The following is a 105,239-nucleotide window of genomic DNA, read 5'->3' as shown; positions in this document are numbered from 1 at the left end:
ACTTGAATTCTCCAGATTTCATCCACCCTCTGCACTTCCTTCCATTTTCTGGGAACTAATTACCCCCTTTCAGATTCATCCATGAATGTAACCCTGCCATTGGACCTAGTTACTCTCCCACACTGTCAAGAACTGTCATATTCCTTTATTCTTAAATCTGGCTTGGGCCCCACCCATGCAAAATCTAGTCTCTTTCATTCTTCATGGAGCCGCTCCTCCTCCCCAAGTTTGTGCCAAGGGCCTGGGGTCTCATGGGCAGTCTATTTTGCCACCCTTGGTCGTTCCAAGATGTGTGACCTGCCCCCTCCATGCCAAGCCAGCACATGGGAACCTTGTAGAGCCCACCCTCTCTAGGATCAGCCTAGATAGGATTTCCCCTTAAGTTAGAGGAGAGTCACAGAGCACAGGAAGCCCTTTCAAGAAATGTTTCAATGGAGACAGTGGCAGAGGGTGAGGGACTGTATCTAGAATGATCTTGTGTAGGGCACTGGGAAGGGTTTGGGCTCTTGGGTGCTGTTCCCCTGGACTGTGAGGAAGGTCATATAAGCATAAAGCATTAACTGTTGTCCTCTTGTAATTCTCTTGAATGATCTTTAATGACCACCAATCTTCAATCTGGGTCTGAGACAGTCCTGTGGTGCTGCATGCTGGCTTGTCTGGAGTTACACTGCCTGTCAGCTGAGGAAGTCCCCAGACCTCTCCAAGCCTCAGTTTATTCTTCTGTAAAATGGGGACAAGGGTTATTACGGTGAGCAAATGCCATAACTCAAAACAGAGTGTGCATGAGTAAACAATACATTCCGAGTTGTCTACTGGTATCAAGAGGCCAGTGGGATTTTGGTTGCATTTTTTTTTCCCATTTTGCCTCTCTGTACTTTCTAAGTTTTTCATAATGATCACTTGTTTTATTTGTTTTTTAACTAAAAAAAATAGTAAGAAGGAACAGAAGAAACTGCTGGGAGGACAATGGCCAAGGTCCCTCCGAGAATCTTTGAAAATAGTCACTACCAAGTTCCTCAGTGAAAGTGCTAATGGGAGGAAAACAAACCAGGATGGGCTTACTGTCCCTTCCCCAGGAACACGATATAAGGAAATTACTGCTCCCAAACCAAGTACCTGGTTTGTTTCATTGTTCCACTTGGTAATGAAGCATTCACATACTTTCTACTTTTACAACAAACCAATGCTTTTTCATTAGGTTATGAGTAAGTCAGGACCTAGAGGCTGAAACTTTAAGGCAACCGTTCGCTCATGTCAGCTGGCAAGTCCAGTTTGCCAGGATAAATTGAATCGGCCCGCTAGAAGTCAAGAAAGTCATTTTTTAAAAAAATATTTATTTATTTGTTTGGTTGTGCTGGGTCTTAGTTGTGGCAGGTGGGCTCCTTAGTTGTAGCATGCAAACTCTTAGTTGCAGCATGCATGTGGCATCCATTTCCCGGACCAGGGATCGAACCCGGCCCCCCCGCATTGGGAGCGCAGAGTCTTAACCACAGCTCCACCAGGGAAGTCCCAAGAAAGTCATTTTTGACTAGCTTATTATTTTACTGAGAATGGTCAAGAGAAGAGGGAGAAGAACAGCAGCTTCCCAGATGGAGCACTGGTCATCCAGGTTCACCGAGTCAAGGTCTGGACTCAGCATTGCATTTTGCCAGAGATTCTACCCACAGTTAACCTATGTCAGTGCATCCTGCGTATGTGGGGGCTCGACAACCAAGGAAAAGCAGTGATGATGGAAGCTGGTTTGGTTGAGAAACTCCAAGGGCACAATGGTTCTTTAGCTCCAAGTCAAACCGCAAGAACAGAGCACAGGGGAGTCAACCTGTTGAGGTGGCTCCAGGTGAGTGTTTGTGTGTCCCTAATCTTCTGTTCATCTCTGCTATGTCCTAAGACCTCAGGTACCTGGCCCTCCCTAGACCTCAAGGGCTCATCACATGTCCTATTATTTTTCTGCATTGCCTGGCAATTCTAAAATCTTCAGTGATATATCTCAAGGTAAGACCCCAACAGGGGTATTTTGATGATATAAGGGCATTTTTAAATTCCAAAACATCACTAAGAATAATAACAGTAGCTATATGCTAAGCGCTATGTAACGTATCCTCTATAATCTTTACAATACCCCCCAGAGGTGGGCATGTTTCATCATCCCCCTTTGACAGATGAGAAAATGGAAGTTCTACAAGGTGAAGCGTCTTGCCCAAGGTTACATAGCTGTTAAGAGACAGAACCAAGATTTGAACCCAGAACTATTTGATTCCAAAATCAGCGGCTTTAATTACTGCATTATTAGTTTATTTGACGATCGTCTCTCTTTGCCTGCCAACCATTGTGTTCAACCCTCAGCTGACGTATGGTAGGTAGATCCTAAATAAATATTTGTTGAATGAGAGAATGCTGTCTCCCCTCAAAATCTCAGGAACAGAGGCCTAAATGGTGGAATGGCAGGTCACTATTTCATAGTTCATTGAAATATCAGGGCCAGGGACTTCCTTGGTGGTGCAGTGGTTAAGAATCCGCCTGCCAATGCAGGGGACATGGGTTTGAGCCCTGGCCCAGGAAGATTCCACATGCCACAGAGCAACTAAGCCTGTGCACCGCAACTACTGAAGCCCCCGCGCCTAGAGCCTGTGCTCCACAACAAGAGAAGCCACCTCAATGAGAAGCCCGCACACTGCAATGAAGAGTAGCCCCTGCTCACTGCAACTAGAGAAAGCCAGAGCACGGCAACAAAGACCCAACGCAGCCAAAAGTAAATAAATAAATTTATAAAAATTTTATTTAAAAAAATATATATATATATCAGGGCCAGTTGCTTTGGCCCCTAAGAAGTCCAGCCAACTTTGGGGCTTCCTGGCACAGAAGCAGGAATTCCTTGTTGCATTGCAGAAACACTTCACATCAAGACTTTTGTAGAATTTCTTCTTTTCTTTTTTTAATATTCTACATGCTAGGTCAATCAGCTCAAGCTGTTAGAAAGCTGGAAAATCTGAATTAAGTAGCAAACATGAATAAAACATTTTTCAGGGAGGGAAAACTAAATCTAGCTTCACATGGGAAACTCCTTGCCCCAAATATCAGTCTCTTAAAATACGGCTACCATTGATTTTCCTACAGAAAACTAAAGTCACTTCTGCAGACTCCTCATTTTCAGTGACATAAAATGACTTCTTCCTGATACACCTCAATAACCAGTCTTACTCACCTCTTCTCTTTGATTTGGGCCTTTCTCTTAAGTCTAGAAAGGTGATCTGAACACTGCCCTTTCCATCTGCATTCCTGCCTTCATCCTCCTGCCCACTTGCCTTCACCCCTCTATCCGTCTAGCACATTTTCCCCAGGGACACTCTGGCCCACACTCAGCAAATGTCTCCACCGCTGCCCATCTCTTTCTCCTGAATGCCTTCCCTGTGTTTCTTGAAACTATGGACTTATTTTGAATGCTCATTACTAAGCTGCTTCTCAAAATAAGACCCAGGATTCTAGATAGTACCTGTGGTCGGGTTTCCAGGGAAGGCGAGCTGCTTCCCATCTCCCAGGAGCACTTTGCTATGGAAGACAGTGTCTATGGAGCAAGGCCACTTGGGGTCTTTTCAAGACATTCAGGAAAAGGAGTTACTAAGTCTGACTTTCAGAAGGGAAGAATTCAGTGTCATCCATGGATCACTGATGAGCTTCTAGAAAGTTTTCTGAAGGTTTGTTTCAGCTACTCAGGATGGAACAGATGAATCCCTAGAGGGCATAAATGAGAGCAGCCAGGCAAGAATGCAGCTGGAAGTGGGAAGCCCTGCAGTGGCCCTGCACGCTTTGTGGCAGCCCGAGGAGGCCCCAGCCTAGCGCAGGAGGCAGCACGAGCAGCAGGGCCCGGCTCAGCAGACCCCCATCACAGGAGAGAGGACTTGATCGTCCTCCCACAGGGCAGAGTTGTTACGAATCTTAAATTAGAATTACAAGGTGCATTTCTGCCCCTTACTCCCCTCGACTGCCCACAAATAGAAACCCTGAGTGGTGTTAGCTTGTCTTGAAACTTGTCAACGGTTTTCCTCTGATTTCAACGTTTACTGAAAATGCTAGCACATTCCCCAACTGATGAGGGGTTATTCAATTCACTCGAGGGCATTACTACTGCTTCCTCCGTAAGGGAGTGCAGGCCCTGTGTCAATGAGACCACATTTAAAAGGTAACTAAAGGGATTAGATGGGACATGATGGCGTGGTGAGTGTCCCAGTGACAGTTTTAGGCAAACTGGGGCTAGCCACGTGGGTTTCAGTTCCTCTGTCTGAACCAGGAAAACCCTGCCAAACTTGGGAACGGGTATTCATCATGGTCCTCCTGCCAAGGCTGTCCAGTCACTAGAATAGTTCTGAGTGCAGATGATGCCACCAGCATTCCAGTTAAGAAGAGTTTGCTGCTATGGCGCCATGTTGTTGCTGGCAGTTTCCGCTACAAGCAACCCCTCCACGTGAGGGACATCTTATCCAAAGCAGGCCGAAACCAAGGTTATAAGAAATGAAGAATGCCACTTTTATTTCATAAGAGCACAAATTCAAATGTCATAGTTAAATTGTATTCTATGTTCTGACTGGTTCTCCAGGACAGGAATGCATACAAAAGTTGAAGAATCACCAGAATATGTTGGTGCAACTATTTAGGTTTGGAAAGCTACTCTCTGATAAGATAATGATTTCTTATTCATTGCTTATGTATCAAAGGGATGTAAATATACGTTATCCAGCCCATTTTCCCCAAATATATGTGAAAGAGGGAGGGGGTATATTAAATCCATTTTACAGAGCAAAAAAATGAGGCATGAGAACTGTTCCCATATATTTCCCATATGGGAGAATCTAGTTTTCATTTTATTTTAATTGAGGTATACTTTTATTTTAAATAAATTTATTTATTTTATTTATTTATTTTTGGCTGCATTGGGTCTTCATTGCTGTACACAGTCTTTAGTAGTTGTGGCGCGTGGGCTCGGTAGTTGTGGCTCACGGGCTCTAGAGTGCAGGCTCAGTAATTGTGGCACATGGGCTTAGTTGCTCCACAGCATGTGGTATCTTCCCAGACCAGGGCTCGAACCCATGTCCCCTGCATTGGCAGGCAGATTCTTAAGCACTGTGCCACCAGGGAAGTCCCGAGGTATAATTTTAATTGAGGTAAAATGCCTTCACCTCACAGGTAGATGAGTTTTGATAAATGTATTCACTTGCGTGAACAACACCAAACTCAATATAGAGAACATTTTGATATAACCAGTGAGGTCCATTGTGCTCAAGTTCCAGTCAATGCCCCACCCCCTGTACCATTGTAGGCAACCTCTGTTCTGATTTGTTTCACCAGATTAGTTTACGTTTTTGAATTAAATAAGTGGAATCACACAGTATGCACTTTTTGTGCGTCTTGCTTTCTTTCGCTCAACATAATGTCTGTGAGAGTCATCCATGTTGTTGCCTATATCAGTAGTTCACTCCATTTCATTGCTGAATACTATTCCATTGTATGGATATACCACAACCATTTATCCATTCTCCTGTTGATGGCCATTTCGATTGTTTCTACCTTTTGGCTATTATAAATTCAGCTGTTATCAAAGTTCTGGTACAAGTTGTTCTGTGCCATAGGCTTTCATTTCTCTTAGGTAAATACCTATGAATGAATTGCTGGGTCATGGGGGAAATGTATAACTTAATTTTATAAGAGAATGCCAGCTTTCCAAAGTGGATGTACCATTTTTAATCCCACCAGCAATGTAAAATAGTTCCCGTTTCTCTGTATCTTCACCAACATTTGGCATTGTTGGTGATTTTAATTTTAGCTATCTTAGTGAGTTTAAACTAGTATCTCAATGTGGTTTTAATTTTTATTTCTCTAATGACTAATAATGTTGGATAACTTGGCGTGTGCTTATTAGTCACTTTTTAATCTTCTTTTGAAAAGTGTGTGTTCAAAAGGGAAAAATGTTTAAGCTTTAATACACAATCCAGAAAATAATCACTTGCCTGTTTTAGAACAAGTTTCCGTTAATGTCAGATAAGTACAAGAGAATGCCATCGTGGGTAATTCTATGAGAAAAGGTAAGTTGATAATAATTCTATCTGTGGCCTGGTCATTTTTACCCTTACAGTCAAGGCTTCAATACTCCTTGATATAGTACCAGAGTTCTTGACCATGATTGTGCTGTACTGGCAATGCAAGCATAAGGCCCCGCAAGTTTGCATTGAAAGGCCTTGGTCACAACTCCTTTCTTGTCAATGGGACCTTATGGTTTAAATGTCAGCTCAAATTTCCACACCTCACTTCTAAGACATCCCTGGTGACCCTGATAGTTTTTACCAAGTGGAGCACACCCAAAGTCCAAGAACCTGAATATACAGGTTTCCTTACAGCAGGAGATTTCAGCCTGGCATCTGGCAATCTGATGATGACTCTGGGTCCTGTCTCAGGATAATGTTTTTAAATGTCTGCAATAAAATACATAAAATTACAAGGTGATTGGATATTGTACTATACTTATCAAAATATAAAAATCAATTTGGTAATATGATCATATACATGCCTCCAAGGGGGTAGTCTCCTAAATGCTGTAATTTTGAAATAGTGCCAAGCATAAACAACTTTAAGATATCTGGACCAACTGTACTGTGATATGAAGTAACTGATTTCTCATGATGACACTATCATGGATATGGCAGTATACATAGTTGAAAGGAATGTTAATTTTTGGTCAAAGATTAGCAAAAATAAAGATGAGCTCTTTTCCCCCCTATAAATTCATGACCTCTGCTATGACTTGTGTCCCACCAAAATTCTGTTTAAGATCTAACCCCTAACATGACTGTATTTGGATATATGGCTTTTAAGAGGTAATTAACATTAAATGAGTTCCTAAATCCGAATCCAATAGGATTAGTGGCTTTCTAAGAAGAGGAAGAGAAACAGGTCTCTCTCTCTCTCTCTCTCTCTTTCTATCTCTCCCCATGCACACAAATCAAGAAAGGGCCATGTGAGGACACAGCAAGAAGGCAGCCATCAGCAAGCCAGGAAGAACACTTTAACCAGAAACTTAATCACCCAGCACCTTGATCTTGGACTTCCCAGCCTCCAAAACTGTGAGAAACAAATTTCTGTTGTTTAAGCCCCCAGTCTGTGGTATTTTGCTATGGCATCCTGAGCAGACTAGGACAGGTAAGATGACTAAGACAGTCTAAGACACCTCCACCAGCACTCTTTGCCTCTAGATCTATAACTAGACTCAAGTCCCATCAGGGTTCTAATGGTGAGGTACAAAGTGTGACCCATGAGAAAGTGTGCTATATTCCAAAAGAACCACTTGAGCTTTCTAACTGATACAACAGGACTCTGGGGAACATGTGTGGAAATGGAGACTAAAAGTGGGGGGTAATGGTGGAAGGAACATAAAGTTGGATCAGGACGAATTTATTGACATGGGCTCACTAAGGAGATATCCTGTGTTTAATGTTGCAGCTTGGGAAGTCAGAAAGGGCTCAACAGTTTGGTTGTTTGCTTGGCTGAACCATCAACCAAAAAGTGGCCTACTGTGAGTCACTTGGAAATGCTGGACCTGCCTTGTTTTAAGATACAGGGAAGGATTCAGAGGCTTGGGGTGATTAGAAGGTTAGAGTGGATTTGTCATGTATTACCTACTTTCTTACACTGGGAAAGGTCTGGAAGACACACCTTTACCACAACTATGAGAAATAAATTTGTGAGGGGCCAAGTGACAGCACTCAACCACCAAAGGCAGGGTGGGCGTGGTTACTATAATGGACCTCAAAGTCAAAGCCGTAATCAAAATAGTCTGACTCATGCAGACCTATGGCTTTGGCTGGTTGATCACAGTGTTCCTAGAAGGGAAATAAATAGGAAGCCTACTAAGTTCTAACGAAGCAGAAAATTTCCAAGCCAAGTGTACAGAAATCTAACCTGAATCATAAAACAGAGAATCACATCCTTCAATCAATCCCCAGACTTGAACCAGTTTATAGATCCAGAACTCCTTGAACGAAAGGAGGGCCAGGTTCCCTTGAAGAAGAACCCTAGTATGCTACCAAAAATTTATACTGTTAACCTTTCTTCCAGCCTTCTCCAAAGGGACTGATGGCCTTTTATCAAGGTAAATGCGCATTGGAAATAATCAGATATCTTAAGGACTACTGGAAACTCACTCTGAACTGACACTAATTCCAGGTGACCAAAAATGTCACTGCGGTCCACCAGAGTACAGGCTTATGGAAGACAGGTGATCGGTGGAGATTTAGCTCAGGTCCATCTCATAGTAGGCCTGGTGGTTCCCTAAACCCATTGTATGGTTATTTCCCCAGCTCTGGAATGCATAATTGGAATAGATATGCTTAGCCATATATCTGGCAGAATCCTCACATTGGTTCTCTGACCTGTGGAGTGAAAGCTATTATGTGAGAAAGCCAAGTGGAAGCCACTATTACTGCCTCTTCCTAGGAAAATAGTAAACCAAAAGCAATATTGCATCCCTGGAGAGACTGTAGAGGTTAGTGCCACCATCAAGCACTTGAAAGATGCAAGGGTGATGATTCTCACCACATCCCCATTCAACTCTCCTACTTGGCTGATGCAGAAGACAGATGAATCCTGGAGAATGACAGGGATTATCATACGTTCAACCAGGTGGTGACTTCAACTGCAGTGCTGGACCAGATGTGGTTTCATTACTTAAGTAAATTAACACATCCCCTGGTACCAGTATGAAGCTATTGGTCTGGCCAAATGCCTTTTTCTCAAACATCTCTGTCAATAAGGCCAACCAGAAGTGGTTTGCTTTCAGCTGGCGAGGCCAGCAATATTCCTTCACTATCCTATCTCAGGAGTGTATCAACTCTCCAGCCCCCTGTCATAATTTAGTCTGCATGTATCATTATTGCCTTTCCCTTCCACAATATATCATAGTGGTTCTATTACATTGATGACATTATGCTAATTGGACCTAATGAGCAAGAAGTAGCTACCACTCTAGACTTATTGGTAAGACATTTATATGTTAGAGGATGGGAAATAAATCAGACAAAAATTCACTGAGGTCTTCTACCTCAGTGACATTTCTAGGGGTCCAATATAGGGCATGTTGAGATATTCCGTCTAAAGTAAAGGATAATTTGTTGCAGCTGCCCCTTCCTATAATCAAAAAAGCAGTACAATGATTCCTGGGATTTTTTGGATTTTGGAGGCAACATATTCCTCATTTGGATGTGTTACTCTAGTATTTACTGAGTGACCCAAAACACTTCTAGTTTTGAGTGAAGCCCAGAAGAAAGTGCTCTCCCACCTGGGTCATACCCAGTGGTCTTTGACGCTGCAGCAACAGATAAGGATGCTGTTTTAAGCCTTTGGCAGGTTCCTAAAGGTGAATCACAGCACAGACCCTTAGGATTTGGGAGCAAAGCCCTACTCTCTTTTTGCAAAACAGATCTTGGCCTGCTCCAGGGCCTTATTAGAGACTGAAGGTCTAACCATGTGTCATCAATGCAACCTGGGCTGCCCATCATGTACAGATGTTATCTGACCCACTAAGCCATAAAGTTGAACATGCACAGCAAGCCTCCATCATCAAATGGAAGTGGTATTGCATGATCGGGCCCAAGCAGGCCCTGAAGGCACAAGTAAGTTACATCAGGAAGTGGCCCAAATGCCCATGGCCCTGCTCCTGCCTTCTCTCTCCCTGCCTGCACCTATGGCCTCATGGGGAGTTCCCTACAATCAATTAACAGAGAAAGAGAAGACTTGGGCCTGGCTTAAAGATGGTTCTGCATGATATGCTGGCACCACCCGGAAGAGGCCAGTTGCAGCACTAAAGCCCCTTTCTGGCACATCTCTGAGAGTGATAAAGGGGAATCCTCTCAGTGGACAGACCTTAGCTTCTAAGTTGTTCCTTTGTTTTGACGGAGAAATGGCTAGACGTGTGATTATATTTTGATTCATGAGCTGTAGCCCATGGTTTGGCAGGATGATCAGAAACTTGGAAGAACCATGATTGGAAAATTGGTGACAAGTGAATTTAGGGAAAAGTACGTGGATAAATCTCTCTAAATGGACAAACAACTGTGAAGATATTTGTGTCCCATGTGAATATTCTGCAAAGGGTGACCTCAGCAGAGGAGGATTTTAATAATCAAGTGAATAATATGACCCATTCTATGGACACCAGTCAACCTCTTTCCTGAGCCACCCCTATCATTGCCCAATGGGTTCATGAACAAAGTGGCCATGGTGGCAGGGATGGAAGTTATGCACGGGCTCAGCAACATGGACTTCTATTCACCAAGGCCAACCTGGCTGAATGCCCAATTGGCCAGCAGCAGACACCAGCACTGAGTCCCTACTGCGACACCATTCTCCAGGGAGATCAGCCAGCTACCCTGTGGCAGGTTGATTTCTATCCTGAAAGGGGCAGCATTTTCTTCTCTCTGGAATAGATACTTACTATGGATAAGATTTGCCTTCCCTGCATGCAATTCTTCTGCCAAAACTACCATCCATGGCATTACAGAATGCCTATCCACCACCGTGGTATTCCACACAGCACTGCTTCTGTTCAAGGACCTCACTTGACAGCAAATGAAGTGCAACATTGGGCCCATCCTCATGGAATTCACTGGTCTTACCGAGTTCCCTACCATGAATGGTGGAATGGCCTTTTGAAGACTCAGTTTCAGCACCAGCTGGGTGACGATCTATATATGGTCTGAATTAGCATCCAATATATGATGCTGTTTCTCTGATAGCCAGGATTCAAGGGTCCAAGAATCAAGGGGTAGAAATGGGAGCAGAACCGCTCATTATTATCCCTCATGACCCATTAGTAAAACTTTTACTTCCTGTTCCCACAACCTTATGCTCTGCCAGCCTAGTGGTCCTCGTTCTAGAAGGAGGAATGCTTCCCAGGAGATACAATGATTCCAGCGAACTGGAAGTTAAGATTGCCGCCAGCCACTTTGGGTTGCTCATGCCTGGACCAACAGATAAAGAAGGGAGTTATGGTGCTGACTGGGGTGATTGATCCTCCCTACCAAGGAGAAACTGGTCTGCTACTCCACAGTGGAGGTAAGGAAGAGCATGTCTGGAGTACAAGTGAAATCTTAGGGTGTCCTGTGATTAAGGTCAATAGGAAATTACAGCAACTCAATCCAGGCCAGACTAGGAATGGCCTAGACCTTTCAGGAATGAAGGTTTGGGTTGCCACGCCAGGTAAATAACCACAACCAGCAGAGGTCTTGCTGAAGGCAAAAGGAATACGAATGGATAATGGAAGAAAGGAGTTACAAATACCAGCTATGTATGACCATGTGACCAGTTACAGAAGTGAAGATTGTAATTATCATGAGCACTTTGTCCCTATTTTGTTATGTATATGTGTATGTAAAATAGCTTTAGTTGTTTCCCTCTTTTATTCCCTTGTGTAACAGAAGATGTATTGACTTTGTATCATAGTATTTAAGTCACAGGGTATCAAGGAGAAGAGTATCACTCAAGAACCTTATCTCCTCTTCTGGGGAAGGGGTTTAGTGCAGTTTTGGGTTGTATCAGGATAGTTGCGCCATGTTAGGCAGAGTTATGACCTTGTTATTGTCTTTACTTGGAGATTAATTGTGATTTAAGGAGATGTGTATGGGTGCCAAGTTAACAAGGGGTGGACTTGTGATGGTTAATTTTATGTGTCAACTTGACTGGGCCATGGAGTACCCAGACCTTTGGTCAAACATTCTGAGTATGCCGGTGGTGAGGGTGCTTTGGGATGAAATTAACATGTGAATTGGTACACAGAGTAAAGAAGATTAGACTCCCTAATGTGGGCAGCCCGCCTCCAATCAATTTAAGGCCTGAATAGAACAAAAAGGTTGACCCTAAAGGGGAACTCTTCCTACCTGAACGCCTTCTATCTGGAACATTGACCTTTTCCTGCCTTTGGGCTCCAACTGAAACATTGGCTCCTTTTGGGCCTGGAGACTGCAGGTTTTTGCACTGGAATTTACACCATTGGCTCTCTCCTTCCCAGACCTTCTGCATTGGACTGAACCCTCCTGGCTTACTGACTGCAGATCTTGGGACTTCTCAACCTCCATAATCACATGAGCTAATTCCTTATAATAAATCTCTTTCTATATATTTATATAGATCATTACACACACACACACACACACACACACACACACACACACACACACACACACATCCTGTTGCTTCTGTTTCTCTGGAGAACCCTGACTAATAAAGCCTTCCTGAAATTTATCAATGAACCCAAAAGGTCTGTGGAATTCAGATTTAGAAGCCCTACCCTAGAGGCTTTTTCATGCTTCACCCACAAGGCACAGAATATACAGGACAAATCTGGTCTCAAATCTTCAAGGACCCAATACTATTTGTCTGTCATTCAACTACACAGCACTCACAAACTTTCCGTTTTTACCCTCTTGCCTCATATTCCAGGGAGCACTCCTGCCCCAGTGCACATTTTTTGGATTTGGGTAAGGGTTTCATGACTTCACACTCCTCATGCTCAGCTATGGTAGACAGATGCTTATGATGCTACCAACCTGCAAGAGAGACTGGCCTCAGGAACCATTATTCCCTATGCTGCTGCCATTGCAGCCCTCTCGTTGGCCTGGCTGAGTCCCCCCAGCCCCCTCAGTTCACTACAGTCTTCATCTCAAGTATTGGGAAAGAGGACGGTGTCTTGTGTAACAGGCATATGGCGATGATGCAATCTCCTCATGACTCTAATTGCTACCTGAAGTTGTGGAGTTATTGCTTGATAATCAGATTTCTGGACTGCAACACTGGGGTTTAAAAAAAAATCATGTGTTTGGGATGTGAGGGAGGACGATACCTGTTAATATTTTCTTGAGACTGTTCAAGAATAGTTCTTCATTGAACCCATATACATAGTAAAATAGAGATAAAGCAGAAGAGGGGAAGAAAATTTGCTTTCTATTTACTTACTGATTTGTACATGACCACCCATGGAAAAAAGGGAAGCCACAGGATTCTATTTGTATGAATTGAGTGCCCACTAGAGATCATTACAGATGGTACTAAGCTGCTTTTTAATATTAAAGACAAAAGTAACAATTCTGATAATGAATTGACTTTTACCATAGAGAACTCCCCATAGCAATTTGGATCTGTAAATTCTCAGCAAATACATTCAGGAGGGGAAGACACACTGTGAGAGTATCAATTGACTCAGCATTTTTGGAGGGCAATTTGTAACTATCCACAAAATTTTTAATGATCCACTGATTGAGGTAATAAGTTTCCCAGGAATCTCAAGAAATAACCACACAAACGTACAAGAATATTTGTACAACATTGTCCAAATTTATAATAGAAAAAAGAAACAAGCCAAAGACATTCCAAATGTCCACCAAGAGATATGTCCACATGTAGAATTCTATGTTACCATTAAAAAGAATGACATAGATTTATATATACTGACATAAAAGGATGACATGGAATATTACTGCATGAAAATAAGTGACATATAAATTTTTATCTGATATACATTAAAAAAGAAAATCACACAGTTTAATTTATCCTTTCCTTAGGCAATTAAATTACACAGAAAGAAGGTTGAGAAGCACTGTACAGAGTATTTAGTTTTGATTTCCAACAATTCCTCTGCTACTCCAAATGAGGATTTGGTGTCCAAAATCACTTAAACTTACTTCAACTTCTGTCCTAGTAGCTGGAGGAGAGCAGCCATCCTCACTCCTCAAGCAAAAAATCAAAAAGAAAACCCAAAAGAGAAGTGTTGTTTGTCCACCCAGGCCTACAGACATTTGCAACCATGTGGAGAAACTGGGACCCAGCTGTTAGCCATACATCAACACTGTCTGTTCTGGCTGCTATAATGGAGTACCATAGACTGGGTGACTTATAAACAAGAGAAATTTATTTCTCACAGTTCTGGAAGCTGGAAATCCAAGATCAAGGTGCCAGCAAATTCAGAGTCTGATGAAGGTCCACCTCCTGGTTCACAGATGACCGTCTTTTTTTACTGTGTCCTCACATGGCAGACAAGGCAAAGGAACTGTCTGGGATCTCTTTTATAAGGGCACTAATCCCATTCATTTGAGGTACACCCTTATGACCTCATTGGCTCCCAAAGACCCACCTCTGAATACCATCACCTTGGGGGTTGGGGTTTCAACACAAGATATGGGGGGACACATTCAGTCTATAGCAAACACCCAGTGTTCTTCTGCTCTTTTTCCATCTCAATGCAGCATCAATCACCACCATCTTTATACTAGTGTGTATTTTTTGAGAACTTGCCAAGTGCCAATGCTAATGCTTTGTATGCATTAGCACATCTCACTGCTCAGAACAAGCTTCTTCTCATTTCTGTTTTACAGAAGAAGAACACGGGAGCTCAGAGAGGCTAAGTGGCATGCCCAAGCTTCATACACTGGAAAGGAGGCAGTCCACCCCCAGAATCTACACACTCATGTCCATTTGGCTTCTCTCACCTACCTGGGAAAACACCCATGGGCATAGGTTTATCTTGTGATGATCTCTGAGAGGCCCTGCCACTATACCTGTTAGTCAGCTAGTCAGAAGTTCCCAGAAAGAAATTTAGTAACTTAAAGCTAATACAGATCCCAGTGTCCAGGGAGAAACTTATATTCTGGAAAACTGGCACTCATTTCTTTTTGAGGAAATAATTTCTTCAGGATACTAAATGGTACCCACCACCACCCAGGATCCTGAGAATGTGCTGCAGCTCCCAAACCCCAAACAAGGGAAGCTTGTTCCTTGGAATACCATTTTACTGTTCCTGTGGCAGATTGCATTTTCCATAGATCCATACCAATATCTCCAATCCTGTGTGGTCTTTTTACAAAATGACCTTGGCATTCTTTCCATTGAATGATGGGGTCTGTATCCCCTCATCTTGAACCTGTGTGACTGCCCCCACGCATTATGGGGGATGATGTCATGTGATGTGACTTCTGAGACTGGAGCATAAAAATGCCACACACTTCTACCTGGCTGTGTGGGGACGTGAGCTCTTGATGGATTCGCCCAGCTGCTAGATGGATTCTTATTCAGAAATATTCGTTCTCTACAACTTCCTTGCAAGTGCAGGGTATACTCCCCTGCTCAGTTGCTGTTGAGTGTGGCTGTGTGACTTGCTTTGACCAATGGAATAATATGGAAGGACAGTGTGTCAGTTCTGAGCCTAGGCAGTAGGAGGCCATGTGTGTTTTTGCTCACCCTCTTATATCTCTATCTTGCCACATGAGGAAGAGGACTAGCCCAAGGAAGATGAGAGATGCATGGAGCAGAGCCAGCTGAACCCAACCTAGATCAGAAAACATCTGGCTGGACCAAAGACCTGTGAGAATCAGTGAGCGATTGCTGCTTTGAGGCAGATTTGGTGTGTTGTGTTACACAGTCATAATTAACCAAAACAGGAACTTATGATGTTCTAGTCCCGCTGACATGACAAGCCCAGGAAAAAGGCATTGGTCTCATAGCTAGAAGTTATCTGAACTCTGGCTATGGGCTTTATTTAGAACTGGGGGGAAAGTAAGAAATATTTCATTTAACATCTCACTGTATTAAGTTATAATTGTATGTCTAAATAGTGAAAAAGGCTCAAGGGTTTTTATAGGATGTGAACTTATATGTGCTGAGATAACCCAGTGAGTCTGAGAGTTTGGTTACTTGTATGAGCAGCCAAAAATAAATAAAGTGTGAATGAAACACGTGACAATGAAACCTGTATTTTATTGGAACAGTAGTCCACTGATTCCATGGCCTCACTGTATTTTCTATTAGAAAATTTTGTTAACATCACTACACACCTATTAGATTGGTTAAAATAAAAAATAGTGACAACATCAAATGCTAGTAAGGATATGGAGAAACTGATCACCCATCCATTGCTGGTGGGAATGTAAAATGGTACAGCTATTCTGGAATATAATTTAGCAGTTTCTTTTTCTCCCAATTTTATTGAGATATAATTGACATATAGCATTGTATTAGTTTAAGCTGTACAACATACTGATTTATGTGTCTATTGCAAAATGATCACCACAATAAGTTTAGTTAACATCCATCACCCCACATAGTTACAATTTTTTTCTTGCGATGAGAACTTAAGGTTTACTCTCCTAGCAACTTTCAAATAGACAGTACAGCATAAAAACTTATATTCACACACCATCATGTGCATAAACGTTCATAGCAACTTTATTCAGAGAGCCAAAAACTGAAAACAATCCAAATGTTTTTAAACAGGTGAATGGTTAAGCAAACTATGATACATCCATACCAAGGAATACTACTCAGCAATAAAAAGAAACAAGTTATTAATACACATGACAATTTGGATGGATTTCAAGGGACTTTTGATAAGCGAAAAAATGCAAATTCCAAAAGGATACATACTGGGACTTCCCTGGTGGTACAGTGGTAAAGAATCCGCCTTCCAATGCAGGGGACGCAGGTTCAATCCCTGGTCAGGGAAGTAAGATCCCACATGCCTCAGGGCAACTAAGCCCGCGTGACACAACTACTGAGACTGCGCACTTCAACTAGATAGCCCGTGTGCTGCAACTAGAGAGCCCACGTGCCACAACTAGAGAGAAGCCTGTGTGCCATAACAAAGAGCCCGAGCACCGCAAAGAAAGATCCCACATGCCACAACTAAGACCTGACTCAGCCAAATAAATAATTTTTTTAAAAAAGGGTACATACTGTATGATTTCATTTCTATAACATTCTTGAAATGATAAAGCTATAGAAAGGCAGAACAAAATTAGTGGTGTCTGGAGGTTAAGAGGGGCAATGGGGGAGGGGAAGAGACATGGGAGGGAGATGTTGTAGTTATAAAAAGGAAGGGGGAAGGATCTTTGCAGCGATAAAATTGTTCTATATCTTGACTGTGGGCATGATTCGATAAACATACACATGTGATAAAACTGTGAAGAACTAAATACACACACACACACACAAATGAATGCGTGTAGCAATGGTGAAGTCTGAATAAGATCCGTGGTTTGTCAATGCCCTGGTAGTGATATTGTACTATAGTTATACAAGATGTCACCACTGGGGGAAACGGAGTAAAAGGTACGTGGAATTTCTCTGTATTGTTTCTTATAACTGCAGGTGAATCTATAATCATATCAAAATAAAAATTTCAATTAAAAAAAAGCTCATCTGCATGTTGGGAAGTTAAAGAGGGGCTGCTGTGGTGAACAATGGTTATTTCTTATCCACCAGCATCTGTTTCCTCTTATCTTGGTAGGGGCAATCTGATTTCTCCTTCCCCAGTGTATGCAACCTTGGTGGGGCTATAATCAAGGTCCCTCGCCCTCCTCTAGATAAGGTATAAGATATTGTCTTCCAGGATTTTGAATCTTGAGCAGAGGGATGCAAGAAACAATTTGAACCTATTCATTCCAGCAACTGAGCCCTGACAGTATTGCTGAGCAGTTCCTGCTACTTCAGTGCCAGAGTTGCCCTGGATTCTGGTTGTTTCAGTCCTGATACTTGTTTCTCCAGCCTTGCCACTAACTCTGTGAACATCCCAATTTTCCCCAAAATTCATTTTTGAAAGCTAGTTCAATGGATTTTGGTTATCTGTCATTTGCTACTCAACGAGATCTTACAACCACATGAGCTATTAATTACTCTTACAACCACGTGAGCTATTAATTAATTATTAATTACTCAGGTTTCTAGTCTGTTTCTTATTCTTTATACAGACTAAATTAGAATTCTTCAACTCCAATTTTAGATAATTGGGAAGGGCAGCATGTATTCAGAGTCTCTCTCAGGTAGTAGTTACTATGAAAAGTAAATGCAATGAATCTTGTAAGAACTTATAATGGAAAAGAATCTGAAAAAGAATATGTATACATGTACATGTATAACTGAGTCATTTAGCTGTACACTTGAAACTAACACAACATTGTAAATTAACTATACTTTTATTAAAAATTTTTTTAAAGGGAGAAAAAAAGTAAATGCAATGATATGTGTAAATTATTAACAATACCTAACACACTGTAAGTTGTTTGTACCAAGGTAATGATGATGGTTTCCTGAATTGTAGAATATCTGAATTGAAAGCTTTGTAAACAAAAAGAACAGAGAATCTTACTCATCACTCAGTCATACAAAGTGTTAAGTCTTAACCCACTGCAGTCACCCGTGCACTGACAGTGCACCCTCAGGGGAATTCAGGATAGAAAAATACAGGATGAAGCAGTCTGCATGTTGGTTATACGGCCCCTACATAGTTAAGATGCATATCTAAGGAAGAATTTCAATGATCCCAGATTCTTTCCATACATAGAAAAAGCACTAAAATCACTAACTTGAGGTATCTGGTTTTTTGTGATTAGCAGTAAATTTTACCAAGATGGATGCTTGACCACCTGTATTTCCCAGCCAAAAAAGCTGAGAGACTGTCTCCTGGGCTATGGTCCTCAGTAAGGTCCCTGAATAAAACTGAAACTCACTGCTCTTACGTTACATGTTTTTTTCAGTTGACAGTTTCAAGTAATTTGTTCTTGTTGTCCTTGTTGCTGATAGAGAGAAATCAAGTAGAGGGATTATTTTAATTACTAGATGATATACTTGTAATTTTCTGGTCATCTGAATGCAGATAATACTAACATGTTGTAAGTGTGCTTTCTTCCTAAGAATTCAAAGACATTTTTCCTGTACTTGTTTGACTATTAATTTATTCATGAAGGTCTTTCTTCATATAGAGTATAGAAGAAAACTTCTCCTGCCCTGGTTGAATTATCACAGATTATTAGTTGGGGGGAAGAAAAAACAGAAAAAATGTAGACATAAATGTGAATATTTCCACTTCATTTTTAAAATGACCAGAATGAGAGCAATTTTATGAATGGATGTACTTTTCAAATCAGAAAAACATTAAAATCTAAGGCAATTGGAAGTCATCGTTTAGTTCTGCTGCCCCCACTTTCCACGCAGCATGAAACCTTACTTATTAATCAAACACCTACTGGCCAAGTCATTGAGATCATGGATGGAGTCAATGGTGTATTAGACATGAACATGACTTTGAGGAGCTCAGCCTAGCAAAGACGGCCAAAAAATTCTAAAACACTGTAACAGGCACTCTCATAGCTTTTAAGGTCCACAGGCTATGGAAGCACAGAGAGGAAATCCATTTACTGGCATTTGCTAGGGGGTTTGAGGGAAGAGCAGGATTTCACCAGACATTTAAAGAGGTGAAATGGGAAGGAAGAGCATTCCAGGTGAACAGAACAGCTTGGACAAAGGCACAGAGGCACAGGAGGGCTCCTCAGAGGAACATCTAGTAGTCAGGGCAGTATTCCTGGAGTGTACCATTCATGGCAGAGAGTGAGAGATGAGCCTGGAAAGGCCATTTAGGGCCAGTTGTGAGGGCGCAGGAAGGTGATGATGATGGAGATGGTGCACCAGAATGAGATACAAGAAAAAAAGAGCCCAGTGATGACACTGTGAAGAACTGAGTAGCTCAACAGCCACTGAAAATGAATCAGAAACCAGCTGCTATCACTTTATACCATGCAAAATAAAACATTTCCTGCCCGTATCTTATAAAGGTTGGAAGGAAGTTGCCTGCTCCAGTAACATCACAAGTGGTCATGTGAGCACTTTTTCCACTTCCTGTTAAATTGCTTGGAAAGGATTTCTTCTTCCATTAATGGATCTTTCTGGCGCTACTCAGAAGATGTGAACTCTTTGAAACTATAATGGATATTGTATAAAACAATACAGGGTGAATTTTAAAATTCTCACTCTTAAGAATCCCATACCACATCCAGTGTTTTTGGTCTATGGTCAGTGGTCTCTGGAGCTGCATCACACACCATCCTGACAACTTACACAGCCAAGGAGAGGCAGACAATTCCTGAAGTGCCATCATCTGGAGAGAATTACTTGTGCTGAATGGCCCAAAGAAAATGTCTACACTGGAAAATATGTCCCTTTCAGAATCCACCCAAATTTACTGCACCCAAATTTAGTTAACCTCTCTGGATTTTGTTAGTGCCTGATCTTCTTGGGCCAAAGTATTTAAATGTACCTATATAATTGACTGCAACTGGAAACTAACAATGGATACATATAATAGTTAAGTGGATGAATCATCCAGCAAGCCTGCAGAATGTGTTACAAAACACTTACACAGTATTCTAGCTATTTTAAAGCAGGCATGTAAACACTGGCAAGCAATGTGCCATAGAAAACTATCTTTGCCTAAAGTAAATATCTTGGACAAAATTGAGAACAGATTACTTTGAGGTGAAATCTTTTTTTTTTTAACATTTTTATTGGAGTATAATTGCTTTACAGTGATTTATGTCATAGAATGTTCTGCGTATGTTTTCCTCAAAGAGTTTGATAGTGTCTGGCCTTACATTTAGGTCTTTAATCCATTTTGAGTTTATTTTGTGTATGGTGTTAGGTAGTGTTCTAATTTCATTCTTTTACATGTAGCTGTCCAGTTTTCCCAGCATCGCTTATTGAAGAGGCTCTCTTTTGTCCATTGTATATTCTTGCCTCCTTTATCAAAGATAAGGTGACCATATGTGAGTGGGTTTATCGCTGGGCTTTCTATCCTGTTCCATTGATCTATAGTTCTGTTTTTGTGCCAGTACCATACTGTTTTGATTACTGTAGCTATGTAGTATAGTCTGAAGTCCAGGAGTCTGATTCCTCCAGCTCCATTTTTTGTTCTCAAGATTGCTTTGGCTATTCGGGGTCTTTTGTGTTTCTATACAAATTGTGAAATTTTTTGTTCTAGTTCTGTGAAAAATGTCAGTGGTAGTTTCATAGGGATTGCATTGAATCTGTAGATTGCTTTGGGTAGTAGAGTCATTTTCACAATATTGATTCTTCCAATCCAAGAACATGGTATATCTCTCCATCTATTTGTATCATCTTTAATTTCTTTCATCAGTGTCTTATAATTTTCTGCATACAGGTCTTTTGTCTCCTTAGGTAGGTTTATTCCTAGGTATTTTTTCTTTTTGTTGCAATGGTAAATGGGACTGTTTTCTTAATTTCACTTTCAGATTTTTCATCATTAGTGTATAGGAATGCAAGAGATTTCTGTGCATTAATTTTGTATCCTGCTACTTTACCAAATTCATAGATTAGCTCTAGTAGTTTTCTGGTAGCGTCTTTAAGATTCTCTATGTATAGTATCATGTCATCTGCAAACAGTGACAGCTTTACTTCTTCTTTTCCGATTTGGATTCCTTTTATTTCTTTTACTTCTCTGATTGCTGTGGCTAAAACTTCCAAAACTATGTTGAATAACAGTGGTAAGAGTGGACAACCTTGTCTTGTTCCTGATCTTAGAGGAAATGGTTTCAGTTTTTCACCATTGAGGACAATGTTGGCTGTGGGTTTGTCATATATGGCCTTTATTATTTTGAGGTAAGTTCCCTCTAGGCCTACTTTCTGGAGGGTTTTTAATCATAAATGGGTGTTGAATTTTGTCAAAAGATTTTTCTACATCTACTTAGATTATCATATGGTTTTTCTCCTTCAATTTGTTAATATGGTGCATCACATTGATTGATTTGCGTATATTGAAGAATCCTTGCATTCCTGGGATAAACCCCACTTGATCATGGTGTATGATCCTTTTAATGTGCTCTTGGCTTCTCTTTGCTAGTATTTTGTTGAGGATTTTTGCATCTATGTTCATGAGAGATATTGGCCTGTAGTTTTCTTTTTCTGTGGCATTTTGTTTGGTTTTGGTATCAGGGTGATAGTGGCCTCGTAGAATGAGTTTAGGAGTGTTCCTCCCTCTGCTATATTTTGGAAGAGTTTGAGAAGGATAGGTGTTAGCTCTTCTCTAAATGTTTGATAGAATTCGCCTGTGAAGCCATCTGGTCCTGGGCTTTTGTTTGTTGGAAGATTTTTAATCACAGTTTCAATTTCAGTGCTTGGTCTGTTCATATTTTCTATTTCTTCCTGGTTCAGTCTCGGAAGGTTGTGCATTTCTAAGAATTTGTCCATTTCTTCCAGGTTGTCCATTTTATTGGCATAGAGTTGCTTGTAGTAATCTCTCATGATCCTTTGTATTTCTGCAGTGTCAGTTGTTACTTCTCCTTTTTTATTTCTAATTCTATTGATTTGAGTCTTCTCCCTGTTTGTCTTGAGTCTGGCTAATGGTTTATCAATTTTGTTTATCTTCTCAAAGAACCAGCTTTTAGTTTTATTCATTTTTGCTATTGTTTCCTTCATTTCTTTTTCATTTATTTCTGATCTGATCTTTATGATTTCTTTCCTTCTGCTAACTCTGGGGGGTTTTTGTTCTTCTTTCTCTAATTGCTTTAGCTGTAAGGTTAGGTTGTTTTTTTGAGGTGTTTCTTGTTTCTTGAGGTAGGGTTGTATTGCTATACACTTCCCTGTTAGAACTGCTTTTGCTGCATCCCATAGGTTTTGGGTCATCATGTTTTCATTGTCATTTGTTTCTCGGTATTTTTTTGATTTCCTCTTTGATTTCTTCAGTGATCTCTTGGTTATTAAGTAGTGTATTGTTTAGCCTCCATGTGTTTGTATTTTTCACAGATTTTTTCCTGTAATTGATATCTAGTCTCATAGCATTGTGGTCAGAAAAGATACTAGATATGATTTCAATTTTCTTAAATTTACCAAGGCTTGACTTGTGACCCAAGATATGATCTATCCTGGTAAATGTTCCATGAGCACTTGAGAAGAAAGTATATTCTGTTGTTTTTGGATGGAATGTCCTATAAATATCAATTAAATCCATCTTGTTTAATGTATCATTTAAAGTTGTGTTTCCTTATTTATTTTCATTTTGGATGATCTGTTCATCGGTGAAAGTGGGGTGTTAAAGTCCCCTACTATGACTGTGTTACTGTCGATTTCTCCTTTTATGGCTGTTAGTATTTGCCTTATGTATTGAGGTGTTCCTATGTTGGGTGCATAAATATTTACAATTGTTATATCTTCTTCTTGGATTGATCCCTTGATCATTATGTAGTGTCCTTCTTTGTCTATTGTAATACTCTTTGTTTAAAGTCTATTTTGTCTGATATGAGAATTGCTACTCCAGCTTTCTTTTGATTTCCATTTGCATGGAATATCTTTTTCCATCCCCTCACTTTCAGTCTGTATGCGTCACTAGGTCTGAAGTGGTGGGTCTCTTGTAGACAGCATATATATGGGTCTTGTTTTTGTATCCATTCAGCCAGTCTATGTCTTTTGGTTGGAGCATTTAATGCATTTACATTTAAGGTAATTATCAATATGTACGTTCCTATTACCATTTTCTTAATTGTTTTGGGTTTATTATTGTAGGTCTTTTCCTTCTCTTGTGTTTCCTACCTAGAGAAGTTCCTTTAGCATTTGTTGTAAAGCTGGTTTAGTGTTGTTGAATTCTCTTAGCTTCTACTTGTCTCTAAAGGTTTTAGTTTCTCCATCAAATCTGAATGAGATCCTTGCTGGATAGAGTAATCTTGGTTGTAGGTTTTTCCCGTTCATCACTTTAAGTATTTCCTGCCACTCCCTTCTGGCTTGCAGAGTTTCTGCTGAAAGATCAGCTGTTAACCTTATGGGGATTCCCTTGCATGTTATTTGTTGTTTTTCCCTTGCTGCTTTTAATATTTTTTCTTTGTGTTTAATTTTTGATAGTTTGATTAATATGTGTCTTGGAGTGTTTCTCCTTGGATTTATCCTGTATGGGACTCTCTGTGCTTCCTGGACTTGATTAACTATTTCCTTACCCATATTAGGGAAGTTTTCAACTATAATCTCTTCAAATATTTTCTCAGTCCCTTTCTTTTTCTCTTCTTCTGGAACCCCTATAATTCGAATGTTGGTGCATTTAATATTGTCCCAGAGGTCTCTGAGTCTGTCCTCAATTCTTTTCATTCTTTTTTCTTTATTCTGGTCTGCAATAGTTATTTCCACTATTTTATCTTCCAGGTCACTTATCCGTTCTTCTGCCTCAGTTATTCTGCTATTGATTCCTTCTAGAGAATTTTTAATCTCATTTATTGTGTTATTCATGATGTTTGTTTGCTCTTTAGTTCTTCTAGGTCCTTGCTAAATGTTTCTTATTTTATCCATTCTATTTCCAAGATTTTGAATCATCTTTACTATCATTATTCTGAATTCTTTTTCAGGTAGACTTCCTATTTCCTCTTCATTCTTAGGTCTGGTGGGTTTTTACCTGCTCCTTCATCTACTGTGTGTTTCTTTGTCTTCTCATTTTGCTTAACTTACTGTGTTTGGTGTCTCCTTTTTGCAGACTGCAGGTTAGTATTTCCCATTGTTTTTAGTGTCTGCCCCCAGTGGCTAAGGTTGGTTCAGTGGGTTGTATAGACTTCCTGGTGGAGGGGACTAGTGCCTGTGTTCTGGTGGATGAGGCTGGATCTTGTCTTTCTGGTGGGCAGGTCCACATCTGGTGGTGTGTTTTGGGGTGTTTGTGACCTTATTATGATATCAGGCAGCCTCTCTGCTAATGGGTGGTGTGTGTTCCTGTCTTGCTAGTTGTTTGTCATAGGGTGTCCAGCACTGCATCTTGCTGGTCATTGAGTGCAGCTGGGTCTTGGTGTCGAGATGGAGATCTCTGGGAGATTTTCGCCATTTGATATTACGTGGAGCTGGGAGGTCTCTGGTGGACTGATGTCCTGAACTTGGCTCTCCCACCTCAGAGGCACAGCCCTTGACACCTGGCTGGAGCACCAAGAGCCTGTCATTCACACGGCTCAGAATAAAAGGGAGAAAAAAGAAAGAAAAAACGAAAAAGATAAAATAAAATAAGAAAAAATTGAAAAGTTATTAAAATAAAAAACAAAAAATAATTATTTAAAAATTTTTTAAGTAATTAAAAAAAAAGAAAGAAAAAAAGAAGAGAACAACCAATCCGAAAAACAAATCCACTAATGATAACAAACGCTGAAAACTATACTAAAAAAAAAAAAGAAGAAGAAACAAAGAAAAGGGACAGACAGAACCTTAGGACAAATGGTAAAAGCAAAGCTATACAGACAAAATCACACACAGAAGCATACGCATACACACTCACAAAAAGAGAAAAAGGGGAAAAAAATATATATATCATTGCTCCCAAACTCCACCTCCTCAATTTGGGATGATTCGTTGTCTATTCAAGTATTCCACAGATGCAGGTACATCAAGTTGATTGTGCAGCTTTAATCCACTGCTCCTGAGGCTGCGGGGAGAGATTTCCTTTTCTCTCCTTTGTTCGCACAGCTCCTGGGGTTCAGCTTTGGATCTGGACCCACCTCTGCATGTTGGTCACCTGAGGGCGTCTGTTCTTTGCTCAGACAGGACGGGGTTAAAGGAGCAGCTGATTCGGGGGCTCTGGCTCACTCAGGCAGGGGGGAGGGAGGGGTATGGAATGAGCGGTGAGTTTGGGACGGCAGAGGCCAGCGTGGCATTGCACCAGCCTGAGGCGTGCCGTGTGTTCTCCCGGGGAAGCTGTCCCTGGATCACGGGACCCTGGCAGTGGCAGGCTGCACTGGCTCCCGGGAGGGGAGGTGTGGAAAGTGACCTGTGCTTGCACACAGGCTTCTTGGTGGCTTCAGCAGCAGCCTTAACGTCCCATGCCCGTCTCTGGGGTCCGCGCTGATAGCCGTAGCTCACGCCCATCTCTGGAGCTCCTTTAAGCCGCGCTCTTAATCCCCTCTCTTTGTGCACCAGGAAACAAAGAGACAAGAAAAAGTCTCTCACCTCTTCGACAGCTCCAGACCTTTTCCCGGACTCCCTCCCGGCTAGCTGTGGCGCACTTACACCTTCAGGCTGTGTTCACGCTGCCAACCCCAGTCCTCTCCTCGGGATCCGACCGAAGCCCGAGCCTCATCTCCCAGCCCCCGCCCGTCCCAGCGGGTGAGCAGACAAGCCTCTCGGGCTGGTGAGTGCTGGTCGGCACCAATCCTCTGTGCGGGAATCTCTCCGATTTGCCCTCTGCACCCCTGTTGCTGCGCTCTCCTCCGTGGCTCCGAAGCTTCCCCCCTCTGCCACCCCCCATCTCTGCCAGTGAAGGGGCTTCCTAGTGTGTGGAAACCTTTCCTCCTTCACAGCTCCCTCCCACTGGTGCAGGTCCCGTCCCTATTCTTTTGTCTCTGTTTTTTCTTTATTCTTTTGCCCTACCCAGGTACATGGGGAGTTTCTTGCCATTTGGGAGGTCTGAGGTCTTCTGCCAGCATTCAGTAGGTGTTCTGTAGGAGTTGTTCCACATGTAGATGTATTTCTGATGTATTTGTGGGGAGGAAGGTGATCGAGGTGAAGTCTTTAAGTCATTAACAGCTTTTACCTTTCTTAGTTGGTCAAATAGAGATTTAACTTAAATTGCTAAGGCGTTTAGTTCAAGATACTTTATCTCTTCTCTGCTGCTCCTAATTCAGAAGGGATTTATTGCCCCAATTTTGTACCTTTGTACCCTTCATTCCAAATGATCTAAGACTTTCTGTAAAACCCAATAACTTTCCTATGCTTTTTCAATGAAGGAGCCAACACAGTAAAGGGAGAAAAGCTTTGTAGCTGGCACTTCTATCTCATTTGATGTTGCTTTAGAATAAAGAATAAATGACAGAAAAAATGATAAAAGCCCATAAGATCCCAGCAGAGGGGCCAGATGACAGTATTTGCTAAGCCACATTTGTTCAGCAAATCTATAAAGGAGGTATAGTCAGTGTAGGAATGGGAAGGTAGAAGGATTACTAACATGATTCTGTCGAGTTGTAATCATACTGCTACTTTCAGAATGCACTGGGATAGGCGGAATTAACTCCACTCAAGAAGTGAAGAACTGAATGCAGTAAGGAAGAGACTATTTTTGGTTTGGGCCCAGAAATGTTCAATGGGAAATGGTGATTGGAAAGGTAGCATCTAAGGCTACCATTCTGGAGCTGTAGCTGACGTTCTTATTGATTAAGATGCCATTGCATTCTTCATAGTTCTCATTCTCAGCATCACAAATTGGAAGGAGCTTTGGACTGAAGCAGAAGCCATGGTGGGTAGACCCAGATATGTCACCAACTCAAGACAAGAAATATATGGTCATTCATGGAAGCTCTTTGGATTCCTTGCTCGGAAAGTACAAACAGTCATATCTGCCCTAACGACTGACCCCCTCCCTGGGTGTTTGGGAAGTTCACGTGGGCTGACCTAGGGTGTGCACCCGGTGAAACAGTGCTATAAACACCAGTGTACCCCTAGCACTTGGGCCACCATTCCTTCTCTGCCCTCACTGAGCCTCCAACTGACTGCACCTCTCAGACTTCTCTCCCTGCAGCCACCTGCCCACGGGCCCCCTGAGGATGCAGAAGAAGGAGGCGAGAGAAGGAGGGAGCCAGTTCTTCTCTGTTTATATTTCTCTTAACCAAGGCACAGGGTGATCGGAGAGTTTTCTTCCTGTTGGCAAGGCACTAAAAATTAATTTTAAATAATGATTTCTATTTAGGCATTTAAAGAGAGATATGGTTAATAATTTACTAGTCTAAGATGAAAAAAGAACTAAACTAGACATCTCTGAACTTTTCACTTCCTAATCTATTTTCAACTAACATCAACAAATAATGTTGAAGTCAATTGGACATTAGCAGTTTAAATGAACATCAAACATCAAATATCAAATTTCTAGACACTAACCATTTTTTTAAAAATCTAATCTGAAGGAAAAAAATTATATCTACTCAAAAAATTTGGAGTACTAGACCAGATAACTACCCTAAATAAACGGCTGACTGAAGCCATACTTTTTTTAAAGAAAGATTTCCCCAGAGGCATAAACACTGTAAGTCTTCGAAAGTGTTTATTTTGTATGGAATGGCTTGGGGCATATAGTTTAGTAGAGACAAGGTCCCTCACTGCAGAGCAGAGAAACAAACTTTCCAAACAGAAAAGTGGTGACAATGTGATTCAGTTTTTTATAGTTCCCTGTGCTATACAGTAAATCCTTGTTGTTTATCTATTTTATATAGTGGTGTGTATTTGTTAATCCCATACTCCAAATTTATCTCTCCCCCCAATTTCCCCTTTGGTAACCATAAGTATGTTTTCTATGTCTGTGAGTCTGTTCTGTTTTGTAAATAAGATTATTTGTATTATTTTTTAGATTCCACATGTAAGTGATGTAATATTTGTCTTTGTCTGACTTACTTTGCTTAGTATGATAATCTCTAGGCCCATCCATGTTGCGGCAAATGGCAAAATTTCATTCTTTTTTATGGCTGAGAATATTCCATTGCATATACATACCACATCTTCTTTATCCATTCATCTGTCGATGGACACTTAGGTTGCTTCCATGGCTTGGCTATTGTAAATAGTGCTGCTATGAACATGGGGGTGCATATATCTTTTCAAATTAGAGTTTTCATCTTTTCCAGATATATGCCTAAGTGTGGGATTCCTGGATCATATGGTAGCTCCATTTTTAGTTTTTCAGTCTCCATACTGTTCTCCACAGTGGCTGAACCAATTTATATTCCCATCAACAAAGTAGGAGGGTTCTCTTTTCTCCACACCCTCTCCAGCATTTATTATTTGTAGATGATGGCCAAAAAATGCTGTTTAAATCCCATGTCAGCTGAGTATTTTAGAATAATTTACAGAAGAAGAAAGTAAGGCCGGATTGGTAAATAGGTTTCTCAATAGCTCATCCTGAGTTCAGACAGCTTTGCTCTGCTGGAGCAGCTGCCCCGTGGCTTTCAGTGAACCTCAGCTGCAGGCACCGGTGAAGGGGAGAAGTTGAAGGTCAACCTTTCCTTTCCCAGCTGCTCTTCAGAGGGAGGCTTACTGTCTCCCCCTTTTTTCTAAGCATCAACAAGCACAGATATTTAGTAGTCCTACTTTGGGCACAGCTCTAGGATCAATAGAAAGATTCTTGGATACTTCATGCAGATGCTTTTTTTTTTTCCCTAGAGAAAAGGAAGAAATCTGCTCAATATCCTGATACAGGTTTCTATGCTTTAAAATGTAACTTTTTTTGCCTTGATCGCTGACATTTTTATGCTAACAAAGTTTCTTTTGAGGTTGTACAATTTACATAGAGTAAAATTCACAGATCTTAAATGTAGAGCTCCTTAAGTTTTGACAAATGCATACACCCATGGCATTATGCCCAGATCAAGATATAGGAATTCCCTTAGTCCTAGAAAGTTCCCTCAGGTCCCTTTCCAGTCAATACTTCCCCTTGAGGTAACCAGTGTTCTGATATCACTACAGATTCATTTCCCCTGTTCTTGGACTTCATATAATAGAATTATATAATATGTCCTTTTTCATAGGTCTTCTTTTGCTTGACATAGTGTTTTTGAGATTCATCTATATTGTTGCATGTAAACGGAATTTGTTCTTTTTTTAATTGTTGAGTCTGAATATACTACAGTGTGTTTATCCATTCTCCTGTGGATAGACACCTGTTTCTGCTTTGGAGCTATTATCAGTAAAACTACTATGAACAGTCTCACTTGGGTAAATATTGATACCTAAAGCTGGAATTGTGGAGTCAGTGGGTAGGCGTATGGCTAATGTTATGAGGAACTAGTGAATACCTCCCCAGAGGGTTTTTTCCGTTTTACACTCCCACTAGCAATGTGTGAGAGCTCCACTTCTTTCACATCCTCACCAACAATAAGTATTGCACCCCTTTTGAACTGTATCCTTTCTGCTGGGTATGAAATGTCATCTCACTGTAATCGCATACAGTTTTTAAGAAAACTTAAGCCATCCTAGCACCCCTCAAAGGACCTCCTAAATTCTAATAAGGCAAGTAAAGTTATCTGTAACATACAGGTCAAACATATGAGACCATGGATTGTATTTTAAGTTCTGTGGGTATAGTCTTAGGACATGTAGGCCTGATTTTATCAGTTGGGGAGCATAGTTTAATAATGTTAGCTGTATCTTGGCTTTTAACATATAGACTTACTTACCGCTATAGCTTATGGTTCATTTCACTAATTTGGTAACCTGGCTCATAGGAAGTAAAAGGTAAGTAGGGATTGTCTGTGAATCAAATCCTTGCATAAATGTTTTCTGAATTAAGCAAGACCTCTGGAAGGATTTTTTGACCTCACAATAAAACAGTATTATATTAGCCCTACTATAGAAGCTAATGCTTTACTTCATCTTCACAACAATCCTATGAAAAAAATATAATTTGTATCCTCATTTCCTCAATGAGAAAACTGAGGCTTAGGGGAGTTACATAAGCTGCCTACCGCCCCACAGCTGGAAAGCTGCAGAATGGCTGCTCTGTCCCAGCCCTGACTCCGAGCCCACCTACTGAGTCTCTCTGTACACCACTCTCACACTGCAGAGAAGTGTTCAAGACAGACTTGAAGAAAGAACACAGGCTGCCTTCACAGAGGTACTTCAAGATAAGCAGGTGGTGCCTAACTGTTTAGAGATATGAAAAGATGCTTCTAAGTAGAGCAAAATCAATACTCAGAGGGCAAATTCAAGATCTACTGATATACACTTCTTTGCTTGAAATAACTATTTATGTCTCAGATTTAGGAATATTGCTTAGCTTTCCAGCTGCTAGAGGTGGCCTGGCCATCTTTATGAAAGATGACTAATCCCACCCTACAACTGCAACTCCCTTCCACACAAGGCCCAACATTTCTTGTAGGCTTTAGTATCAAAGGAATCAGTATCACTATGAAATGTTTTTTTCAAAGAGTACAAAAGTGTATACCGTTGAATGGGGAAAAAAATAAAGTGTTAAGCAGCACATAATGTGCTACCTTTTGTGGAAAAAGAAAAGGAGAGAATAAGAATCTATATTTTCATTTGTTTTCATATATATAAAGAAATTTTAGAAGAATGCATAAGAAATGAACAGTAGATTTACATGGGTGGGATGGGGACTGAGATGAAAGAAAACTTTTGACTATATACCCTCATATATTTGGGGGTGGGGAAAGGTCGCACTGTGTGACTTTTGTAAAAAAGTTACTAAAATTTTTGTTTAAATAAAATAATGGTGAATAACAAAAAAGAACATGAAGTAAAAACTTGATGTCTCCAACATAGGCCACTCTTTCTCATTGCCACAGATAACTGTTCTAGTGTGCTACATATTCTCCTAGATTTTCTCTTTATATAAACCTATGTTCTTTTATCAAAATACATAGATACAGTTATTTTATTTTATTTTATGTTGGCTTTTAATGGGATCTTACTATGCACATTGTTCTGGAATTTGCTTTTTGCACTCAGCCATAAATGCTGGACATTTTTCCATATTTGGACACATGTCAACATAACTAAACAATCCCCAACTGACAAATATTTAGTTTATTTTCCAAAGTTTGCTATCACAAACAGTACTACAATAAAAATATTTGAATATGTGAAGTATGTACATTTAAAAAATGATGAAGGTTTCCCAGTAGCTGGACCAAAAATTGTATCAATTTACAAAAGCGAACAAGAAGACCCATTTCTCCACACTCTCACCAACCCTAAATATCATCAGTCTTTTACACTTTCACATAGCTGAGAGGTTAAAAATAGAAAAAGATCTTAATTTGCATCTCCTGAATTATGAGAGGGTGAGCATCTTCTGGTATTTCATCTCCTTTTGCTTATGCTGTGAGAACAAGACAGGTCATGAGATGGAATCTATGGTGGGATCAGGGTCTCTCCTCTGAACTCCTTGACTCAGAGTGTTCACATCACATCAGAGGAGCAAAAGCGATGAGACATAAATTCATCCAAGACAGAGGTTGCAAATCGAAATGCCTTGGAGGGCCCCCAGGAAAATGTAAATAAATGCTGAAGGGGAACAGTAGAGAGTGGTGACGGCTTTGGTGAGTGCAGAATGCCACCCTTATCTAAAGGATTCACATTTTTAAAAGTGTTAATGATTGTGCAGACCCAATATCTTGTCCCTGACCTAAAATGTTAAAGTCTGATTGTCCAAAGAAATACATCTAAGTACCAGATTTGGGCTTCTGTAGAAAAAAATCTTTACATTTAAAATTCTAAAGTTTTGCTAAATTGTTTTCTTGTTTTAAATTTTAAGGTAAAGTTTTTGTCTTGATTTTTGTTTCAAAATTAACATAAAACTTAATGTTTAGAAAACACATAAAGTGGGCTTCCCTGGTGGCGCAGTTGTTAAAAATCCGCCTGCCAATGCAGGGGACACCGGTTCAAGCCCTGGTCCAGGAAGAGCCCATGTGCCACAACTTCTGAGCCCACGTGCCACAACTACTGAAGCCCACGTGCCTAGAGCCTGTGCTCCACAACAAGAGAGGCCACCGCAATGAGAAGCCCATGCACCGCAACGAAGAGTAGCCCCTGCTCGCCTCAACTAGAGAAAGTCCTCGTGCAGCAACAAAGGCCCAACACAGCCAAAAATAAATAAGTAAAATAAATAAATTTTTTAATTAAAAAAAAAAAAAGAAAACACATAAAGTACTTTTTCACCTCACTTAGACCTGAAAAGGAAGATCAACTGAAAGTAATTATGAATTTGCCAGGAAGCAAGTTTTCTTTTTTTTTAAATTTATTTATTTTTGGCTGCATTGGGTCTTCGTTGCTGCATGCAGGCTTTCTCTAGTCATAGCGAGCGAAGGCTACTCTTCCTTGCGGTGCGTGGGCTTCTCTTGTGGTGGCTTCTCTTGTTGTGGAGCACGGGCTCTAGGCGCGCAGGTTCAATAGTTGTGGCTCGCGGGCTCTAGAGCACAGGCTCAGTAGTTGTGGCACACGGGCTTAGTTTTTCCATAGCACATGGGATCTTCCCGGACCAGTGATAGAACCTGTGTCCCCTGCACTGGTAGGCGGATTCTTAACCACTGAGCCACCAGGGAAGTCCATGAAGCAAGTATTAAGAATTTGCTTCTTTACTTTAGTATTTATTTATGTTTATATAGATATATTCTGAATAAAAGAATTCTTTTTTTTTTTTACAATTTGAATACTGCTTTATAATTTTGCAAATATTTTTACCTACATTTAATAAAGTATTCATACAATTACAAAAGTTAGTCCATTTACTGCATAACCTCATAACATAATTAAGTAATAGACATAAAGAAAATATCAATAATATGTGTGATAAGTGCTTGCAATGGAAGTTTGCATTATGACCTATGGGAAAGCAAAACAATAAACTGCCCTCTAAGGGTGGTGACATTTCAACTGGGTATTAAAGAATAAATACAAATGTATTCATTAGAGAAAAGGTGGAAAGAGAGATGTCATATAGGGTGAAAAAACATTTGAAAAGGCTTAGAGGTTTAAACCAAGCAAGAATTCTTAAATCTTTTATTAATTTGAACCACTTGAAATTGCCATTCTGAAGGTCAAAAATCATCGAATATCAACAATCTCATATGGATAAATCAAAAGCTTTTCTGTAAATTTGTCTATTCCACAACCAATTTGTTTTAAAAGGTCCAGATTGTTCCACGGGGTTGGGAGGTGGGAACAATACCACTGAAGTGTTAATACTCACATGAATTAGTTTGTTTTCATTAGCTGATTCAAACTTCTTGCTTCATCTTTTTGTTTATTCTATTGCCAACTTATGAGGGAGCCAGGTTTTTGTAGTAGCCTGAACCAAAGGAAACAGCTGTATCTCTTATATTAAGAGTTTGCCTACAGGGTCAATGTGCTTGAAAAGTTTTACTCTACACAGAAGCCTTTTTGGCTCTGACTGGAAATAGTGACCAAGCGCTGACAGGCAAAATATTCTATGTTGCTCTGAGTTATGAAATATTACCTGTTGGGTGAAGCAACAATACATAATTGCTGTACCTGGCCTCGTCCACGAAATGATTCATCAGTTTCATGGAGTCATTTGTCAACATCATTTTCCTGATCACCACCAATTAGTGTTTGCAGAGCACCCACACAGGGATGACACTGTACCTGGTGCTTGACAGAATACAAGGAAGACAAAGAATACAACTTATAAACTAAACTGTTGGAACTGTGCATTTGAATATGAAACATAGCACAAACATACCTGTTAAGTCCGAGCCTACCTGGGTCACACGTGGTAAAATATACTCATTGAAACTCACCATCAAGCTTCACAATGGTTATTTGTGTTGCAACAGAAGATGGAGCACATTGTGTTTCCACAGAAAGATGCTGAGAACGGCTCCCAGTCTCTTTGGGGAGCCAAGAGTCAGACTAAAGGTTTGGGAGGGCCTTTGTTAACTTTTGAGTCGAAATCTCCAGAATCCTTTTACAAGGTCCATCAAATCTCTAAAGACTTGGGGAATTTGAAGATTCTAAGGAAGATTCAGTTAGTTAAGAGTTGGGAATTTTGGAGAGTTCCATAAAGAAATTCTCGGACAAAAACACATCTGAAATTATCATAGGAGGACAGTTATGTACATATTTTCCAGCTAATAGTTTTTAATAAAAGAGGTTTTACGTGGGCATTGGAATTGAATCCAGACTGTGTTTTCACCATTGTCACCATTCTCATTTTGAATTACTCCATGCTGCTGTATGTCCTCTTCAATTCCATGTTGAACTAGATAGAGTCAGAATAAAAAGGAAAACTGAACAAAATGCACCTATGCCTGACTGAGAAGCACTCTCAAGCTTTCTATGAGATTTAAACAGGGTAACCCCTGATTATAAGCAGGTCGTGTGCCCTTAGTGTTTGGCCAATGGGCTGACTGGAAAACAAGTCGTATTTTCCCCCAGGTGTCAAGCGCTTTGTAGTTAGGCACTGAGGCTGGTACAGGACAGCCCACTACCCTGGGTACACCTGAGGCGGTGCCACACTGATGGCACCCAGTAGAACCTCACCTCTGTGGGCAGCAAGGTCTCCCTGGAAGCCAGGCACACACCTGTCCCAGTGCAGTAGATCAAGGCCTTCGGGGCAGCAAGAGACGGCGGGCTTTTCCCATCATTGCAACACGACAGTGCAGCCTGGGAAAGAGGAGACATGGGGGTGGCATCCAGGCGGCCTCGGGCTGAGTGCGGCTGGAGTGACCTTGTCTATCCCAGGAGGTTTCCCACCACCCTTTGTTCCCCAGCCCCATACACCTGCCCAGCCTTCCCTTTTCGCTAAGGATTTGGAAGTGGCCACTGCGGAGAATGCCACTCCCTGCGGAGGTTTTCTGAGTCTTTATGGGGGGAAATGAGGCAGAACATGATGATAGTGACAGCCCTCCTCCACCCCTTGGTTCACCCTATTGCACAGGACTAAAAGGAGGCTTGGCTGCAGGTAAGAGCAAATCCAGGCTTTGGCCACGCAGGGTCTCTGGTCCCAGGACCAGGTGCCCAGGCTCAGGGACAACGAGCTGGGTCAGGAGATAGAAGTCTGCGGCTGGGACATTGCCCCAGATGGATGCCTAGGAGCAGGGGTGGAAGCAGGGGCTCTGTCCTCTCCTCGCCCCTTCCAGGGCCCCTCAGTCCCACATGGGCAGCGTGTGCTCCTCTGTGGCTAGCTGGGAGGTGGAAGGGAGAAAGCACCCCCAGAGGTGGCAGAAGAGAGAAAGAAGGTGACGTCTATGGCCATCGCTGCTCCAAGTAGTCCATTGGGTGGAAAAAGACACTCAAGAAGCTTTAGAAAAATAAAATCTACTTGCATGTTATTCACTGACTTTTTTAAAATGTGCTTCTATAAATTTACAATGAAAAGGGCAATGAGCCAATAGAAAATGGGCAAAGACGTAAATGGTCTATTTTAGATGAAATACAAAGAATTTATACAAATTATAACAAAATGCACTAATAATCAAAGATAGGAATCTCAAAAGCATAGTGCTAAGTGGAAGAAGCCAGACACAAGGGAAAGCGTACTGTATGAGTCCATTTATATAAACTTCTAATAAAGGCAAAGCTACAGTGACAGAAAGCAGATGACTGATGGCCAGGGGCTGGTCTTGGGGGAGGGAACTTAGTGGAGTGATGGGAATGTTCTGTATCATGACTGTGGTGGCGGCTACACAACTGGATGCATTTGTCAAACTCATCAACCGGTGCACTTAAAACTGATGAAGTTTATTGTTTGTGAAAGATACCTCAAAGCTGACAATAAACAAAGATTTTTTTTTTATTGAAGGGTAGTTGATTTACAATGTTGTGTTAGTTTCAGGTGTACAGAAAAGTGATTCAGTTACACACACATATATACCTGGTTTTTTTCAGATTCTTTTCCCTTATAGGTTATTACAAAATATTGAATAGAGTTCCCTGTGCTGTACAGTAGGTTCTTGTTGGTTATCTATTTTATATATAGTAGTATGTGTTCATCCCAAACTCTTAATTTATCCCTCCCCACGCCTTTCCCCTTTAGTAACCGTAAGTTTGTTTTCTATGTCTGTGGGTCTATTTCTGTTTTGTATATAAGTTCATTTGTATCATTTTTTTTTTAGATTCCACACATAAGTGATATCATATGATATTTGTCTTTCTCTGTCTGGCTTACCTTACTTAGTATGATAATCTCTAGATCTATCCATGTTGCTCAAAAAAAAATTTTAAAGCCCAGGTGTGAATTTAAGCAAACTAATAGTTCTAGATATTTTAACCCTGAAAAAGTTGAATTCCATCTAGTCCAACTCCTTACTTTTATATTTTATATGTTAGAAATTAGGAAGTGCGCAACTCACTCTGCAAGGTTGCCCATGTGCTCTCCCACATGTACTGTGCTTCTAATAAACGCTTTGCCTGCTTTAAAAAAAAAAAAAAAAAGAAATGAGGAAAAGGAGGTCCAGAGAGAGATTGATTATGTGACTTCCATCACACAGCTTGCTGGTGGTTAGGCCACATCCCAGCTCTCAGACCTCATGTCTTTTTAGTCTTATTTCTGTTCTGCCATCTTTCTCAGCACTTTTAAACTGTGAACATATCATGTCTCATGTTGTCACCCGAACAATTCACAGGCACCATAAAATGTCTGGCAGATACATAGTACTTTAATACTGTAAAAATGCTACACCCTTATGTAGTAGATAAGGAAGATATTATTTCTCTTTTTCTGTTCTTAGAATGGAAGCACAGAGAATTAAAATTACTTGCCTAAGGGCACAAAGTAACTCATGTTTTGTTTTTCAATTGTACAATGAATAATTCTTACCTCATATCGTTGTTGTGAGGAGTGAATTAAATTATATTAAATCAACTCTGTGTGGAATGGGTTCTCAATACATGGTAAATACAGTTTACATCAATTATTTAGGGTAATGACCATGATAATGATAAACATAATGGTGAAAATAATAATACTTTGATTTTATAATAATAATTTTGAAATTAGAACACCCCCCCAAAAAAGATATGCAAATTAGATCACATTTTGCCTATTAAAAGAGCTAGTTTATGAGTTGTGAGGAAATTCGCTACAGGTGGGATTGCACATTGAAATAACTTTTTTCAGCAAGTAGTTCCATTTCCAGGAATTAATTTTATAATATTATTTATACACATCTACAAAGATATATGTGCAAAGATATTGACTGCAGTGTTATAAAAGAAAAAACGAAAGATAATCTAAATGTCCGTCAGTAGGTAAAAAGGAGATTGTTAAGGGAATTATGGTTGAACAATGGAAGGCTGTATGTATTGACAAGGAAAGATGTCCATGGTATAGTATTGGATCTAAAATAGAAGCGTTTGTATTATTGATGCCATTTATGATCCTAGACGTATTGATAATACCTCAGTGGTGGACAGGGGATGGATTCTCTACCCATTCTGTTAAAATAAACATTTTGCCCCCTGAGAAATAACTGCAAAGTGGTGAGGCTGCACCATTCCACCACTACCTGTCCTCTCTGATTGGAATATTGGCCCTTGTTTTCTCTGTTAATACAGGGGCACCTGCAGAGGGTAATAGTGAGGTCACCACAGGGACACCATGCGGGCAGCCTGAGGGTCAATGGTACAGTCAGACGACTCCCTGAAGACTGAGACCAAACATCAGGTCACAATTGGGTGAGCTGGAGCAGAGCCAGGTGGCAGATGATGGGCCCTGTGATTATGACAGAGACACCTGAATCCACCAGGTATGTTTGATCTGTAATGAAGGGCACTAGGTCAGAAGGTCTTTTATTAAACGTCGTTCTGGATTCCTCCTTTTCCTGATGAAATCCAGAGAAGAGGAGGCTGCCATACTTTCTGAGCCTCCCTCTACCAGGGGGATGGGATGGCTACATGGAAACTTCATCACTTGGGGACCCACAAAATGAGAAAGTGCCAGATTGTTAGGTCAATAGAGGAAGAAAGGAAGTGCAAGTCTATATATTATCCAAAGGGAATATTTGATTCATGTCTACTGCATGCACGTGAGCTCCTCCAGAGTAGGGAACGTATCAGTGTTTGTTCATCACTGATTCCTCAGCACAGGGCCTGACATAAAATGGACTCAGTAAGGATCCCTAGAATGAATAGCAAAACATTACTTCCTGAATCTAGCCATTGTGCTGTTATTATCCCAAGGCTCCTGCCCTTCCATTCCAACACTTTATACAGTATCCGCAGGAGGAACAGAGTGGAGAAGAAATGGAGCCAACACCCAGTCCTACAGATCTGGCTAAAGGGCTGGCAGTAAAGGCAAGACTCAGTCATTCGTGTCACTCTAGACACAGGCCTGGCACTCTAGACCAGTGCTGTGTGCATGAGGCCTAAACTCCTCAAGAGCCTTTGTCTCATGCCTACCACTCAATTTCCTCAAATGAAACTGGAAGCATATTTTACAAGTCTATTGCCCTCTTAGAGAATTTCAAATCCACTCATAGGTTTGTGAGTCCCTGGAGGGAGACTAGGACAATAACGTGGAAAAATGGAAGAGATTTGGCAGAGGACCGTGCTGAATTGGAAGGGTGCCAGATCCCATGGTTTTATGGTGATTGAGGACTGCTTTCCTGAATCAAGTTACAAACTTCTCTACTGCCTTACAGTAGGGTTCTAGATGAATGGTAAAAGCAATGACATGATCAACAGACAGTGGCAACAGAGGTCACTGCAATGTTAGTGTGCCTTTGGACTGAATGTCATTTCTCAAGGATATGTCCATTTTCGAAGGAGAAATTCTGTAAGGGGCTGCTTATATCAATACTCATGTTATCTCATTTAATTTTTTTTTTAATTTAAATTTATTTATTTATTTATTTATGGCTGCACTGGGTCTTCGTTGCTGCGCACGGGCTTTTCTCTAGTTGCGGTGAGCGGGGGCTACTCTTCATTGAGGTGTGCGGGCTTCTCATTGCGGTGGCTTCTCTTGTTGCGGAGCACAGGCTCTAGAGTGCACAGGCTTCAGTAGTTGTAGCACGCAGGCTCAGTAGGTGTGGCTTGCGGGCTCTAGAGCGCAGGTTCAGTAGTTGTGGCACATGGGCTTAGCCGCTCCACGGCATGTGGGCTCTTCCCAGACCGGGGCTCAAACCCGCGTCCCCTGCATTGGCAGGCAGATTCTTAACCACTGCGCCACCAGAGAAGCCCTATCTCATTTAATTTTTAATACAGTCTTATGAGGTCATGAGTATTATCCACATTTTATAGTGGATGAAATCAAAGCTTGGAGACGATAAGTTATTTGGGGGTTTTTTGGGGTTTTTTTAAAAAATTTATTTATATTTTTAAATTTATTTTTGGCTGCGTTGGGTCTTCATTGCCGCGCGCAGGCTTTCTCAAGTTGCTACGAGCGGGGGCTACTCCTTGTTGCGGTGCACGGGCTTCTCATTGCAGTGGCTTCTCTCATTGCGGAGCACGGGCTCCAGGCGCACAGGCTCAGTAGTTGTGGTGCACAGGCTTAGTTGCTCCACGGCATGTGGGATCTTCCCGGACCAAGGATCAAACCTGTGTCCCTTGCATTGGCAGGCAGATTCTTAACCACTGTCCCACAAGGGAAGTCCCAAGATAAGTTATTTGTACAAAGTTCATGACTACCAAAGATGAGATTGGAGCTATCTATGTTTCAAAGCCAGTGCAATCGGGTGGTAAAACCACGAAGTCAAGGGCTATAAAAATTGTTTTCTGTTGGTTTGTCATTTTTCCATGATTGTTTTAATGCAAACATGGCAGTAACATAGAAAAGTTTTCAAATAGAAGCCTTGGGATGCTCTGTAATTTGTGTTTTCAAAGTTTACTATGTCCAGCAAAACATGATTATTTATTAATGCTTTCTTCCACCTCAATCAAAATGATAAACAGGAAGAAGAGAAAGCATAACTGATTTTCACTGCTTCTTCAATCCAAAAGGAAAACCAAAAAGATAAAACAGAAATAAACGTTCAAACAAGTCCCAATTTTTGGCTCTTTCATCCACTGGGCAAATGATCAAACTATGCACTCTGAGGTGACAACTCCCCATTGTGTTTACAGGTTTTATTGACTGTGGGGTTCAGTGCCTAGATCCAGAGAGTGCTCAGCAGGGGTAAATGCCAATGATTTTATTATGTTGGTACACTTGGAAATCACTAGATGAGACATTTGGTTAAGATGAGTCTTACCTCCATGCTCATTTTTACCATTTTTCCACAGTTTCCTCCTCCTCAGTATCCCTGTAGGGGGTCTCTTGGGAGAAGGGCAGACAATTCTTAGTAAAATCCACGAGACAATAGCGACATTATGAGACATCATAAAATGTCCAATGATTTCAATCAATCCCTCTCTCTCGCTTTTCTTTTCTTTTTTTTTTAAATATTTATTTATTTATTCAGTTGCGCCTGGTCTTAGTTGTGGCAGGCAAGCTCCTTAGTTGTGGCATGTGAACTCTTAGTTGCAGCATGCATGTGGTATCTCCTTCCCTGAGGGATTGAACCCGGGCCCCCTGCATTGGGAGCGTGGAGTCTTATCCTCTGCACCACCAGGGAAGTTCCTTGCTTTTCTTTAAATTGAGATATAATTCACATATCAGAAAAGTCACCATATTACAATGGACAATTCAGTGGTTTGTAATATATTCACAGAATGTAGAATGATGGTTGCCAGTGGCTGGGGGAAGGGAGGAATGGAGAGTTATTATGTAATGGGACAAAGGTTCAGTTTTGCAAGTTGAAAAGAATTCTGGAGACAGATGGTGGTCATGGGTGCACAAAATGTGAATGTACTTATTACCACTGAACTGTATACTTAAAATGGTTAAAATGTAAATTTTATGTTATGTGTATTTTACCACAATTTTGAAAAAGAACACTATCAAAAGAGTGAAAATCCAAACAACAGAATGGGAAAAAATATTTGCAAATCACACAGCTCATAAATGTATAATACCCAAAATATATAAAGAACACTTACAACTCAACAATAAAAGGATAAATAACCCAATTTTTAAAATGGGCAAATGATTTGAATAGACGCTTCTCCAAAGAATATATACACATAGCCAACAAGCACATGAAAAGATATTCAACATCATCATTCATTAGGGAAATGCAAATCAAAACCACTAGCTATCACTTCTACCTACTAGCGTGGATACCATTTCAAAATGGACAATAAGATGTCTTAGAGAGGATGTGGAGAAATTAGAACCCTCATATGATGCTGGTGAGAAAGTAAGATGATGTAGCCACTGTGGAAAACAGTCTGGTATTTCCTCAGAAAATTATACGTACCAATTCCTATGTATATACCCAAGAGAAATAAAAAATTACCTTCATGCAAAAACTTGTACACAAAAGTTCATGGCAGCATTATTCATAATACCCAAAAAGTGAAAAAAAACACAAATGTCCATCAACTGATGAATGAATTTTAAAAATATGGTGTATTCATACATTGAAATATTACTCAGCCATAAAGAGGAATGAAGTACTGATACATGCTATAATATGAAAAAACCTTGAAGACTTTATGCTAACTGAAGAAGCCAGGCACAAAAGGTCACATTTTTCATGATTCCATTTCTATGAAATGTCCAGAATAGACAAATCCATAGAGCCCCAATGTAGATTATGGGAATTGGAGTTGGAGGGAATTGGGACTAACTGAGACTAATAAGTACGAAGTTTCTTTTTGGAGTGATGCAAGTGTTCCAGAATTAGATGGCGGTGATGGTTGCATACCATAGTGAATATACTAAAAAACCACAAAATATTCACTTTAAAATGGTGGATTATATGTCAAAATAATGTTATATATTAAAAAGAAATAGGACATAAGTAAAAATCAATTCCTATATCATTAAGGTAAGTAGTCAAACAGAGGAAATCTTTGTGTTGTTGGGAGAGCTTGCATATATAAATGCCCTGGGGTTTGTTCCACAGGAAAGGCATCTCCACCTGTGAGTACCTGGTACTCCTGGAAATTAAAGCATGATTAGAAAAGATTCCTGCCATGATAATGATGATTCTCATATCTAAATAACACAGGTGCCGGGCAATGTTCTGAGCTTTTTATATGTGCTCCTTCATTTACTGTTCCCAACAACCCTATGACAGTGGTTCTCCAACTTGAGGGTGCATCTGAATCACCTCGGGGTCAGATTGCTGATCTCCATCTCCCAAGTGTCGGATTCAGTGGGTCTGGGAGGGGGTTCCAGAATTTGTTTTTCTAACAAGTTCCCAAGTAATGCAGATGCTACCGGTCAGGAGACCCACTTGGAGAACCACTGCCCCAGGAGATGGGTGCTATTGTATGCCCCATTTTACAGATGAAGATGGTCACAGCAGTGAGGTATACAAAATCAAGGGTGGTGCCAGATTCCTCTCTAAAGTGAAAAAATAAATGTGTTTCAGGCCAACGGAGCTTAGAAAAGGAAGCTGAGCCTGGGGAACTTTGCCCTCATCCCTCACCCCCCAGCCCCCATCACTCGTTTGGCAAACTGGACTCTCGGTGCCAGAGGGCACCAGGAGAATGAAACATGAGCACTGAGGACATGGTGAGATAAGGAACCAAAGCTCCCCAGGGGTAGGCTCTGGACTTCAGTGCCTGTGCTGACTTACCTGGTGTCATGTGAAAGGAGGAAAAAACAGGTGAGCCACACAGAAGGCATGCTGCCTGCCCTGGGCTGGGCCTCTTCCCACCCCATCGGCCTCCAGGAGGATGTTTTGCCCTGTGCCTCCTGGGTGTTTTTTGCTTGATCATTTCTTGGAGACAAAACCTCTGCAAGCTACCTCCAATGACAATCTCAGGTATTAAAAAATGAGGTTCATTCATTCACCAATTCTAAAGACACACTGAAACATGCTTTTAAAAATTCTGAGACCAAAAAAAGAAAAAGAACTGTATAATCTAGCATCCCCAATTCTCTGTATGATCACCTCAAAAACCAAAACCAAGGATATCTTCTCAATATAAACTTTGGATGTTTGACTGAGTTACTGACTCCACTGTGTGGCTTATGTTTGTTTTTCCTTGTGTCCTGTATGTCTCCCCTCAACGCCTAATGCTTGTTGCCTCCCTATCCTGGTTTCATTAGCCTCGAAGCAGACCTGTAGCTGTGGATTCAAGCACATCTAAACTTTATCCTCAAATCTATAGAATCCACTGAGGAACCCAGCTTCTATTTTTGAGAACTAACTTATTCTCTGAATAAAGAATCTGATCGTTCTTGGGGAGCACTGCTAACATGGCCAGATGAAATAGCATGTAAGAGTTCAGTACAGAACTTAGAGTTTTGGTTGAAGGAAGCCACAACTGTTTCTTTTAAATGCATTTTATTATTAATAGCATCCTGTGCCCAGATGATATTCTCCCATTCTAGGAGGAGAAGTTAAGTGGATGGCAGAACACCCAGGTCAGATTTGCAGAAGAGATCCTCTTGTGTTCAAAGGATTGTTTATAGACTTGGGAGTAGGGATGAGGAATGTGGGAAAAGTGACACAAGGTCACAAGTTTACCTACTGCTCCAAGACGCTTGCCATAATTTCATTGATATATATCTATCATGCTCTGTGCCCATTTGCTGTAAAATAAGGATGATGGTGGGAATCTTAGGTTTTAAAATGGAGAGGCTGAGTCTGAGAAAACTGGTAGGGAAGGAACATGTAGATTGTCTCTACAGAAATGCTCAAACTACACCAAGCAAAGGAGAGAGAATGGGCACAAGGTCAGAGCTTAATTAATTCTTTTTGATTGATTGATTTAATGAATTGGCTGACTGTTTAACCCTACAGGAAGAGCAATGTTACAGTAGCTCAGAAAAGTAAGTTGTTTCATAAATGGTTTCATATGAATATCAACAGTCTGTTGTCATAAACAGGTTCTTTTCCGTAAAATTATAAGTGATAATAAACTACTTTGCAAATGGACAGTTGTCTGGATAATGTTTCTTAAGCATAATTCTTGGCTCATTAAATTTAATCAAATTGGAGGGGGTTGTTACATTGGGCAGAGCTGTTAAGTGGCCTCAGGGTCTTGAATTCCACCACACGAGATTTGTTCACTCCCTTATGGTTTAAAACTTCCAGAGATGAGGGAAAGAATCATATCCTGTTTAACTAGTGAGCAAAAGAAATCTAGACAGATACACACAAGAATATACTTTCACACAGATAGCCTCATCCATCAGAGGGCAGACAGCAGAAGCAAGAAGTACTACAATTCTACAGCCTGTGGAAGGAAAACCACATTCACAGAAAGATAGACAAAATGAAAAGGCAGAGGACTTTGTACCAGATGAAGGAACAAGATAAAACCCCAGAAAAACAACTAAATGAAGTGGAGATAGACAACCTTCCAGAAAAAGAATTCAGAATAATGATAGTGAAGATGATCCAGGACCTCAGAAAAGGAATGGAGGCAAAGATCGAGAAGATGCAAGAAATGTTTAACAAAGACCTAGGAGAATTAAAGAACAAACACCTAGAAGAATTAAAGAACAAACAAACAGAGATGAACAATACAATCACTGAAATGAAAAATACACTAGAAGGAATCAGTAGCAGAATAACTGAGGCAGAAGAACAGATAAGTGACCTGGAGGACAGAATGGTGGAATTCACTGCTGTGAAACAGACTAAAGAAAAAAGAATAAAAAGAAATGAAGATAGCCTAAGAGACCTCTGGGACAACATTAAACACAACAACATTCGCATTATAGGGGTCCCAGAAGGAGAAAAGAGAAAGAAAGGACCCAAGAAAATATTTGAAGAGATTATAGTCGAAAACTTCCCTAACATGGGAAAGGAAATAGCCACCCAAGTCCAGGAAGCACAGAGTCCCAGGCAGGATAAACCCAAGGAGAAACACACCAAGACACATAGTAATCAAATTGACAAAAATTAAAGACAAAGAAAAATTATTGAAAGCAGCAAGGGAAAAACAACAAATAACATACAAGGGAACTCCCATAAGGTTAACAGCTGGTCTTTCAGCAGAAAGTCTACAAGCCAGAAGAGAGTGGCATGATATATTTAAAGTGATGAAAGGGAAGAACCTACAACCAAGATTACTCTACCAGGCAAGGATCTCATTCAGATTCGACAAAGAAATCAAAAGCTTTACAGACAATCAAAAGCTAAGAGAATTCAGCACCACCAAACCAGTTCTACAACAAATGCTAAAGGAACTTCTCTAAGTGGGAAACACAGGAGAAGAAAAGGACCTACAAAAACAAACCCATAACAATTAAGAAAATAGTAATAGAAACATACATATCGATAATTACCTTAAACGTGAATGGATAAATGCTCCAACAAAAAGACACAGGTTTGCTGCATGGATACAAAAACAAGACCCATATTTATGTTGTCTACAAGAGACCCACTTCAGACCTAGGGACACATACAGACTGAAAGTGAGGAGATGGAAAAAGATATTCCATGCAAATGGAAATCAAAAGAAAACTGGAGTAGCAATACTCATATCAGATAAAATAGACTTTAAAATAAAGAATGTTACAAGAGACAAGGAAGGACACTACATAATGATCAAGGGATCAATCCAAGAAGAAGATATAACAATTATAAATATACATGCACCCAACATAGGAGCACCTCAATACATAAGGCAACTGCTAACAGCTATAAAAGAGGAAATCGACAGTAACACAATAATAGTGGGGGGCTCTAACACCTTACTTACACCAATGGACATCCAGACAGAAAATTAATAAGGAAACACAGCTTTAATTGACACAATAGACCAGATAGATTTAATTGATATTTATAGGACATTCCATCCAAAAAGGACAGATTACACTTTCTTCCCAAGTGCACATGGAACATTCTCCAGGATAGCTCACATCTTGGGTCACAAATCAAGCCTTGGTAAATTTAAGAAAACTGAAATCACATGAAGCATCTTCTCCGACCACAACCCTGTGAGATTAGAAATCAATTACAGGGAAAAAAACGTAAAAAACACAAACACATGGAGGCTAAACAGTATGTTACTAAATAACCAAGAGATAACTGAAGAAATCAAAGAGGAAATCAAAAAATACCTAGAGACAAATGACAATAAAAACACGATGATCCAAAACCTATGGGATGCAGCAAAAGCAGTTCTAAGAGGGAGGTTTATAGCAATATAATCCTACCTCAAGAAACAAGAAAAATCTCAAATAAACAATCTAACCTTACACCTAAAGGAACTAGAGAAAGAAGAACAAACAAAACCCAGCTGGGTAGAAGGAAAGAAATCATAACGATCAGAGCAGAAATAAATGAAATAGAAACAAAGAAAACAATAGCAAAGATCAATAAAACTAAAAGCTGGTTTTTTGAGAAGATAAACAAAATTGATAAACCTTCAGCCAGACTCATCAAGAAAAAGAGAAGAATCAAATCAAAAAAACTAGAAATGAAAAAGGAGACGTTAAAGCGGACACCGCAGAAATACAAAGCATCATAAGAGACTACTACAAGCAACTCTATGCCAATGAAATGGACAACCTGGAAGAAATGGACAAAGTCTTAGAAAGGTATAACCTTCCAAGATTGAACCAGGAAGAAATAGAAAATATGAACAGACCAATCACAAGTAATGAAATTGAAACTGTGATTAAAAATCTTCCAACAAACAAAAGTCCAGGACCAGATGGCTTCACAGGTGAATTCTATCAAACATTTAGACAAGAGCTAAAACCCATCCTCTCAAACTCTTCCAAAAAATTGCAGAGGAAGGAACACTCCCAAACTCATTCTATGAGGCCACCATCACCCTGAAACCAAAACCAGACAAAGATACTATAAAAAAAGAAAATTACAGACCAATATTACTGATGAATATAGATGCAAAAATCCTCAACAAAATACTAGCAAAGAGAATCCAACAACACATTAAAAGGATCATACACCATGATCAAGTGGGATTTATCCCAGGGATGCAAGGATTCTTCAGTATACACAAATCAATCAATGTGATACACCATATTAACAAACTGAAGAATAAAAACCATATGATCATCTCAATAGATGCAGAAAAAGCTTTTGACAAAATTCAACACCCATTTATGATAAAAACCCTCCAGAAAGTGGGCATAGAGGGAACCTACCTCAACATAATAAAGGCCATATATGACAAACCCACAGCAAACATCATTCTCAATGGTGAAAAACTGAAAGCATTTCCTCTAAGATCAGGAACAAGACAAGGATGTCCACTCTCACCACTATTATTCAACATAGTTTTGGAAGTCCTAGCCATGGCAATCAGAGAAGAAAAGGAAATAAAAGGAATACAAATTGGAAAAGAAGAAGTAAAACTGTCACTGCGTGCAGATGACATGATACTATACATAGAGAATCCTAAAGATGCCACCAGAAAACTACTAGAGCTAATCAGTGAATTTGGTAAAGTTTCAGGATACAAAATAAATGCACAGAAATCTCTTGCATCCCTATACACTAACAATGAAAGATCAGAAACAGAAATTAAGGAAACTATCCCATTCACCATTGCAACAAAAAGAATAAAATACCTAGGAATAAATCTAACTAAGGAGGTAAAAGACCTGTACTCAGAAAACTATAAGACACTGATGAAAGAAATCAAAGATGACACAAACAGATGGAGAGATATACCATGTTACTGGATTGGAAGAATCAATATTGCGAAAATGTCTATACTACCCAAAGGCATCTACATATTCAATGCAATCCCTAACAAATAACCAATGGCATTTTTTACAGAACTAGAACAAAAAAAACTTAAAATTTGTATGGAGACACAAAAGACCCCGAAGAGCCAAAGCAGTCTTGAGGGAAAAAAATGGAGTTGGAGGAATCAGACTCCCTGACTTCAGACTATACTACAAAGTTACAGTACTCAATACAATATGGTACTGGCACAAAAACAGAAACATAGATCAATGGAACAAGATAGAAAGCCCAGAGATAAACCCACGCACCTATGGTCAACTAATCTATGACAAAGGAGGGAACAATATACAATAGAGAAAAGACAGTCTCTTCAATAAGTGGTGCTGGGAAAACTGGACAGCTGCATGTAAAAGAAAGAAATTAGAACACTCCCTAAAACCATACATGAAAATAAACTCAAAATGGATTAGAGACCTAAATATAAGACTGGACACTATAAAACTCTTAGAGGAAAACATAGGAAGAACACTCTTTGACATAAATCACAGCAAGATCTTTTTTGATCCACTTCCTGGAGTTATGGAAATAAAAACAAAAATAAGCAAATGGGACCTAATGAAACTTAAAAGCTTTTCCAAAGCAAAGGAAATTACAAACAAGATGAAAAGACAACACTCAGGATGGGAGAAAATATTTGCAAACGAATCAATGGACAAAGGATTAATCTCCAAAATATGTAAACAGCTCATGCAGCTCAATATTAAAAGAAAAAAACAACCCAATCCAAAAATGGGCAGAAGACCTAAATAGACGTTTCTCCAAAGAAGACATACAGATGGCCAAGAAGCACATGAAAAGCTGCTCAACATCACTAATTATTAGAGAAATGCAAATCAAACCTACAATGAGGTATCACCTCACACCAGTTAGAATGGGCATCATCAGAAAATCTACAAACAACAAATGCTGGAGAGGGTGTGGAGAAAAGGGAACCCTCTTGCACTGTTGGTGGGAATGTAAATTGATACAGCCACTATGGAGAACAGTGCAGAGGTTCCTTAAAAAACTAAAAATAGAATTACCATATGACCCAGCAATCCCACTACTGGGCATATACCCAGAGAAAACCATAATTCAAAAAGACACATGCACCCCAATGTTCACTGCAGCACTATTTACAATGGCCAGGTCATGGAAGCAACCTAAATGCCCATCAACAGAAGAATGGACAAAGAAGATGTGGTACATCTATACAATGGAATATTACTCAGCCATAAAAAGGAAAGACATTGGGGCATTTGTAGAGATGTGGATGGATCTAGAGACTGTCATACAGAGTGAAGTAAGTCAGAAAGAGAGAAACAAATATATTAATGCATATATGTGGAACCTAGGAAAATGATACAGATGAACAGGTTTGCAGGGCAGAAATAGAGACACAGATGTAGAGAACAAACGTATGGACATCAAGGGGAGAAAGTGGCTGGGGGGGGGGTGGGATGAAATGGGAGATTGGGATTGACATGTATACACTAATATGTATAAAATTGATGACTAATAAGAACCTGCTGTATAAAAAAATAAAATATAATTCAAAAATTCGAAAAAAAAGAATATACTTTCACAGATATTGCATTTTAAATAGGAATCAGGAAGTTCTGCTAACTGCATGTTATCAAAGACAGAGTTAAGGATTGTTCACTTGACTAAAATGTGACCATTTTAATAGTGAGCACTCATCTAAGTTATTTGGCAAAGAAATGAGATAGAAGAGTAGAAATAAGAACAAAATGGTTAAGCAAATGTCTTTCTGTAATACATTACTTAACAGATTTTGTATAAATAGATGTTACAGTTTCTTGCTTAAATGGCCTTCTCCCATATTTCTCTGGCATTTAGATATTTCTGTTCTAATTGTAGATTTGAGGCACATTCGGTATTTTTAAAAGTCCAGCTTTCTCCAATGCATTTGCATCACATTCCAAATGTGAAATTCCAAAGGAGCCGCCACTCTTCGGAATAGCCTCCAGACAGGCTATTGCTCCAGGTACTGGTGGTCATGCAGTGGCAGGTTTTTCCACCCTGTGACCCAAGGGCACCTGTAAAACCCATATATTAGATTATGTACTTAGATTTCTTGAGTGAATGATTGTGTTGAACTCCATGGTGTATTAAAAAAAATTTTTAACCTCCAGTCATCGATAATAAAACACGCTTTTGTAACCACCTAAGAGCTTCAGCCTCTAGGCGTGTCTGAGAAAGAAAAGTTTCTATTTCCTCAAAGATCTTAAAATTTTTAAAGAATTGATTTTTCTAAGTTGTATGGGGTTGCCAGGACCATTCAATAGGGAAAAGATAGTCTTTTCAACAAATGATGTTGGGAAAGTCTGATATCCACATGCAAAAGAATGAAATTGGACCCTTCCCTTACACCATATGCAAAAGTTAACACAAAATGGATCAAAGACCCAAACATAAGAACTAAAACTATAAAATTTTAGGTGAAAACACAAGGGAAGAGCCTCCTGATATTGGGTTTAGTTATAATTTTTTGGATATGATACCAAAAGAACAGGCAACCAAAGAAAAAATAGGTAAACTGGACTTCATCCAAATTTAAAACTTCTGTGCACCAAAGGACAGTATTGACTTTACGAACAGGCAACTCAAAGAATTTAAGAAAATATTTAAGATTGGAACTCTCTGCAATGCTGGTAAAATGTATAATGGTGCAGCCATCATGGAAAACATAGAAAAAAATTAAACATAGGATTACCATATCCAGCAATTCCACTTCTGTGTAGATCCCCAAAAGAACTGAAAACAGGAATTTGAACATTTGTACAACAATGTTGACAGCAGCATCATTCAAAATAGTCAGATGTGGAAATAACCCATAAATCCATCCAGGGATGACTGGAGAAACAAAACACGGTACATTCATACAAGGGAATTTTATTCACCTTTGGAAAAAAAGAGAAATTCTGACACGTTACATACAGCATGAATAAACCTTTAAGACATTATGTGAAGTGACATAGGCATAAAAGGACAAATATTAGATAATTCCATTTATGAGAGGTACATAGTCAAATTCAGAGAGACAGAATTAGAATAGTGGTCGCCAAAGGCTGGGAGGAGGGAGAAATGCAGAATTATTGTTTCATGGGTACAGAGTTTCAGTTTGGGAGGATGAAAAAGTGCCAAAGATGGCTGACGGTGATGGTTGCACAACAATGTGAATGTACTTAATGCCACTGATCTGCACACTTAAAAATGGTTAAAATAGACATTTTTATGTTATGTACATATGAACACAGTAAAATTGTGTCTGATTGTGCTTCCAGAATGCTTATCCATTTAATCTTAAGTAGAAATTAGTTTACAAGTCCAGTGAACCATGACTACATTTTTATTTTAAAAAATTCAAAATATCCATAGAAAAAAGGTAATGTGGGAAGGGACATGAGGTAATGATAATTTTTTTCTAAAAGGTATTTTCTACAATGAATATATTTTTATGTAGTAAAGGACAAACATGTACAACTTTTCTAGCTTGTGTTCCTTAAATTATTAATTATATAAATTAATATTTAATATATAAATCTATTTTCCTCCATTTAAAATGTTTCACTAACTGTCATTTAAATCCTGACATTAAATGTAAAGTAGAACTCACTGAAGTAAGAGTCAAATTTCTTAAATCTCAAGAAAAGCACCTTAGATACTAAGAAAGACATAACAATCCCTAATGTAGAGTGTGGGAAGGTAAGAGCAGTTTCTACCTTCTACCTTTCCTTTTTTTAAACTAAATTTTTCTGTAAATAACTTGTTTCTGTTGGTTTTGAGGAAAGCTTGAGAGGCGAGAAGAACCCCTGACCGGGGAAGACAGGAAAGGGGCATTACAAAATGCCATGCCTTCTCTGGAGACCCACCCAGCCCGTCCCCTTTTCCTCCTGGGATTTGGGGAGTGACCAGAGCGTCCCGAGCTTTGAGGAACTGCCTTTCCGCTCCGATTCTTCTCAAACCCAGCTGGTACCACCCTCAGCCCGGGAGGTAAGGCCCTGAGGGCTCCGCATTCCTCCAGCCCGCCCCACCTTTGCTGTGGAATAAGCAGAAACCCTTAAACTAGACAGCCCTCCCGCAGACTTTCACCAAAAACTCTAGGACTAAAGGAGGCACAGGGTTGCGCTGATAATCCACCTGGTGCTCCCTATAAGCTTCTTTTCGTGAACCACCGGCCGAGCGCAATCGAGGTAATTAGTTGATCCGGGTCCCCAAGGAGGCGCTGGCCGCCCTTCTCAGCGCTGCCCAGCTCGCCGCCGTCGGGTCCACTGAGGCTGGCACCTGGCCAAGTTGGGACCAGCCTCGTGAGGCGCAGGGAATCCCAGCACAGGGGCTCCGCCCACATGCAGCTCAGCCAATCGCGGCGCGGGCTAGCGGGGGCGGGGCCGGCCGAGCGGAATCCCGGAGCCTTAAATGGGAGGACATGCGCCCACAGCCCAACCTCCGACGCCCCCGGATCCATAGTTGCTGGCGCAACTGCGCCCGCCGCAGGTGAGCACCACGGGCTGGGGCCTGGCGCGGCGGGGTCACCCCGGGAACCAGCGGGACTGCCAGACTTGGGGTTGGGAGAGGTCCCAGGAGGCGCCGGTCACACAGGGCAGCCTGAGCCCCGCACGCCGGGCTGCAGTGCCCTCTGTTCCCTGCGCCGCGTCAACATCCTCTGAGAGCGGCGGGCGTTTGCCGGGGGCGGGGGGCGGGGCGGCACGCCCCTGGCCTGGCCCCGTCTGCAACGCGGGAGGGAGCTTCGCCCTAGCAGCTGCTCTGAGTCCCAGAAGACCCTGAGCCTCTCCGGCGCGGAAACTGAGGTCTCTGAGCTGTTTTTCTCTATCCACGTCCTTAGCCTTCCCCTACAGTCCTTGTGTAAATACTTGGGAAGATAAATGTTTTTACTCCACCACAGTGGGTATAACGTCTCAGAAAAAAGTAGGATGGCCTTTTAGTAAGATTGGTTTAATCAGATACTCATTTCTTTTCCCTTCCTAGGCTTTTGAAACATGAATCCTTCACTCCTCCTGACTGCCCTTTGCTTGGGAATAGCCTTAGCGGCTCCAAAACTTGATCTCAGTTTAAATGCACAATGGAAATTGTGGAAGGCAACACACAGGAAACTATATGGCTTGGTTGGTAACATCTGAAACTGTCCATCTGAAACCCCGCAGAGAATGGTCCATGCTGTTGGGAGTTTATAGCAGATAGTAGCCTCTTGAGGCTGGCTCTTACCAGGGCAGTAACTTCATGGCACCCATTACTGAGTACAGTACGGGCATACGACCCTGTTGTGTGGGCGCTGGGAAACAGTTCCCAAGAGTATAAAGCCATCTCTGGCCGTGGTTTCTCTTCCTCTCTGTCTGCAAATCCACTTGGTGAAGGTGGGTTGGTTTTAAATAGAAATAAAGAGTATAGGTTACCTGTTTGCCTGTAGAATGAAGAAGGATGGAGGAGAACAGTGTGGGAGAAGAATATGAAAATGATTGACCTGCACAATCAGGAATACAGCCAAGGGAAACATGGCTTCACCATGGCAATGAATGCCTTCGGTGACATGGTGAGTGTGGCATGAACTTTTTGTGCCTCCCCTCCTTAGTACTTTAGGAAAATAACCTTTTGCTTTTCAACATTGTTTCCTTTTCCTTGAAGACCAGTGAAGAATTCAGGCAGGTGATGAATGGTCTTCGAAACCAGAAGCACAAGAAGGGGAAGGTGTTCCCAGTACCTGTCTTTGCTTCGATTCCCTCATCCATGGATTGGAGAGAGAAAGGCTATGTAACTCCTGTGAAGAATCAGGTATGACAGTATTCAGCAGATCTCTCTCCAAGAGTAAAGCCAAATAGGAGTTGCCATCCTTGCAATGGCAGGCTGTGGAACAACATGCAATTCACTCGTTTTTTTTGTTTTTTTTTTTCAAGAATTTAAAACATTTTATTTGGTTTCAAATTTCCTTGAGAGAAAAAGAATTGTGTTGATAAGTTTCTTGGAATGAGAGATGCATTTGCTGTGATGAAGAGTTGTTTGCCAGCTCTTGAAGACTTTTCCTTCTGAAGCACTGAACGTGGACACAAGAGCCCTAAAATGCCTGGAGAAGGGGTTTCCTTTTGGAAATGCCCCATGGCCTGCTCTGAATGACTAGAGTTTGGATGCAATTCACTAGTTTTTAAAAGCATTTTCAGATATGTGGGCTGTTGTCAAAGTCTTGCTATTTGTTTTGTAGACTAAGAGCTTTTAAATTTTGTTTTCAGGGTACGTGTGGTTCTTGTTGGGCTTTTAGTGCCACTGGTGCCCTTGAAGGACAGATGTTCCGGAAAACTGGCAAACTTGTCTCACTGAGTGAGCAGAACCTGGTGGACTGCTCTCGGCCTCAAGGCAATGAGGGTTGCAGTGGTGGCCTAATGGATAATGCCTTCCAGTATGTTAAGGACAATGGAGGCCTGGACTCAGAGGAATCCTATCCATATTTTGGAAGGGTAAAAGGAGCTCCTTATCTTGTTATCAAAGTTGAACACTTTGGGGGAAAACCAATTTAGAATTCACATTTTAGATTGTAGACTCTATATCTGCAGACTGTCAGAACTAGCATTAAAATATGTTAGCCTTGCACAGTTCTCTGTTTAGGTAGTTACCATAAAGCTGTTAATATTTCTGTGTCATGTGGAAATATACATACCATTCTATGTAAGTATAAATTTCTCCAGATTAAAAGTTTCTTATGGACAGGTAGACTGAGCGTGTCTCATTGAATAGACACCAGCTACTTTTTCCATTTCAAAACAACCAATATCATTTCATCTCCTGGGGTGCTTTATAACAAACTTGACTTGGAAATCATTAAGCTGCAGACTGTCTTGAACTCATGTACCCCAGGAGGGGGATGGTATTAATCAAGTCTCTTCCCCATTACCTTTGAAAAAGGATGAATCCTGCCACTACAGACCACAGAGTTCTGCTGCCAACGACACTGGTTTTGTGGACATTCCTAAGCAAGAGAGGGCCCTTATGAAGGCAGTGGCAACTGTGGGGCCCATCTCTGTTGCTATTGATGCAGGCCATCCAACCTTCCAGTTCTATAAAGCAGGTAAGCATCTGTCTGTATGGAAGTTTAGGCAGAAAAATTGGAAAACCACCATGACATACAGCAAGATTGACTCTTTGGTGTGTAGAATTCAGTGTATAATTTGGGGGTGTGTAGATTTAACATAGTTGTTCATATAGTATTTGTGCCTGATGTGTCCATTTGACATTACTTGAATCCCCATGATTTTAAGCACTTCACAAATATATTTAAATGGCTACTTAATTTGATTCGTATAGCTTAATTTACTTTTTTCCAGTTGTTAGACCTTTGAAATTTTCCAAAGAATTTTACTACTGTAATTAAAACTGGAAAGAACCTCTTGCCTGAAGTAATTTTGTGTTGTGTGCTGTTTCCCTAGACTCACATTCTGAAAGTAAAATGATAAGGTTTTAGGGAGTGGTCTTTTATGCCTCTTCACACATTGTTTACAAAAGAGATTGTTCCAGTATTTCTGCTAGTGTTAGATGAGAACCTAGATCCCTAGCCTAGATTAAAATAATAGATCTTGTTTTTAAATCCTATCTAGATTTATGTCCTTTAGCTGAATTTTGAGGTGTCTCCCTTATCCTAGTTGATAGGCTGGGTTACTGTCATGTGTCACTTGGAGGTCCTCACCCCAACATTGAATTTTATTTTCCCAGGCATTTATTATGATCCATACTGCAGCAGCGAAGAACTGGATCATGGTGTTCTGGTGGTTGGCTATGGGTTTGAAGGAGCAGACTCAGATAACAATAAATACTGGCTTGTCAAGAACAGGTATAAAGTGCCCAAAATACTTATATTTGAGATTGAAATGGGAGTCCCTTTTGGAATCAGTATTTGGATACAGGTTCTCAAACCCTTAAGCACACTTCCAAAGTCTTTATGCCACTTAGGGTGAACACAGACATATTAATGTTTGATTATAACATTAAGGTACTCTCTCAAGCTTGCCTAGGGTATCGATGTAGCTTTGACACCATTGCATTTCTTTTTTTTTTAAATTTAATTAATTATTATTATTATTTTTTTTTTGGCTGCTTGGGTCTTTGTTGCTGCGCGGGCTTTCTCTAGTTGCGTCGAGTTGGGGCTACTCTTTGTTGCATGCGCGGGCTTCTCCTTGCGGTGGCTTCTCTTGTTGCAGAGCACAGGCTCTAGGCACGCGGGCTCTTGTAGTTGTGGCATGCAGGCTCAGTAGTTGTGGCGCACGGGCTTAGTTGCTCCACGGCATGTGGGATCTTCCCAGACCAGGGATCAAACCCGTGTCCCCTGCATTGGCAGGCGGATTCTTAACCACTGCACCACCAGGGAAGTCCCAGCACCACTGCATTTCTAAATCTGAAAATTTTCTTAAATCTGAAACACATCTGGCCCCAAGAGTTTCCTTTTTCTGTCTCTAATTTTGCAGTTCCGTGAGAGGTTTGGAGATTGAAGTTATTTACACATTTAGAACTCAACCAGGAACAAGAAAAACTGCCTTTCTTGCTTCTTTCTGAATCTGTCCTGGACTCTGGGGCACTGTTTAAGTATTAATAAAGATAAATGTGTTTGATTCTTTGTATAAAATGGAAAACCCTCTCTTCTTTTAGCTGGGGTGAAGATTGGGGCATGGATGGCTACATAAAGATGGCCAAAGACCGGAACAACAACTGTGGAATCGCCACCATGGCCAGTTATCCTACTGTCTAAATCTCAAAGGCAGGATTGAGAACAGAATATCCAGAGGAAGAATTTTCTCTTAAAACTAACCAGACCTTATTTGTGGGATGAAACACTTGAATCATTGAAGATCCAAGGTGTGATTTGAATTCTGTGACATTTTATGCTGGTGAAATGTTACCACTCTTTTAATACTGTTGTAAATAGGTTTGTATGATCGACTTGCCTCAAGAATTTTGAATTTTCATGTTTTAAAAGGATGTATAAAGTTTTACCTTTAAAATAAAACAATTTCAGAGTAGAGATGGTACATCTTTCTGTTTTTAATACATTAAGTTTTTGTAGAGTAAAAAAGGTAATTGGGCCCTGAAGACATAACTGAGTGTGCCAGTGGTCTGTTAGAATGGCTGTGTGGCCTTCTGGTTCTTATCGTTCTGAATATGTCAGCTGCCTATTGACTGTGTCTGATCCAACCCTTGAATAGAACAAAATTTGGCAAACAGTCTAAAGGACAAAGGTAAATTATTTTAATAAGGAAAAAATTCACATTTTAGAAAAGTGAACACACATACATGCGATTTCCAATAAGAAAAGGGCCTTAGAGATCATGATCATTTGACCCACGATGGTGACAACCCAGCAGAGTTACAGGATAAACGTCACAGAGCCAATTTCTGGTGCATCTTCCCCAACATCTAGCGAAGACTATGTGGCTACTTTGCAACTGAGGAAGGACCAGACACAATGAATTGCCAAGAATGTTTGTCTTTGTGTCCATATGCGATGAAGGATAAGCTCCCACATTTGAGGCTGGGCTTCAGAAATAGTCTTGTGGCCTCAGAGGTGGGCAATAGGTGAAAGCATCGAAAGAGATATTCTGAAGCCTAATTTACACCTAGCTGCCTAATTCCTGAATTTGTTTTAAAAAAGAAAAACTCCCTACATTCCACAGGCTAAGGAAGCACATAGTTTCATTTGCTGTCTTTGGGTTTAAAATTCTCATGTTCCTTCCTACTCAAGGAAATAAAGAGTAGGTGGAAGCATTTAGTTATTAGACCCTGTCATTCCTTCTGAAGACATGAGGTGGGGGAGAACTGGGGTCTCAGCCCACAAGACCTCCAGCAGCCTCTGGTCAAGTCCATCTGCACTGGACTGTGTGCCATGCTGGACCCTCAATGTGGCCTTCCCTCGCAGGTGCTTACATTTCAAACTTTCTGACCTAAAATGACAGATGTTGTGTCATTTGGAGTAAAATTCTGTGGGTTTTGGGATAGCATGATCAAGTGTAGCCACAGGAAGATTCGGGAGGCTCCCAATCTGAGTCCCTTCTACTGGTTGGGACCACACTGAGACAACTGGAATTGATGTAGCACCCATGGCGTCCCAGTCATCACCCTGTGGAAGAGACATTCCCAACCCTGAGAAGGAGATGGTGCTGTTAGAGGAGGTGGTTGAAACACCAGAAGGAAGAGAAACCGGACATGGACCCAGAGGAGCCGGGCAGTAACACAGGATAAAAGGGTGGGTATCAGAGCAGACACTTCCCGGGTCAGAACCCCTTAGAAAAGAGAAACAACATTTAGAGAAAGTGGGAAGGTTGAGGCGTGGGAGATGAGGCTGGGCCCACACACAGGTTTTTAGGACGCGGGAACCAATGGGGCATGCAGTGAAAAGACTATTCTGGTTATCTATTACTGGAAAACAAACTACCAGGAAACATAGCAGCTTGAAAAAACCATCTTTCCAATTTCCTGACTGGGCTTAACTACATGTTTTCCTTTGGAAGTCTTTCACGTGTGCCAGAATCATTAGCAGTTTTGACTGGGCCGACATCCAAGCAGGCTCACTCACATGGCTGTCCTAGATGCTGCTGTGGGCTGGGCATTCAGCCCTGGCTGCCCACCAGAGTACCTACTGGGCCTCTCCATGGCTTGGGCTCCCATGGCACGAAGGCTGGCTCTGAGAGGAACATCCCAAGAGAACGTAAGCCAGAATGCCCAGTGAGGAACCGCAAGGCTTCTTACAACCTGGTCTTAGTCCCCAGTGAAACCTCAGCTGCCGCATTGTATTCAGAGCATGTCACCAGGGACGCCCAGGTTACAGGGGAGGGGGCTGACAGTCTACCTCCTGGTGGGGAGAGGCAAGGTCACTTAGCAGAAAAGCATGTGGGATTGAAGACGTGGTCGTGGCCATCTTTGGAAAATGCTATCTGCCACCTTCAGTCTCTGAAAGTCCACTAGAAAGGACTCCTTAGTGACTGTCACCTTGCTTCACCATGACAGGCTAGCTCATACTGCTGTCCACATAATCTTGGAAGTACAGCCCAAGACTCTAAGAAAATGCCTAAGTGCTGATATGAATGAAAATGTGAAGACCACTCAGATGTCATACGATTAAACAGATATTAGAGTCTTCTGCAACTTTCAAAGACATTTATATTTATTTAAACTTGTGAAAAGTTCCAAACTAAACAATACCTAAATGATTAAACACATGTTAGAAGGTTCTGTAACTTTCAAAGACATTTAATTAAACTGTGAAAAGTTCCAAACAGCATCCATCATAAAAGCTTTTTAAAATAAGCCAGTCGACATGAATCAAATAAAGCTGAAAACAAATTTTGATTTTTACAAATGTGTGTGAATGTCCCCTGCCATGTCAGTAAGCCAAGGATGTTGCAGTCATCAAGCCCTCTGCCACTGCAACTGCCCCGACTGTGCACCCTGAGGGGATTCAAGATGGAGAAAAACAGGATACCGGCCCTAGATAGTTAAGATGCATGTCAAATGAGTAGTTTCAATAAGTCCAGAATCTGGCATCTTCCTACTCATAGAAAAGCACTAAATTCCTCAACTTGAGATGTCTGGTTTTCTTTAATTAACAGTAATCTTTTGATGTTATGACTACCTGGTTTTATTTGTCTGTTTGTTTGCAAAGACTCCTATATATATCCTGGCTCCTCCCTTACCTGTTCAGAACAGTCCCTCAGAGCTATCTGAGAGGCTGTCTCCCCAGCTTAAGTACTCAGGATGTCTGACAAATAAAGCATAATTCTCAACTTTTAGGTTGTGCTTTTTTTTTTTTTTTTCAGTCGACACAAAAAACTTGTCTGAAACATGAACTTACTATCAGAAGCTGGGAGAGGCAACAAAGGATTCCTCCCTAGAGCCCTCGGAGGGGATATAGCCCTGCAGACACTTTGGTTTGGAATTCTGGCCTCCAGGCATGAGAGAATAAATTCCTGTGACTTTAAACCAATGAGTTTGTGGTATATGTCGTGTCAGCCCCAGGAAACCACTGCACTTGTCCTGCACAGCTAGCCTCGTGCTCTCCTTAGCAACCCAGAGGACACAAGTGCGGCGAGCAGAGCCGCACTTTGGTGGTCTGGTCAAGACCACCAAAGATGGGACTTGCCTGGTGGCGCAGTGGTTAAGAATCCACCTGCCAATGCAGGAGACACGGGTTTGAGCCCTGGTCCAGGAAGATCCCATATGCTGCGGAACAACTAAGCCCATGTGCCACAACTACTGAGCCTGTGCTCTAGAGCCCGTGAGCCACAACTACTGAAGCCCGTGCGCCTAGAGCCCGTGCTCCAAAAGAGAAGCCATCGCAGTGAGAAGCCCACGCACCACAACGAAGAGTAGCCCCCGCTCGCCGCAACTAGAGAAAGCCCGCGCGCAGCAACGAAGACCCAATGCAGCCAAAAATAAATTAAAAAAAAAAAAACCACCACCAAAGACAAGTCAGACTTGCTGAACATAAGGGAGGGATAAGTAAGAAATCTCTCAACTCACAATGGTTCTTGGCCTTTCCTCACATGCTTCAAATGCTACAGTCCACAAGGAAATGGTTGGCTAAGACGGGAGAAGTTTGGATTTAAAGATTTGCAAGCAGAAGAAAAGACACAAGAGGTTTGGGTATCTTTTCCCTTCCTCACATATCCTCTCTCATCTAAATCAAGCACTGGTCAGTGCTGCAAACCAGGAACAGTCAATACCTCATAGCAACACATTCTCACACATTAAAATGCACTGAAAACAAGCTTTGCTTCCTTCTCTTTGTATTTAACTTGGTGAAAATTAATATCTTCTTTACTCTCTGGCACCTCTTTCACTTGATGACACCAAATGTTTCCTGTTTTTCTCCGTGAGGGAGGAAAGACCATTAGATATGAAGGAAACATGGGAGTTGATGCAAGAAAACTTAATATTATATATGCCGCTCAAAAAGTAGTGGTGACACAAAATGGCCTAACTCATGCTGGGGAATACTGTGGTGTTTTTTGACACTTAAGTCCTGATCTCTGATAACAAGTGCTCTTCCAGGGTTTTGTGCTCTGTCTCCTGAGTGTAGGCTGTCTCCTGTGGCAACTTTTGTTTTCCTTTGGTAGGAGGTAGTCCTGGTCTGCACTTGCTGGCCCACCATCCTCACTGTCCCTGGATGTCTTGGGAGCCTTTTGTCACATGACTGTCATATTGTTGCAGGTGTCAGTCTAACTTCCAAGAAGAAGATAGCTTCCTGGGGATGAGCTGCATTTCCAAACAAAAAACCCCTTGAGAAGCTCTTTTGTTAAGGAACAGGCCAGAGAACATGGTCTAAGGTGGAGTTAACAATTCACCTGGTGGGAACCTGCACTTATCTTCTTCCTACTCATTTTCCCAGCTATCAAATGTGCACCAGCCAATCAAAACTACAATGAGATACCACCTCACACCAGTCAGAATGGCCATAATGAAAAGGAATACAAATAACAAATGCTTGGAGAAGGTGTGGAGAAAAAGGAATCCTTGTACACTGTTTGTGGGAATGTAAATTTGTGCAGCCACTATGGCGAACAGTATGGAGGTTCCTTCAAAAACTAAAAATAGAGTTACCATATGATACAGCAATCCCACTCCTGGGTATATATATGGACAAAACTATAACTTTAAAAGACACATGCACCCCAAGGTTTGTAGCGGCACTATTTACAGTAGCCAAGAAATGGAAACAACCTAAATGTCCATCAACAGATGAATGGATAAAGAAGATGTGGTACACATATAAAATGGAATACTACCCAGGCATAAAAAAGAATGAAATAATGCCATTTGCAGCAATATGGATGGACCTAGAAATTATCATACTAAGTGAAGTAAGTTAGAAGAAGACAAATATCCAATGATATCACTTATATGTGGAATCTAAAATATGACACAAGTGAACTTATCTATGAAACAGAAACAGACTCAGACATAGAGAACAGACTTGTGGTTGCCAAGGGTGTGTGTGTGGGGTGGGGAGGGATGGATTGAGATCTTGGGATTAGCAGATGCAAACTATTATATATAAAACGGATAAACAGGGTCCTACTGTATAGCCCAGGGAACTATATTCAGTGTCCTGTAATAAACCATAATGGAAAAGAATATGAAAAAGAATATATATATATATGCATAACTGAATTACTTTGGTGTACAGCAGAAATTAATACAACATTGTAAATCAGCTATACCTCAATAAAATAAATTTAAAAAACAACAACAACAACAAAAAAGTGTGCATCAGGCCATTCCTGAGATATGGTGAGTGAGATTCTGGAAGTAGGATGCTTAAAAACATGCATACAGTATTTTTTTTAATGTTTTGAAATTTTTTTTAGTTTAAATGTACTTTTATGTATTTTTTGTCCCCTTCCCTATAAGGCTTTCCCCTAGGTTTGTACAGGGCTCCTCCCTTCTGCCTGGTCCTGGCTGGAATGTCATCCTCTTTGTGAAGCCTGTCTTTACCAGGAACTAAAATTAAAATAACCCCTGGTAGTACTGTTCTCCCCTCCCCTGATTTATTTTTCCCATAGCATTTATCACCATCTGACATGCTATTACATTTTATTTGTTGGTTTTGTTTATTGTGTCTCTTCCACACATCAGCACTTAGTCTGTACAGAGACCCATACAGAGACAAGGGGCTCTGTTTTGTTCACCTCTCTATCCTCAGCACTAAAGACAGGACCTGGCACAAAGCAGGCGCACAACAAAATCTGCTATCTGGACGAATGAATAATTGATGTATCCACATTATATGAACACATTCTCAGAGTTTGAAGAGTCAAGCAGTGAAGATAAAGCAAAGGCCCGTTTTGGAAATGTATCCCCTTAAATATTCCCCTTCCTCAGAGGAACAACCACAATTATTAATTCAGGGATATTAACAGTCCTTTTGCTTTGTCTTTACCCAAACACACATGCAATTTTGTTTTTCATTGTTTTTGTTCCTTCTTTTTTTTTCTTTAAAGATGTAAGTGTGTCTTGTCCATCATAAAACAAGCAAAACCCCTCTTAACCCTGGGTTATTCCAGTTACTGCATTATGTTCCTCCTCCTGTTTCCAGCTGAACCTCTTGAACAGCTTGTCTAAACTTGCCATCCTCCACTTCCTCACCTTCTATTCTCATCCTAACTTAGGTCCGTCCCTAAAGTAAGGCTTTCCTTCCAGATCCTCCCAAATGACCTCATCTAGTCTAATTACTTCAGGTACCACCTCCATGCTGACGACTTCCTGTCCCTCTCCTGAGTTCCAAACCCATGTATCCAACTGCCTACGAGACATCCTGACTCAGCTAACCCACAAACATTTCAGACTCCAACATACAGAGCTGAAATCATCATCTCCAAGTGCTCCTTGGCTTTGTGGATGGCACGTCCATCCATATCCTTCATTCCTCCCCTCTTCCTTTCTCTGACATACGTAATCAATCACCGATACATGAACCCTCATGAATAGCTCTCAAACACCTACACTTCTCTCCATCCTCATGGCTTTTGATCAGTGCCATTATCACCATCAATTTTGGCCAAGATGATGACATTAACCTTCTTAACGGTGACCTAACAAGCCTCTAGTTTGACTACTTCAACTCCATTGTCTATATTGTAGGTAATATTTACTAAAATGCATATTGATTATGTTCCTCCATTGCTTAAAACTCATCAGTGGCTCCCCATTGCCCTCAGGACAAACTCCATACTCCTTAACCAACTCAAAACACCCTGCATGAGTTGGGCCTTTCTTACCCCTCCAGCCTCATCTCTCACTACCCTACTCACACTCTACCCCCCACAGCCATAATGAATTACCAGTTGTGCCCCCAATAAACCATACTCTACCCATTTTCAAATCTTTGCCCATCTGTCCCCTCACCTCTAGTGCTCATCCCTCTCACTTGCCTTCTCCGTCCCCCCTAACCTTCTCCTGACAAGCTAGTCCCACTTTCAGGCCTCAGTTTAAACGTCATTTCCACTGGGAAGCCTTGCCTGACTCCTCACTTCTGGAATGGCAGCTCCTCTAAATGGCTCCAAAGCAAACACACAGTACTTTATCCCCAGAATTACACGTGTGTCCCATCCACCAGGCCTGAGCTCTTTGAGGGCAGGAATTTTGTCTATCTACTTCACAGCTAAATCCCTAGCACCAGGCATGGTACCTGGTTCGTGTGTGTGTGTGTGTGTGTGTGTGTGTGTGTGTGTGTGTGAGAGAGAGAGAGAGAGAGAGAGAGAGAGAGAGAGGAAGAGATGCAAGGAAGCCAGTGAAGAGACAGATGCAATGAGAACCCTGGGGAAGGAGGCACAGATAATTACAGAAGTAGGTTTTGGCAGACTTCACAGAAGTTATAGCCACTAGTGAAATGTGAAGGACTGGATCATGTAGTTTTGTCGTTTTTTTAAAATTTTATTTTATGAAAGTGGCATCACGTCATATCTATTTGCAAAATGCCCTTTTCCCCTATGATTATAGCTTGGTCATCTTTCCTCATTTGTACTTCAGATTGTGATGGTTAATTCTATGTGTCAACTTGGCTAGGCTATGGTGCCCAGTTCTTTGGTCAAACACTAGTCTAGAGGTTGCTGTGAAGATACTGTGTAGAAGTGATTAACATTTACAATCAGTTGACTTTAACTAAAGTTTTCTCTCGATGATGTGAGTGGGCATGTAGGGAAGGAAAAATTCTTCTCTACCTTCTTAGGGTGTCTGGCCTGCCTAAGAATTAAACTGACATAAGCCAGATTAACAGAAGAAAATCATACACATTTTATTAAATTTTACACATACATGGGGACTTTTACAAGAGAATGAAGTTCCAAGGAAGTGACCAGAGCTGAAAGCTTTTATACCATTTAGGCAAAGAAATAATAAATCTGTGAAAAAATGACAAGACAAAGGGGATTGGCCTAAGGGCAGTAATTGTGGGGAAGTGACTAGAAGCTGTATATGGGGGCAGAGGGGTGCAAAACTAGTGGAAGATGAGGGTTATTTTAGCAGGTTTGTTCACACAGATCCACTTCCGTGTTGACTCCCAGTCTCTGGTGACAAGCACGTATTTCTCCTCCTGGTACAGGGAGGGCACATCTCTCGTGGGAAATTTCATGACCTGCTTTTAGGTAGAAAGGGCAGATCAGAAAGCTCTTCCTGGATCTGCTGATTCTCAAGTGCCTTCAGCTCAAAATAATCAATATGCCAAAGCAGCACATTTTGAGATGGCCTGTCCTGAACCCCTTCAGCCTCTTCTGTCAGCTGAAGGTCTTAAGAGCAAAACTTAGGTTTCCCAGGGAAGCAGGAATTCTGCCTCAAGACTGTAACATAGGTGTGTGTGTGTCCCCTATCAGCTCTGTTTCTCTGGAAAACCCTGATATACAGACCCACCTTATAGACCCACCCACCATTTCCTACTTTCCCTCCATATCTTTCTCATTTGTATTCTCTTCCTCACTAAAAAAAAAAAAAAAAAGCGATTAGATTTCATTTCATGAAAGCGAAGCCAGAGAGTAAAGAACATGTTAATTCTCATCAGGTTAAAAAGAAACAAAAGACCTTAGGGTGCTAGCTGATATATTTCTTTCTTTCTGCATTTGTCTATTTCGATGTTAAGAATGCCTCTGTATAAAACTATTTAAGGTATTTATTTCCATATTCATAAAAGACTGGAGTGGGTTTGTAAGTCCCAACTTATTTAAACTGCTGCACAACGAATCAACTATCTCCCTACAGGTGGACATTTAAATTGCTCTCATCTTTTTGCCATTACAAGCAATACTTAATTTTTAAAAGACTAATATAGGCTGTTTTATACCTACCAAAGTGTAGGACTACTGGGCCAGAGGGGCTGTCCATTTAAACAGAACTGCCAAATTGCCTTCCCAGAAGGCTGTTCCCACCATCTGTCTCACCAGCAGAGGGAACGGGGTCATTTCCCTGCATTGTTAGCGCATTTGATGTTTTCAGTCTTCATTGTACCCTGCCAATCTGATAAGTGAAAAGTGATGTTATTTTACTTACATTTCCCTGATCATCAGAGAGTCTAACCATCTTTTCACATGTTTATTGACTGTTTGTGTTTTCTCTTCTGCAAATTGCAGTTTTATATCCTTAATTTATTTCTCTAGGATAGTTTCCTTTTCCTCTCAATATGTATGATTCTTGATGTTCATTTTTTGTTATAGGTTGCAAATATTTTCTCCTAAGCTATCAATTGTCTTTTTTCTTTTGCCCTACCCAGGTACGTGGGGAGTTTCTTGCCTTTTGGGAGGTCTGAGATCTTCTGCCAGCATTCAGTAGGTGTTCTATAGGAGCTGTTCCACATGTAGATGTATTTCTGATGTATTTGTGGGGAGGAAGGTGATCTCCGCGTCTTACTCTTCCGCCATCTTGAAGCTCCTAAGCTATCAATTGTCTTTTAACTATGGGGTGTATTGTTTTTATTTTGATATATTCACATCTGTCTTTCCTTTATATCTTATGCTTTGTGTCTTTTGGTCCCGTTTAAGGTCATAAATATATTCTTCTTTATCTTTTTGCCATACCTTTACAGTTTTATTTTGTATGTTTAATTCTGAAATGCATCTGCAACATGTTTGGGGATCTAGGTTTTGGGTTGTTGTTTTTTTTTTCCCCCAAATGACTAGCTTATTATTCAAACACCAGTCATTCATGTCTCACTGATTTGAAACACCATGTTTTCTTCTTATTTTTAAAGAGTATTTATTAAAATGCTTCTCTCCTTTTGATGTGTTAATGGGTTTGCCCCCCAAGCTGCTGAAGCTCATCTGCCCAAAATACAATAGAAACCAGTGAATGGTCCCACCTTCCCCAAGTGGGGCCAGACCTGCAGAGGGTACTTTGGGGGCTGCTGGAAAATGGAAAGAACAACTGGATTTCTCCTGAGATAGACAAAAGCATCTAAACTGGGAAGGCAATCAGGAGGGAATGAGAAACCAAGAGGAAAGGGATTCTCAGATCACTTCGGCCAGAGAGCCCAACTCCTTTCTGAGGGTCTTTCCAGACCCTGCCTATGAAAGCACTGGTCACCCAGGCACCATTGCACCAATGCCCTCAAATCTTTGATATGTAGCCACTGAGAATGGAATGTGAGTCCCATACTCTCCCCTGGTTTCCCGTTCTTAGATTTGATGTGCAGGGACCAAGAGACTCAGCTTGAAGAAGGGTAGTGAGTGAATGGATCTTTCCCTGAGCACCTACCACATTCATCAAAGCAACACAGACCATGATTGAAGGTGCTATCATCCACCTTCGTTTCCAAAAACTCCTTCTCCTCCTGGCTGTGTAGTCCTGAAACCATGTGCTCACCACATCAATTTATCCCTAAGAAGTGAAGACTTCAGTTTGAATCTTTCCAATAAAGAAAGTTTCTGATGAAATGTCTAATGAAGTATTAATAGCCCATTGGTTAGAATCAGAATTTTTCCTAGAAAATCTTTGTGTTTTGTGGAGGAAGACGAAAATTTTTCGATTACGTATTAAATTTTACTGCTTCTGTTACTGCTGCCAAGCAGAGGTGGACAGAGGAACACTACTGAATCCTGAATTATATCCAAATTGAAATCCATCTTTGGGTGGTATGAACTACTTTGTCCAAAGCTAAAGTGGTAAAGGAATGTTTCTTCCCATGGTTTCTCCTAGCCCCCACCTCCCCACCACTGCCTTTAGCTTTAATCTAATGCATTATTTAATGGATTTTCTTTGTTTTTAAATTAATTAGTTTATTTATTTTATTATTTTTGGCTGCATTGGGTCTTCGTGGCTGCCCGCAGGCTTTCTCTAGTTGCGGTGAGCGGGGGATACTGTTTGTTGCGGTGCGCGGGCTTCTCGTTGCCGTGGCTTCTCTTGTTGCGGAGCACAGGCCCTAAGCACGCAGGCTTCAGTAGTTGTGGCACGCAGACTCAGTAGTTGTGGTGCATGGGCTTAGGTGCTCCACGGCATGTGGGATCTTCCCAGACCAGGGCTCTAACCTGTGTCCCCTACATTGGCAGGCGGATTCTTAACCTCTGTGCCACCAGGGAAGTCCCTGGATTTTCTAATATTGAATCATTCTTGAATTTTGGAGTTAAGCCTGATTTTGTCCTGATGTATCTTTGTTTTAAATATTTCTGGATTTGTTTGTGAATATTTCATTAGGTATTTTTGGCCTCCAGGTCCATAAACATATATAGCAACTCTTGGAAAAGCAAGCTGAGATTTCTGATGCATATGCCACCCCATCCGAATCTAGACATAATTTGGACAAATGAAGGGTCATTAACCAGTGCACTGTGGTTGGGGCCTAGGATAGATTAAAATATTTCCTGAAAATATTAAAAAGGAAAAGTCAAGAGGTTGAGAAAAGTAGGTGTTAATTTTTAAATATTAATTCCAATTAGCATGTGGCTTTGTCAATAGGTGACCACATTTTTCTATTAAAATAGTTGTTGGGGGCTTCCCTGGTGGCGCAGTGGTTGAGAATCCGCCTGCCGATGCAGGGGACACGGGTTTGAGCCCTGGTCTGGGAAGATCCCACATGCCGCAGAGCAACTACGCCCATGAGCCACAATTACTGAGCTGCGCGTCTGGAGCCTGTGCTCCGCAACAAGGGAGGCCACGATAATGAGAGGCCAGCGCACCGTGATGAAGAGTGGCCCCCACTTGCCGCAACTAGAGAAAGCCCTCGCACAGAAACGAAGACCCAACACAGCCATAAATAAATAAATAAATAAATAAATAAAGGCATCTTTCATCAAAAAAAAAAAAATAATAGTTGTTGGTTATCCAAATCATTGCTCCTAATAAAGGCTTGATCCAAAATTTTAGAATTTAATACCCATGAGATTTCTAACTCAAAACCTATCCACAATAAGACAAAAACTTCTAAGAAATTAAGTCAACCATTTATATATTTAAATATATATAATGTATATATTTATATATCTTGAATATATATAAGTATATATAATAAGTATATATATAAAATATACATATCTATTTTATAAGAAAGGAAATTAATCACTATAGGACTCAGACACTAGGTTCAAATTTTAAGCAAACCAAGACAAATTCTTAACTGATCTCTGTACCTTTTGCCCACAAGTGGACAGCTGCTGATTACTTGGGCTGATAGACTTAGAATCACAACCCTATTTGTCACTGTTCATGACAGAAGACAAATCAAAGTTGTTCTTTTCACATGTGGGTTTTATTTTTAGCCCTTTACACTGACCACAGACTCGCCTCTGGCTTCTAGACTTGTCGTGAGCACTTGGCCACTGCTCTTCTGGATGTGATTTGGTGGATTTGCCTTTTGTTTCTCATCACCAGCATTCACTCACCTATCATTCATCTAGGGTCCTTAACAAGGTACAACACAAAGAGAAGAGGGCTTGAGGGGTCAGACTCACCACCTGCCTGCCTGGTTTTTCTGTACACAGGTGAGATATTCCTGCACATCATCCGGGGACCCTAGAATGAGGGGGACTCGTTGGTGAATGGCCTCAGGCTTCACGTCCAGCACAGGCTGGGTGCCTGTGGTCGCCATGCCTCCTGCCTGCTCGATGATGTAGGCCACAGGATTGCACTCATACAAGAGCCGGAGCTGCAGAGGAACAGAGTCAGGCGGACAAGTGTTGCAACTGGTCAAAATTCCTAAGCCATGCCCCTAAAGCTCCACGAGGAATTCCAACTGCTCAACTGCTGTCTCGTTAGTGCGAGTGCGTTTGCCCGTCTCAGCGGAGCCGGCTGCCCGAGCCCTACGCTCTCCAGAAGGCTGGGTGTCTCAGCTGATACTGATCACATATGCCTTTGGGGACACCTCTGGTTGATATCTACCTGTCTTGTGACCTTTGTGCTTATGAGAGCTTGGCCTTCTCACTTGGGAGTATGAGATCTAGGTACTCATTTCTCTTTGGTTCCGCAATGAGGTGAACTGATTCTGCGGGGCCCGGTTAGGAGCCTCTATATGCCAGGCGTTATGGCCAGTCAAGAGTCAAGCTTGGATGGGATCGGAAGGTCACCTCAGGAGTGCTGGCCAGTCTCTCAGGATAACCACAGTGTCCCGCATCGTGGGGAGGAACATCTCAAGTGTCAACTTGGCCGAACAGTTTGCTGGTGTTTAAATGGCCTTTCTTTTTGGCCCCTTACACTAAGTTAGTTAACTCTCTCGTTGCGTGCTCTCTCACAGTATCCTGTACTTCCCCTTTCATAACAGTCCTGACTCTGAAGTTTGTTTAACATCTGCCTTCCTCCTTGGACGCCCTCCCTAGAGGGCAGGGGAGGGGTCTGTCAAGGTTGGTCTTTGTGGCATCTCCATTCCTAGTACTGCCTGACATGTAGAGAGTGTCCAAACAAGGCTACCGGGTACATTGCACAGGGGCTCCCAGTGGAGGGCAGAAATGGGGGGGAAAAATCAGCCTGCACCTTTGTTTGTCAAGCCAGGTACATGGGTCCAGGGCCGAGCCTGTTCTGAGGAAGAAATGCCTTTCTAAAAGTCACTGTGAGAACTAGCAGGTGTCTGTCCTGTGTCCAGTTAGAATATGGTGAATTGAATTGAAATGGGCTGACTGAATGTCCTTTCTGGATCTATTTCTGTCATTATGTTCTGACTCCCTTCCCATCCCCTGACCCACAGCGGACACACACACACATCACATTAGATTCAGGGTGACATTCTAGCTGCATGCTCTGACTCAGTATCATACTATCTTCTCCTTCCTTCCCCCATAGGTACAAAATCTGTAGTTTAAAAAATTTTCTCCTTTTCCGCAACGAGCTTTCAAAGTGGTTGATCTAGCTCTGTGCAGCCTTTTTCTTTCCATTCTTTTCTTGAAATGCATCTGTTAAAACTACTTGGAGAAAATAGTTATATCTTGTGCTGATTTTTAAATTATTGTTATTTCAAAGAGAGGAACAAAATATCTCCAATCTGGGTTGGAGAGCCAGGCATCGAGGAGAAAGTAAATTAAGACTGTAGAGGGCATTTATTGCCATTTTGGGAAAACAGCATACCATGCTTTTGTTTGTATCATGTTGATTCAGATACAATAAATAAATAAGTAAACAAACAAACAAATAAATAAGCACAGCATTCTTGCATAAAGCTTGTCTCAGAGCCAAGGTTTGTTCTGACCTTAAAATGCCATTCTTGTAGTAAACGCATCTTAAAACACAATGTCCAGATCTTCATGGTACCTTGACCTGCAGGCCATGCAATCTATTTTTTTTCCACGATCAATATCTACACTGCTCTACAGAGACAAGCGCACATAGGAGGAGAACCCAACCATGCACCCACACACACAAATGTGGTCACAGAGACCTTGAGAGCTAAAACATGGAGGTCAGAAACCAATGATACTTTCAATACGGTGCTATGAATATAGATCTATATATGCAATTATACATGCTTATGGAAATGTTTTTGTAATTATATGTGGATATTTTCAGACTCATTTTAAATCATCTTAATAATTAGTAATAATTAGTCTTAATGTTCTCCCCGTTGAGTATGTGGCAAGAGCGGTTCTACTTAAGAATTTCCACATTTTAAAAAAATATATAGGGGACTTCTCTGGTGGTGCAGTGGTTAAGACTCCACGCTTCCACTGCAGGGGGCGTGGGTTCAATCCCTGGTCGAGGAACTAAGATACTGCATGCTGCGCAGCACCGCCAAAAAAAAGAATTTCCACATCTTCTACCCTATCTCACTTAATACTCCGTAACACTTTTCTTTCCTCCAGCAGATTTATCTGTGACTCTTAGTTCCACCAGCAAATATAGGTGAGCTAAACACTCACGTGAAAAAAAATGCCTGACATACCAATCTGCATATTAAAATCTCCTCTCTGGTCTCATGTGCTGTGTTAGATTTCTTATTGTGGCTTTGAATCTGGCATTCCAATAATTCAGGTCGCCCATGCTGAGAGACATATATACATGTGGCTACTTGTTGGTGTGTCAGAGAATACGACAGGCCTTTGTCTGGATTTGTCTACTTACCTATGATTCTGTGACTGGCTAAAAATCAGACACCTTTCCATGGTGGTGTCTATTCAAAACAGATGCATTGGGATCATAAAGTTGCAGTGAGACCTTCCAGGAGCTACCTTTCCAGAAATATTGAATGAGTTCTGAGCAGAAGTGCTTAGTCTGGACTTTGGGAACTCTCTAGGGAATTTTTGGGTAGACCTCAGATCATCGTGAACCCCCTGAAAACATATGTAATGTGTATGTTTACATGTAATTTTCTTCTGGGAAGTGGGTCCATAAGTTTCATTAAATTCTCAAAAGGGTCTATGATGCAAAATCAGTTGCTGATGAAGCTGAAAGATAGACACAGCATGGGGAAAGTGGGAGATGAACACAGTTGACTCACAGTGAATTGAGGGGCGTGAGGCCCGCGGAAGTAAAGGCCAGTGACAATCACCAATAACAACAACTTCAGCCGCCTCCTTCTCCACACCTTCTACCACAGCCTCAGAATTCACTAATGGGATATAGACTTCGTTTCTCTTCCACCTGCCCACTCACAGACAGACATGCCAAGGACAGGGCAGTAGCCAAAAAGCAGGCATGAGAAAGCAAATTCTGACTGGTTCCCTGAATGGGTTCAGCCAGCAGACAAAGGAGAGTTACCTTGCCCTTCGGATTTTTCTGGTTCGCTGGGTACAGAAAGATCCCTCCATAGACCAGGGTGCGGTGCACGTCAGCCACCATGGAGCCCACGTACCTGGCCCCATAGGGAGCACTGCCATCCTAGAAGGCAGAGAGGGAAGAGACAAGACGCAGTGAGCTTAGCAATTACTCAGCACCTGCTTCAGGTCACACATCCAGCTGGTGCGACCTCTGCATTCCAGGGCCTCCTTCTTCCACCCACTAGCTTAGGAATTGAAAATATTATATAACTGAGCATTCCATTCATTAGGCACCCCCAAACCTCAACTAGTGATTGGACTCATTAAATGTTGGACTAAAAGTGAGAGACAATATGTGTCCTAAGACAGAAGCTAACAAGAAAAAAAAAAATTAAAAAAAAGAAAGAAAAAGGAAGTACAGACAAATGCCAACTGTTTGGCTGCTCCTTGAATCTCCTCCTTGGCCCCCAGAGTTCAGAGCACTTTTCAGCTTTCTGAAAACCAGACTCCCTTGAACCATGATAACTTTTGCACTTAGTGTAAGCAGTGTTTATTCACTGGCAAAATTATTTTAAAGAGCCTTAGAAATCATGCAAAGAAATACAACAACTTCCTTATAAACCTCAATTTCATTAGTCATGTAATGAAAAGAATATTTGTTCTGAAAAAAACAAAGTCCATAATTTCCCTCAAGTAGGGCATGTCAGGTAAGGCACGACTATCTGATGAAATGGTTTGGGCAGGTTTGCTTTTCCTCATTCAGTGACCCATCTGACATTTCTGTGTCTAATCTAATAATTCTCTGACAGTGCAGGGAAACACCAAAATTCCTCAGGGCAGATATCCAGTGTTTTGTGAGGCATCAGCCACAATAAAATGCATTGATTTCATAAGCATTTATATTCATAAGCCAGGCCCCTCCATCAGTCTGTGACGCCCTTGGGGAAAAGACTTTCTGCTTGATCTTGGCATTCCCTGAGCCCAGCCTGGTGTGAGGCAAAAAGTACGTGCTGGGAAAATACTTACTGAATTTCATTTACGTGAGATTTCTTGAAAGCACTACTTAGGTTGTTACCTTAAAAATTACATGGGAAAAAAAAAATTACATGGGAGATTTTGCCTCCTCCATTTTATTCACATAATGATATTAAGTATATAAAAACACCTTCAGATGCCAATTAAGAGACTTCTCAGTAGGTAAAAGAACACAGGTCTGAATTAGACCAATGGCCATAGGGATAAAGAAAATGGACTAACTTGAGAGATATTTAGGAAGTAGAGTTGATAACACCAAGTGAATGATTAGACATGGGCATAAGAAAGAGGTAATCCTCTCGACTCACTCCCTTAATGTTGTTGGGAATGAGTATGATGGTTGAGGCAGTATGGATCAAGAGAAGAAGAACCAGGAAGGAGCAGGCTTGGGGGTGTATGTTTAGTGGGGGGTGGGGGATAGGAGGGTCAGAGTTGGACATGTGGAGTTCTAGGTTCACTTTCACTTCACTTTCACAAGAGAAAGTGAAGAACCCTAAAACCTCAACTTCCAGAAACAGCTATTAACAAGATGGCACATTTTTAAGACATGTTATGCATACATACATACTATATATATATCTGTGTGCATAAATACGTTCACATATATATGTGTATTTTGTGGACATGTTTCACTACCAATATATAAAGAAGCACTTACCTTCCTAATGGATGAATAGATGCGTGGCACAATATTTCACTAGAATGTTGCGGATGCCCCCAACCAATCCTTCCTGATGGATACAATACTTCAGTTGTTCCTTTGTTGTTGTTATAAACAATGCTGCAGTGACATATCCTTGTTCATTTATCTTTTTTTATTTGACCTATTAGTTCTTTAGGATCAGTTTCCAGGGGAAATTTAGGATTAACTAAGTCAAAAGATTTGAATATTCAATATTTGAAATCATATTGCCAGATTGCCACCCCCCGGAAAGGTTGTGGCATTTATGTTTCCTTTAACATTTTATGAGAGTGCTTATTTTCCCACACCGCTGAGCACTATTCATCTGTTAGATCTATGCAAATCTCATATGTGGAAACGATGTTGCATTTTAATTTGCATTCTTTTTTATTAGCATCTTCCCATTTGCTGACTGGATATTTGTTTCTTCCATGACTTGCACTATTGTGCCCTTTGCCTGGTTTTCTGTTTGGGTGTTCATCCTTGTATTTTGGTCCTTGTGTAGACAGACTGTTCACCTGTTGTCGGTCATATGTGCGGTGATTACTTTTTTTCTCAGTTTGCAACTTCTCCTTCAAAAAGATTTATGGGTTTTTTTTCATACGAGTTTGGTTTTTCAGTGGTAAAATAAGTATCTTCCTTTATGGGTTCTAAAAGAGGCGCATCTTAGTTTAGAATGGGAACAACCATGAAATCATCTCCAAGACTGGGAACTTGTAAATAATTTTGACTTTATCAACCTCACAATTCATATCCTGTTACTTCTGTCCTTAAGATATCTAACAGGTTTGTGCATGACAGCAAAGGAGAGGTACAGGAGACTGCATTTCTAAGAATTTTGCTTAAAGAACAAACAGAACAGAGAAAGAAGAAAACTCTCTAAAGCTTCCATTTAAGGCAGCAGAGGCAGGTCCCAGCACCCTGTTGACTAACTGCTCTGGACCCTCTGGAATCCTGAGCTCTTTCTCCCTGGAGCTCGTGGTGAAGGGCTTCCAGGGACAGCCAGGCTGGCACGTCACACCACTGTTTTTCCAGCCACTTCCAGTGTAGGTCAGACTTCACATTCTTGATCTGGAAATGCTCTGACTCCTTGCCACACCTTGTCTTAAAAGCGCTCTTTGTATGGCAGACATACATACTGGATTGTTTGGGCTATATTAGTAGCCACATGAAGTCCAGGACTCTGTGATCACACTGAGAGCCAAAGACCTTCCTAAAACTTGGAGTAAACCCCAGGCCCTGATATTAGAGCATATGAATGGTACTTTTGAACGTAATTATTCCACCTAAATACAAGTAAGTGACCAGAATCAGCACTGGTGGTAGCTCAGCAAAAAATGACAGGGGAGATGCTCTGGCCTGAAACTCTGGATTTTGAAACATTGGTCTCTGCCTTCTTCATAGACAATTTCTCCTGGAAAAACTCACCTGGGGAGTATTACCTATAGTACGTAAAGTTTAGCTATGAAAGATATCGATTGCTTATGAAGAAAGTCAGAATCCGCCATTCTCATATGGGCCAGAGCCATAAACAGGGGCACCAACCTCTTTCAGCCAGGCCCCGACAGCCATCCCCGAAACAGGAACCCACTGAGACAGCATTCCCCCCACCTTCTGCCTTAGCTTTCTTCACTCACCTCGGGAAATTTCTTTTTCTGCACATATTCTGTGGTGGCAGCATCAAAATACTTGGCATAGCCCTCATTGAGGCTGTAAATCTTTCCTTTGTTTTTAATCTTGACACCTTTTTCCACCAGGACAAATTCACCAAGGGCCTAGAAAGGTGAAGAGAAACACCAGGAAGAAGAGAGATACCAGGAAACAGAAGCCAACAGCACACACCTCCAACAACCAGAGAACAGTAGAAGATGTGGGTCTGCTCAAAGAACCCTGGGGTTTGCCAGGTCCTCTGCAGCCTGCCCAGTGATGTTTTTATGAGTTATATAAAGAACAGTGACAATATGGAGCCTGCACAGGCAGCTCAAGCGGTGATATAACAAGAAATAAAATAATTCAAAGGAAAAAGCTCAAGCGGTGATACAACATGAAATAAAATAATTCAAAGGAAAAAGAGGGAAAATTTCCTTTGTAACTTTCACCGTAGCTAGGTTACTCATTTGTAAAGAACCTAGCTGTATTTATCCCCCAAGTTCTCACCCCCGGTTAATTCCTAATGTTTTCAGGAAGATTTGGGCCATCAACAATGAGAGGAAGAAGTTACTCGAACGGGATTTGTCATGAAGGTGGGGGATGCAGTTAGACCACTAATTTGTGGTCCAGTTATTTTTCTTTAATTTATTTATCCTGTATTTCCTATACTGTTTTTGCCATCCTCTTCCACATTCAGTTCAGCTTTTTTTTGGGGGGGGGTGCCACACGGTGAGGCATGTGGGATCTTAGTTCCCCAACCAGGGATCGAACCTGTGCTCCCTGCATCAGAAGCATGGAGTCTTAAGCACTGGACCGCCAGGGAAGTACCCAGTTATTTTGTTTATCTTAACGACTCAGTGTTGGAAACCATTCTAAGTTCCTTGTATCCCAACTACTCTTATAGGGGTAAAGAGAAATCCCTTCAATCAGAAACTGTATTCGCTCAGCATGAGGAATAGTTGACAAAAAAATGTTTTTTACATCCTCAGAATTAGAGTGCTGACGGTCTCATCCCTAGGAATGTAATTAGCTAGCTGCAGATTCACTTTGAAAGGCAGGATGTCTCTCTAAGTCACTAGGAAGAAAATCAGACCCTGGAAATCTAATCAGTTTTGATTAAACTTTGAAGACTGAGAAAGTAAAAATCCCCCAAGATGACAGCTCACAGCTAGAAGGCTCCTAATGAACATCTACAACACTCTCACAAAGGGACAAGGCCACACTGCCTGTGTCTGAAACAAGACAATGATGAGGATACTCAAGTGCAAAAACAACTCGACGCGCCTCTCTTCTGCCAAATGTGAGTGATGAGTGCTTCTTTACCAATGAATCTCTACCCTCACTTTAAACTTCCCACCTCCTACATACACACTGAGATACACAATCATTCATTGTACCCACATCTAGACAACACCCAATCCAGAGCTGACCCTCTCTTTCTCAAATTCTCCTTAGAATCATCAAGCAAAACCCCAAGTGCTATAATAAGCCCAAGCCAACCCCCTCTTAGCACAATGCCTCACGGTTCCTCCAGAGTGCCTTCTCCCTTGCTAGTAAACCAGCTTCTTATGTTGCAGGGAAGTACTTGATGGTCTCTGGATCATGAGCTTTAATAACTTGCTCTGGACATTTGTTGCTTTGGAGCAGCTCAGCATGGAGTTCCACGTCCTAAAATCACCCTAACTGCCTTTGAATAATTAACTTTTCTCATTGGATGCCAGTCTAAGAAGACTCTAAGCTGGGCCTCCTCTAGCCCAAGGTCAGGCACCTGACTGAGCTTAGCAAAATAGATACTCCTCCCTGGCATTTGAAACCTGAGCGAGAGACACAGCATCAGGGGTGGTGTCCAGACCAGACTGGCTGTCCTGTGGGACCGTTCCTGTGAATCCTGCTTCCCAGACCTGCCCATCTCTAGCCTGGGGCCTGAGCTTTCCCATTAATACAGTAAGTCCTTCACTTAGTTTAGCCAGGATCCTTTTCTTTTTGTTTATCAGCAAAGATCAAAGACAGATACTGTTGTCTAAATAATGTCTTCACTTATTTATCCACCCCAGGGGCTGTGGGTGTAGACACTCAGGCCCCTGGAGAGTTGTTCCCTATTGTGGGATGGAGGAACTGGCTGTGGAGCCTTACTCTAACCTGGAAAATAAATGCCTTTTTCTGACTGTGTGATCACTGGCACCCACTGAATATTAAAAGGGCCTCCCACAGCTTTGAGAAGAGGGTACCTGATTATCAAGCACCATATCCTTGTCACCCAGAAATGATATCTGCCGTTTGTAAACAAATGCCTTGTCATTGTGGCTTATACCACAGTTGAGAGTTTGGTTAACGTGAGGTGGTCCCTCAGTGCCTGAACAAAATGTGTGCTCTGACAAAATCAAATTACCAGCCCTGCAAACTCACAGATCAGGCAGGCTCTCGTTGCCCCACCAAGGAACTCTGTCCTGTGAGGCCCTGCCTGAGTAACCTGCTGGCCACCCTCTATGGTTTTCTACCTGTGACAATTGCCATAAGCTGCTTCAACTTGAAGTCAACATTTCAAACTAGTCCTCAGCTTCATACACTGGGTCCTTGCTCAAGTGTCCTTTGTAGTAGGGTGATGTGATCCAAAGGGTTTTCAGGCTAATAAAAAGAGCTCAGCAGAGAGCATGCTATGGTTCGTCTCTTCTCTCTGATGTGTAATCAAGCTGTTTGGCCTACCTGTATCCAGACTGGGCCCCCCTATCGTGACCGAACGTGGAAAGCATGAGCTGTGTCTCTAGAATCCTTCAGCTCGACCCCTGAGCCAAAGGCACCTCCCTACTACCCTTAGAACCACTTCAGAATGTTCTTGGAGATACTTTGCTTGTAATCGAGAGAGTTTATTCAAAATTGTCTGGTATAACAGTTAAGCACAAAACTGCCTGTGAATTGGTGTGCCAAGGCCAATTCCTCTGTGTGTGTGTTTATGTGTGTGTATGTGTGTGTGTTGGGGGGGTGGGTAGCGGAGGAGTTCCACACATACTGTTAAGGGAACCACTGACAGAAACTGCCCGCCCTGGTCAGGTACCATAGTAACCACTTGCATGAGTCATCTTACAACAGGAGGTCCTGGTAAGGAACATGGAACTAATAAGCTACCGCCAACCGGAAGAATTCGGTAAAGGTCAAAAAGAGAGAGGAGACCCCAATCCATATATATATCCTACCAACCTCCCAGAATCCTTCTTGCTGGAATCCTTCTTGGCTGAGCGATGCAGGTACCACCAGGAAGGACCCTCAGTCAGAATGATGGGACAGAGACAACCCCGAAACCAATCCCATTACCATAAAACCCAAGACTGTGAGCCACCTGGCAGAGCAGTTCTTCTGGGTTCCCTTACCCTGCTGCTCTCCGCCTGGGTGCTCCTTCCCAATAAAGTCTCTTGCTTTGTCAGCACCTGTCTCCTTGGACAATTCATTTCTAAATGTTAGACAAGAGCCCACTCTCGGGCCCTGGAAGGGGTCCCCCTTCCTGCAACAATTCAACCAAGCAATTCTCGGACACCAGCAATGTGTCTGAAATTCAACTCAATTCTGACACTATCTACACAGAGATAGCATCAAATTCTACAAGTTAAGGGTTCAGTCCTACAAGTCTGCCCTCTCCCGAAGTGGGGACACTTCAGACGCCAGTTCCAAACCCAGGTTGTCACCTATAATTCTGACCGGACATAAATCAGAGGTTCCCAGGATGAAACCAAGCAGGGCCCTGTGGGGTTCCCAGGTGTAGAGGCCTTTCTGTCCCCCATTTCTTGCAGGCAAGACTCCAGCCTGCATGACTTTCCCTGAGTTCCAAAGGGCAGATTCGAATAGTTGCTAATTAAGAAAGGAGCAGCCATGAAACCACCTAAGGTTAAGATAAAAGGCACCAGAGAAGCTCATCAAGATTAGGAGACCTGACCCCCTGAGACCCTGCACAACCCTAATCTTGTCAGCAACCCCACCCTTTTGAAACTTTGCAGAAGAAAGAATGCAAGACTGCTACTGCCTTGATCCTTATCACATACCTCTGACCATGAGCCCTGACTATAAGACCTCTCCCTATTCCCCAGGGAGGGGGGCACAGTTCTTGAGGCGCTATCTTACTGTGTTCCCTCTTTGCCTGGCAAAGAAATAAAGCTTTCTTTCTTCTCCATAACTCTGTCTCCACATTTCTGTTCAGCATCAGTATGCAGGAAAGCCAAGATTTTGGCATCAAGGACCTCTTTCTCAGGTCAGTTAATTTGCTACAGTGGTTCCCAGAACTTAAAGAAGCATTTTACTTACTAGATTACTGGTTTCTTATAAAAGTCTATAACTCAGGAACAGCCAGATGGAAGAGATGCACAGGGAAATGGTGAAGAGCTTCCCTGCCCTCTCCAGGCTCAGTCTCAACCCAGAAGCTCTCTGAACCCAGTCCTTTGGGTTTTTATGGAGGCTTCATTATACAGGTATTATAGGCATGATTGATTAAATCACTTGCAATTGATTCAACCTCCAGTCCCTTTCCCCTCCTCAGAGGCCAGGGGGTGAGATTGAAAGTCCCAACCCTCTAATCACGAGGTTGGGTCCATTGGAAACCAGACCCCATCTTTAGGAGCCTTCCAAAAGTCACCTCATTACCATAACAAAAGACACCTTTAGCACTCTCAGCACTTAGGAAATTCCAAGGGTTTTGGGAGCTGTGAGCCAGGAACCATGGATGAAGAACAAATATATGAGGAATATATTTTGGTCGTCTTGAAACCGTACACCTCAGATTGGGACTTGAACTCCTGTGCCAGAACTCGAACACAGCCTAAACCCAGATTGGGACTTGTACCCACACTGCTAGGACTCAAACCCGGCCAAAACCCAGTCTTCCAACTGAGATCCCACATCTGGTTTCAGCACTTAATGAAGCTCATGTTCTTGATGTCTCATTGCAGAAAGAATTCAGTGAGGGACAAAGTGATAGGTAAGAAGTGGATTTATTTTATTTTTTATTTTTTTTAATTTTATTTATTTATTTATTTGTTTATTTATTTTTGGCTGTGTTGGGTCTTCGTTTCTGTGTGAGGGCTTTCTCTAGTTGCGGCAAGTGGGGGCCACTCTTCATCGCGGTGCGCGGGCCTCTCACTATCGCGGCCTCTCTTGTTGCGGAGCACAGGCTCCAGACGCGCAGGCTCAGCAATTGTGGCTCACGGGCCCAGTTGCTCCGCGGCATGTGGGATCCTCCCAGACCAGGGCCTGAACCCGTGTCCCCTGCATTGGCAGGCAGATTCTCAACCACTGCGCCACCAGGGAAGCCCAGAAGTGGATTTATTTATAGAGAAACACTCCACAGACAGAGTGTGGGCCATCTCAGAAGGTGAGAAAGGCACCAGGGTATGGGGTTGTCAGTTTTTATAGAGGTGGGTAATTTCATAGGCTAATGAGTGGGAGGAGTAGTCCAGCTATTTCAGGAAGGGGCAGGGATTTTCAGGAACTGGGCCACCACCCACTTTTTGATCGTTATGGTCAGTCTTGGAACTCTCATGGCACCTGTGGGTGTGTCATTTAGCTTGCTGATGTGTTACAGTGAGCATATACTGAGGCTCAAGGTCTAGTGGAAGTCGACTTGTCTGCCATCTTGGACCCATTTGGTTCTAGTCAGTTTATGTCATGTCCTCAGGCTATGTCATTCTTTCAAAGGTCGTGCTCTGTCCCCTTCCCTCCTGTTTCAATCTGAATGATCAAATATATTTTTTTCTTATAAATCACAATTATCACAGCCTGAGTGTGATGCTTGGCTCCACTGCTACTAGCATGACCTTGGGCAAGTTACTTACCCTCTCTGTGCCTCACTTTCCTCATCTGAAAATGAGAATAATAGTAGGACCTACCCTCACAGGGCTGTTGTGAGGCTTAAATGCATTAATATATGCAAGTTGCTTAGAACAGATACCTATCCACCACTTAATAAGCACTGTCTAACTGTCAGCTACTATTCTGAGAGTATTATTGTAACAGGGAAGAGTTAAATCAGACTCCATGTTCAATCTGTTTCTTTGACTTTAACCTCTGCTTTTCGTTGCTTTTGTTATTATAATCATACATAATGGACTGCCACAGGGAACCCTTCCCTGTGGCTGAATGTTAAACTAAAGTGCCTTTGCTCAGCTCACAGGGAGATAATCTGACCTTGACCACCTGTGAATAGCTGCAGAAAAGAAGAAATTAACACATCCCCTCCCGATGTTGGCCAAGACAGGCAAAACTAATGGCCTCTTTACTTCACTTCCTCACCTCCTCCCAGTCTCTGTTCTATAAATGAAACTGGCATCCAGACCCCAGTCAGATAGTTTTTTGGGGACCCTAACCTGCCATCTTCTCGGTCTGCCGGCTTTCCAAATAAAGTCGCTATTCCTTGCCTCAACACCTTGTCTCCCAATTTATTGGCTGTCGTGCAGCAAGCAGAATGAGCTTGGGCTCAGTAACATTATTTGTGAACTACAGATTCCTGCTTCTATGAAAATAAGGAGAAATTAGAGCATCAGTAAACCAACACAGCAATGAGTTTTGCTCTGATGGGTTTATATGTGAAAAATTTAGACTTTAAGAGGTACCAGATGGACTTCCCTGGTGGCGCAGTGGTTAAGAATCTGCCTGTCAATGCAGGGAACACGGGTTCAAGCCCTGGTCCAGGAAGACCCCACATGCCGCCGAGCAACTAAGCCCGTGCACCACAACTACTAAGTCTGTACTCTAGAGCCTGCAAGCCACAACTACTGAGCCCACGTGACACAACTACTGAAGCCTGTGCACCTAGAGCCCATGCTCCGCAACAAGAGAAGCCACAGCAATGAGAAGCCCACGCACCGCAACAAAGAGCAGCCCCCGCTCGCCGCAACTAGAGAAAGCCCACGTGCAGCAACGAAGACCCAATGCAGCCATAAATAAATAAATTTTTAAAATAATAAATAAATAAATAAAAATTTATAAAAATAAAAGATACCAGATTTCCATACTATAAAGTTTAGTTTAACTGTTTTGAAATTTGTAACCCCCTTCCATCCACTCACATGTGAAACAGGAAAGAAGGGGGCAGGGCACAACCTTTAAAAGAATGACAGAGCCATTGAGGACACAACAAAAACTGGTTAGAACCAGTTAGGCTCAAGATGGCAGAAGACTTGACTTCCAGTGGACCTTGAGCCTCGTTATACGCTCAATGTAATACACCAGCATATGCTAAATGACACACCCACCAGCACCATAACAGTTCCAAGGACGACCATAAAAGGCCAAAAAGTGGGCAGTGGCCCAATTCCTGGAAATTTCCACCCCTTCCCCAAAATAGTTGGAATAACCCTCCCACTCGTTAGCCTATGAAATTACTCAGCCCGTAAAAAGCTAACCACCTCATATTTCCGGGCCTCTTGCCTTCTGAGATGGCCCACACTCTGTCTGTGGAGTATGTTTCTGCTTTGGCCACTCTCACTTTCCAAGACAACCCCATGTCCTGTGGCCATTCTCGCCTTTTGAGACAGATTCTGTGTATGGAATATGTGTCTCTCTAAGTAAATCCACTTCTCACCTATCACTTTGTCTCTCACTGAATTCTTTCTGTGATGAGACATAAAGAACCTGAGACCTGAGACCAGGTGTGTGATCTCAATGAAAAGACAGTGAGTTCAAGTCCCAATCTGAGTTGTGTGGTTTCACATGCACCAGCATGTAAAATCCTGAAATGTCTGTCTAAAATATTTGTTTGATCAGTGCATTATCTCCCTCCACTGCCTAGAATGGTATTTGGGGACACACTAGATGCTCAATAAACATTTGTAATTTCAAATTAAGTTGAAATACTGAACAACAGCTTTTGCTTCATGGAATACTGGAAATTTTGAAATGGACTTTGGTCAAAATTATTTGAGTTTTCACAAGACCTGATTATATTTAGCAAAGTAGTTCACAAGTCATAAGCAAAGCATCCAGCATTTAAAAGAGAAATTCTATAAGTTACACATATTTTCCAAAATTTCTCCTGAACATTTTTAATGTACATTTGCCATGAAGGCTCACTCTTTATTTTTGAACTCTTGTGTCTTTATCCAATTATTTCATCCTCCAAACAGCGTTGTGCTATCATATTTTTCATCTACCCAGAGGTTGTGCTTCTTCCCCTTCTGCTACTGAGCATTTTCTCATTGTGGAAAGTGTGGAGAACAACACAGAATCTGATACAATAGCTTTCTACCAGCCACTCCTCCCACTGGGAAGAACATGTGTATTAGGGGAAGTCCTCCAAACTGGTGTCCAGTAGGGTAGCCACTAATCACATGTGGCTATTTAAGTTAATTAAAAAGAAATAAAATTTAGAAACCCAGTTTCTTAGTCACACTAACCACACTGCAAATGTTCAATGGTCACAGGAAGCTAGTGGCCACTGTAACAGGCAGTATAGATTACAGAACATAGCCAATCATCACAGAAAGTTCTATTGGATGGTGCTACTCTAAAGAAACCATGCTTCTGTCATTTTTAAGTCTTTTGTCATTTACAGACATTTCTGGGTGTACTCTGATGATTTTGCAAATATGTTCCTATAAAAGGGTTTCATCTTCAAGAAATTCATGGAAAAGACTCTGACAAGTACAGGTTTCTGGTAACTGACTGTACTGCTGAACTGAATGAATAAGCATTTTCAGAACTCTAATGAAAAACTGATGAACTCATAAAAGTGCTAACAAAAGATCAAGATGAAAAAAAAATTAATTACATGGGACTGAGTGAACTGATGAGGATGAGTATAATTTTTGTGACTTTCTGTCTGAATTAAAAAAAAAAAAAAATCCCACAAGGACTCAGAGGCAAAGAATATACAAATCAATTTTCACTGCAAAGTAAAGGAGCTGTTACAGTGGAGGATTACTGGACTGAATGTCAATATTATGACATAGTATGAGTGTGTTTCATGTTTGGTAATTGCAATCATTGTTGCTTTTGTTGTGGTCATCCATGTACAATGCTTGGTGTCAGTCTATTTATCTCTTGTAAAAATAAAATACAGTGTGTGTGTGTGAAAAAAAAAAAGAAACCATGCTTCTGTCTGGAAATTGGCATCATTGGGATTCTTAAGTCGTTGTATTCCCATAAACCAAAGAAGTTGAATGCATTTTTTGGTCATAAATTCCTTAAGAACAGGGCCTGAGTTGCTACGACTGACTCTGTAGAACCCCTCAAATGCCCTCACTTGAACAGAAGTCCTTAATGTTTTTAGATGATTCTGTTGGCTCTCCAAACTAGACTCTCTGGACCCAAAAGCAAGTATTAGGAATGACTAGGAAATTATCTCAGACAGGAATTAAAGCACAAAGGCCCATACTGCCTTATTGGGTACCTACTGGGTCAAGCATGAAGAGGTCCACTCCTTGCCCAGTGGAAAGAGCCACCAGTGTTGCACTTCCATAGAGTGCATAGCCCGCGGCTACAATGTTGCGGCCCGGCTGCAGGGCATCCTTTTCAGAAGGCTCATCCTCTGAGGTCTGCAAAAGAGAAAAGGGAACATTACTGTCTCTGGAGAGAACCCTTTGCCAGAGGCCTGCATTTCAGATCTACTTGAACCACTGAAGGAAACGCAGTTCTAGAATTTCAAGTCACAGCAAATGCATCTGGAGGAAACGCGTTGCCATGTTAATGAATGGTTCTAGCTGAACCATTGCAAAGGCCATTCTTGGACTTCTCCCTGTTTTCTGAACCTATTTGTCTTCATCCTGCCAAGAACAGCACCCCAAAGTGCTAAAACTACACCTTCTCTTAAAAATCATAAGCCATGCTCCTTGATGATTATAACGACCAAGGTCATTGAGCTCTGATTTTGTGCAGTACCTCATTCTACATACACAACAGCACTCCAGGGTAGATACCTTTATGACCTGCATCGTTCAGATGAAGAACTCAGAGCCTGAGCGACTGGATAACTCACCCAACATCAAGAGGAGCTGGAGTCAACCCAGGCAGCTGGGCCCAGAGCTCGTCACCGTCCATGCGCTGCCCCTTGAAGACCCTGCCCCTATCTGTCCCCAAGTCTACAGTTCTGGACGTTTTCTTGAGGAAGCCTCTCTCTTTGGCTAGCAGCACTAACAGTGCCAATGGGAGTGGGAATTCAGAGAGACAGGGCAAGGCAGGCATGCTGACGAAGGAAGAGCGAATGTCCTTGATGGAGGCGCAGAGCCACAACTGAGACTGGATTTCACAACCTACTTTTCCAGGTATCTCCTGAAGGGCTCCTCCCTCCCTACTTCCTTGTGCTCAAAAAGGCAAGGAGGGACGTCCCTGGTGGTGCAGTGGTTAGGATTCCGGCCTTTCACTGCGGTGGCCCGGGTTCAATCTCTGGTTGGGGAACTGAGATCCCGCAAGCCATGTGGCGCAGCCAAAAAAAATAATAAAAAATAAAGTTTTACCTTTAAACCTGTAATCTATTTTGAGATGATTTTGGTATAAAGTATAAAGTTTAAGTTGAGTTCTTTTTTTTTTTCCCTCTGTGGATATACAGTTGCTCCAGCATTAATTGTTGAAAAGACTCCTTCTTCCATTGAATTGTTTTCACAACTTTGTCAAAAATCTGTTAGCCATAAATTGTGTGAAACCATTTTTGGGTTCTCTGTTCTGTTCCATTGAACATGTGTCTATCCCTCTGTTAATATCATATAATCTTAACTTTTAGAATAACCTTATCTATATCTACAAAATACCTTGCCAGGATTTTGAGAGAAATTGAGTCAAACCTATACATATATCAGTTTGGGGAGAATTAACCTCCTTTACAATGTTGAGTCTTCCAACCCATGAACATGGTATGTTTCTCCATACAAGACATATTATTTGATTACTTTCATCAGTAATTACTGATAGAATTACTATTCCTTTTTTTTTTGAGTAACTGTAAATTGTATCATATTTTTAAGTTTAGTTACCATATGTTTATTGCTGATATATAGAAATCCAATTGATTTTTGTATGTTGATTTTGTATCCTGTGGCCCTGCTGAACTCACTTATTAGTTCTAGGAAGCTGGCTTTTGTTTTGGTGTTTGTAGATTCCTTAGGAGTTTTCTACATGGACCATGTTATCAACAGTTTTTCATTCCAATCTGTATGGTTTCACTTCTTTTTCTGGTCTCACTGCCCCGGCTAGTTCTTTCAGCATTATGTTGAATAACAGTGGTGAGATTGGACATCTTTGCCTTGTCCTTGATTTTAGAGAAAAAGCATTTTGTCTTTCACTGTTAAATATAATGTTAGCTGTTGTCTTTTTATAGATGTTCTTTATCAAGTTGAGGGAAGTTTCCCCTCTATCTCTTGCTTCCTGAGAGTTTTTGTTTGTTTGTTTTGTTTTGTTTTATAACTGAGTGTTGAATTTTGTCAAATGGTTGTTCTTCATTGATGGACATGATTCTATGATTTTTCTTCTTTAAGCTTGTTGATGTGGTGGATTACACTGACTGATTATTGAATATTGAACCAGCTTTCCATCACTGGAGTAAACCCACTTACTCATGGTATATAATTCTTTTTATGCATTGTTGAATTTTATTTGTTAATATTTTGTTGAAGATTTTGCATCTATTCATGAGAGATATTGGTCTGTAGTTTTCCTTTCTGAACTGTCTTCATCTGGTTTTGGTATCTGTGTAATGCTGGCTTTAGAAAATAAACTGGGAAGTATTCCTTTCCCTTCTCTTTTCTAGAAGAGATTGAATAATCTTTAATCATTTGGTATAATTCTCCAGTGAAACCATCTGGGCCTAGAGATATCTCTTTTGAACTCTATTTTCTTAGTAATTATAGGGCTGTTCAAATTATCTGTTTCATACTGAGTGAGTAATAGTAGTGTGCTTTTTAAAGAATTGGTCTATCTCATCTAAGTTATCAAATTTATGTGTGTAGAGTTACTTATAGTATTATATTATCCTTTTGATGTCTCCAAATGTTTTAAAATATCAGAACGACTCTGAGATGAAAAATCTAGTGCATAAACATGTGTTTCTCTGATTATTTTCCCAAGAGAAATTCCAAATAATAAAAGTATTGGGTAAAAGACTTTTGATACATATTGAAAAGTTGCCGTGCAGAATCTGATAACATAAGATGTATTGTCTTTTCAACTTGGCCAATTTGATAGGTGCAAAAAAAGACATCTGCTTTAATTTCCATTTTGTATAATTAATAAAGTAAATTTTTATATATTTATTGACCATTTTTATTTCTTATTTTGTAAGTTGCCTGTTTGATGTCATTGCTTATTTTTCTATCAGGGTACTCATCTTCTTACTGTTAATTTTAATAGCTTTTTATATAAGAAAGATATAAATACCTTATATATGTTACAAACATTTTCCTCAATTGTCATCTGCCTTTTAATTTTATTTATAGTGTCTTTTTTTTTTTTTTTTCAGTATTTTTTGGTAATTAAAACTATTCATGGGCTTCCCTGGTGGCGCAGTGGTTGAGAATCTGCCTGCCAATGCAGGGGACACGGGTTCGAGCCCTGGTCTGGGAAGATCCCACATGCCGCGGAGCAGCTGGGCCCGTGAGCCACAATTACTGAGCCTGCGCGTCTGGAGGCTGTGCTCCGCAACAAGAGAGGCCGCGATAGTGAGAGGCCCGCGCACCGCGATGAAGAGTGGCCCCCACTTGCCGCAACTAGAGAAAGCCCTCAGAAACGAAGAACCAACACAGCCATAAATAAATAAATAAACCCAAAGTTAAAAAAAAAAAAAGAGACAGATGCAAGTTCAAATCCTGCCTTTACCACTTAGCAGCAATGTGACTTCACTGATTTAAAAAAAAAAAAAAAAAACTATTCATTACAGCCTAATTATTTTCTTCTCTTGTCTTTATGTTTAGACAGAATTTCTCCTACATCAAGACAAGCTTAGACAAATATTCTACACTTTTTTTCTGGTTTTATTCCCCACCTCTCCACCAAACTTACAACCCATCTGTAACTTATTTCAGTGCCTGAAAAAAGAAAGTTTCAACTCTCGTTTTCCCTCCAATATGGTCTTGGAACTCCCAAAATACACTTCATGTTAGTATTCTCCATTGCCATGACACTTTTCTCAAAACTCTCAGAGGAGTTTACAAATGATTTAGTGTTATCTTTTTCAAATCTTTATATTTTTCCCTACTCCACTAAAATCTTTATATTTTTCCCTACTCCCTACTTCCCTGTCACATATAAAGGCAGTGGTGCCTCCTATGGCCACTTAACAGTAAAGTTAGTGACAACTGCAAAGGCTCAATGTGTTTGGTGGTAGAAGGTATGGGAAAGTTGATTATTTTTCTTTTAATTGAGGTATAAATTACATATAGCAAAGCACACAAATCTTAACTATACAGTTTGACAAATTTTTACATATATATAGTACATACCGATGTAACTACTAGGATCAATTTATAGAATATTTCCAGCCACCTAGCAGATTCTCTTATACCCTCTTTCAGTCACTATCACCTCCCCCAAGGTAACCTCTATTCTGGCCTTTATCTGGACATCAAAAGAATAATTAGCTTTGACTGTTTTGGAACTTCATATAAATGAAATTACAAAGCATGTGTTCTTTTGTATCTGGATTATGTTTCACAACATATGTCTTTGTGATTTTATCTGTGTTGTTGCACATAGCAATAGTTTGTTCTTCTGCATTCGTATGTAGCTTTTTGTCGTGTGACTATATCACAGTTTATTTATCTATTCTTATGTTGATACACTTTTTGATTTTTTTCAGTTTGGGTCTTTTACGAATAATTTGTACACATCTTTTGGCAGACACAGGCACCCATTTATCCTGGGTGCACTCCAGGAGTGGACTTGCTGGGCCATAGTGCATCAGTATATGTTTAATACTAGCAGGTGCTATCAAAATTTTCTGAAGTGTTTGTATCATTTTCTACTCCCACCACCAATATATTAGAATTCCAGTTTCTTCATCTACAGTTGGTATGGTTAGTATTTTTAATTTTAGCCACTCTGGTTGGGGGCAGGTGGTAAATGATGTCTCAGTGCTGTTTCCATGTCCATTTCCCTGATGACTAATGATGGTGAGCATCTCTCATGTACTTATTAACCAGCTAGGGAAAAAAATCTCTTTTTTGAAGTTCCTGTTCAAGTCTTTTGCCCATTCCTTTGATAAGATTGAGAGTATTTTTTATTGATTTGTAGGAGTTCTTTATTTATTCTGTAAATGAGTTCTCTGTTGGATGTATGCACTGAAAATTTTTCCATCCGTCTGTATTTGCCTTTTCACTCTCTTAATGTTGTTTTTTTTTTAAATTAATTTTTATTAGAGTATAGTTGATTTACAATGTTGTGTTACTTTCTGCTGTACAGCAAAGTGAATCACTTATACATATACATATATCCACTGTTTTTTAGATTCTATTCCCATATCGGTCATTACTGAGTATTTAGTAGAGTTCCCTGTGCTATATAGCAGGTCCTTATTAGTTATCTATTTTATATATAGTAGTGTGTATATGGCAATCCCAATCTCCCAATTTACCCCTCCCTCCCCTTCCCCCCTGGTAACCATAAGTGTGTTTTCTACACCTGTGATCCTATTTCTGTTTTGTAAATAGGTTCATTTGTACCATTTTTTTAGATTCCACATATAAGTGATATCATATGATATTTATCTTTGTCTGACTTACTTCACTCAGTATGACAATCTCTAGGTCCATCCTTAATGTTGTCTTTTGATGAACAAAAGTTCTCAGTTTCAGTGAAGCACAGTTTACTAGCCTTTTCCTTCAAGGTTAGTACTTTTTATGTCCTGTTTAAAAAATCTTTACCTTCCTCAAAGGCATGAAGATATTCTCCTGTGGGTTTTTTTCTAGGAGCTTTATAGCTTTACTTTTTACAGTGAAGTCTCTGGTCTTTAATCAATCTTTGTGTATGGTGTGAAGTAGGAGTCAAGTTAATTTTTTCTCATACTGATATTCACCTGGACCAGCATCACTTATTGAAGGGATCATCCTGTACAAATTAAACTTCAGTATTGCCTTTTCATAAATCAGGCTATCATACATGTGTGGGTTTATCTCTAGACTCTCTTTTGTGTTCCACTGGTCTATGTATCCTTATGTCAGTAAAAGAGTAGAATTTTGGTGAGGTTGACTTACCCATAATAATGGGATACGGGGTCTCCTGACCCTGTAGGGGTGTTAAAACCCACACCCTTGATTTACTCAGATCAACAAGACCAGCTCCTCCCATCAGGACGACTCCCTCAGTTCTCTTCTTAAGCCTCTGGTTTTCAGTTTTCTGTGATTCTGGTCCCCCGCCCCTTACCTTGTGTTTATTGCTTGTTCATTTCAATGAGCTCAGCCACGAATTTAAAGGATGATATATTGTATCCAAAAGTTCTGGATGTCTTGAAGGGAGAGAGTTTGCACTTTGTCTAATCTGTGACTGTTGGAAATGGAAAATGTCAACTTCAAGAAAAAGGAAACTCATACAACAGGGAGCTGAAAGCAGTATGGGACATCTTAAAGGGTGTTTAGCAATGTTCCTCAGAGATAAGGGGAAGAAAATACTTTTGAGAGTTCTCTGACAGTCCTGAAACTTCTATCTTGATGCTTATAGAGAATCACAGAAATCCTGGTCAGAAATGGGCACCATCCCTGGCTTTGACAAGGTTCTAAGAGGCTGTGACAGCCCCATGAGGTCTCTGAAGCAAGCTGCTCTCTCATTAGACATTGCTTAAGCATCACAAAGCTTTCTCTTCATGTCTCATTCGTTTCTCAAACTTGCCCCCTCTATTTAGAAACATTATCAGAGAAAATCTATGGTTATTTGGACTAGCCTTCAAAGCCTCTGGTTTATTTGAATTTTAAGACAAAATCTCTGTGTTCAAAATCACCAAAATTCAAGTGTGAATATCCCAAATTATTATGTATAGTAATATTCCTCTTTTTTTGTTTCAAAGACTTCATTTTTTTTAACATCTTTATTGGAGTATAATTGCTTTACAATGGTGTGTTAGTTTCTGCTTTATAACAAAGTAAATCAGTTATACATATACATATATCCCCATATCTCCTCCCTCTTGCGTCTCTCTCCCTCGAACCCTCCCTATCCCACCGCTCTAGGTGGTCACAAAGCACCGAGCTGATCTCCCTGTGCTACGTGGCTGCTTCACACTAGCTATCTATTTCACATTTGGTAGTGTATATATGTCCATGCCACTCTCTCACTTTGTCACAGCTTACCCTTCCCCTTCCCCAAGACTTTATTTTTTTGAGAACAGTTTCAGGGTCACAGAAAAATTGTGAGAAAGATACAGAGATTTCCCACATACTCCCTGTCCACACACATGCACAGCCTCCCTCATTATTCCTCTTTGTTTTTAAATCAGTTGGCTTTAAGAAGCTATTAAGACCATCAACAAAATGAAAAAGCAAAAAACATTTGGAGATCATACATAGAATAAGGGATTAATATCCAAAATATACAAAGAACTCACACAACTCAATGGCAAAAAAACAAATGATCTGACTGAATAGACATTTTTCCAAAGAAGGCATACAAAGGGCCAACGGGTACATGAAAAGGTGCTCAACACCACTAATCATCAGGGAAATGCAAATCAAAACCACAATGAGATATCACCTCACACCTGTCAGAATGACTAATATCAAAAAGATCAGCAATAACAAGTGTTGGTGAGGATGTGGAGAGAAGGGAACCCTCGGGCACTGCTTGTAGGAATGTAAATTGGTGAAGCCAATATGGAAAACAGTATGGAGGTTCTTCAAAAAATTAAATATAGAGCTATATAAGATCCAGCAATTACACTTCTGGGTATATACCTGAAGGACATGAAATCCCTCTTTCACAGATATATATACATAAAATTCAGCAATGAAAAACAAGGAAATCCTGCCATTCATGACAATATGGATGGACTTTGAGGGCATTATGCTAAGTGAAATAAGTCAGAGAAGGACAAATACTGTATGATCTCACTTACACGTGGATTCTAAAAAAAAAAAAAAACAACTCATAGATACAGAGAACAGATTGGTAGTTTCCAGAAGAAAGGGGTGGGGTAGGTGAAATGAGTGAAGGTGGTCAAAGGTACAGACTTCCAGTTACAAGATGAGTAAGTCCTGGGGATGTAATGTACGGCATCGGGACTAGAGTTAATAATACCATATTGTCACACTTTCTTCTCAACTGCTCATGGAACATAATCCAGGCTAGATCATATCTTGGGTCACAAATCAAGCCTTGGTAAATTTAAGAAAATTGAAATCGTATCAAGTATCTTTTCTGACCACAACGCTATGAGACTATATATCAATTACAGGAAAATATCTGTACAAAAAAACAAATACATGGAGGCTAAACAATACACTACTTAACAACCAAGAGATCACTGAGAAATCAAAAAATACAGAGAACAAATGACAATGAAAACAAGACAACCCAAAAACCTATTGGGATGCAGCAAAAGCAGTTCTAACAGGGAAGTTTATAGCCTTACAATCCTACTTCAAGAAACAAGAACACGAAACATCTCAAAATAACAACCTAAACCTTACACTTAAAGCAATTAGACAAAGAAGAACAAAAAAAAAAAACCCCAAAGTTAGCAGAAAGGAAAGAAATCATAAAGATCAGATCAGAAATAAATGAAAAAGAAATGACGGAAACAATAGCTAAGAGCAATAAAACTAAAAGCTGGTTCTTTGAGAAGATAAACAAAATTGATAAACCACTAGCCAGACTCATCCAGAAAAAAAGGGAGAAGACTCAAATCAATAGGATTAGAAATGAAAAAGGAGAAGTAACAACTGACACTGCAGAAATACAAAGGATCATGAGAGATTACTACAAGCAACTATATGCCAATAAAATGGGCAACCTGCAAGAAATGGACACAGTCTTAGAAGAGCACAACCTTCCAAGACTGAACCAAGAAGAAATAGGAAATATAAACAGACCAATCACAAGCAGTGAAATTGAGACTGTGATTAAAAATCTTCCAACAAACAAAAGCCCAGGACCACATGGCTTCACAGGCAAAATTCTATCAAACATTTAGAGAAGAGCTAACACCTATCCTTCTCAAACTCTTCCAAAATATAGCAGAGAGAGGAACACTCCCAACCTCATTCGATAAGGCCACCATCACCCTGATACCAAAACCAGACAAAGATGTCACAAAGAAAGAAAACTACAGGCCAATATCACTGATGAACATAGATGCAAAAATCCTCAACAAAATACTAGCAAACAGAATCCAACAGCACATTAAAAGGATCATACACCATGATCAAGTGGGGTTTATCCCAGGAATGCAAGGATTCTTTAATATATGCAAATCAAACAATGTGATACACCATATTTACAAATTGAAGGATAAAAACCATATGATCATCTCAATAGATGCAGAAAAAAGCTTCATCAACAAAATTCAACACCCATTTATGATAAAAATCCTCCAGAAAGTAGGCAGAGAGGAAACTTACCTCAACATAATAAAGGCCGTATATGACAAACCCACAGCCAACATCATTCTTAACAGTGAAAAACTGAAACCATTTCCACTAAGATCAGGAACAAGACAAGGTTGCCCACTCTCACCACTATCATTCCACACAGTTTTGGAAGTTTTAGCCACAGCAATCAGAGAAGAAAAAGAAAGCAAAGGAATCCAAGTCGGAAAAGAAGAAGTAAAGCTGTCACTGTTTGCAGATGACATGGTACTATACATAGAGAATCCTAAAGACGTTACCAGAAAACTACTAGAGCTAATCAATGAATTTGGTAAAGTAGAAGGATAAAAAATTAATGCACAGAAATCTCTTGCATTCCTATACACCAATGATGAAAAACCTGAAAGAGAAATTAAGGAAACACTCCCATTTACCATTGCAACAAAAAGAATAAAATACCTAGGAATAAGCCTACCTAAGGAGACAAAAGACCTGTATGAAGAAAACTATAAGACACTGATGAAAGAAATTAAAGATGATACAAACAGATGGAGAGATGTACCATGTTCTTGCATTGGAAGAATTAACATTGTGAAAATGACTATACTACCCAAAGCAATCTACAGATTCAATGCAAATCCTATCAAACTACCAATGGCATTTTTCACAGAACTAGAACAAAAAATTTCACAGTTTGTATGGAGACACAAAAGACCCCAAATAGCCAAAGCAATCTTGAGAAAGAAAAACGGAGCTGGAGGAATCAGGCTCCCTGACTTCAGACTATACTGAAAAGCTACAGTAATCAAGACAGTATGGTACTGGAAAAAAAACAGAAATATAGATCAATGGAACAGGATAGAAAGCCCAGAAATAAACCCATGCACATATGGCTATCTTACCTTTGATAAAGGCAGCAAGAATATACAATGGAAAAAAGACAGCCTCTTCAATAAGTGGTGCTGGAAAAACTGGACAGCTACATATAAAAGAATGAAATTAGAACACTTCCTAACACCATGCACAAAAATAACCTCAAAATGGATTGAAGACTTAAATGTAAGGCCAGACACTATAAAACTCTTAGAGGAAAACATAGGCAGAACACTCTATAACATAAATCACAGCAAGATCCTTTTTGACCCAGCTCCTAGAGAAATGGAAATAAAAACAAAAATAAAAAAATGGGACCTAATGAAACTTAAAAGCTTTTGCACAGCAAAGGAAAACATAAACAAGATGAAAAGACAACCCTCAGAATGGGAGAAAATATTTGTAAATGAAGCAACTGACAAAGGACTAATCTCCAAAATTTACAAGCAGCTCATGCAGCCCAACATCAAAAAAACAAACAACCCAATCCAAAAATGGGCAGAAGACCTAAATAGACATTTCTCCAAAGAAAATATACAGACAGCCAACAAACACATGAAAGAATGCTCAACATCACTAATCATTAGAGAAATGCAAATCAAAACTACAATGACATATCACCTCACACCAGTCAGAATGGCCATGATCAAAAAATCTACAAACAATAAATTTTGGAGAGGGTGTGGAGAAAAGGGAACCTCTTGCACTGTTGGTGGCAATGTAAATTGATACAGCCACTATGGAGAACAGTATGGAGGTTCCTTAAAAAACTAAAAATAGACCTACCATATGACCCTGAAATCCCACTACTGGGCATATACCTTGAGAAAACGATAATTCAAAAAGAGTCATGTACCACAATGTTCATTGCAGCTCTATTTACAATAGCCAGGACATGGAAGCAACCTAAGTGTCCATCGACAGATGAATGGATAAAGAAGATGTGGCACATATATACAATGGAATATTACTCAGCCATAAAAAGAAATGAAACTGAGTTATTTGTAGTGAGGTGGATGGACCTAGAGTCTGTCATACAGGCTGGAGTAAGTCAGAAAGAGAAAAACAATACTGTATGCTATCACATATATATGGAATCTATAAAAAGAGAAAATGGTTTTGAAGAACCTAGGGGAAGGACAGGAATAAAGACGCAGACGTAGAGAATGGACTTGAGGACACAGGGAGGGGGAAGGGTAAGCTGGGACGAAGTGAGAGAGTGGCATGGACTTTTATACACTACCAAATGTAAAATAGATAGCTAGTCGGAAGCAGCTGCATAGCACAGGGAGATCAGCTGGGTGCTTTTTGTCCACCTAGAGGGGTGGGATAGGGAGGGTGGGAGGAAGATGCAAGAGGGAGGAGATATGGGGATATATGTATATGTATAGCTGATTCACTTTGTTATAAAGCAGAAACTAACACACCATTTTAAAGCAATTATACTCCAATAAAGATGTTTAAAAAAAAATACTGTATTGTTTATTTGAAAGTGGCTGTAAGAGTAGATCTTAAAAGTCCTCATCACACACACACACACACAAATTTTAACTATGTGAGGGGATGGATGTTGACCGTTTCAGTGAATTTTGCCAACAGCCTAAGTGAGCCTGGAAGCGAATTCTTCTCAATAGGGTGCCAGGCTGGCTGACACCAAGATTTTGGCCTTACAAGACAGAGAACCCAGCCATGCCTGCCAGACTTCTGACCCAAGAACTGGGAGATAATTAATGGAGGTTGTTTTAAGCCTCTAAATGTGTGGTGAATTGTTACAGCAGCAGCAGAAAGCAAACGCAGTAAGATTTAAGATACACAAGGAAGGAACAGAGGGGCCTTCAGATGCCACCTGGAACCTAATTCCACGTCTGGCATTTGTGTTGCCTCCAGATTTTCAAAACAAGGCCTCATCTATCAGCTCACCCTCCCTTCCTAGGAACGGCGAGAACAGGACTGAAGGAAATGACCGATTCGGGTATTCAATGAGGAGCCCGAGGCAGAGCGAGGTGCATGGCTTGCCTGCCACGGTGTGTCTGGTTAGTGGGAGGACCGAGGTGAGAACTCCAGACTCGTGGCTCCCAGCCCAGGAACGTTTGGAACCACCAGAGGAAGGAAGTGTTAAAGAACATACTGTTTACTCACCTTTCTGTAGATGGCAAATATGGTTCCAATGGAGGCCAGGCAGTCGATGTTCGAAGATCCATCCAGTGGGTCAAAGCAGACCACGTATTTCCCCTACATGCACAGAGGGCAGAACACCTGATCAGGTCACCTTCCGAGCAACATACCCTGTGTAAGTGGCTGTGTGTGGCAGACAACACTACACCAAAAGCGATTCAGAGCAAAGGGATATCCTCGTCAAAAAATGCAATTACTTAAGGAGTGCAGAGTGTATCAGCATACATTAACTGTGCAGCTCAGAGCCCCCCTGCCCATAAACAGATTAGTTGACACCCACAGGGGGTGATGGAGGTCCCACCCACCTCCAAATAGCTCTCCTCCCACCTGCCCTGGCTCTGCCCTCCCCTCCTACCTGGGACCAGTGGGGACTCAGAGCTGCTGCGGGTGTGAGAGGAAACCAGGTCTGAAATGGGCACCTTGCAGGGAAGAGGTGGAGAAGCTGAAGACGAACTTGGACAAGCTCTACCCACGTCCACAGTAAGGTCGGCTATTGATTTACTGGTACTTCTGAGCCTCTCCTCAGACAGGCTTTTTTCACTTTAGCACATTTTTACTGAAAGAAAATCTCAGAACAGTGTCCCAGGGCCTCTGGGTCTGTCTTATTAAAATAACTGGTATGTATGACTACATCAGGAGAATAAAAATACACCTCTGGGTTTTGCTGCATCCACCCTACCTTGCTGATGTGAAGACCAGAGACAGAGTAGGTGGGGTCTTGAGATACCATGTCCCTCATGCCCACTCACGCTGCTGTCACCAGCAGTTTGGTGGAAAGAAAACACCAGATACTTTTTACAGACCTCCTATGTGCAAGGTTCTGTGAGAGCCTTAGTGATGGGGACTGGGGTGTCCTGGCTAATTAAACACTGGTAATCAAGCATCAAGTAAAATGGGAGTCATTTTTCCCACCACTAAACTACTTTCCCCTGACTTTCCAATGAGTAATGAATGCCCTAGCTTAATGTGAGCTTTCTTCCTCTTGGTCGTGCACCTGTCTTTCCTCATTTTGTCTTTCTTTCTTTCTTTCTTCTGTCTTTTCTTTCTTTTTATGTTCTTTATGTCTTTCTTCTTTCTTTCTTTTCTTTCTTTATCCTTTCTTCCCTTTCTTTCTTTTCTTTTTCTTTCTTCTTTCTTTCTTTCCTTCTTTATTTCTCTCTCTCTCCCTCTTTCTTCATTTCTTTCCTTCCTTCTTTCTTTCTTCCTTTTCTCCTTTCTTTTTTCCTTGTTCAACAGGAGGTGAGGCGGGGGGGGGCAGTGGAATTCATAAACTTGGAAATTCCCCATTCTCCCTGTAGATAAGCCAATTCAGCCCATTCATTTCATACATGCATGCATTCAACAGGTATTTGTTGAACATCAAGCATATGCTGGAGAAGGTTCACGAGCTGATGTGGGAACAAGCAAGGAGTATTCAAGAACTAGCGTGAAGACCTGTGTAGCTCAGGCCAACAGGGAAAGAAAACGTGAGATTTGATCAGAGAGATAATCAAGGGTCACATCGGTGGAAATTGAAAGTTGAAAATAATAGGTGTGACTTATCCTAATTATGTGAGACAACAAGTATAACGTGCTTTGGCACAGTCCCCACCTTACAGCAAGTGTTCAATAAATTTGGTTTTACTTTAATTTTTCCATCCTTTCAGCTAATCACAAGGAAGTGGCACCTTGTCCCCAAGACCCACTGTACAGAACAAGGGCCAATGGTCTTAGCGTTTATTTGGCATTACTGTACTGCAGCTGAATATGGGTTGAATTTTTTGGCTACCAGCTTTTTTTTTTTTTTTTAATAAACTGTGAAAACATAGTGAATATAGACCCTCCCCAGTCATGCCCTGCACTAACCAAGTTTACCATTGCATTAAGGCCAGAGCAACGATCTTTACGAATTCTTTTATGTTTTAGTCTAACAGTTTGTCAGGCATGAAGAAATCTCTGCTGAAACCAAACCCCCTTGGGGAAAGGGCTGAGAGTACAGTGGGGATGAGAAGATTAAGAGACGGTATAGTACCACAGGAACTCTACTTTTTACTGGACTGGATTTTCAAGCGCTCCAAAATGTTGGGACTTGTTACCAGTACAGTAAGTGAAAACCCATGATGAATCCCATCCACTGAGAAGTTTCGGTAAAGCACTCTGATTTATTTCCTGAATGAATCACTGCCCTATTACTGAGTCTGTTTGACTAGACAGCATAAGGCTTCCAACTAAAGAAGTATGCAATCCCTTGTTTGTTTCCAGAAAATAAAAAAATTAAGCAATAGAGGGAAATACCAGAAATAAAAAAAAGCAAGGCAACCAAAGTCTTCCCCACTCAGTTGCGCCCTCTACTGGTGAGTAGAGGAGCTTCAGCCCGGCTGCCACACTCACCCTCTTCTCCTGGGCGGTGATAAGCGCGTCTTTATTCTCTTCCGAGACCAGGACGCAGGTGCTGTAGGAGGACTGGAGCATGTTGATCACCAGAGAATTGGATAACACGTCCAGTTTCTTCACCTCATCCCCTGTCACGTTCACGCTTCCTGCGATTCCGTACCTAAGAAGACAAAAGGCTGGAGGAAATCAGGAAGGGAGCTTGGACTCCAGCAAAGATGCCCAGACGCCAAGATACCACCCCTGTATCCCTCTTTTCCCTTCAGGGCTCCAGAGTCTCCAAATTATAAATACGACCAAGTGCGTCCTCTCTCACAGCGGTGGTTCTTACGCTTGCTTCCTTTACACCTCAGGGATATTGTCCTAAGTCCCTCGTCATCCCAGTAAAACTAACCAGAATTCAATCTTACTAACGAGCAACCCTGCCTCTGGCCCTGGGAGACAGAATTCATAAAGTCAGACACATCGCCAAAATTAATAACTCTAAAAAGTAAAGGACCGTGGCTTTCCAGCCCTGGAATTTCTAGTATTTGTTGATTATCCTCAAATAGTGGCCTGCTGGGCTGAATTAAAATTTGCTCTGCTGTAGCTTGGCATTACTTGAATAAGAAGCAAAGTGGGGGACAGACTTAACTGGTTTGATTTGATTCTTTACCACCATTCCAAGCAATGTAAGAATGAACACTACTGTAAGAATTCTATCTGGAGGCTTTGTGTTTTAGAGGATTGCTATGCAAAGGTCTCCAGGGAATTCCCTGGGGGTCCTGTGGTTAGGACTCAGTGCTTTCACTTCCCCAGGTCTGGGTTTGATCCCTGGTTGGGGAACTAAGATCCCGAAAGCTGCGTGGCTCGGCCAAAAAAAAAAAGTCTCCAGCTCCCACCCTCGTGGGTGGGATCCTTCTAAAATCAGTCAGATCACCCCTGTCTCTCCAGAGTCCCCAGGCCCCCCACAGTGGGTTTCAGGCCGCACCAAGGAAGGCCTGGTCCCACACTGGCCTTGCCTCTTGGCCCTCTCACCCTCAGTCTCAGCCTCTGGAACCCAACGGGCACACACCTGCCTTACACAGATCCCTGGGTTCCCTGTCCCCCACCCCCCATGCTCTTCTCTCCGTGAGCCACATGGCTATCACCCCCCTCAAGCCTTTCTCATGCCAACAGCCACCAAGGTCCTGAGGCCACCAGCACCCAGCAAGCTGCTTCTCTCCTCTCCCCCTTCACTCATGGTATCCCCCCCATGGGAGTGCTTTCTGCCCACAGACAGCTTTCTTCTACTTGCCCTCCTAACCTCTTCCAGAAGCTTCCCTGGTGCCACACACACCAGATACAACCTTGTCAGCCTTTCCAGAGCAGCTCACAATCTGTTTGTGGGAATGTCCTTCCTGCTGGATTATCTGCTCACCGAAGGCAAGAGCTGTGACTCACTGTACTTGTTTCCACAGCACTCAATATACGTTCACTGAACTATGAAGAATGGATGGCAGGAAAGTAATTCCCTCCCTCTCCTTTTTGTTAACGCCATCTATTTGTTGAAGGACTCCTCAGGCGGCTCTAACAGGTAGCCAGGGTTGAGATCCACTGATTCACCCTAAGCCGGGGCGGGGGACAACTCATTTCCCACCCTTTTCCCTGAATGACAGCCTCTCCCCTCCCCCACAGATCCCCCCATCACTTGATGTCTAATGTGATGAGATCTGCCTTGGAAAACAATACTGGTGGCCTCACCTCAAAGACTGTACCTTCTGGTTCAAAATAAAAGCAAACAAACACACAACAGCAACCACAAAACTGGGTTATTTTGCATCAGAATTTAAAGGGTCCACAAACCCAGTCCTCTTGTTTAACTGGAATCTTGATGCGGCTTCTACCAGAGAATGAAGAGCTGGGGTGCCCGAGGCCTGTGGGTGGTGGAGTTGAGAAACAGGCTCTCTGTCCTGTGCTTTGCAAACACTTCCTCCACCTCCACAACAACCCCGCCCTTATCCCCGCCGCTCAACCCACCCTCTGCACCCTCCCTACAGGTGCGGGGCATTCTGCTCTGCCTAGCGCCTCCCACCATCCACACCCCTCCTTTCAGAAAGAATGGAAGATCATCACAATGAGATCTAATTGCCTGACAACTGCTCCAAGTTAGATCACGGGCAGAAAAGCGCTTTTTAACCGGTAAGAGTATTTTTTACGACCTTAACTAACATTTAAGCTTTACTGATAATTTTTTAATGGATTGTTCTGCTGTTTTGACACTAGAAAGCCGTGGAGAGGATTCCAGGGGTGGTATTCTACAATTCCCTTCTTTACAGAAAGGAGCAGAGAAAAAAGAAGAAAAATATGAGACTTTCTGATCCGTTTTGCATTTATCGAGCAGGTGCCTAGAAATGTCTTCCCAAAAAGAGGAAGCAAAGGAATGAGGGGCTTGAGTCCCCCTAAATGGGAAAGTGGCAGGAATATGTTAAAGTCCCATTTTCATGAGCAGAATTGCTCTGGGATAGGATGCAACCTTTCAGCTCTTTGAGAAGCAAGTCCAGGGTCCTCTTAAAATTATCTCAGCATCTTATTAGAAAGAAGGAATTTCCAGCCAATGGACTTCTCCCACTGACACTTTGGGTATCTATTACAGAGGCACCCACGGAAGGATGCCACCTGAATTGGCAAAATACGTGGTCTCTGCTTTGCGGAGGACACCTGCCTCAGCCTCCGAGAAAATGCGAAATCCTGACGTCTTGTTTCCACGGGCTGCGCCTGCCACCTAGTGGTGAGTCCGCGACATCGCCCTGTTAGCCGGCAAATTTCCCCAGGTTCGGGCTTGGAACCACAGTAATAAGGAGCATTTATTATGGGGCTGGCACTGTCGAAGTCATCATCACATGGACCTACTAAGCCTTACAACTAGCGCTACGAGTTAGGTGCTATTAGTATCCAAACCGTTTTACAATTTTACAGGCCCTAGCGAGAGTAGATCATTGACCATGATCACATGGCAGAGAAAACCAAGTCAGAGGAGCACCTGAATTATCCAACCGCTGAGTCCACGTCCTCTGGACACTCCACGGCCACAAAGTCAGAGTTCTGCAGCGATTAGCACGACCCCACCACAGCAGCCCCTGCCCAGCCCAGCCCCCCTGCACTGGGGAGCTCATGAACATGGGTAACACTGAGAGGTCAGCAGGCAACCCAGGAAACTGCTCTATGCGTAGCCCAGCTCACCACCAGATAGGAGCAGAACAGAGGCAAGTAGCTGTGTCTCACGTTCATGAAGGTCTTTAAAGGTAGAGCTGGCCATTATTGCCAAATGAGGTACTCATACAGTTATAGCAATACACAGACAGGGGGAAAACCAGTCACAATCACCTTTAACTTGGAGCTCATTACTGAGTCACAAAGCATTATATAAATAAAGTCTGTAATTATCACATTTTTTGTGTGTTAAAAGTACTAAGTTGTTAGAATAAATATTTCAAATTATTGGACTTTGTTACTTCTTCATTTTGGAATAATAATTATAATAACAACAATGGGTCCCTTCATCTTCTGCGAGGACCTCCATGGCAATTGCTACCAGGAAAATGGAAGCCCAAAGAAAGACTGCTTCTTTTCACCACAGACTTAAACTGGACCCTTGGCTGTGAGAATCAGCAGCTGTAGCATGAACTTGGGTAAAGCACCAAGAGAGCAAAGTGGGAGAACACTCTGCATGCCCTCCTCCCGGGCCCAGCACCTCCCAGCTTCCGGCACACCAAGTGGAGAGAAGATTAAGTCACAGAGAAGAAATAAAATATTGTTTTAAAAGCAAAAGACTCTTTTCGATGGTGAGAAAGGAGATGGACGACGGGCCCTGGGATTCAGTAAATGATTTCTACCTCCTAATGACTATGGGCAAAGGTCATGGTAATAAAACGCTCATATCTGCAAACGGCGTCAAGGGTCCTCTCAAGCCTCCTGGCGGTTGCTTTGTGCCAGTGAGAATGCAAGCACAAGTCACGATAACTCAGGATATGTTTCAATGGAACAAGCCCCTGAGCTTGTTATCATTATAATACATGGTAACTGGGAAAATTATATACTTTTTCTCCATAGCATGTCTCCAAGTACCTTGTTTCTTTCTTGAAACAAGTCAAAGGCCCCTTTATCAAAGCACACCTGGCAGAAACTTTAAGGCAACTTCCCTCCAGGGCACACGGGCTAATACTTCTGAGCCAGTTTCGGCCCAAGCACCTAGAGCTCTGCCCACCCCCACCTGGGCCCCCGTCGCTGCGTGTCCCCGGGGTGGCTGGGGGGGTGGTGTGTGGGAGGGGTAGACTCACAGATGGGCTAGGCCGGCCTTGCGCACGGCCGAGGAGATGGCTTTGATGGCCGTCAGCATGGAGTTGAGCAGCTGTGTGAGCTCCCCGGTGCCTTTGGCCTGACGCCCCTTTTCCATAACGTAGCGGGTCAGGGTGAGCATGTCCGTTGCGAAGGGGCTTCTGTCCCCCATTGCGGCGGGTAGTTTTTCAAATCCTTTTCTCCCTGCAGAAGAAAGCCTTATCTCTAAGGGCTGCTCAGTGGCTCTGCGGTATCAGAGCTGATTAGAAATCTGTACTGGCCGTGCCAGGACCTTTAAGGGAAAGTGCCCCAGGCCACGTGGTTGAAATAACTGGGCGAGTCCTCAAGGAAACCTCTCGGGCCTGGCTGATCTGAAGGCTGCCAAGCTGTAAATAGAAACGGGCAGCCGGGAAACACAGACCTACTTTTTCTTGACGAAACTTTTTCTTTAAAGATCCTAAGAAGCAACCGTTTAGTAAAGGTAAGAGATGAGAATTCCAGCCACTAAAAAAAAAAAAAAAAAAAAACAAGAAAAAGGTCCATAAAACCCTCTTATTCAAAGACTCAAAAGGATTCTTCACATGTATCTACTGCAGGGCCCCATTCCCTCACATTGCAGGAGGCAGATTGGCAGATATCTTATCTGGGGTATAGGTCACATAACAAAATAATGGCAATCCTGGGACTTCTTAGCCAGGGTTCTTTCATATGTTTGAAAAGGATGCTTTTAAATTCCAAAAAGCATGTATGATTGGATGGATATTTATAATAGGTATTCAAATCTGGAAGAAAAAAATATTCCTAGTGCCTAGCACTAGGGTTATTTTATCAATTCTTTATTTTTTCAATTTCTCTAGATTTGCATTTTTATAGCAAAAATGATGCTTGCTTATTGAAAAGGAAACACTACAGAACCACCCCATCCTCCAACCCACTGCCTAGAAATAACTGCATTAGAGGTGGTGGGGGTCTGTATTTGTAAACAGGGGAGGAGGTCTGCATAGGGTGGTTCAAGCACTTTCTCTAGGGG

General features: G+C 41.3%; 2 protein-coding genes and 1 long non-coding RNA gene across 4 annotated transcripts; 1 reads left to right on the top strand and 2 right to left on the bottom strand.

The window, feature by feature from the left end:
- Window positions 1-52,433: 52,433 nt before the first annotated feature.
- Window positions 52,434-57,030, top strand: CTSL (cathepsin L). Of its 2 annotated transcripts, none has more exons than XM_036854123.1 (8): window positions 52,434-52,508; window positions 53,001-53,137; window positions 53,440-53,562; window positions 53,655-53,801; window positions 54,254-54,478; window positions 54,924-55,086; window positions 55,728-55,845; window positions 56,658-57,030. In XM_036854123.1, exons 2-8 carry the CDS (start codon window positions 53,012-53,014, stop codon window positions 56,755-56,757), a joined length of 1,002 nt encoding a protein of 333 aa, XP_036710018.1. In that variant the 5' UTR covers window positions 52,434-52,508; window positions 53,001-53,011; the 3' UTR covers window positions 56,758-57,030. The 2 variants fall into 2 exon arrangements, with proteins under 2 accessions (XP_036710018.1, XP_036710019.1); XM_036854124.1 differs by having other exon boundaries at window positions 56,477-56,750.
- A 7,739-nt stretch (window positions 57,031-64,769) lies between these two features.
- Window positions 64,770-66,259, bottom strand: LOC118896495. Its single transcript, XR_005020190.1, has 2 exons — window positions 65,837-66,259; window positions 64,770-65,133 (listed from the first exon to the last, which is right to left on the bottom strand). It is a non-coding gene; the product is annotated as an uncharacterized LOC118896495 (long non-coding RNA).
- Window positions 66,260-69,206: 2,947 nt separating this feature from the next.
- FBP2 (fructose-bisphosphatase 2) lies at window positions 69,207-104,477 on the bottom strand. Its single transcript, XM_036856501.1, has 7 exons — window positions 104,212-104,477; window positions 99,914-100,076; window positions 97,508-97,600; window positions 85,394-85,534; window positions 76,010-76,147; window positions 72,657-72,776; window positions 69,207-69,621 (listed from the first exon to the last, which is right to left on the bottom strand). Exons 1-7 carry the CDS (start codon window positions 104,379-104,381, stop codon window positions 69,424-69,426), a joined length of 1,023 nt encoding a protein of 340 aa, XP_036712396.1. The 5' UTR covers window positions 104,382-104,477; the 3' UTR covers window positions 69,207-69,423.
- Between the last annotated feature and the right edge of the window lie 762 nt (window positions 104,478-105,239).

This window comes from Balaenoptera musculus, chromosome 6 (assembly GCF_009873245.2).
Source record: "Balaenoptera musculus isolate JJ_BM4_2016_0621 chromosome 6, mBalMus1.pri.v3, whole genome shotgun sequence".
In the NCBI taxonomy this organism is placed as follows: domain Eukaryota; kingdom Metazoa; phylum Chordata; class Mammalia; order Artiodactyla; family Balaenopteridae; genus Balaenoptera; species Balaenoptera musculus.
Note: the sequence above shows the minus strand (reverse complement) of the source record. Positions and strands in the feature narration are given on the sequence as shown.

Excerpts from the sequence above, each read along its gene's own strand:
- CTSL (XM_036854123.1), top strand. The coding sequence starts at position 53,012 with ATGAATCCTTCACTCCTCCTGACTGCCCTTTGCTTGGGAATAGCCTTA. Across the intron at positions 53,138-53,439 it reads ACAGGAAACTATATGGCTTG|AATGAAGAAGGATGGAGGAG; the intron begins GTTGGTAACATC and ends GTTTGCCTGTAG. Across the intron at positions 54,479-54,923 it reads CCTATCCATATTTTGGAAGG|GATGAATCCTGCCACTACAG; the intron begins GTAAAAGGAGCT and ends CCTTTGAAAAAG.
- FBP2 (XM_036856501.1), bottom strand. The coding sequence starts at position 104,381 with ATGGGGGACAGAAGCCCCTTCGCAACGGACATGCTCACCCTGACCCGC. Across the intron at positions 100,077-104,211 it reads AAGGCCGGCCTAGCCCATCT|GTACGGAATCGCAGGAAGCG; the intron begins GTGAGTCTACCC and ends TTGTCTTCTTAG. Across the intron at positions 69,622-72,656 it reads AGAAAAATCCGAAGGGCAAG|CTCCGGCTCTTGTATGAGTG; the intron begins GTAACTCTCCTT and ends GTTCCTCTGCAG.